The sequence below is a fragment of the Magnolia sinica genome, chromosome 5 (assembly GCF_029962835.1).
Source record: "Magnolia sinica isolate HGM2019 chromosome 5, MsV1, whole genome shotgun sequence".
Classification (NCBI taxonomy): Eukaryota; Viridiplantae; Streptophyta; class Magnoliopsida; order Magnoliales; family Magnoliaceae; genus Magnolia; species Magnolia sinica.
The window spans coordinates 87,960,122-88,104,300 of NC_080577.1; the positions used below are offsets into that span (position 1 = coordinate 87,960,122).

Sequence of the window (144,179 nt, forward strand, 5' to 3'; positions counted from 1 at the left end):
GTTGGGGGGTGTGGATTAGATAAGCTAATCAGTGTTTTCTTAGTCTTTAAGCAAAAAATTGTGAAAATTTTTCTGAAAATTTTGTAAATTCGAGTGATTTTGAAGTTCATACATGATTCAAAAGTATACGATACTTAATATTGATAAATTATGACTCTTGAATTCAGTTACTTGTTAGATTTCACAGTTAAGTTTGAATTATTAATCTATGATTAGAAGTTTTAAATATTTATTGAGTCATGATTTCACATGTCACATCTATCTTATACATTAATGTGTCAGTTTGATACTGAATTGTTAACTTGGTTATTATTAAGCATGAAAGGAACCAATCTATTTGTCCATCATGTTCAATGAGAAGAATTGAAAAGAAAGAAAAATAAATAAAATAAATACCCAGTAAAAAAAAAAAAAAACAGTTGTCGTCGAAAACGGCTACCTATTGAAGATCATTGAAAAGATTGAATAGCGTGAAAGTCATCGATGGAAAAATCAAAAGCTGGAAAAATAGAAAGGCTGAACTGTAAAACAAGTTTTGGTTATCCTTAATGCTCTTTTGAATATCGATGTTATTATGAAAATTGAGAATTGGACCTTTGATAAGTCTAGGCTTCACTATGCACCCATGAAACTCAATGTTTAGAATTGTTCTAATTGGAGGATTAATGCTTTAAACTTGATTATGAGATTTACCGTGTGCTAGAGTTTAGGAGGAAATACTTATTGTTAAATTCATTCATAATTAATCTCTCTTAATCCATATTCTAGTTTAATTCAGATTTTAGTTCTAATTTATTTTAAAAAACGTACAAGGTAGGTCCCTGTGGATTCAACATCGGTCTCCCCAAGATATTACTACATCACAACCTTGCACTTAGGGTTGTCACAACAATACCCACCACAAAAATGGGTGCCTCAACCTTCTAACCTGGCCAACACCGACTTCGGACATCTAAATAGTGATATAAAGGCAAGTTTGACAAAACTGCGTTGGTAAAAGTTACATCGCCACTCAGAGATAAATATCGACTTTTCCACATTGATAACTTCTGATCAAATCTCCTTATCACCGCATCCCAAAGATGCTTAGTCGACTTTCCCAAACGTAACAACAATTGAAGAAAAATGGAGGGTGAGGAGCCCACCTAACACCCAAAAGTATCAGCTAAGAGCTCAATCTCCTTTCTAGACAAGCATACCCCCAACATCGCACTTGCATAAATTAACCTTCATCCCTAACACAACTTCAAAACATCTAATCATCATCCTCAACTTTTCTATCATATAGGTGTCAGCGTCATAGAAAAGTATGCTGCACATTAAATTGAATATGAAGTTTCTTAAGCAGTGTTCGGATATTTGGTTTATACAGGGGCCATAATCGGTGGAGTGCTTGAAATTTTTTAATGTTGTGGCTAACCACCCAAAAGCGACGACTTTTGGTGGCCTTGAAAGTTGCCAAATATAAGTGTCCATCTAGGACTTTCGTACTCTGCCATTTCTTTTGAATTTTTTGGTAGAAAAACATGAACTGAGAAGAGACCTATATTTCCATTTTCCCATCTCCAACCATCCATCTGTCATTGGCTGGGTATATAGTTCTGCACCTTTTCCTATAACCTGGCTAACTCAATTTTTTCACCTGATAGGTTTCTGCAGAATCAAGAAGCCCCATATCAAACCCTCCTCTCGCTCACCAAGACAATCCGAGAGCCTTGATTGATGGCAATCGTATACAAATTGCTGAAAGTTGCACCGGCTGTCTATTGCCGCACCATGGGTCTCTAAAATCTTATTCAGGCACCATCCCCTAATACATAAGAAATACGTGTGCTGAAATGCTGTCTGCCCTCTATTACTTCCATCCACAGCATGGATGCCCTTTATAAGGACGATTCCTAATGCACCAACCTCCATCATGGATACCATGTTTCCCAGCAATTACTTCTCCAGAATGAGTTGTCCTCCTTCCTGAACCTCCTTGGCCATTTTTTGAGAAGTGCTCGGTTCATACCTGTTAGATCTTTTTATGCCTGCCCCCATCTTCCTATGTCTTGCAAACTTCCTTCCATTCCACTAAAAGGAATTTTTTTACCCCTGTGTACCTTTTGATAGAAAATCCCTTTGAAGCTTTTCAATTTGATGAATGATGCTGACTGGGAATTTGAACAGCAACATGGTGTACACCAACATATTTGAAAGACTGCCTTAATTAATTTGATCTCTCAATGATATATGTTGCTCCTTCACTCACATTTCACTTTTCTGCAAATTGACATTCTGAGCCGAGACAATTTCAAGCCATCTGATTACCATTGGAAGATTGACCACCCGATCTTTCTTGACTTCACGAAACATGAATGTGTCGTTGCCATACTAAAGATGGGATACTTGCCAGTCATATCTTACCAAATTTTGATCCGCTTTTCCCTCTCCTTTTCGTGGTAGTAGCAAAATCTTTATGCAGAATGTTAGACTGTGGTCAGGAGATTGGGTTGTTTAGTGGCTTCTTGATGGGTAGGATGACAATCTCCCACATTCGGTCTTACCAATTGACTACATGGAAGTATATACAAACACAAAATAGAGGCTGGAAGTGCTGATGACACAAAATCAAAGAGTCCACTTGTATGGATTCTTAGGACAAGTAAATGAAGATACATAAGATAGCATATTGATGAAATTTCACATGAGGCCATTAGAAAACAATAAAGAAAACTAAGTGCACATACGAAAAACCACATACATCACTATGTTAGAATCATTATTTGATAGAGGAGAAGTTTTTTTTTTTTTTAAATACCTGTTCTCCGTCGTTGCCTTGAAGTTTTCATAGAAGATAAGTCACTTTTGTTGCAACTGATATTCATACTCACACTGTGCTTCAATGAAGCTGCTTTTCCAGATCCTACCTTTTGAATGTTCTGGCCATCAACAATGAGCAGTTTCACTGCATGTGCATCATTTCCCTCTGCTTTATTAAGAAGTGGAACAGCTGTTGAAGGTGTTGATGAACAATTTTCTCCCAGAGAAGGTCGTTTCTTCTGAGACTGTTTCTTCTGAGTCTGTTTCTTCTGAGTCTGAGTCTGTTTCTTCTGAGTCTTCTTGCAATCCTTCAAAAGTCGGTGCTCCTTCATTGCAAGAAAAACTAGTTAATTCATCTGGTTGATATTAGTCTGCAATTAAATGAACAAAAGATCATTTAAAAAAAAAAAAAAAATACCTGTTCTCCGTCGTTGCCTTGAAGTTTTCATAGAAGATAAGTCACTTTTGTTGCAACTGATATTCATACCCGCACTGCGCTTCAATGAAGCTGCTTTTCCACATCCTACCTTTTGAATGTTCTGGCCATCAACAATGAGCAGTTTCACTGCATGTGCATCATTTCCCTCCGCTTTGTTAAGAAGTGGAACAGCTGTTGAAGGTGTTGATGAACAATTTTCTCCCAGAGAAGGTCGTTTCTTCTGAGTCTTCTTGCGATCCTTCAAAAGTTGGTTCTCCTTCATTGCAAGAAAAACTAGTTAATTCATTTGGTTGATATTAGTCTGCCATTAAATGAACAAAAGATCATTTTTTTTTTCCTTTTTCTTTCTTCTTATGTGATGAGTAAGAGATCAAATTTTATAGCAGAACCAAAATCAAGGTAATGCAGAAACATCAAACTAACCAAAGCCTTCACGAATATCTTAAACCTCCGAGGCTTTAAATGGAGCTTCGATGAAGTGCAACTATATTTTTCAAGCAAAGACCACCTGCAGAACATTGTAAAAACTGGATGTAAAGCTAGAACGGTAACTGGATTCAGGAAAATAATAATAATAATAATAATAATAATAATAATAAATAAACAACAAATCATTGGAGGAATTTGATAACTCTACATGTTCCAAACCTTCATGAGAATGCATTGATCATAGAGTTGCATAGAATCTTCAAAGTGGGGATTATTCTGGATTGGCATATACCAAGGAACAGGGTTTCTGGTGCTGCCAGAGGCTTCGCTTTTCTCAGTAATGGAGCTAAGGAGGAGACAATTGGAGTAGGAAATGTCAGAAGATTTGGAGGAAGAGAGATTTAGCTGAAAATGACCAAATATAGGCGAGTGTTTAGGAGCAACGGAGGAAGCAAGAATCGGCTAAAACTTGTGAGGGACTACAAGTCTCGAGGGTCGAGGACTCAAGGCAAGTCATGGGTTGCATCGGGAATGTAGGCTTGAAGAAAGAAGCTAGGATGAGGAGGTAGAAACAAAGGCAAAGCAGAACAACAAATATCTAAGGCCAGATCTATGAAGGGAAGACGGCAAAACTACAAACATGATGGCTTGTGTGGAGCAGACAGGACTCAAGAAGTTAAGTCGAGAAACAGGCAGCTCAGAAGATGAGGGAGGACCTCCTTAGGAGTTTGGTAGTAACGGTGGCTGGGCCAAAAATCTCTGCCAACAAAGTAAAAGAATCGCCGGATTCAAGATGGGGTTTCTACATGTTCAGGATACGCATTCTTAGATTTTCTAACCTGAAGTCCTGATTGAATTAGGGTTGGAAGAAGAGGTCGGGAAGACGATGCAAGGAAAGGGTTTTTCAGACGGACCAATTATATTGTTGAGCAGATGTAGTGATTGAGTAAAGGTGGAAGTTGCACTTTTTCAGGCAGTGCAAACCATCCCCTTCACCTGGCAAATTGGAGAGTTTGTCAATGCATATGATGATTTGCTACCGAGTCCAGATCCAAATTGTCTATTGACCTATAATGAATAAGTTGAGGACTTATAGATTGGGAAGACAAGGGAACTTGGCGTGGCCCAAAAGGAGGAAGAGGATCAGAGAACAACTTGATGAGAAAAGGATGCGTCAGTTCAAGTGCAAGCTGATACGATCGATGCACGACCAAGGACATGAGACCTCTGATGTTCTGGATTGGAAAACTAGTCGAATTATGTTAGGTGACGGGAATAATGATTTCCAAGCTTTATTTTAAATTTTGGGGGAGAGAAGGCAAAGTAAAGGACACAGAAAGGCATAAAAATAAAAAAGGAAACGATGGGGGTAGAGGAAGCTTCTTGGTCTTACATTGTAGGCGAATTAAAAGAAAGACAGGGGAGCGCAAAGGATGACCATAGCAGGCAGAGAGGACCCATTTGGAAAGGAAAAACAGGAAAGCAGAAAGATTTATAAATAAATAAATAAAATAAAAATAAAAAAACAGAGAGAGAGGGGAAGAAGAAGAAGGAAACAAACAAACAAAACATGTAAGAGGTAGCTTCTTGGTCTTACATTGTTGGTGAATTATGAGAAAGGAGGTAAGAAGAATAAGTGCAGAGAGAAGCACTTTCACAAGAGGCTAGTGTGATCAAAGGGGAACCCCAGTGAAAATTCTTTCATGGAATCTTAGGGGGCTAGGCTGACCCAAAAAGGGTTCAGGTAAAGCAAGCTTACCTGAATCAGAAGACAGATTATCAGACTACAAGAAGTTAAAGTTCAGACTATGGATAGGGGTAGCTCAATCAGTATGGGGACATGCGAGTGGCTTCAACTTGATGCAATCGGGTAAGGAGGATGGTTATCATTTGAAATTTAGAAGAGCTGATAAAAGAGGATTGGTGGGCAGGCTCCTTTCTAAGTATCAGCACTATTCCAGAAACAAGCAACTGAAGTAGGTGGGTGTTCACATCGGTGTATCGACTGAATGAATTAAATACGAGGCAAAGTACTGCAGGGGGGTTCGTGTGAGGCGGGTGGCTCGTGTGAAGCAGAACCCATGTGAAGTGGGGCCCACGAGGGGGGTTCGCCATGCTCTATCAATTCGAGCTTTTAGATAAAGTGGTTAATTGTCCTGTATCACAAAGCTTCTAGACAGAATTGAATAGCATGCATAGCAGATGGAGATTTCCATGTGTGGGATGCAATCCAATTTCCCTCAGAGAAATTTGGCAGTTGGAACAACAATAGCAGCATTCGAGGATTCAATGAATGAGAGGAGAGCCACGAACTTACCAATTTCCCCTTAGGATGGGAAAGATTTACTTGGTCTAACAACTAATCAATGCCCTTAGTGATAAGAATTGACAGGTTTCTCATCACAGTGAACTGGGAGGGGAAATATCCTAATGTTGTGCAAAAGGGTCTCACTCAACCTGTTTCTGACCACCATCCTATTACTCTAACAGTGCAATTCCTTTATAATTGAGTTAATGTGGCTAGAAGAGGACTTTTGTGACAAAGATGAATTAACCGTGGGATTTTTCAACATTGACAGTTGGGCTGGACATCGTCTTATGGTAAAACTTGGCTAAAACCAAAAAGCGGTGGAATAGGGAGATAGTATTGTCAAAGAATCCAAAGCAGTAGTTCTAGAGAAAATTCAAGAAATTGACAAGGAGGAAGTATATGTTATAAGGCGAAGATGAGAAGGTTCAAATTGAAACTTGACATCAAAAGATAAAGTGAAGGAAGATGGAATAAAATGGAGACAAAAGTTGAAAGGTCCATGGTTGAAAGAAGGTGATAAGAATAGATGATTTTTTTTTCACAATTTTGCAAGCGCAAGGAGAAATAGTATTCACAACCTAGTCGTGAGTGGGGGGAGAATTGAAGGTTGTATAGAAATTTGCGAAGTGAAATTTTACATAGTTATTGGCACCTAAAAACTGGAAACACCATTGGTTGAGAATTGTCTTTTGATAGTATCTTTGCAGATGAGGCAGATTGACTGAAAGGCCGATAAGGAAGGATGAGATGGAAGTGGCAGCTCAAGTGTTGGGAAGAAACAAGGCACCACACTAGGATGGCTATCTAATCATCTTCTTTCAAGTTTTTTGGGAGGAAGTCAAGAGATGATATTCTCAGCTTCATGTCAGAATTCTATGAGAGGGGCAGATTATCTTAAGGATGCTGGCACCTCTTTTATTGTTCTTATACCTAAGAAGGTGCAGAAAGTCCAAAAGATTTTAGGCCAATTAGTCTAATTAGCGGCGATATAAAATCTTGGAGAAGTCCTCGCATCAAGATTGAGGGTATTAGGTGTGACCTCCAGTCCCAGGGGGCATCAGTTTCTAGCGAGCAAATCCTTAGCAAGGCCCTCATCGTGCACTCATGTATCAACTCAAGATACAGCAAGCACGGCCCAGGAGTCATTTGTGAGATAGAAATGGAGTATGATCATGTAGATTGAGGTTTCCTTAATTATATGTTGAGAAGGCTTGGTTTTGGGGTGAGATGAAGGAAATGGATCTAGGTGTGTGCAGGTTCAACATTCCACTCAGTGATGATAAACGGCTCTCCTAAAAGGTCTTTTTGCAAGTGCAAGGTGCTTACATCAAGGGAACACTTTATCCCCCTTTCTCTTTATCATGCTAGTAGAGGCTTTAAGCAGAATGTTGACAAAGACAAACAAGGAGGGATTAACTAAAGGGTTTGTGACGGATAATGACGATCTCCAGATCTCCCACATACAATTCTCTTTAGTGATGCAAATTCTCAAGAGGTGGATAACTAATATAAGGTGGTCAGGTCATTCAATGCAATGTTTGCCCTCAAAACAGATCTTCCAAAGAGTGTGTTCTGGACTTCAGGCGAGGGATGAGAACAACAATCTTTTTGCTCATAGGTCTGGCAACCAGGCTGGCAAGCTTCCTTTCTTATATCTCGGCCTTCATTGATGTGTGGGCAAAACTCTAGTTCATTCTAGACACGGTTCTTGCGACAGTCAAAAGAAAGCTATCAAGGTGGACAAAAACGACTCCAGAGGGGGTGCCAAACCTTTGCCCTACTAGTATGGCTTTACTGTAAAGAAGACCCCTATCTTTTTGGGGGTGCCTTACACCTACCAATTCGCAAGGAGGGGGCAGTCGGGGGTTCCTCGACCCTGTTCTGCTAAGATGATTTCTCATCATCTTTGTTTTCTTCTAGCTCGATGGCCTTTGATGCAGGACATGAAATTAAATATGGAATGCAAGAAATCAAGCTTGTGATTATACCAATTTTAAACAGTCACAAAATTCCACATCCTACATACTATTAAACATTCAAAAAGGGGAATCTATGGGGGTCCAAGCCTACACAACTTTAGGCTGGATCAAATAAAATTATATGCCAAACATGCCCAAAGGAGTGTAAGGATCATCCATTCTTGCATAGGATTGTTCCCTACTCAAGAGATTCATTAAGTTTCAATTTGGGAAAAAATCTAGGGTTTGAAAATTGGGGATAATTGGGAATTGGAACTCTTAGGGATTTGGATTAAGGAGTTTTTTTAGCCAAAAGATTAGCAAATAGAGGAAAAAGAGAACCTAGGATGAGTCATGCACGCTGGACGGCAAATAGGCCTGGACGCACGTGCATGGGGCCCATAAAGTCGAAAACCAACTTCTAGGCTGGGATTGGCCAGGGATGGGCTACCTCCATACCAAGTTTCGCGTTAATCCATCGCAAGACGTGTACGTAGTACTCCGCCAAAGTTTCAGCCCCTCAGATGGGCCAAAATTTGAAAATCTATTTGTGCACTGTTGTAGGAGAAAATTTGGATACGAAAGTGGATGAATCTGAAGGTGGAAGGGGTGTAAAGGGTGATGGATGTGGTGCATAAGAAGGTGGAGATGATTTGGAGCAGATGTGGCTTCACACCACGGTAGTTAACCCTTCGAGGAAGGGAGGGCTTCATACCCAATTCAATTCTTCAATCTAGAGAGAGAGAGAGAGAGAGAAAGAAACGCAAGAATTTTTATTCATAAAATATCATTGCAATACCTACATGAGATTGCTATATTTATAAGAAAACCCTAAACCCAAAAAAAGACAAAATTACCCTTGCGCCATGTGTGCGCACTAATGCTAAAGCTAAAGCAAATAAAATAATTAATCTAATCAATCAAAGCCGTTCATAATGTTTCTAATAACAAAAATAGTCAAAACTCAAAATCCTAGATCATCTAAAGTAGTGGGCTACAATCATGAGATCCGATGGAAGAATCTATTTAATGATTGGGTCCACTCCAATGCTCCATAACGCAGCCCCCTAATTATGAGGCCCTCGAAAGATGTCGTCGTCGATCCAATTCGAGAGTGGGGCTTGCCTCCTCCTCGAATACGTGCGTATAGGGGGTGTGTGCATGATGTCCCCATTAGCCTCTCGGTTTCATCATAATAAAATCACCATTGCCTTTCAAAAACAAGTTGTGGCAGACAATGAAAGATAAAATATACAACTAAATGTTCATGTCTCTAATTTTAACAAGGAAAAAATAAAGAAAATGACAACATAACATTGGAAAGCAATGCAAACCAATGTTAAATGATCAAGGATGACTTCATAGTAAGAAAAAAGTTCGCCATATGTGATGGGGACATCTCGCGCATACGTGCACGCACGCCGCCTCACCTACGCACGTACGCACGGAGTAGGAGGGCCCCACTATCAATCTGTCTCGATGACAACGTCCAGGGGGGGCTCCTACCTAGAAGACGAAGTTTGGTTCAAAAGATTGGGCCCGATAATCAAGAAAAGCCCATCACGAGATCTCATGATCGTGGCCCACTCGTCGGATTGATTTCATATTTTAAGTTTTGCTTATTGTTATTATTTAGAACATTGTGAACGTTTTAGATTTCTCTGTTTGATTTTTATTTTAGTTTACTTCATCGTCAAGTAATATGTTGCACACATGGTACGAGTTTTGGGGTATAGGATTTTCCCTATAAATAGGCACCCCTTGTAGTTCTTTTGATTCATTGAAGTTAATAAAAAAATTCCTGCTTTATTTTTCTGCTCTCTTCGTGAGTTGTGGAAGAATTCAAAAGTGGGTGCGAAGCCCTCCCTTTTCGAAGGACTAACTACCGTGGTGCGAAGCCACATCAATCCCGATTCACCCCCATCCTCCATCTTTTTTTTCCATCTTCCCCCACCATCCATACTTCGAATTCGTCCTTTTGTTGCATCAAATTTCTTCATTACAGCAGGTTTCCGGATTTCGGCCCGCAGGGGAGCTTAAACTTCGGCGGAGCACCACGCACAAACCGTACATCAGATCGAGCTGAGATTTGAGGGCTTTAGAAAGCATCACTGGCCGACCAGGGCCAAGGTGGCCTTTTTCTAAATAGTGGGCCCCACACACATGCGGCCAGGATCACACGCACGTCTGTCTGCCCATTGGTGCTCTCCACACGCAGGATCGTCTTTTGGCTCAGGTTTTATTCCTCTTTTATCCTTCATAACCATTTTTCATGAATCCTAGCCCTAGATTACGTTTTCCCTAAGTTATTTGCCAATTTTCTTACCCTAGGGTTCCCCGAATTGGAATTTCTGAATCCCTTAGATTAGGGACTGATTACTATGCATGCGTGGATGATTATTTCTTATCTTTGAGTATTGTTTGGTTCATAATTTGTATTGATCTAGCCCTATCATGTGTAGGCTTGGACCCGCATAGATTCCCCTTAATTGAATGTTTGGACTTTCATGTGAGATATGGAATTTGTGTAATTGTTTCTGAACTAATGTAATCTTAAGCCTGAAATCTCGCATATCATATTTAATTTTCATGTCCTGCATCAAATTTGGTATCAAAGCCTAGGGTTCTTGTAGGAGAATTCACCACATATTTAGAGTTTAGTTTGTTTGAGTCATTCATGCATCCAGTCCATCATATATAGCTGCTAGAAAACCGTAATCCTTGATATATATATATATATATAGCTGAATTTTCGTAACAGTGTAGTCTCCTTCATATAGAGTCTCGTAGGGTCATTTAGTTTTTAGACGCATATAGTCGTCATAGAAAGTCCTTAGGTTGAGTTAGCCAGTGTATGCCCACACATACAGGTCATGGTTTTGGCTTGCACCCTACAATAAACATGGAGCAACTGCTAGAGTCAATGAACAAGTTGTCTCAGCAAATCGAGTATTTGGGTAAGTGCTATGAACAATATATAGACCAACGCTTTGATCAATTTGATGCGCGCATTAGCCAACTAAAGGCCTCCGCCAGGACAAAGCCCATCATTGGGGTAGATATCCAATCTCAGGCAGGTGGCCAGGAGGATAGACCAATGAATGGAGGTGGCCAAGGAATCAGTCATGGGCATGCACCCGTGCACCCACCCCAACAGGGGCATCAAGACCACTATTTTGAGTGGCACAAGACATACGGCCTTGTGGCTAGAGAGAGTGCCCCAGAGGCTAGTATAGAGTTACCCACTGAGGCCATTCCGGTAGTAGATGAGTTTCGTGATGTCTTTCCTAATGATCTACCGGATGAGTCTCCCCCTAGGAGGGATATAGAGCACACCAGATCATGGGACATCGTGATACCTACAGCCGAGTTTGCGTTTAATAGTTCTGTCGATAGGTCCACAAGTCTCAGTCCTTATGAAGTCGTTACTGGTTATAAACTTGAGAAACTTATTGATCTTGTCCCTATGTCACTGTCTCATAGGCCGTCAGAGCCTGCAAAGTCTTTTATGCATCACATTCATTCATGGCATCAAGAAATCAGGCAGAAGATCACTACTAGTAATGAACATTACAAATTTTCTTCAGACCAGCATAAATGTTTCAAAGAATTCAATGTAAGGGACTGTGATAGTCCGCATCAGGCCCAAGCGGTATCCTCCGGGGGCCGTTCGTAAGTTACACGCGCATAGTGCTGGACCCATCAAAATTATAAAACGAAACGATCTCAATGCGTATGTGGCAAATCTTCCACCCTCCATGGGAATTAGTTCCACATTCAATGTGGAGGATCTAGTTGCATTTCAAAGGGCCATTGATGCATTGTCTAGCATTTCGCCTAACCATCTTGATTCATCAGACCTTTCCATTGATCCATGGCCCCCTCCCGACACATTTTCCCAGCCTCTACCTCTCATACCTATCCATCCCGACCCATCTTCCCGGTTACCACGTCCCATATCTACCCCTCCCGACCCATTTTTCCAACCTCTACCTCCCATACCTATCCGTCCCGACCCATTTTTCCAGCCTCTACCTCCCATACGTACCTGTCCTGACCCATCTTATCAGCTTCTACATCCTATACCTACCCTACCCGGCCCATTTTCCCAGCCTCTACGTCTTATACCTACCCATCCCGACCCATTTTCCCAGCCTCTACCTCTCATACCTACCCGTCTCAACCTATTTTCTCAGCCTCAACCTCCTATGCTTATTCTTCCTGACATTTCTTCTCAGTCACTCCCTCCTATACCTAAACTTCACACACCCAGAGAGAAAATAGAGGATATCCTGGACCATCAGACAGTTTTAACGTCGGACGGCAAATTTCAGAAGTACCTAATCAAGTGGAAGTCAAGCCCAGCTTCAGATAGCACGTGGCTCACTGCGGAGGAGCTTCAGAGACTTGATCTTGACGTCCTGGAGTGGTTCAGGAGTTTTATTTCACCAGTGGCGAAATCTTCGCAGCCGAGGAGAATTGATGGGGAGATCTCGCGCATATGTGCACGCACGCCTCCTCACCTACGCACGTACGCACGGAGTAAGAGGGCCCCACCATCGATCTGTCTCGATGACGACGTCTAGGGAGGGCCTCCTACCTAGAAGACGAAGTTTGGTTCAAAAGATTGGGCCCGACAATCAAGAAAAGCCCATCATGGGATCTCATGATCGTGGCTCACTCGTCGGATTGATTTCATATTTTAGGTTTTGCTTATTGTTATTATTTAGAACATTGTGAATGCTTTAGATTTCTCTGTTTGATTTTTATTTTAGTTTACTTCATCGCCAAGTAATAGGTTGCACACATGGTGCGAGTTTTGGGGTATAGGATTTTTCCTATAAATAGGCACCCCTTGTAGTTCTTTTAATTCATTGAAGTTAATAAAAAAAATCCTGCTTTATTTTTCTGCTCTCTTCGTGAGTTGTGGAAGAATTCAAAAGTGGGTGCGAAGCCCTCCCTTTTCGAAGGACTAACTACCGTGGTGCGAAGCCACATCGATCCCGATTCACCCCTATCCTCCATCATCTTTTTTTTTCCATCTTCCCCTACCATCTGTACTTCGAATTCATCCTTTTGTTGCATCAGATTTCTTCATTACAGCAGGTTTCCAGATTTTGACCCGCAGGCGAGCTGAAACTTCGGCAGATCACAACGCGCAAACCGTACATCAGATCGAGCTGAGATTTGGCGGCTTTGGAGAGCATCACTGGCCGACCAGGGCCAAGGTGGCCTTTTTCTAAATAGTGGGCCCCACACACATGCGGCCAAGATCACACGCACGTCCGTCTGACCATTGGTGCTCTCCACACGCAGGATCGTCTTTTGGCTCAGGTTTTATTCCTCTTTTATCCTCCATAACCATTTTTCATGAATCCTAGCCCTAGATTTAGTTTTCCCTAAGTTATTTGCCAATTTTCTTACCCTAGGGTTCCCCGAATTGGAATTTCTGAATCCCTTGGATTAGGGACTGATTACTATGCATGCGTGGATGATTATTTCTTATCTTTGAGTATTGTTTGGTTCATAATTTTTATTGATCCAGCCCTATCATGTGTAGGCCTGGACCCGCATAGATTCCCCTTAATTGAATGTTTGGACTTTCATGTGGGATATGGAATTTGTGTAATTGTTTCTGAACTAACGTGATCTTAAGCCTGAAATCTCGCATATCATATTTAATTTTCATGTCCTGCATCAATATGGTTCTTTTCCCTAGGCATATGGGAGATTTTTACAACAACAATTCTTGCAAAGGATGAAAAATATGAAAGAAGAGGGGGTGAAGGGTTGTGATAGGTCCAGCAGATCATATTAGTCGTCTTCAATTAATAAATATAAAACCTAGCTGTCTTCTTTTGTACAGAACTTCATATTTCGTCCTTTGAAAAGACAAAAACTTAAATAAAACGGTGCACCGTGCATGATTCTAGGAAAAAATCAGCTTGCACGACATGCATGGAGTGGCAGTACCCCAACACAGGTTCTGACAGTGGATCAAACTCTAAGGCGTAGAATAAAAACTATGAAGAAAAAACATGCCTAACATGCATTGGCAGAACTTCAATGATAATCCTCACAAAAAAAAAAAAAAAAAACTGTACTAAATATGCAAAATTTAAAACCAAAAACAAAAAAGTCATAAGTAGTTGATCATTACCAGCGAAGCATTGCGGAAATAGTATCTTTGGTATTTTTAATATCGAGGCTAAATCCAGGACCCAACAGCTTGTTCATGCGTCTTACGAGACGGTAGTAATAATGTCTGACCTGCATATTACAGGAAACAAAAAGAAGAAATCATCATCAGTTCTATGACATGAAAAGAATCAATGTAGAGATGTCTGAACATCACAGGGAAAAAAAGGAAAATAAAGCAAATGAGCATTTTGACAAGAGAATAGGCATCATAACTGACACTTTCTTTCACTAAGATGTCGCATTTGATACTACGCAGTACAGTAGTAAACAAGGGGCTACTTTCTTTCACTAAAAGAGCTACATATAGTACTAAGCAGTTGTAGTAAACCAGGAGCTGAAGTCAAGACAACTCCAGAATGGTTCTAATCAGATCATCTCTACAACACAACATGGTTGTTTCTTTCTGGAAAGGCAACTAATTTTGTTTTAAAATGAGGAAAACAAGAAGACTGAAAGGCCAGCTTTCTCAATTTGCTCAATTTGCCCCCTGGATAATCCAGAATGAGATTTTAGCCCCATTGCCTGACTTGAAATTCTTCCCAGACCTTTAAATAACTGCCCTGCATAGAATTGTTAGAAAAAGTTCCGGTGTTACGTTCCTTCCACACAGACTTTAGATCAGCCAGGCAAACCAGGTCTTTTTTTTCCTTTTTCTCCATCAAAATCCATGTACAAAAAAAAATAATAATAATAAAATTCCTAGAACACAAGCAAGCATCTCCCAATCTAACCTAAATAAACCAAATATTCTCCCCTAGATACCTCTGACAAACTCGAAATGCAAAAAATAGATGCTCGATCTTTGCCTTACCCTGGAGACAAAGGATGCACAGTTTGCGAATTATCACATTTCTGCTTCTTAAATGGTCAATGATAAGAATCTCGTCCCTTCACACCAACCAATCAATTGTGATCACCCTTGGATGACCCTGCCAATGTCATATTTGACCCGCCAGAGCCATCATATGCCTTCCTCACTACCTAACATCACAAAATAAAAGAACTTGTGGAGAAAGTCCCGTTTATTCTAAACACCACCGCCACCCATCTTTTTTTTTTTCTAAAAATGGACTATATCTATTTAGCACTTCCATGAGACAAGCCTATTCCTCAACCTCTTTATCACTTCGAGGTCTTCTAAAAAGAGACCACAACCTACCACTTCCCATACATTAAACTTGGGATACCATGGATTCTTTATTCGATGCAATGGAAATAATCTAGGAAATACCTCAGAGTGAGGATCCCTATCACATTACACATCTGCCAAAAAACATAAATGATTCCCATCATTTAATTTCCCAACAATTGCCTTAGAAAGGTTCTCCTCGATTTTGGAAAGTGCCTTCCAAAACCCTGATGCCCTAAATTGAGATGACACTTAGTGCATCATCCTCCTAGCCTGCTTCCGTATTTTCAAACAACAACTTTCTTCCATAAACCATTTCCTTCCATCTCTGTTCTACAGCCATTTCCATAGAAGTGCAATGTTGATGTCTTCATGTGTCTATGTGATTTTAACAATGCCCCATCCATACCTTTTAGCTTCCAAACTTTGTTCTACTACACGTGAGATAAAACTTGTGTTCTTTTGAGTTGTGCTCCATGCCAAACAAACACCCTTTTAACTCTTTCTAATCTTTGGATGGCACTGACCGGACACTAGAATAGTGCCGTATAATAAGACTTGTCAATATGGATACAATGAGAGTGATTCGCACCCTTTCTTTCCAACTGAAGTGCCTTCCTTCAACTCTTTCCATAACAGTGTCCCACAAATGAATCGAAGGTTTTGAAATACAAAACAGGAGACCAAGATATGAAGATAGAGGTTTGTTTCAAAAAAAGACATGAAGATGGAAGGTTGCGGCCTTACAACTTATAAGCAAAACCACTGCCCAAAGAAATTATTTCCTCTTTGCAACCAGAACACCTAAGATTTTGGTGTTTTCTATATTAATCTAGAGAAATTGCTTTAAAACATCTAATCAACCTGTGAAGATGATCAACTTCTTGCATATTCGCATTGGAGAAAAGTAATGTATCATAGGAAGAGACGCATAATTTCATATGCATACCAGCACATGCATGCCTCTCCACTTATTTGGAGGTGAATAGACACAACTGAGGGGCAGAGCAAAGCGTACACCAAGGAAGAAAGGGAAAGAATCTCAGTGATCATTTGGAAGTTCTATATGGATTTCAGCGACTATTATAGAGTTCTCAACATGTAGTCATTCTAGAGTGTAGCCTCTACAACAAAGAAGTCATTTTTGGTGAATAATGGTGATATAGCCAAAGAATACAAATACCTTCAGAGATTTTTGGGCAATAAATTATCCTTTTTTTTCTTAGAGTAATTAGTATATTCAGGCTGCCCTTTGCGTTGGGAAGCCAGCTAAGCATTTATAGGACAAGGTCATCAAAAGAATTAAAAGGAAGTTGTCTTCTTAAAAGCGTCATTATCGTTCTTTGGGAGGGCGGTTGACTCTTATCAAAGCGACTTTTTCTAACATGCCAATCTATTTTATGTCTCTTTTCAAATGCCCAAAATCAGTGTTAGATAGGCTTGATAATTTGAGAAGAGACTTCTCATGGAAAGGAGCCAAGGTAAATAGAAAGTTTAATTTTCTCAAATGGGAAGAAGTTTGCAAGCCATTTAATGAGCGGGTTTGAAAGATTTGGGCCTTGTGAATGTAGCTCTTCTTGGAAAGTGGCACTGGAAGTTTGGTTCGAAGGTGGGAGAGATCTCCTTGTTTCCAAATACGGTACTCATACAGGTGATTGGAGCATAAAATCTTCCTCTATCTACCGTGCCTCTCATTTCTGGAAGGCAATTGTTTCCACCGAGCAAAAGTTTCGTGAAGGAATCTCCTTCTCTCGCTGGAAAGGGAATCAAAATCGTTTTTGAGTGGACTTATGGTGCGGGGACAAGCCTTTACAAGATCTTTTCATGGGTCTCTGAGTATTGCCCCGGAATGTTTCATCCTCATTGATCGTTGGTACTAGGAAAGGTATGTTTTTTGGTCACCTCCTTGTCAAAGAAATTAGTGGGATGAAGAATTTGAGAATATCCTTACCCTCCTCGATCATCCAAAGACTGTCATGCCTTCGCCCCAAGAAGAATATTCAATGTTTTGGAAAGCCAATAGTTCTGATGTTTTCTCAATGTGATCACTTTATAGTTTGATCTAAATCATCCTCTTCGCCTTTCTTTCCGTTCCATCATTGGTCTTATAGAGCCCCTCCGAGGATTGTAGCTTTTGTATGGCTTGTGGGAAGGAAGAGAGTGCTAACCATAATAACATCCAAAGGAGATCCATTATCCTACCTAACATTTGTTTGATGTATATGGGAGGCATCGATTGATCAATCATCTCTTATTCCATTGCCCCTTCGCTCGTAAAGCTTTTGGAGCACTTCATTCTTCTCAATGATGCCAAAGTCTATAGACCATCTTCTGTAGGCTTAGCATAGAGTCACGATGGGTAAATCTCGAGAAGCTATTTGGAGGCATGTCATGATGGAAATTTTTTTATTTATCTGAAAAGATTGAAACAGTCGATGTTTTCAAAACAAGGGTTCTTCTGTTGAAGAGATTTTTGTTTAGTGAAATTTGTTGTTTCAGAATGGACTCTTTACGTAAAAGCAGTGAATTCTGCTAATCTTTCTTTTTTGTTTTTGTCCTAGCATCGTGTTGAATTCTTTCCCCGTCTTTCGGCAGTTCGTTTAATAAATTTTCATTTATCTCTCAAGAAAAAAAAAAAAGTATATGATTATAATACTAACACTTATGATTTAACTGAGGACATGGTCCTTGCTAGGGTGGAATACTAGAACAGGATTTGCATAGCTGATCACAATTAGCAAGGATAGGGATAACTCTTAGATGAAGATGATGATGATCTGATGTCTTAAGGTGAAATGCAAGAGAGAAATGGTTTGATTCTTTTCAGATCCACACAGATCTTTGAGTTGGCAGGCAGGTTTTGAGAATTCGCTAGTTTCATGATTCCTTCGTGACCATTCAACATGTTCTATAAGGAAAGTAGTGGGAGATTTTTAAGTTCATATTTTAGTTTTCTTTCCAAAAAGTACTACTTTATTCAAAAACAAGAAACATGTGAAGCAAGAGCCAGGAATGAATTTCTAGTAAAGGTTAGACGTCACGACTATAAGGCTATCAATGGGTATCTGGATCTATGGATACCCGGAATATCTGGTCTGAATTCACATTTCAGGCCCAATTAATAACCAGATGAGGCTCAGCCTACGGATTCAGATCTGTTATAAATCAGGTTGGGTCAAGTACCCAAATACAGATCTCTTTTTTTTTAGTTTTATCCTTTACTTAATAATATTTATTCAATTTGGAAAGAGTGCAACAATAGAACATGATACATGTATCAGAATCACAGATAGAGATCTTCCAATCGACTAGGAGAGTCCTAAACTGGAACATAGGCTTACAAGTCTTCGTTAGCTGCAGCCAAATTCAAATAGAAGAAAATTGGGGTGGGTTCTTGGTGTTATGGAAAAGATGCTCTCTCGTCATAGGATTTGTTGCTCTATTATTTTTAGTGCTTCTTCCACCTCTTCTTAACAAGCTTATAGTTACCCCTCAAAAAAGATATTATTATTTAAAACCCATACAAAAGGCGTGTTTCTATTATGGATCCAAATCCAAACTCAGCTCAGACCCAAACGAGTCCAGAGACAATTCTAGACCTGATTCCAAATATACATTATTATCATCTAAGCCTTACCCAATTAAGTAGGGTTGACTACATGAATCTTGTTCCACCATTCCACTCTATCAAGGGCTACACCTTCAGTTAGACCATAAGTCACCAACTCTTGCTTACTACCCCCATCCATGCCCTTTTGGGCCTTCCCCTTGCCCTTTAAAGTCTTCAACTTGAATCAACTATTTAGAGTCTCTATAGCACACAACTAAACCCATCTAAGTCTACTTCCCCTAATCTTATCACCTAATGGTGCTACTCCTATGTTCCCTTGAATGCATTCATTTCTAATTTTATCCTTCCTCATCTTTGCACTCATCCATCTCAACATCCTCATTTCATCTATACTCATTCTACGAACATGTTATTCCTAAATTGCCCGACAATTTGTCCAATAAAGCATGGCCGGTTTTATAGCCATCCTATAAAATTTCCATTCAGTTTGATTGGTACAGAACAATCACATACAACTCTGGAGGCTCATCTCCATTTCTTCTACCCAACTTGAATTCCACGGGCAACATCCTTCTCGATCTCATAGAATTGAGGCTCATGCTTGAACTAGACCCAACATGACTCAACAAGTACCCGAATCCAATCACATTGGGATTCGTACCTTGTACATGGTACCCATGTCTAAGCCAATAGGCCTTGAACCTGTTTCCCTTAGTCAGGTCTGAATACTAGTAAACCAATGCCAATTGGAACCTGACCCTAACCACACCCTCTCTAGCTTGGTTGTTTTCTTCTCTTCAAATAGTTACAAACAAAACTTTTAACCTAGAAGTTTGGTCCTACATATCATTGGGAATAAAGGTAAGCCAACAAGGAACATAGAGGATTCAACACCCAAGAGGTTTCATTGCTCATATCAACCTCCATACTTAATTTCCTCATAAGCTCAGAGAAAAATTGAAAGCATTCTCTAAGCACCTTTTGTTCCACTTCAGTGGAGCCAACCCAACCAATCAGACTTCTAAATCGCCTTTCCAATTTGTCCCAAGAAAAAATAAACTATGGGATATTCCTATTGCCAAAACTGATTCACAAGTTACCTCTGAGGATAATATGTGAATCATTTGCGACAAACGAGACACACATTTCCCACTGGTAAGTTGAGGTTCCAATCAAGGTATCCCGTATCAGTATCGGTTGGCATAATGGTGCCCTCCAAAACCGATACGGATACAGGGGCGTAACGGCCCGTAACAAAGCAAATTTTTTTTTTTTGCCAAAAAAATATGAAAACATATGGATTAAATCCAGAATATTTTAAGCATTCCAAATATACATTCATTTATAAATTGGAACATGTTTATGGTGGTGTAACGGTCTACTCTTTGGTGAGAAGTTGTATCGGACTGTCTGATTAATTTTTGAACCAGGTAACCTAAATTTGACTACAAAATTTATATATTTAATTTTCTAAATATCTAATTTATATACTTAACAATTTAATATCTTTCTGCCAATAGTTCTTTTAAAAAATGAAATTAAATTCAGGTAGATGGCATTGCCAATTGCAAGCTGACTTGGAGGACCAATCTATGCCCCAAATTAGCCTCAAATTCATGCAATTTATTGCCATTATCCCACTTATGTATTGGTGGACATTTATTGGATAGTGAATCATGAAAAAAATCAAAAGGCCCTATTTTAAAAAATATAAGTCCACAAAATAACAATTAAAACTATTCAAATAATTTGATTTTGGCATTGTGAGTTAGCAATTGCAGTTCATAATTTAATTGGTAAATTTTAAGTTAATATATGTCTCGTGTACAATTTTTTAAGGGCCCGAATTAGGCGGGACTCAAATTGTGAAGTGTAGCACACGTGTCAAGGTTTTTTGGGCCCCACCCATGATGAATGTGTTATATCTAAACCGTCCATTCATTTGACGAGATCGTCTTAAGGCTTGACACGAAAAATAATACAGATCTAATTATCAAGTGGACCACACTGCAAAAAGCAGTGGGGGATTGAACGTCTACCATTGAAACCTTTTTTGGGATCACAGAACTTTTGGATCAATATGAAATTTGTTTTTCCTCTTCATTCAAGTCTTTTTGACCTTATGAACAGATTGGATGGAAAATAAATGTTATGGTGGGCCTACGAATTGTTTAACTGTAAAAATCATCATCTCCGCTGCTATTTTTGGTGTGGTCCAGACGATCTTTGGATACGATTCATTTTTTGGGTAATGCTCTAAAATGATATTTAAAAATAGATGAACGGTGTAGATATAATAAATAGATCACTGTGGAGCCCATATAACTTTGATCTCCTTTGAACCGTTCGTACAACTCAGAGCTCGAGGAGTGTCAGTGCTCGTCTTAGCGTGACACGTACCTACAGCAGCTTACACCTGCCAAAAAAAAAAAAAAATGGAGAGAGGGGGAAACCGAAAAGAAAAAAGAGGGGAAGAAGAGAGAAAAGAAAAAAGAGGGAAAGAGGGAAAGAACAGAGAGAGAGAGAGAGAGAAGAAGAAAAGAAAGGAAAAAGGTAAGTTTTTTTCTTTTCTTTTTTTTTTTTTCACTGTTACGGGTACAAAATCGGGACATCGGCCGATACGGCCCCGTATCGCGTAACGGGTCCCACCGTTACCGTTACGTATCGGCCGTTACAGCCGATACGTAACCGATTTGGGACACATTGGTTCCAATTGAACACTATAATGATCAAAAATGTAAAAAAGGACAAATCCATTGAGGAATCATAGACCTAGAACTAGAAGAGAGAAGCAGCTTCAACACTTCCAATGGGAAATATTCAATTCCACGGTATTGAATACCTACTACATATAGGAATTTAAATGCAATTAGTTTTTTGACATTATTAAAGTAATAAAGGGAATTTGTGTAATTAAGGTGAAGTCGTGTGCTTGCATCCAATTAACAACTTCTCCCTACTAGGCCAAACTCTACAATAGTTTACCACCATTTTGAAAATGGAGTGACTCATCTCCTCATATGCGGAACTCATGCACAACCATTCACGCCAACAAATTGTGGGGAGAATTGTGTGTGGAGCATATTTCTAAAGTCACGTTGATCATGCAATCTTAACCATCCGATTTACGGCTATTATGGATGGTTGGAGTAAAATAGTAAGTGGTCCAAATTTCAATGGAAAAATCAGGTGGTAACCATCAAGTTCCGTGTAGTCTTTTGGTAGTTCTACATCCACATTAAGGTTAGCAATGTGGATGGTCTGGACTGCACTCCATCTATGTCACGGATACGATAACAAAGTCACCAACTTTTTTTCAAAATGGTGATAAACTATCATAAGAGTCTAGTGCATCAAGAGAAACCTACTTGCAAATCATCCCTCCCCCTCCAAGTGCACTGCACGTGCCACCTTTGCTATTTCTTCCACAGGTCACTTTCCCTTCACACATAAACCAAGTTGGAAGCAAGGGTTTTGTCCCATCAACTATGCCATTGGTCCAATAGAAAAGTCACCATCATCATCAGTAAGCTTTATCCCAACTAACTGGGGTCGGCTACATGAATCCTTTCCCGCCATTCCACTCTATCAAGGGCCATAACTTTCATTAGACCATAGATCATCAAGTCTTTTCTTAATACCTCCACCCATGTCCTTTTGGGCCTTCCCTTGCCCTTTAGATACTTTGTTATAAACTCACTCCTTTTAACTGGCGCAATTCTTGGTCTCCGTCACACATGACCAAACCATTTAAGTCTACTTTCCCTCATCTTGTTACCTATTGGTGCTACTCCTAAATTCCCACGAATGCATTCATTTCTAATTCTATCCTTGTTGTCTTGCCACCATTTTCGAAATGTTGATGAAATATCATACAGAAGGTATTCCACAACAGAAACGATGGCCATAACAGCCACCGCCATTACCATCACAGTACAGGCCATAACGGCCATTACAACCCCCATAACAGACTGTTATGGATTTTTTTAATTAAAAAATAAAAATAAAACACTATTTCAGCCCCATAACAAATTGCTACAGGGTTGTTACGGCTGTTACAGGACTGTTAAGGGTCAATATTTCATAACAGCCATTGCGACCCCATAACATGTGACAGTTACCACCTTTACCGTTGCGTAATGGTCATTACAGCCGTTACATAACTGTTTTGGAAATCATAGCATCTAGCACACCAAAATAAACCTACTTTCTACAACCACTTCCCCTTCCCTCTCCAACTTTTTGCAAATCATCTCCTCTCTCCACGTGCATTGCACATGCCATCTTTGTTAGTTCTTCCAAAAGGTCACTTCATGCATAAACGAAAAGGATAAGCATGGACTGATGTCCCCGGGTTACTGGCAAGCACTTAACTGCACATCATACGACAACTATATTAAGTTTTGGAGGAAAGAAAAAGAAAAAGAGGACAAGGAAATGGAGATAAGAGAAGAAAATAAAAGGCTTTGAAATCTTGAGGATGGAATTTGCTCTGATACCACTTAAACAACCAGACACCAAAATGTAAGGTGGATCAAAGAAAAGAAGAATATTGATCGAGGGTAAATCCAACAATCATCTATACCATACTAGAGAGCACAACAAGCCCCTCTCCTTTTCGGGGGATTCCTCGGTAACAGATGTAGCCTGCTCTATACTGATTTTGCTAGGCTTTAAAGAATCCCTTCTTACCAAAAATGCATCCATTTCCCAATGTGTTAACATGGTGGGCAAAGCAACAATTTGGTTCTTTCTTTTCCACAGAGATCTTAAGAATGGGGAGGTTGAGGACTTTGTTTGCATTCAAGACTGCATTCAGGACCTCCCAATCTCCCTCAAAGTGTTGATAGATGGCATTGGAATTTTAAAAAATCAAGCACCTTTTTTATTAGATTATTTTACCTACTCCTCAAAATTGGTTGTTGGGGTGATCAAGCTGCCCCTGGTTCATATGCGGCGCTAGCCATGGCCCCCACAAGTGGTTTTCAGTTCCTGATACAGTTGGCTTGCTGCTATTGATAAAATTATGACGATTGATCAACTTCTCGACAGGAATATGATAGTCACATCTGTTTGCATCATGTGGAAGACCTTGGCCTTTTTAGGGCATGTTTGATTTTCTTAAGTAAATGTAAATGCAGTGGAAATGGGCAATAATTATTTCCTTTGGTAATTACCTTCATCGTTCCCTATGTTGATTTGACTCCTACTTTTTTCAACACTAAAATCGAGAATGCTGCCAAATATATGGGGGGCCCACCATGATGTATGTCCAATGAATACTTCTTGGGGCCACTGTTTACTTTGGTGTGGGCCACTTGAATGTTGGATTTTTCTCAATTTTCGGCTCATGCCTCAAACTGTTCTGGTAAAATGGATGAACAACACGAATATGTCATATACATGACAGTGGGGCCCACAAATTTATGCCAGCCAATTTGGACCATTTTTCGAAACAGGAATACCTTCATATTTTCAAACAAGTGAAATCGTAGTAATTGGCTATTTACAGGGCATTTACCCTAAATTTGGAAAATCAAACGAGCCATTAATGTGAATTGGGTTATTCCTTATTTGGTCAATTCACCATTCCAAGCTCGAAATTGGGGTGGTATTCAAGACAAAAGGTTGAAAACATTATGACAATTGTCTTTTCTCTTTGTACTTTGGTCACTAAGGAAGAAGAAAAAATAATTTTGAGTGTTAGGTTGAGAACCATTTAGTGGGTCCTGGGATGATTTTTCATCATCCCTTACTCGTCCACTTTATTATTTTGCACTCCCCGCTTTTTATCTTGGTGCCTATAAAATTTTGCATTAATATTTTTCTAAAACCAGGAAGTCTCCACTAAACAAATCCAAATTCCATAGTTATATCTATTATCTTGTGACTATGTAATGAAAAATTAATATGTTAAAGCATTGTTTTAGTCTTTATGAAAGAATTTCTCAACAAAATACCTACAATGTTGGAGGAACTCAGAAGGCTACCCTTGTTTAATCAAATCTCTCCCAACGTATCTTGCATGATATAGTCTAGTTCTTCTGGAAGATCTCTCAGCAAGTTCTGCCAGGAAGTGACCCTAACAGCCAACTAGAGAAAGAAAAGACGATTAAAAAAAAAAAAAATCTTCCAAACTTTCTCCAGCCTTTAGAAAAAACACATGAAATCTAGCTCATTTCAAAAGGGAATGAAAAGCATGATCTATATGTGGAAAACTTCGGAAGAAATATCCATGATTAGTAGCAATAAAGGATGTGCTTCTACCATGTTTCACAAAATAACCTTTATGACTGCCTTTGGATTAGAAAGTGTTTGGAGCTTCTACCACTTATTCACTCACCCAATAGTATTTAAAACAAATGCTCAAGTAGGTTTTTCTTCAAAAGCAATGATCAGGTAGTTGCAGTGGGCAAGTTGCAAGCAAACAAGGGCATTTCGCATTTAGCTTCAGCAAACACCAGAGCAATAGGATGGCATTTTCTATAGAACAAAGGTGAAAACTCTAATTTGAAATCATCAGTTTTGCCACACTTTGCTAGAGTTTAGCCATTAGATGAAGCAATGGCCACAATGTGATCGAAGGATTAATTGGGAGTTGGGAGATCCACCTTAGTAGCAGATATGTTTGCAAATATGTTTTTTGCACTATCAAGGCATAATTGTGTCAAGGGTTCAAAATCCATTGTGAAGGAACCTCCATTGCAGGCTGCTTGGCTTGTCAACTTATAAAGCTTTGCAAGATTATCCAGAATGTTGTCTTTTAGGCTATCCATCAATTCCCTTTTGCTCTTGATATATGAAGAGTGAAGAGCTCCTTCACACATGAAAGAATGTTAATAAAAGATCTTGATTCATATTGACTTTGAACCTTATACATGAACAATTTATTATTTTCTGTATATTTAGCAAGCACTTCTTCTTTTTGAAAGATGACGATTTATTTATGAAGACAGCAAAGCTGAGAGAATAAAAGGAAAAAAGAAAGACCTAAAGCGCACAACACGCGCTACAACCCATTCAAACTAGAGGCCTCAACTTTAGACGAAGCCGCCGCCCATTCAAAAACACTCGCTTTTGCTTGAAGAAAGACTCCCCTTGGATTACCACACATCCCAAAAGCATCTATTGTTCTGTTCCTTCCAAATAGCCCATAGCCCAGCTAGGAGAGAGCCTCCACACCTCAGTTACACATTTACGATGACCACCTACATGCCACTACCTAAAGAAGTCATCAATTGATCTCAGCAAAACCCAAGAAACACCGAATAGCCTGAAGAATCTTTCCCATTATCTCCCTTGAAAACAGACAATGCAAAAAAAAGACTCTCCGACTCCTCATCCTGCCAGCACAAAAGGATAAGCATTAATGATAACGAGGCCCCTCTTTCTCAATTTATCAATCGTCAACACCCTATTCCATCCAACTAGCCACACAAATGCCGCCACCTGAGAGGGGGCACCATAGGACCAAAGGAAAATGTTTGCAGTTTAACGCCTACAATAAGGTCACTTGACAACATAGAGAACAGAAATTTGACCAAGAACTTCCACGACTTCGCCTCCAACAACCGCACTGAATCAACTCCTTCCAAAAGAAAAAACCCCCAACAACCAATTTAAGAGAGCCACCAACTCTTCAAATTCGTTCTCATGGAGATCCCTTCTACAAAAAGGAATCATGTGTTAAATATCGATGATATTGGCTGATATATCCCACAATATATCTTGTATCCCACCTATGCTATACAAAATACACAAGCAGTGTTTTAAATATAACAATATCGGCCGATATGTCCTGTATCCCGCCTGTGCGATACGAAACATAGAAGTAGTGGGATATATCCCATATGTTTGATCCGGTGAGCATTTTTTATTTCCGATTATTTTTTTCTATAAATTATGTTAAATCAGTGTAAAATTGTTACAAATCAATGATTTTTCATGTTTTGCATTAAAAATCATAGATTGGGAGCTTCAATTTTGAGATTTGGAGGAGAATGACCGAGTTGTGGAAAATTAAAAAAAATCAAAATTTTCCCAATTTCTCGCAAATCGGTTGCAATCTTTATGACCAAACATAAAATCAAACATGTAACTAACCTGATCTAGTGATTCTTCTTTTGCTTTTAAATGTATTGCTTGTGTTTCCACACGTTTTCTTACATTTATAAATTATATGAGTAAACTTTGAATATACTCGCATCAATTCAGTTAGACAGAGCATAGATTAGGACCCCATACAAAGAAAACTTATTATGTGCACTTGTGGTTTTGTAACGTTTTGATTTTTAAGTGTGTATTGATGTCTTTTTTAACAATCACTGAAATTTCATTGAAAAATTCGACCAATTTCCAATGTTTCCCCATGTTTCCAACAACAGCGATACATTATGCGATACAACTGATATATCACATGTGATAATACGCATCTGTATCCCAAGGGTGCAATACGTAACGCGATACTAATATTTCGAACACTGCAAACAGGTAGTGCTGATATATCTCACATGTTCAATTCGGTGAGCATTTTCAATTTCCAATCCCTTTTTTGTTGAAATTATGTTAAATTAGTGTCAAATGGTTACAAATTCATTAGTTCTTCATGTTTTACATGAAATATCAAGGAGTTGGAGCTTTGACTTCGATTTCGAAATTCATTGGTTCTTCGTGTTCTACATTTTTTTTTCGAAATTTTCCTTCAACTAGCTATCAATTGAGACTAATTTCGAAGTATTTGGGAGTACTTGATTAAATGAGCATCACACACTCTAATTTCGAAATTTGAGTGTTGGAGGTCCAATTTGAGGAAATTTGGAAAAAAAAAATATTGAAATTTCTCCAATTTCTCCCAAATTGTTTGCAATGCTACACTCCAAACATAAAATCAAGCATGTATGAGGGCTGATCTACCGATTTGTTAAGTCCTTGTCAATTTTCGAAAAATAAAAATCATTTTTAATTAAAAACTATTAAAATATAATTTTTTTCAAAATTCCCCTTCAACCAACTGTCAATTGAGACTAATTTCGAAGTACTTAGGAGTATTTGATGAAATGATCATCGCATATACTCTAAATGTTATGCATTTAATTCGAATATAGTTACATTAGTTCAGTCAGATGGCGTATAGCTTAGGACCCTATACAAAGGAAACTTATTATGTGCACTTCGTTTTTTAGATGTTATGATTTAAAAGTGTGTATTAAGGTCTTTTTTAACAATCCCTGAAGTTTCAGTGAAAAATTCAACCATTTTCCCAATGTTTCCCTATGTTTCCCAAAAAGTGCGACAAATTACCTGATACAAACGACATATCCTGGTCCGATAACCGATATGTATCTGTATCCCAAGGGTACAATACGTAACGCGTACCGATATTTTGAACATTAATCCAAACCACACAATCCTCTTGGGATGAAAAAACAATGGTTAACTAAAATATTACGGTCCACGGCCACTAGACCAAGCCTTGAGAATTGATCTTGAAGCTTCCGATCACCAAGTGACTCATCCTTCCAAAACCTTAGCCTTAAGCCATCACCCACCCTAAAACTCAAACCTCTTAGGAGTTAGGACCACATCTTTTGAGTCTAAAATAGATCTCCGAAGTCCAAACTCCCAAAGCTCTACCCGAAGAGACCTTTTTGGGCCACCAACCTTCCCACTCCACCCCATACTTTCTACCTATAACCTCCTTCCGCAAACCCCCTCCTCTGTACCAAATCTCCATACCCATTTCCCCAAAAGAGCCTTGTCCATGAGGCCCAAATTACAAACCGACCCCAAATAGGTAACAAGATTAGGGAATGTAGACTTAGATGGTTTGGTCAAGTGCAACAAACAATAAGAATTGCATTGGTTGGAAAGAGTGAGTTGGTACCAGTTGAAGGCTCTAAAAGGGCAAGGGGAAGACCCAAAAGGACATGGGTGGAGGTAGTAAGAAAAGACTTAATGACCTACGGTCTATTGGAAATTATGGGCCTCAATAGAGCGGAACGGCGGAAAAAGATTCATGAAGACAACCCCAATTAGTTGGGATAAGGTTTATATGGTGATGAGGATTACCAACCACAAATAGTTGAGACAAGGCTACGATGATTATGATGCCATGATGTGATAATGATGATGACGCCATGATATTTAGCAAGTAAAATACAGCAATATGTCCATCATAGCATCAAATACATAGCAAAAGCCAAGAAGAAATTATGCAAATGAACTCTTTGATGATTCAGTATTTTTTTTTTTTCATACCTTTCAAAAAAACACAGTATTGTGCCAAGAAGAAATGACACAGTACTGTGCCAAGAACATGGTATTTAAAAGCAATTACATGATATTTTAAAAACATAGTATTGTGCCAAGAAGAAATGACACAGTATTTTTTTTCTTGATACCTTTGATGGTTTAGTAATTACATCTAGAATGCCGAAATTGAAATATAAGCATAGTATTCAAAAGAGGTAACATTATGGCCATATCAGCCATTATGCAATGGCAATGGTGGTGCCATTACATGATATGCTGCCATAACACCCGATTGGAAAAATATCCCATAACGGACCTAGAGGTCTATAATGGGCTGATACAAGGCCGATATGGGGCCGATACATTTTTCCTCTTGAAAATAATTCAACTGTTTATAGGGCCATAACAGCCTGTTAACATAACAGCCATACAGCTTGCCGTTAAAGCCTCCATTACCATTATTGAATACCTAGATTGAAACCATTAGGCTTGCAACCAGGGATAAATCTACTTCAACATAAAGATGACTGGTGGTTATTATGACAGAACGAGTGGAAAGGGCAATGCATCTAAACTTACATACCTGATCTTTGTTTTTGCTCTGTACACGGCATGTGATCTTGTTAAAATTCTGCATACAACAAATGCCATGTTCATTAAGAAAACACTAGTAAAGACTTCAACAACCAAAAATACAAGTGATCTAGAAAATGCCTTGCCAACTAGTCGTAATGCATTGAAAAATTTTTCCTCTTCTTGATGTGTCCATGCCGCCCATTGTCGTGTTTGTCTTTTTACTGCATTAGAAAATGGCATCATACAGCAGAAGCTATAACAAGTTACTTCCAACTAAAAGGTGAGTGTCACAATCTTGAAGAAAAGCATCTCAAACAATTTAAATCAGAATATAAAATTTGAAACACTAACAATTGGGAGACAGACCAGGCATTTGAGAATCAATGTCTTTTGGAGAGGATAAAGGAACACTCGAATCTCCATACTTAATCATGTGATGCTCTGACGGAGGAGCTTTAATATCCAAGGCTGCTGGTGGTTGTGTTTGCATGTTGAATCATCACACCCTAATTCCCATATGTTGCTCTTTAGTAACTGTTACTTTTGAACAAACTCAAGGTCTTAGAAGATGTAATCCTGGTTAAACAAAAGGAAAAAATCTCATTATTAACAACCCATAGGCATATGCAAAATATCAAGGCAACTTGAATGAATATGAAAGTATAAATGCTTACATAAGAACATTATGGAGTTTAAATGCACACCTATTCCAAAAGTAAAGTAGTTCCTTAGAACGTACAATAGGGCCTCTAATAACTAGCATTCTTGGTGGGAACAATAATTGAGTTATTGGAATATATATATATAGGGAGAGAGAGAGAGATGAGAAATGCTCCAATGCTATCAAAGCACTATACACAAGGTATTCTATATCAGTAACGATGGTCGTAACGGTCACTACCATTACCGTTACAGATATCGGCCATAACAGATAATATAAATATTCTAAATATGTATTCATTTTTTGTTTTGAACATGTTTATGGTAATGTAACGGTCCACTCTTTGGTGAGAGTGTTGTATCAGGTTGTTTAGTGAATTTGTGAACATGATTTTATGTATCTAATGTTTATACATCACAATCGATCATTAGAACTAGAAATCAGAAAAAATGCATAAATACTACTTTTTCAATTTTTTGAAAAAAAAAAAAAAGCCCTCGGAGCTTCTATTGCTCAAATCACTTCAATCTATGGTTTTAATCATAAAAACTATAGTAAGAGTAACCGAAATCTGTTGTAAAATGATTTAGGAGAGTTTTTGGAATGACAAAAGTAAAATTGAGGAGAAAAATGAATTCAAATAGATAGACGAAAAAAAAGTGGTCGTTTTTCGATCGTTACAGGGGTAACAGCGTTTGCGGCCACCACAACAGTCGATACGGACTCAAAAAATTAATTGCCCCATCTCACCCCCATATCGTAATCGTCTTGACCATTACCTATACACATTAGCATTTACAGGCGTATCATAACGGATATGGAACAACTTGACTATATATTCATTGTTGTTTTTTTGCAGAAAGGTAACACTACCCGCAATTGAACCCTGGATCACTCACACACACTACACTGCCTCTACTAGCTCATCTAATAAGCGGGAGACATACTTTCATTGGTTAAAATGAAATTTTATCTCTAGAATATATAGATTTGTGCGTTAATTTATGCAATCACATGCATACATACTATGCATGCGGGATCTATAATAATAACATTCATTATTTCCCATTTTGATTGTTGCGTGGAGGGTTATGCGCAGTCCCTATGCACAGGGAAGTAAAGGTTGGAGATGCTTATGATCAGGTAGGAAATCAAACCGTTGTCGAGCCCTTTATTCAGTAGAAATCTCTCATCAGATGCAGAAGTTTCGAATTTTACAAATATGATGGGATTGCTATCAGAGGAGAGGATTGTTACTTCCAGGGAGGACAAGCTCGTTTGGTTATGGGATCTATCATGGCAATTGTTGCTTTAATCCTTGTAATGAAAACTATCCATTTTTTTATGGTCCATGCCTGCATATTGCTTGGATTTTGAAGTCGGTGCCCCCCCCCCCCCCCCCCAAAGATTATGGCTTTTGTATAGTTGGCATGTCATAATTGAATCCTCACCATCAATCATCTTCAGCATAGAAATTCCTTCATAGTAAATGGATGTTACAGGGGTTTGACCAATCCGGAAAGTGTGGATCATTCGCTCATCCATTGTTCCTTTACCAAGGCCATTTCGCATTGGTGTCTTCATCAATTTAAAGAGGCATGGGTCTATGTCAAGCTCTATTCATCTCCTTTTTGAAGCATGGAGTCTGAGCCCCTTTAGGCAGAAGAGAAGAGTGTTGTGGAGGCTAGTTTTGCAGCTATCCTTTGGGTTGTATGGAGGGAAAGGAATAATCATTCCTTCAATGGTGTAATCTGCCCCAATCTTTACCGTTGCCAGTTGAATTAGACATCATGTTTGCTCTTGGGTGGAGATATCAAGGATGTTTCCCCCAAGTAGCCTCAGATTAGTAGCTTCTCGTTGGTCAGTGCTCCTTTGTAATGTGCTTGCATTGTAATGTGCCTTTGGGCTTCCCTTCTAATAAAGCCTTATTTAATGATTAAAAAAAATCATTATTTCATATATAATTTACAATATAAATTCATATATAAAACTGTATCACGTTATGTACCAGAGCGACACAACTATCGTGAGATTAAACCTATGAACCATACTATGAAACTTACATAAAGTGATTAAAGAAAAGACTAAGGCATGAGATGAATATATCAGACAATCAATTTGGTTATGCCAAGGTTATCTACCACTAAAGTTATTTTCCTACATAGGCAATTGATGGAGAAATATAGGAGTGGAGGAAGGACCTCCACATGGTCTTTATTGACTTATAGAAAGCATCCTAGAGAGTTAATTTGGTTTGTGTTGTGAAAGAAAGGAGTTTCAAGAGGTTATATTGACATGATTAAGACACATAAGAGGGGGGTGACAAATATGAGGACTACTAGTTGAGAAAAGTGAGTTCCTAATTATATTGTAGGCTTACATCAGGGTCAGTAGCATTGATCCGGTACCTTTTTTCGAATTGATTATGGACGAGTTAACAAGGCATTTGCAAAAAGAGATCCCATGGTATATGTTGTTTGCAGATGACATAGTTTTGATTGACAAGATGAGGGAGGGTTTAATAGAAAGCTAGATTTAAGGACATGTGATGTGATTTAGAATCTAAAGGATTTAAAATTAGTCGAACTAAACTAAAAAAGTATATGGAGTGCTATATTAGTAATAATAGGAGTGAAAACAAGGAATTAGTTAAGATTGCTAGCCAAGAAGTTTCCCAAAATGACCACTTTTGATATCTTGGGTCTATTCATGAGAGTGGAGAGATTGAATTCAAGTTGGGTGGACGAAATGGAGATATGCCTCTGGAGTTGTATGTAATCGTCATGTACCACTCAAACTAGAAGGGATTTTTATTTTTTATTTTTTTCGAGAGATAACAACAATTTATTAAGAAGCTCACGAAAGCAAGAAGAGAATACACCCCAAAAAAAGCAAGCGCCCCGAAGAGGCCTGCTAGAACCGGAAAAAAAAAAAAAAAAAAACCAAAACAAAACAAAACAAAACAAAACAAAAACAATTCCCACCCAATCAGACAAAAGACAATCGATTTTACTTATAACCTCCCCCACTCCTTCCTATAGGTTTCGAAAACATCGGTCGTTCCTAGCCCCCCAAATGCCCCAAAACACAACCATAATAAGCAACCTCCACGTAACCTTGTCATATGACACTTAGGAAATTCAAAAGTTCAGCGACCTCGCCAATCTTCGAGTCCAACACGTTCCTCCTACAGGGAAAGGACCACACCACCCCCTCTCGTCAACAGAAAAACAATCCTCAACTACTACAAATTGGTCAATAGCTAATCGAGCAATCCCGAGAAATAATTCCTAGAGCGATCTGTCTACACACCACACATCAACCCAAAATCGAATGCGCTTTCCATTCCCAAGGTTGAAAGATATGCCCCTTTTAACTAGGTGTTGTATGACCGCAATAGCTTTTCAAACCCTTAAAGCTCCGTACAAAGACGAACTTCTCACAAACCATCCCCCCTCTTTGAGTTCCATACTTCTGGCAATAATTTCCCTCCATCTTCTTCCCACTTCAACTCCAAACCTCCATATCCACTTTCCTAAAAGAACCATGTTGATGACAGACAGAGGCTTCAAACCCCACACCCTTCCCTTTAACTAGGTGTTTTATGGCCACAATAGCTTTTCAAACCCCCGAAGCTCCATACAAAGACGAACTTCTCACAAACCATCCCCCCTCTTTGAGTTCCATACTTCTGGCAATAATTTCCCTCCATCTTCTTCCCACTTCAACTCCAAACTTCCATATCCACTTTCCTAAAAGAACCATGTTGATGACAGACAGAGGCTTCAAACCCCACACCCTTCCCTTTAACTAGGTGTTGTATGGCCACAATAGCTTTTCAAACCCCTAAAGCTCCATACAAAGACGAACTTCTCACAAACCATCCCCCCTCTGAGTTCCATACTTACTAGCAATAATTTCCCTCCATTTTCTTCCCACTTCAACTCCAAACCTCCAAATCCACTTTCTTAAAAGAACCACGTAGATGACAGACAGCCCCGCCCCCGGGCGTTGATCGGCTTACACACCTCTTCCCACTTGAGGATATGGAATTTCCTATAAACACTGGGCCCCATCCATCAGAAGTCTCTCCTCAATTTCTCGAGTCTTTTCAACACAAACGTTGGCCATTTGAAGAGAGAGAAAGTAAACCGACATGTTAGAAAAAATCGTCTTTAGAAGGGTTAACCTACCCCCCAAAGAAAGGGATCAACATCTCCAAGCAACAAGCTTCCTTTCGATCCTCTCAATAACTTTTGTTCCACAAGTGTGTTGGTAGCTTCCCAATGCAAAGCAGCAACCCTAGATAGAGGACAGAAATTCGCCCATTATGCACCCAAATAAGGAAGCATAAAGAGATGGCTCCTCCGAGTCCACATGCACCCCCAACATCTCAAACGTTGTCGTATTTATCTTTAGGCCCGAAACCGCCTCTAAACATAGCAAAATTTTCCTAAGGTTGTCCACCGAACTAGAATCCCCTTCACAAAACAACAAAGAGTCGCCTGCATACTGCAAGTGGCTTATGTTATTGCCTTCACATGTACCCCTGAAACCACAAAAGAGCCCGTTTTCCTCCCCTTTGAAGCAGCATGCTCAGAGCTTCCCCAATTATAACAAACAAATAGGGGGAAATGAGATCCCTTGTCTAAGACTGCGGGAAGCTTTAAAGAAGCCTTTGGGCAAACAATTTATCAACATAGAAAATGAGGCTGATTGCACACACTCTCGAATCCAATTCCTCCACTTGAGACTGCACCCCAAACTATCATGTAGTCCAGGAACTCCCAATCAACATGGTCATACACCTTCTCGATGTCAAGCTTGCATACTGGCCCACTCTTCTTTTCTCTGTGCTTTGTATCAATGCATTCATGGGCTATTACAGCACTATCTAGGATCCGCCTTCCCCCCACGCAAGCCCCTTGATTTTCTGAAATCACCTTTGAAAGAATTTCCTTGAATCGTGTAACCAAAATTTTGGCAAGAATTTTATATGGGTTCCCAATAAGACTTATCAGTCTGAAATCCCTCATTTGCTCGGCTCCTTCTAACTTCGGGATGAGGGCAATGAATGTGGCTCCAAGCTCTTTAAACAGGCGGCCTCTTTCGTAGAATTCCTCAATATAATCCAAGACATCCCCTTCTAATAACATGCCAAATTTTCTAGAAAAAGAAAATAAGGAAACCATCGGTACCCGAGGACTTATCACCACACATGGCTACTAAGGCGTCTTTAACTTTGTCTTCCGATATAGGTCTTTCAAGCATACATACGTCCTCATTGGAAAATTGGTGAAAGTGAAGGTTATCTAGCCTCGGGCAACCCCAATTCTCTCCAGTTAGCAAATCTTGGTAAAATGAGACCGCGGAGTTGCAAATCCTACCCTTCTTCGAGGTCCTCGCCCCATCGGCAATCAAGGAGGATATTTTGTCATCCCGGGCTCGAGCGCTAGCAATGTTATGGAAGAAGCGTGTATTCTTGTCGCCTTCCTTCTAACCAACTAGCTTTCGATCTTTGACGCCACTTGATTTCTTCTTCTTTGGCCTGAGTAGCATATCTAAGAGAGAGATCAGCCTGTTTCAACCTTTCTTCCTCAAATAAAGTTCTACTTCCTTCCAAGAAGTCTAGCTTGTGGATTTCTTCAGCCATCTTGTCAAACTCTTCCCTTGCACCCATAACCTCCTCTTACCAACATCTGAGCTGGTCCTTAAGAAGTCTTAGCTTACTGTTAAGTCTGAACTCAGCATATCCTTGAATATCAAACGAAGCCCACCAATCAGAGATTAGCTGGTAAAAGCCTTCCATTCTTGTCCAAGCATTTTCAAATCTGAATGGGCATGGGCCGCGATTATCATCATCCACTACAAGCACAATTGGCCAATGGTCAGAGGTCACCTTAGGAAAGCACCGCTGTGATACTAATGGGTATTTCTCAATCCAGTCCAAAGAAACCAGAAATCTATCAATTCTCGACATAACAACGTTCTCTTGCCCATTAGACCAAGTAAACCTCACTCCCTTTAGAGGTAGATCAACAAGAGAATGTTGACCCAACTACTCGTAAAAAGTCGGCATACTTTAGAAATCTTCCTGCCTCGTGATCTCTCATAGGAGAAACAAACCATGTTAAAATGCCCTCCATTGCATGGATATCCCGTTTCTATATAACCACATCGAGCTCCTCCAAAAGGGAATCACATTGGCTATATATAGTTGGCCCGTATAATGTAGAAAAGACCCACTGAAATTCAGAAGTGATCTCCTGTAGCACTACCGAAACAGAAAATTCCCCAACATGAGAATTAACTGAACTCCGGATATCAAATCTTCAAGACATAGTGACATACACATACTCCCTGCGGATCCCACCGCATAGCGAACAACAAAATCCAAGTTTTTAACACCCCAAAAAGAGTCTAATGTACACCTCTATTGAAGGGTTGCAGCTTATCTGCCTTGGACTTTTTGCACATTTTCTTGACCTAAGCTCTCTTCGCCAAACTCCCTAGGCCCCTGACGTTCCATGATAGAATTATCATTGAACACATCCATTGCCCGATCTGCCCCTTTTACCTACACTTATTGTGGAGACGGTATCGTAATTAATGGAGCATTCCAAGTTGAGAAGTTCTCTCTAGGCTTTAGGAGATTTCTTAGGCTTGCAGAAGTGGGTATCCCAATGTCTCTGAAATGCCCTATTTTGCACGTGATAATAAAACTCGTAAATGTCCTTGTCTTGGACCCCATAAGTCATCCCCACCAGTCCCCCTACCCTCTCTAGAACATCCTGAGTCCATAGGAATTGATCTATAGAAATCTGGAATTTCCTCCCATCGATTTCGTACTCCAACACTTTAGTCTCCACGGCATCTAGACACATCATGCATGGGCCTTCGGTCATCTTCTCCACACATAACGAGGTGGCTAACATAGCTTATTCCATAAGGTCGCCTTCATACGGATCTTCAATCGACGTGATATCTTCCCCTTCTCTACTTCTAAAACCACAGCCTCAACCAACGAACTTTCTCCATCATCCTGTCTCGTCCCCAAAAGGCACCATTGCAACCTCCGCATCGATGTCACTCCCACCTTGTGTCTCTAACTCAGAAGAAGATTCATCTTGAAATTCTGCAGTATCCTCATCTCTGGCTGCCTACAGCTCTTCACACTCGCTCAGGTCGCCTTGAACTCCTGAAGTCCTCTGGGAGGAAATGGGGATCCGATTTCATATGTAAAGGGGAGATACACACGTGGCAGGTGTTTGAGGGCACACGTGCCAACATCTTAAAAATAGCCATACGTATCTCCTAGCTGGTAAATCATCACACGAGAGAGGCTCTCCTCTAGACACGTGGAAGCAGCACCACCACCAAACTTGAACTCTTGGTTCGGCACCTAAAGCTACAGGTCAAAATCAACAAGGTCATGCCATGTGACTGTGGCGGTCTCTTCTACCACTGGATGGGAAGCTTGTCTAAGGGTTTGATCGGGATCGACTCCCGAACTCGCATGATCTAGACACGTGTCTCCACTGCTCTCCCCAACCGCAGAGGGTATTTCACGCGATAGGTTCAGCATCAGATCTAGACCCGAACCATACTGGATAGGATAAGGCGTGTGAGAGTATTGCTCTGGAGGTACTCCCGCAACTACCAAAGGGCCATCCATCACTCGAAGGAGGGTCTTAATTCCACCGACCTCCTCTAACCCAATCAAAAGCAGACAGGTGAGGCTCCCCATGTCTACTGCTCCTCGTGTATCTTCCTTCGATGCTCCCACACCCTCCAAGCTTTGGCGATCATGGCCGCTCACCTCCCCTCTGCCTTCCCTCCTCCAATAGTCTCCCCAACACAATACACAGTCAATTGCCTCTTCCTTCTACACTAACAGAATGATCTTTTTGTCCCCGACAATCACAGAGATCGACTTGGGGATCTCCAGTCTTTTCTTCCTTCTCACCCGCACCCTAACGACACCCAACTCCTCACCGAGCTCCGTGTAGGGTCGATAGCTGAAATTTCCCTCAGGCAGCCAACTGCTACAAGGAAGAAGTCCCAAAACCAGCACTCTAAAGGCACCGCACACCCCATATCAGAAAACAGGCTTCTTCCATCCCAAAAACAGAAAAATCCTCCCATTTGTAAACATGGATGACCAGACCTCTATGAAGCGCACCCGCCATGATAAACAGACCTCTATTAACTGATGGGCTCAGCCACACACAGACCTCGTTCCAACCTATAGGTTTGATCGTGTATATCTGCTTCAAATGACAACATTCGTCCAGCAACTCTCGGATCTGAGGAATGTTAGTGTTTTCTTTCGTAACAATAGCCACCGAGAACCGAAGCCATTCCCAAGACTTCCCGATAGCCTCTTCCATCATACGAATCACCACCTCTCCTCCTAAATTCTTTGTGACTGCCCACTTTCCCTTTGCCGTTTCCATCGAAGTTAGGGTTTACTCCGGTCTCCCCTGCTTTATCTACTGTCAACTTCTTACTGACTACCACATCTCTGAAGGAAAGGGGGCCCTCTTCCACCGGGACCTTCCGCTGCAAGTTTGTCTTTAACTACCCTCTAGGACTGTGGTGTTCAGTTTTGAATGGTGTGATTCCCGGCATTAGGCTACCCTTCTCTACTCCTACCGTTTGGACCACATTTGGCTCTCTAGATCCAAAGCTTCCTTCCACTAAAACCCTCCCCATGGAGAATATCCACTACGCGAGCAAGTTCCTCTTCAGACCCCATTCTCATGAACGTGATGCCTCATAAACTCCCCAAAACCCTATCCCTAGGGACGACAACTTCCATAATAGCCCCTGCTCTCCCGACCCTAGAGAAGTTTATGGGAGCCCAACCCTTCGGAAAGCCTTCAACGAATAGAGTAGGAAAATCGGATATCGCTACCCTCGAAGCTCTGCTCAATTTTTGCCGGGAGATTATTGTCTAGGAGGTTCCCTTGTCTAAGAGGTTCCTCTTCCTCATCTGGTGTCGAGTTTCCTTCCTCATCACCTTCCTTGCTTGTCTCACCATCATTTCTATCTATTTCAACCCTTTTCCTTTTGTCTTTTTTATTCTTTCAATCATTGCCACTGTCTCACCACCATGACTCCTCTTTCTACTTTTTTTTTCCTATATAGGACAACTATAAGACTAGCCATGCTTTATGTGATAGTATGTTGGGCAATTAAAGAACAATATGTTCGTAGGCTGAGTATAGCTTAAATGATTATGCTGAGATGAATGAGTAGTAAGATGAGGAAGCATAAAATTAAAAATGAATGCATTCAAGGGATCCTAGGAATGGCACCAATAGGTAATAAAATGAGGTAGAGTTAGATGGTTTGGTCATGTACAAAGCAACCAAGAACTGCAACAATTAGGAGTGAGTTGGAACAAGTGGAAGGCTCTTAAAGGGCAAGAGGAAAGCCCAAAAGGATGTGGATGGAAGTAATAAGAAAAGACTTGATGACCTAAAGCCTAACTAAAGGTATGGCCCTTGATAGAGTGAAATGGCATAACGGGATTCATGTGGCCAACCCCAATTAATTGGGATAAAGCTTAGATGGTGATCATGATCATGATGACTAGAGCGATACAAGATCCTACCCCTAGCATGCCATGTACTGGAGAGAGTAGCATACCGCCTGCTCGTTACAATAACACATACCTACACACACAACATTCAAGTGACCTTGCTATTTTTATTAAAAAAGTGTTTCTCGTCATAATATCATGCACAAAATCTTTTTAAATCTTATACAACCGTTTCTAACAGTAATATGCCTTGTGTTACATACTGAAGAGATAAGGTAGACAATTATGGTGACTGATGACCAAAAGAGAAGCTATAGGGTCATATGCATCAGATCATGAATAGTTTCCCATTCACCATCATGTGCCAATGAGCCTCATGGTTCGGTGACCCAAACCATTAATCTAATGAACTGTTGACTGATTCGTCAGTCCATGCAAGTCTCATTGTTGGGTGATCCAAACCATTAACCCAATGAGCTCCCCTGTGGATAGGGATGCTTCAAAGGTATGATAGCCTAAACTATCCCAATCCTTTTATCAATAGCTCACAAATAACCACTTCCGGAAAAGCTACAACCATGATCTGGAGAAAATGGCCAAGGGTTGGATGTCTAAGATCTGTTAATCAGAAAAATACTTTGCGCTTTCCTCATCCACACTGGGTTGCCTCATTCAATAGCATCGATAAACTGAATCATGGACCCCATTTACACGTGATTGAATGCATCGAGATACATGCATCATAATTCATAAACCTATAATTTCCCCTACCACAAATTCATGGTTTAGTAAACAATTTACTACTTATAATGTTTTGCTTATTCTGTTTTTTTATTGTTGTCTTGGTTTTATGTAGGCATAGTTATAAAAACTTACATTCTAATATTTTTTCTGCTTTCTAATATTCAATACAACAATGAATTACTCAAAACGATATTATTAGTTAATAAATGTTAGAGATTATTAGCTATAATAAATAAAATGAAGTTGGTTCCTAGAAATTTTGTATTATATTAGATGTTATTAAACCCGTTGATTGTAATCAACCAATGTAATAGATTATTAGATAGCGCTTAATTGCAATCAACCTATGTAATAGTCTATTACATTGCACCCGTGGGAGTTTTGTGCTATCATTGCCGGTGCCCAACCTGGATAAAGGGGTTGCATCAGGTTGGTAGTCGGCAGCAAACTTATCCCATAACTTTCATCATGGATTCGACCAACATGACATTCCAAACTCATGCTACAGTGTTCCCTATAAGCGAGGTGTTGCATCGAAACCCAGGTACAATTAGAAATGGACAAGGGTGGGCAAGGGCATCCCCAACATACCCCAACAACACCTATTTTGAGAAGTAGGCAACGGTTTCCACGTCATTCTAGACGAATGTGGGTTAAAAAGCTAGTCCAAGAGAATAAGATTCGTCACGCCACATGGAATATGGGAACATTGATAAGTATGGATTTAGTAGCTACGATGTAACGAAGGAGAGTTAACATAGCTTGCACTCAAGAGACCAAGTTAAAAGGAGACAAAACTAGAGAAATTGATAGATATAAACTTCAATATATACAAAAGGACAACTGTAAAAATGGAGTAAGGCTAACGGTAGATAAAGATTTAAAAGACAAAGTTGTAGGTGTTAAGAGAATAACTATAGGATTTTATTAATAAAACTTGCGTTAGGAGGAGATAATCAATGTTGTTAGTGCATATGCACTATAGGTACGGCTAGGGGATAAAAATTAAAACATAATTTTGGAAGGATATGGATAGACTAATGCAAGGAATCTCAAACAAAGAGAGGATATTCGTAGGAAGAGGCTTAAATGGTCATATGAGGGGGGTGACAAAAAGAGGATGCAAACAAGTGGGTGGAGGATATGATTTTGGGAGAAGAAATGAGATAGGAGATGTTATCTTGATTTCATTATGGCATACAATCTAGCTCTAGCAAACACATACTTCAAAAGGAGAAATGAACATTTCATAACTTTCAAAAGTGGATCATATACAAGCCAAATAGATTTCTTTCTACTTACGAAGACAGAACGATCGATATGTAACGATCACAAGGTTACACCAGGAGAGAGTTCAACTACACAACATAGATTAATGGTAATGAATGTTTACATTAAGAAATGAAAGAAAGGGAACAAAATTAATAGGTGTCCAAAAAACTAGATAGTGGGAATTTAAAAGAAGAAAACAATATTATTCATAAATAAAGTAACCAAAAGCGTTTCCTTATCAAATTTTAGTCCTTGCTGATTCAAGTCCATGCAGTTCTCTCTTCCTCATGGCCCTAAACGAGGAGACCCATTTCTTCTCATCTCTTCATCCTACCTTTACCTCAGGAAGACTCCTTAACAAAAATCTTGAGCACCCCATTTCATCAAATAAAATCCAACCTCTTTACTACCCTAAATTTTCAAATCCCATTTGTCCCCTTTCTATGCAGATGAAATACTTCATGAAAGATAGGGATGGCTCATTTGTCCCCTTCTCCATGCAGATGACATACGTCATGAAAGCTACAAATGGCATCCTTTTTTCATAAAGGCTACAATCAAAGAAGGTAAAGCTCTTCAAGACATTCAAACTTATCATAGCAGCAGATGTCAAGTCATAATACTCACAAAAAGGCCTTTTCTTTGGTTTTTAAAAAAAAAATGGTTTCATCTCAAAAATTGCCCATTTGCTTTATCATTGGCATTCAAGAGAAAATGTTGTCTGCTAGACCTTCGAACTCCCTCTATTCTTGGGTACTTCTCATATATCTTATTTCCGACCTCTTTTTTACTCTAATGGAGCTAAACTTGTTGATGGAAAGGCAAGTTTATTTCTGTTTAGGTAGGCTCATCCTTGTTAAGCACTTGCTTGTTAGCATCCCAAACCATGGCTTTGATGGTCTTCTCAATACCGGCTAGTATTCTTAAAGCTACAAAAAATGCATGAGGAACTTTTTGCGGTTAGCTAATGAAGACGAAATGGTTAACTAGGAAGGGCAATAAGATCACGGGGTAACTAAAACCAAAACCTCCTGGATAACTAACAATATTGAAATCTGCCAAAACAGCCCAAATATCATGAAAGGATTCATCACTGATCACCTTCTTGATGTTGATCTCAAGCAACGCTTTGGGATCACAACCACCACACAGAAGATTGTTCATGGAGAGACAACCTTCGCCTGCCCCTTGAATAGGCTTGGGCAATGACGCTTCCTCACTCATTTGTACCAGCAGAAATTTCATGTCATGGCATATACCATGTCGATCATCATACAAAATTCCCCAATGAAAACACAATGGTCCAACAAACATAACACAACATGTTCTCATGGTTACACCATCAAAACACACTATAACCACATACTCCTTGCTAGCCCAAATGGACAAAGGACATAGCTATAGCCGACATACTCAAACAAAACTGTTAACATGGAGGAACCCAATGTAGATAGTCATAACCCAAAAACCAGATTGGTTTAATGGGCATGTGTAATTGCTGACTGCATGTATGAACCATTACACTTTGCCAGAGTATAAAAAGACTCATGATAGAGTGACAAGCCAACTAATAAGATACAGTGTAAATCATCTCTACAGAAATTCAGTCCTTGGGCCCATCCATCTAGACCAATAGATAGACACCTGACCAAATAGTGCACCAGTCTAGTGATCCTGATTATTGGATCAGTTTACTTCCTTGCAGACTGTTGACAGGATAGTAGTTATAATTGATCTGTTTACTTTTTTGGTTTCAGCCCACCAAAGAAAGCAATTCCGTTGATTAGGTCCTCTGATTCAATTGGCACGTGAAATTAATGGCAGAAGTTCAAAGACAAACTTTCAATCTGTCATCCATCTAGACCATTAGATTGACCCCTGACCAAATAGTGCACCAGTCTAGTGATCCTGATTATTGGATCAGTTTACTTCCTGGTGGAATGTCAACAGGATAGTAGGTATAATTAATCTGTTTTCTTTTTTGGTTTCAGCCCACCAAAGCAAGCAAGTCTGTTGATTGGGTAGTCTGATTCAATTGGCACTTGAAATTAATGGCAGAAGTTCACAGACAAACTTTCGATCCGTAGTTTATCCACAGGATTATTACTACAAGTAATAATTAACAAACTCAGAAATTATATCATGCCAGACCCAAGCCATGGCCCCATGTAACTCTAACGCAACCGGCTGGTAATAAAAACGAAATCAGAAAAAGAAGAGAAGAAAAAAAATCCAAACTCAAACCAAACGCTCTAAAACCGTGGAGCCATATAACTCAAAGGAAATGGTCCAAAACGTGGGTCCATGATGGATGAGAAAATCACAAGGTCCAAAACCCCAAAATCAGAAAAAAGATCCCTTAGGGCCTGTTTGGATGCCTGTAACTTTTTTAAGTTGTAAGAAAGTTACATGCAACTTACTTACAGTTACAGGTAATCCTGTTTGGATATAAGTTGTAACTTACTTACAGGTAACTTTTTGTGTTTGGATTTGTAACTTTATTACAGGTAATAAGTTCCATATTCACGCTAAGTAGAGCTTGAAATAGGGAATCGTTGAAAAATCAGATTTACACGTAAAAAAGATTGGATAAAATTATTCCATTTTATCAAGCCCATGTAAATGAATAGTTTGGTTGATTCTTAGGCTAAACAAATCAACAAGTGGGCCATAAAAGTGGGCTCACGTTTTCAAAATGCATGTAATGTAGGAAAAAAAACTTGAGGTAAGATATCTAAGCAAAAATTTCCCACAGGAGTGACTCTTGTTGACAAGGATCAGTTAAAGAGAAATCACAAGCATAGGGAGCTGCTACCACCAAATTCTGCATTAGCAGTTAAAATCTCAAAGTGGGACATTATTAAAATGGACCAACATCAAGGGACTGTTAAAAACCAGATATCTTAACACTTCGATGTACCCTCGATTTCTCACCATTTGACAACAGGCAAGAATCCAGATGCAAATGGAACTTGGGACTGTTTGAAAATGGATATGTTAACAATGCAGTGGGCACTCAATTTCAAAACACCTGAGGACATGCAGGAATCTCAATGCAAATAGAAATTGGGAGTGTTTAAAAAACCATATGTTAAAACAGATTTGGGACCTACACGGGGACAAGTTGCACTGACACAACAAGCCCCACTTATACAAAATGAACAATGGAATGTGGGCCCCACTATCATGTATTTGTTTTATCCCCACCATCTATCCATTATTCTAGATCATTTTAAGAAATCAACCCAAAAATAAGGTACATCAAAATCTCAGGTGGACCAAATCACTAGAAACAATGTTGATTGAAGGCCCACCATTAAATACTTTTGGTAGGCCACGGATGTTTTGGATCAAACTGATATTTGTTTTGTTCCCTTCATCCAGGTCTTTCTGACCTAATCAACAGGTTGCATGTGAAACAAACATTACAGTGGCCCAGGGAGTTTTTTAATGGTGGACTTTCAATCATTACTATTTTGTGTGGTGTGGCCCACCTGAGATTTAGATATGCCTCATTTTTGGAATCAAGCCCTAAAACAATCCAAAATAATGAATGGACGGCATGGATAAAACAAATACAGGATGGTGGACTCCACAGACCATCGGACATTACCCACGCCTCTAGCCAAACTGCCTCCGTCAAACCCTGATGAAAAAAAAAAAAAAAAGGGAAAGAAAGAAAGGGGCTTTCTAACCCTGCTGAAGCTGGATCGGAGAGGGAGAAGGAGATTGGGAGAGGGAGAATGAGACTGGGAGAGGGAAACGGAGGCCTTCACTCCGTCTGAGAAGGTAGGTACGCTCATTCAATGTAGGTGCGATTCTTGCCAACGATTTTCATTTCAAAATTTCCAACCGTTTGATACAGGTAACTTGAAAAACGACTCAAGTGCCTGTAAGATTTTCGCCTCTTTCTCCTGTAAGAAAGTCACAGGTTGAGAGAAAGTTACCTGTGACTTTCCTCCCCCAAACACCAACTGTAACAAAGTCACCTGTAACTTTGTTACATTTTTGAAAAGTTACAGGCATCCAAACAGGCCCTTACCTATCTTCTTCTTCGATGAACTAATCAGCGGGTCCGATCGACACAGAGAAGGGAATAGTCTGAGAGAGAGAGAGAGAGAGGAGGGGGGATCAAGAGATGCTAGAGAGATGCCACGAGAGAAATAGGGTTTGCGTGGGGTGTCGTCCGTGCAGGCTACAGACGCAGGAGTTGGAGAGAGACAGCTACTTGCTTCAAAATTTCAGAGTGACATGAATGTCCCTGTATCTCTCACTGGAGACGCCCAAAAACGAGGCAGATCTAGAACGCCGCACCACACGCAACCGTAGGGTTGAAACCTTCTCTAGACCCACGCTCATGTTCATATGACACCCCACCCCTCCACCAGGTTAAGATGAATGAAAAAAATCACAAGGTCCGAAACCCCAAAATCAGAAAAAAGAACCCTTACCTATCTTCTTCTTCGATGACCTAATCAGCGGGTCCGATCGACACAGAGAAGGGAATAGTCTGAGAGAGAGAGAGAGAGATGCTAGAGAGATGCCACGGGAGAAATAGGGTTTGCGTGGGGTGTCGTCCGTGCAGGCTACGGACGCAGGAGCTGGAGAGAGACAGCTACTTGCTTCAAATTTTCAGAGTGACATGTATGTCCCTGTATCTCTCACTGGAGACGCCCAAAAAGCAAATCTAGAACGCCGCGCCACACGCAACCGCAGGGTTGAAACCTTGTCTAGACCCACGCTCATGCTCATATGACACCCCACGCCTTGACCAGTTAAGATGAATGAAAAAAGCGAAAAACAAATATGCCTGGTAAAAAAATCTTTTGGGTGTGCCGTGGAACTATCCATAGCCAGTGTTCAATTCCAGCCTTTCGCTTGTAGCCCACATGAAATTTAGATATATATTTTTTGAGCTCATGTTTAAAATTAGTTAGTGAAATTAATACACAAAATGAATACTAACCGAAACTGTGGTGGGCCCTCTCCCTCTCATTTTCAGGAAATTAGGGTGCGTCCACATGGAAGTACTCCATTCATCGATAAACAACCACACAGGTTGGGAACAGTATAAGCAAACCCTAAGTATAATCATAGAAACGAAAGATAAATACAAATCAAACAATCACTAACAACGCATGATTTTACGTAGAAAAAATCTCATGGGAAAAAAAACAGCACAATGTGGTAAGCAATAGACTATGAAAATGATTTACAAGAGATACAATCAACTTACAAATTCAAAAACTCTTCTCAAAACCTTAACACTCTCTTAAAACAAGTTCTTCATTTCCCCCTAATCACATTTAATACCCATATATATAGTATTACACATGGTATATAAGAAACAAATCATGCAATTATGTAAAACTATGCGTGTCGTTGATCTAACCATCGATCAATCAAAACTCCAATCAATCGAACATGCTCAAAAAGTGTCTAGAGACTTAATTTGATTTCTTTGAATTATCCCAATTGATCGAACCATCGATCGAAATAAATTACAAACAATTGTCCAGCAAGCGAGGTTTTATCAGTCGATCAAACCAAACTATCGATTGATCAAAATCCCATTTTCCAGCATGGATCATGAAAAGCATCTTCAATCATACGATGAGTTTGGATCATGAAAAGCAACTTCAATCGTATAATGAATTTGGATCTCCGAATGAACCAAATCATACGAATAATTTGGATCTACTTAATGGCCTAGCATGTCAATGTTTTTAATCTATTGAAATGGCCCATGTCGAAGGTTTGGATCACTATAAATAGACCAAATCATATGAATTTGGATCATTGTAAAAAGAATTTTATTCTTTGAATTATGCATAGAATTGAAGAGGATCCTACAAAACTAATGAAGTTGATCATTGAGAACCAACCTCAAATATCATGAATAGAAGGTTCAACTTAATATATCCATTAGGATGGGTCATGGAAAGAGGCTTTAGTCATATGATGAGTTTAGATCACTATCAGCAATACAAACCATACGATGCATTTAGATGGCTGAATGGGCTGAATCGTATAAGAAGTTCAAATCTGCTAAATAGCCCAACAGGTTAAAGATTTTGATCCATTAAAATGGCCCAAGAATATTAAAGATTTGGATAAGTAGAAATGGGCCAAATCATATGAACAGTTTAAATCATTTGTAAAGTTAACGGTCTTACAAAATTTTGGGCATGGATCAATTTAGCATATCCATTGCTAATGATCATGAAAAGCAGCTTTAATCATATGATAAGTTCGGACTAGGAGAAGCAGGTCTAATCATATGATGAGTCTGGATCATGAAAAGCAGTTGTAATCCTATGATGAGTTTGGATCGCCAAATGAGTTGAATTATATGAACAAATTGGATCCACAGAATGGCCCAAGTACGTTAATATTTTTTATCCATCGAAATGGCCCATGTCAAAAGTTTGGATCAATAGAAATGGGTCGGGCCAAATAATATGAATTTGGATCATTGTAAAATAAAACTTGATCGTTTGAATTGTGTATAAAACTAAAGAGGGTCCTACGAAATTAACAATATAGATCACTGAGAACCAACCTCAAATATTACGAACAGATGGATCAAATTAACATATCCATTGGGATAGGTCATAGAAAGAGGCTTCAACCATATGATGAGTTTAGATCACTAACAGCAGCATGAATCATATGATGCACATGGATCAATGAAGGGACCGAATCATATAACAAGTTCAAATCAAATGAAATGTCCCAAGCAGGTCAAAGGTTTATATCCATTAAAATGCCCCAAGCATGTTGGATCGCTAGAATTGGGCCAAATCAAATGAACAGTTCGGATAATTTGTAATGATAAAGAGGGCCATACAAATTTTAGGGCATTGATCAATTAAGCATATATATTTCCATAGATAATGAAAAGCAGCTTCAATCATATGATGAGTTTGGATCATGAAAAGCAGCTTCAATCATATGATGAGTTTGGATCATGAAAAGCAACTTTAATCATATGATAAGTTTGGATTGCCGAATAAGCCAAATTATATGAACAATTTGGATCCACTGAATGGCCCAGGCATGTTAATGTTTTTTATCCATCGAAATGGCCCATGTCAAAGGTTTGGATCAATAGAAACGAGCCAAATCATATGAATTTGGATCGCTGTAAAAAGAAACCTAATTGTTTTAATTGTGTATAGAACTGAAGAGGGTCCTATGAAATTAACAATGCAGATCACTAAGAACCAACCTTGAATATTACGAATAGATAGATCAAATTAACATATCCATTGGGATGGATCATAGAAAAAGGCTTCAACCATATGATGAGTTTAGATCACTAACAGCAACACGAATCGTTTGATGCATATGGATCAATGAAGGGACCGAATCATATAACAAGTTCAAATTCGATGAAATGTCTCAAGGATGTCATAGGTTTATATCCATTGAAATGGCCCAAGCATGTGAAAGGTTTGGATCACTAGAATTAGGCCAAATTAAATGAACACTTCAATTTATTTGTAACGATGAAGAGATCATATGAAATTCAGGGCATAGATCAACTTATCATATCCATTTCCATAGATTATGAAAAGCAACTTTAATTATATGATGAGTTTGGATCATGAAAAGTAGCTTCAATCGTATGATGAGTTTGGATCGTCGAACTGAATAAACAATTTAGATCCACTGAATGACCCAAGCATATTAATGTTTTTTTATCCATTGAAATGACCCATGTCAAAGGTTTGGATCAATAGGAACAGGCCAAATCATATGAACTTGAATTGTTGTAAATAGAAACCCGATTGTTTGAATTGTGTATAAAACTGAAGAGAGTCCTACAAAATTAACGATGTGGATCACTGAGAACCAACCTCACATATTATTAATAAATGGATCAACTTAACATATCCATTGGGATGGGTCATGGAAAGAGGCTTCAATCATATGAGTTTAGATCATTAACAGCACCACGAATCATATTGTGCATTTGGATCGCTGAAGGGGCCGAATTATATAAGAAGTCAAATATGCTTTATTGGCCAAAGCACATTAAAGGTTTTGATCCATTGAAATGGCCCAAGCATGTCCAAGGTTTGCATCACTAAAAATGGGCCAGATCATATGAACAGTTTGGATCATTGGTAAAACAAAAGAGGTCCTACAAAATTTAGGGCAAGTATCAACTTAGCATATCTATTGCTACTGTAACGCCGTGAAATTCGGGGGTCGAGCATAACTCAGCTCCCGAGTTCCAAAACATCACTTATGCAACATATTTAATGAATGATGTATGTTGACTGTATTAGTGCATAAAACATGGAATAGATTAAGCCAAAACACAGATATGATTCAAGGATAAGTGAATAAAGAAAGCGGAAGACTTATATGAAAATATGTGTACAAGTGTAAACCCCTGAATTACATTCACAAGCCAGATCGTGTGAAAGTGTTATTTAACAAAATTATAAGTATCAATTACATCGTTTCAGTTCCCAAAAATAATCCCAAAGATCCCGCACATCAGACCGAGGCTCGCTAGAACCCGTCTGAAAACTGCATATAGGAGAAGGCAGCCTCGTCATCATCCAGCTCCGCTCTGCCTCAGAAGTCGCATCCACATCTGCAACATTAGAGCCTAAGACAGAGTCTGGTGGGTGTTTAACACCGCCCCAGAAACGTGGAAGTGAGTGATCAACTCAGTGGAACAATAAGGCACTGGTTAACATATTATCAGTTCAATCAAACAGTAATGATAAAGCAGAACAATTAAATTAATCCTAAGTACTCTTGTTAATGCAAGGATGTATACAAAATGATGCGTGCCCTCACGCGTACACCCTCAGCGTCTTCATCTTACGTTACGCATAACATCGCCTCAAAGTGCGCCACATCTACAAAGCACATGCAAATGCGGCGGTACCCTAGATTTAAGCAATAGCGCCCATACATGGTAAACGGCAAACACAAGTGCGTATTTTATACGTATACGGTACTTTATAAATACACAGAATACACAAATCTCAATATAGCACATGCATATTAGGAAAGCAACGTAAACACAACATTTGGCATGTGAAATCTCATCCATAACAAGAATAAATCACTAACTGGGATTGAAAGCCTTGATAACCATAACCTATACACTTAAAGTCCGCACCTTAAGCAAAGAAAGAACCACCGAACTGATTTAGACGAGTTGTCTTCGTCAACGGCGCTAGAATACCCTAAAACAAGGATAGAAATGAGATACAACAACTCCAAAACTAATCTAAGCTCTAACACAAGTTAGGGTTAGGTTAACTTACCCTAAAAGAACTCAGAACCGTCAGAAGAACGATTCAAAATGAAGGTTCAAAGATGAAGAAGAAGAAAGAAGAAACCAAGATGATTCACCAACTTATCTCTCTCACTTTCTCTCTCTTTTCCACTCTCTTTCCAAGCTAGGGTTAGAGAAAATTCGTATGGAAAAGAGGGTTAGGGTTTAAGGACTATAAATAGGCCTCAGAATGATGGAAATAACCCTAGGGACAAGGTATACTTAGGTTATAACCAAAGTAAGCCTTTATCGATCCAACGAAGCACTTCTGGTGGGCCTATAACCACGAAAGGTTGGACTTAAGCTCATTGACCATGGATCTATGTCAAGCTGAGTTTTCATACCGACCGGCTCTTCAGATCAGCCGTGGCGGACCACACTCAATTCAACGGTCACGGAAACTCGATCGGGTCCACAAGCACTAGGATATGCCTGGGCCAACTATCCTGATCAGAGGGTGAAATTGGGTCAGAATCCAACGGTCAGATAGCTTAAAATCGTCGCGCAAGCGACACGACTCAGATTTCATAAAAAGCTTAATAAATTCCAACCGCTCTCACACTCTTCACTCCGAGCTCAAGCAAATCGACCCAGAACATCAGATGGACTTGATTTTCGAGGTGATGGTCAAGCCCAACTCAGTGACCGCAACAGCCTAAGATCATCGCCATCGGACTTTTGACGCGCAGTCCAGGTCCGATCCAGAACTTCCAAAAATTCTCCAGAACAACTGGATTTAGCGATGGATCCCAGATTTCAGAGTAACATAGCGCTCACTAATCTACACGTTTAGAGCCATGCAAATACAATTTAAAGTAACTGATGCGGATTTCACAAGCAATCGAGTAAAGCGCTAATTACCCCTAAAACAACTACTTAAGGAAAGATTAGCACAAAAATTCCAAGGTCGTTACAGCTACGGATCATGAAAAGCTGCCTCAATCATATGATGAGATTGGATCATGAAAACAACATCAATTGTATGATGAGTTTGGATCGCTGAATGAGTCGAACCATATGAACAATTTGAATCCACTTAATGGCACGAGCATGTCAATGTTTTTTATCCATCAGAATGGCCCATGTCAAAGGTTTGGATCACTAAAAATGGGCCAAATCATATGAATTTGGATCATTGTAAAAAGAAACTTAATTCTTTAAATTTTGTCTAGATTGAAGAGGATCCTATAAAATTAATAAAGGGGATCACCGAGAATCAACTTCAAATTTTACAAATAGATGGTTCAACTTAACATATCCATTGGGATTGGTAATGGAAAGAGGCTTCTATCATATGATGAATTTAAATTACTAACAACAGCATGAATCATATGATGTATTTGGATCGCTGAATGAGCCGAATCATATAAAAAGTTTAAATTTGCTAAATGGCCTAACACATTAAATGATTTGATCCATTGAACTGGCCCAAGCATGTCGAAGGTTTGGATCATTGGAAATGGGCCAAATCATATGAATAACTTGGATCATTAGTAAAATTGAAGAGGGTCCTACAAAAATTTGGGCATGGATCAATTTAGCATATCCATTGCCAAGGATCAAGAAAAACAGCTTTAATCATATGATGAGTTGGGATCATGAAAAGCAGCTTCAATCTTATGATGAGTTTATATCGCCGAATGAGGCGAATCATAGGAGCAATTTGGATCCACTGAATAGCCCAGCATGTCAATGTTTTTTATCTATCAAAATGGCCCCATGTCAAAGGTTTGGATCAATATAAGTGGGCCAAATCATATGAATTTGGATCGGTGTAAAATAAAACTTGATTGCTTGAATTGTGTATAGAACTGAAGAGGGTCCTACAAAATTAACGATGTGGATCATTGAAAACCAACAAAAAATAATACAAATAGATAGATCAAATTAACATATCCATTAGGATGGGTCATGGAAAGAGGCTTTAACCATATGATGAGTTTAGATCACTAATAGCAGCAAGAATCATATAAGGATATCATAACATATGTTCATGAGGTTACTACAGGTGGACCACATGGTACATGGATCTGAACCATTTGTATAGTGTAACCAATGTGAATGGGAATGCTCGACAAATCTTCCAAAAGAAAGACCATAACCCTTAAACCAATGGCCTACAAATAAACGGCTAAGAAAACTACAACAATAGGGCCATGGTCCTTGTACAAAGTGGGCCATAAGATCAATGGACTGGACATTATGGTTCCCATTCATATAGTGCAAAGGCCCAAGGAATCTATACATTCCTTCGAGATAATACCCTAGTTCGTTGTGTGGGTTAGCTAGCAACAGTGACCATGTGAAAAAAGGCCCAACCATTTTTGTTGGATTTTAGTCTACTCATCAGGTTCACAGGCCGAGGCTGAGTTTGAAATAATTGGAAATGGTACATTTATCATTTGTTCTTTACAGGGCACGTGGAGTTGTTTATTTACAATACAATCCATTCATCTGACATTACTTGCCAGGTCCCAAGATATTACATTATTCTGAACTTAGGTGGGCCATACAACATGAATTTAGGGTTTTACGTAGAATTTAGGCATGCCTTATCTAGCCAGCGTCGCATGGACTACTTGGAATCACACCTAGAGCCTCCATAAATTAATGTGGATTATGACATGTATGAGATTTGGAATATCGCGATTTTTAGGAAATGATTTCATCCTGATGAGGCAAGTTAGATAAATGGATTGTATGAAATATAGAGACCGTGGTGGGCCTTATACAGGACTAGTGGTGGGGATTTATGCAAGCATTTTCCTATGTTTGTTGCCTATCTAAATTGTGGGTTGTTGTAATTTTTGAATTATAGGGTAAATGAGAGACAACATACTCAATGAACGAGTTGGATCTTATAAAAGTTCCACCAACATGGTAGCAAGCTCCCTATGTTAATAGAGTTTTTTCATCTCTCCTACTCTCCTCTCACCCAATATCCTTTCAAGGTTAGATCTATTACAGTTGTTTTTGCATTAGACCTTAAGAGCAAATTAATTTGTGGAGCCCACTATGATGTTTTTATGACCTTCAATCCATTCATCGTTTGCGCACCCTAATGCTTAATTGCCAAAAATTGCGCCTATAAAAAACTCACGTGGGCCACATATAGTTATGATGGAGATGCCCACGATTGAAAACCTTCTAGATGGTGCGTGACCATACATGTTTTGTATATGCCATCCAACTCATTTAGAAGATGTACGCAATCAAAATGAATAGACATGCAAAAATATTGTTTTAAAGGCAAGACTAGACCAAGCAGTCAGGTGGTTTGGATCAGAACCAGCCACCACAAGAGGGCTAGCAATCGTGGGAGTCGATTGAAAAATGCAAGCACACCCTATATCTCATGCATCTTGCATTATAATGGCACATGATTCAATAATGATGAACCCTGTGCAGCCTACTAATGGCATAAGAAAATCACCCATTAAAGGAATAAGAAAAGATTAACCAAGAAGAAGAAGAAGAAGAGGGTATTTAATTCATCTCATTGGTGCCAGTGCTTTCTTTTGAAGACCCAACCATCATGTGGGCCACAGTGAATCGAACGGGATATATAAGAGTGGAACATATTTTGGTGTCTGTCCATTTTTTTTTTCCATGGCGCAGTCCAACATGTTGTTTTATGCTATCCAACTTAGCTCATCAAGGGAGGCTCAACAAAACCCCAAAAGTTGATAATTGTATTTTAACTTTGTTCAGATATGTGTGATCTAATAAACATGTCAGATGGAAAAAAATCTTCACAGCTGGCCGTAGAAAAGTTTCGATGGTAGTTTGTGGTGTGATCCACTTGAGGTTTCGATATACCTCAATTTTGGGCTCATGCTCTAGAATTATCTGCAAATTTTGATGGACAATATAGATCTAATACATAAATCATAGGCTGATTTAAAAATGTAATATACATTCAAAATTATGTTGTGTAGTTAATTAGTAATCTATTTGGGAGAGAGAAATCTTGTATATCTTGTTAGATGACTCTTTTTAGCTGTAGTCAACAGAAATGGCGTGGATTAATGAAATTTCCGTGCCTTCAACACAGACTATCCACGATCTTTTAAAAGATAAAGTATCAAAAACCATTTACAACCCTAATACTACATAATGGCAGGCGGCCGAATGTCTAACGGTGAAAGCTTTAGGCGCTTTCATAGAAATCTGTTGGAAATATTTTGAAAGCAAGTGTTTTATCTGGTAATAACCTAAAAGATAGGGAGTTAAACTGGAAAATCCGTTTTATCTGTTTTTATTTTTATTTTCTAGAAAGAAAGTAGAGCGTTCCCATGCCGATTGGGTACACCCGCTGGAGACTGACGATCCTGTCTTTGTGGGGCCCACCACTGGAGACCCCGATTCCATCTCTACTGTTTCCTTAGACATGCCTCCTTTTAGGCTCATGCACATGGTCTGCCAAATTAGATGGATGGATGAGGTGGATGAAACACATACATCCAGGTGGGCCCGAAGAGCCCCTATCAGGAACATCTATAGTAAGGTACTAGTGCGGGTAGCACCCAATCCGCGTCCCTGTGGAAGCCTTTGCGAGAATTGGCGTGGATGGCCAGTTAGGTAGGGACCACATGATATTTGTGAGAAATATGTTACGACATACTTACAAAAACAAGAGAGATCCAAAACTCAAGCGAGGACTCAAGTGAGGATTAAGCGTCCAGTGTTGAAACATTCATAAGGCCATGAGAGTTTTGGATCAAGATAATATTTTTAAATTTTAGTATCCTAGTATAAATGAACTTATGAACGGTGTGAATATCATAGACACAGGTTAATATTTTTAAAATTTCAATATCCCATTAGGAATAAACTTACGAAAGGTGTGGATATGTTATAAACATTACCAGACCGATTGTTGCACGACGCGGAGAGTCGGGATCCTCTGTTGTTCGGTAAATAGGAACGCTCTGGTTGCCTAAAGGGTTGTTTGGCACCTTGGATTGGAGGGGATTGGAGGGGATTAGAGGGGGTTTCAAATCCCCTTGGTTGTTTGGCAGCATAAAGCAACTGGGGATTGCCAATCCAGGGGGTTCCCAATCCCCTCTTTGAGGGGGTTTGTAATCCAAGGTGAGAGCTTGGATTACACCTAAAATCATTTCAATAGTTGCAGGTATAAATGTATGTCACTGTACACTATCATTCTACTGGGCACATGGCCCACTAACGATGATCAGCACCGTCCAAACATTGTTCATGTAGATCAGCACCGTCCAAATATTGTCCAGCACTGTCCAAACATTGTCCATATTAATCAACGATTAAAAATCGTTGGTTAGTCACTCGGACATGATCTTGTGCTTGCGGTCCATCTGAGACTTGGAATTTCATCATTTTTAGGCAAAGCATATATTTTAGCGGGCTTATCACAACCATAGTGTCAAAAATTATATATCTCACTAATTGGGGATATTAAAGTTGATTTAGTAATTAAATTCAAACCCCCGTAAATATACCATGTATAGGTATTTTTGAATTAAAGTTGATTCACACTCCAGGGTGCCAAACACACCAAGAGGATTACCAATCCAGGGGGTTTCCAATCCTGGGGGTTGCGAATCCAGGGGGTTCCAAATCCACGCTCCCAAACAGGCCCTAAGCCTCACGGGTCCACATCACCACACACTTGGAAAAAAAAGTAAAATGAAAAATCGGACTCCAAACTATTGTGAAAAAAACCAAAGGAATAAAAAAAAAAAAAAACCCGAAAAAGAAAGCGAGAAGAAAAAACTAAGGAAATGAAAGAAAATCCTCAGAGTGAGAAATCAAATGGCGTCTGCTTCCTTCTCCCATTTCTCTACTTTCAGAGGTCCCGAAAAAATCCCCAAATCCAAAACTCTAATTTCCAGCTCCAGATCTCATTCATATCCGTTGCTGGTCTCATCTCCCTTCACTCACCTTCGATCTCATCATCATCACCCGATCTCTAAAAGCTTATCTGCATCGGTCTCCACGTAGCAGCAGATCCGCACGAGCTCGGACGATCTTGTTTTTTCGATTCTTTCCAAGGTTCGATTTCGATCTTAGATTTCTCGATTGTCTGCTTGCATTCGTTTCCTGTTCTTGAAAATTGCCGGATTTTTAAGCAATTTATGACGAATTTAGATCAAGAAGTAGGAAATGCTGATGGTTTTGAAGCGTATGCCTGATATGACGATTTTAAGTCTGATCTCGGCTGTTTAATACCAGGCGATCAATTGTTATGATGTTGTGATATCGGGTAGTATCTCATCCACTCTGGGGCCCATGATTTCGACTACCAGGATTATCAGCAATGTATGCCAGGTGTACGGTTGATGAGTTTCTGCACCTGAGTTCACCATTTTGGAAATGACGGTGTCTCATTTACTGTAATGTGTGCGGCAATCTAGATCGCCCAAGTCACCAACCGACTTGGAGATGGCCCCTAATCGAAAAATTACAATAATTCGATGATAGTTACTGTCCAATTTTTCCTTTTGAGTTGGGACAATGCACTATTTTACTTTTCACCGCTCATTGAATGAGTCCGGAGCCTCTGTTATTCGGTAAACAGGGACTTCCTGATTGCCTAATCCTCATTGGTCCACGTCACCACGCCCTTAAAAAAAAAAACTAAAAGAAAAATTCGGACTCCAAACTATTAAAAAAACCAGAGGAAAAAAAAAAAAACAGAAAAAGAAAACGAGAAGAAAAAACCCAAGGATCTGGACTCCACTCGTTGCTTCTGCCTAATCTTCTTAGCTGCGTTTCTTTCTTAGGTTTTCTTAGAGAAACTCAATTCCATTTACCTTTTTATGTGTTTTTAATGTTAGATGATGAGTTTATAGGTCTGAATCTTTCAAATCCTCTTGGGTTTTAATCCAAAACACCAGTTTCTTCACTGGAATCGATATTAAATCTCAATGAAATTAAGTTTTGGATGTAAAACTAATAGCAATTCGAAATCTCTCTTATTGGTGATGGATTATGTTGAAGTTTTCTTTGTGTCCAAGTTCTTAGAGCTTGTGGAGGCAAGCCGTGTGGCCAAGGAAGTCAAGCACCCATTCAGGAACCTCCTTAAGCAACGCAACCGCCTGTAGCTGATTATTGCTGTGGTTATGCTGGTCAGCCTCCCTCACAAGTCTCTGCCTTAAGTATAAAACACCCATAACAAATGACAAAACGGGTCATTTTCATAGCCATTGTGGGCATTTCGTAATAACCTGCATGACCACAGATAATCATACAATGATTAACAGGGTGGGCTGCAGGCTGCTCTTGCTGGAAGCCTAATTTACAATTTCGACAAGTTGGTCTCACATTTCAACAATCTATTTTTTGGGCTATTGAGTCGCACCATGTATTTCATTTATAGGTAACCTATTTTATATGCATCCAAACGACCCCATACATTAATCTTGTAATAATTGGGGCATCATTCTCTGTCCCGTGTAGTAGTATTAACAAAAGTACAAGTATTTACTATTTACAAATTACAACATAAGCATTCTAAGACCTTGGCCAGTCTAGTTCAATACTTCTTATACAGTAGAAGGTTTGCTCATGCCATGCTTATTATATAACAATATTTTTCTGGTCCTTATATTTCTGTAGGTCAATTTACTTATGTCTCTGTTGAGAGCAGACATGACAGAGGCAAGTCAATAAACCACTATAATGGTTGTAACAACCACTATCGAAATTGTTTAAACAAACTCAGTGCATGCATTAATGAGGTCAATTAACTTGTCTGTTGATGTACAACCATGCTTTGATAAATTTTTGCAGTAGAGTTGGCTACCGAAAGTTCAGATGAGAATGCAAACGAGCGATCAGAGAGGGTTTTTCAGATGACTGAAATTGATGATATGCAGGCCCCTCGTGACCTTTCGCTTGCACAATTTTTATCAAGGTTTGATTCATCATCCTGAGTTGTTTATAGTTTTGTTGACAACTTAAATATCTAAACATGTTTGTTGACAACTTAAATATCTAAATAGTTTTGTTGACAACTTTTACATAGGATTGCAACCAGTGTTCAAGTTGTCGGTATCGTTACAAGTTTCGCTGACCGGAGATAAAGATATAATATCGTTATCGCCGATAATATCGCCGATAACTGGAAATGCGAAGAAAAATGGCGAAAAATGGGGAAATTGATGGAATTTTTCAGTAAAACTTCAGGGCATGCCTAAATACACATATTTGCATATTTAGGAATAAAAAAAATTACAAAACAATGCATTAAATAATAAGTTTTCATTTAATAGGGCTCAAAAAGCATGCGTTGCCATAAGAAATCGCTCCAATTGTAATCAAAATGAGTTTATATAATACTTTATGGGGCCCACTATAATCAAAATCACTCCAATTGTAATTAAAATGAGTTCATGTAATACTTTATGTGGACTGAGTCAACTCTATGGGGTCCACTGATTTATATACTTTTATCCACTCCGTCCATCCACTTTACCGTATAATTATAGGGCTTGATTCCAAAGATGAAGCATATCCAATGATTAAGTGGACCACACCGCAATAAATAGTGTGAATTTGAACGTCTATCGTTGAAAATTTCTTAGGGGCCATAGAAGTTTTGGATCAATGTAATTTTTGTTTTTTACCTTCATCGATGACTATGCAATCTTATGGACAGCTTGGATGACAAATAAAGATCATTGTGGGCCCTAGGAAGTTTTCAACGATAGGAATCATTGTCCCCACTGCTTTCTATGGTGTGGTCCACCCAAGATTTGGATCTGTCTAATTTTTGGGTTCATGACCTAAATTGATCTCGCCAAATGGATGGACCGTGTGGATATAACACATTCATCATGGTGGGGTCCACGGAACTTGGTGACATCCAAGCCACCGAGGTCAGCACGCCTGCTGCTTTCATTCCAAAGGGATGCGGATTGCAGCCTACCCCCGCCCGGACGTATTACCGTCCAAGCAGGGATCTGTGGGGCCCACCGTGATGTAAGTGTTTTATCACGCCGTTCATCATTTTTCTCAGATCATTTTAACATATGAGCCAAAAACTGAGGCAAGTATAGGGCTTAAGTGGACTACAAACTGGGGATTAAACGTCCACCATTAAAAACTTCTTGGAGCTGGAGAAGTTTTGGATTAAGCTGATATTTGTTTTTTCACTTCATCAACGTCTACATGACCTTATGAATAGGTTGGATGGTAAAAAAGCATCACGGTGGCCCTTAGGAAGGTTTCAACGGTGGGTGTCATTATCTCTGTATCTTCCTTTGGTGTGGTCCACTGGAGTTGTGGACCTACTTCATTTTCATAGTAAGATCTTAAAATAATCTAAGAAAAGCAATTAACGGTGTGGATAAAATTCTTACATCATGGTGGGCCCCACAGAGCCCTGCTCGGACGGATTACCGTCTGAGCGAGCGGGGTAGGACGCAATAGAAGGGGACGCGGATTGCGTACCGAGTAACTTAGCACGCTAAGCGTACTAAGTAAAGTCTGTGGGGCCCACCATGATTTAAATATTTTATCCACTCCGTCCATCCTTTTTAACATATAATTTTAGGGCTCTAAACCAAAAACTAAGTACATCCAAATCTCAAGTGGACCTCACCACTGGAAACAGTGTGAATTGAAATTCTACCGTCCAAAATTTCTTGGGGCCACAGAACATTTGGATCAATCTTTTATTTGTGTTTTCCCTTCATCCATGTCTGTGTGATCTTATGAACAGGTTGGATAATAAATAAACATCACTATGGGCCCTAATGAGGTTTCAACGGTGGAAGTCATTATTCCCACTGTTTCCTGTGGTGTGGTCCACTTGAGTTTTGGGAATTCTTCAATTTTTGGCTCAACCACTGAAATGAGCTAGAAAAATGTATGGACGGTGTGGATAACCCACATACATTCACAGTAGGCCCAACTGAGTTTACTCAGCACGATAAAAGCGTACCGAGTAACTCATACACAATCTGATTCTATAAAAGGGTTTCAAAACCCGAAACCCTGAAAAAACTCGAGCAAAAGCCGCCGATAGAAGAGGTTCCGGAAGGGAACCCTAAAAACTCGAAAAATCTCTCCAAAATTTTCAAGATTTCGCATATTTTTCGCCCCATTAATTCCGATCAACGATCCTATTCTACATGTACATACTTCCAAAAGTTTCTTTTTTCCCTTTTTTTCTCGATTTTTTTTGGTATTTACGCAGCTCCCTATATTATCGTCCCTTTTATCGTCAAGAAGGAGTTGTCGGCTACAGTTATCCCTTGACAGAGATGCGATTTTTGGTCGAAAACTGTATTTTACATTAAAAATCGATAAAATCGCCGAATATTCGCCGATATTAGGAAGAGAAACGAAAAAAGTGAGTTTCGGTGTCGCAACTCCAGCGACACCGATAATATCGGCGATATTATCGATTTTTCGCCGATAATATGAACACTGATTGCAACTACTATCATGTTGATCATATAGTTGTCTTTAGTTGTCTACATAGTACATTGCATATATACATGGGCATTGTGTTGGATTTATCTATTGTACTGCATCCCATGGCATGGATGCCTCTTTTATGCATGCGCACATTTTACTAATTAATGTTCCAAATGGGGATCATCATCATTTAAGACTCATCCAACTATGAACATGTTGTGGTCTGATAATTAAGCCAGTTGTCTCATTTACTTGGTCATACATGCCTCATTCAATGTCCTTCACAAAACATCCCAAAAACTAAAATTAAAAATTAAAAAAAATCAAGTGAAACAACCAAATCAGTGGCCAGCAAATGAAAGAATTATTGGGTTTTAATGTGTCAAATGTGCCCATTCCATACAGATGGACTATGATAAGGCAGTCTAATCTGTTGATATGATGGACCCACTGAAAATGGGAGATACCCCAAAAATCTGCCAAATTAAAGCATTCATGTGAGCTTTAACTTAGCCACCAATCCACATGTTCCACAAGTTTAGGTGCATCTTTCAATCCATTTTCCCCTAATCATTGAGTAGAATTGTTTCAATGATTTGATTTTAGAATTCTTAGTTACTTAATGGGCCTCTTTTGAATGTTTATAGGTTTGGAATGCTCCATAGCAAGAAAAGGAACTTCCAAAAGACTTGTTCTTGTGTTTATAGGAGCAACTTGTATGATGTTTGCATGGCAGCCCATGAAATGTGTACTGGAAGTAATAACTAGTTGAGATCGATGACTTGGATTATTAGAAGGCGTCCCAATGCAGGTAAGATAAATAGTTTTTTGAGTTTTTTTATAGGGTTGAAAAATTTCTAAATATAAATGAAAGAAATGACAGACATCATGTAAGAGAGTAGAATCTATATCAAAATAGGTACATGCATCTGTGGAAGTGATACAGTTGATGAAATATGTGATGAGATTATACTTGAGGCGTTGATATATTATTGTCCTAGTATGATGGGGTTACACTTGAGAATGTGATACGGTTGATGGACTAAGTGATGAGGTTACCCTTGAGGATATGATGTGGCTGTGTGATAGTGTGAAGTGGTTCCACTTGAGAATATGATATGGTTGATAGACTCTATGATGAGGTTGCGCTTGAGAATGTGTGACAGTGTGATATGGTTCCACTTGAGAATGTGATATGGTTATCGTACTATGTGATGAGGTTGCATTGGAGGATATGATATGGTTGTGTGATAGTATGATGTGCTTACATTCGAGAATATGATATAGTTGATAAACCATGTGATTAGGTTGCACATTCGGATATGATATGATTGTGTGACAGTGTGAAGTGGTTCCAAATTGAAGAATGTGATACGGTTGATGGACTGTTTGCGCTTGAGAATTTGATACGATTGATGGACAGCGTGATGAATTTGCACCTGAGGATGTGATATGGTTGTATGATAATGTGATGTGGTTACACTTGAGGATATGATATGGTTGATGGAATATGCGATTAGGTTGCACTTGAGCGAATCTAATCATACCGTCAATGGTATTGTTTTTTCTATTTTTTCTTTAAAAGGAAAATTTTTGAAAAATTGATAAGAAATAAAAATAATAACTCATATGATCACTATCCGGATGTCTTTATCCTCTCCATAATTACTTTAGATTATTTCAGTGATTTTTTTTTTTGGTTTTATTTACATATTTTCTTTCTTTCCTTCTGTAGTTGTATAGTATAGAGTTAACATGAATCTTCTACTTTTGATATTGTTTAAGTTGCTACTCCCTTTCCCCTTCGGAGGGCTGGATACTTCTGTTGAGTTCAAAATTCTCACATGAAGATCATTTAGGCACCAAAAATTCTTCATTGAAGACATTAATATTCAGTAACTTCAGTTTATTGAAATGCATTGTGTAGCTTCTGTAACTCTAATTAAGATAAGTTATTCAATCCTCACTTGATAATGGATTTTGATGGCTTATATATATATATATATATATATATATATAAAATTTATGTTTAATGGTATCATTGATAGAGTTGAATGCGGAACTGGATTCTTTTAGCTGGGACAATGCTTAGATTACAACTACTACTACATGGGAAAGTCTGATGTGTTACTTACTAGGGAAAAGCCAATTTTCACAGGAAAGAGCTCTCTCAGCTTTGGAGGATGCTGGCCCTTTTAGAATCAGCAGCTTGATCAAGGACAAAGTATGCTTTCTGATTGCATCTATCTCTAGTTTCTTTAAGTGCTTCAAGTATTTGGATTCTGACCTTGCATTTTCTTTCTGAACAATATATTCACCATTATCAAGTTTAACAACGCAGATTTGTAGTCAACGTTTTGTGCTATAGTTGTATTTTTCTGGCATTGCATGAGTGGAAATCTGTGATTATTCTCTACCAATATAGATGCTCAGTGTTTATGTTGTGGCGTAGTACTGCACCATATGAACCATACCTAGATTTTGTTTTATATACTGATGCAACCAGGCTACCTTATAGTCTGATCAAGGGCCAGATATGGTCAATTGCTTCATCAGGCCCATCTTTTTGTCCTTAAAATGAAACTGGAGTTGTTTGGAATACATGGGAGACATACGATCCCAAGGAACTGAGTGTGATCACTTTCTAGTTCTCATGAACAAAGGAAATGCTTGGCAATTTAATAGAATCTAGTTCCGTTTGTGAAAATGCAGTTTGATCTCTTTGTTAATATATAAATCATGATCCCTTCCCTTCTATTCTGGATTTATGGATCTAATGATGACCCTGTGTAGAGATAGGTTTCGAATGCCAACCTAAACAAATCAGTAATACAAGTCATATCAGGATGAAACATTATCACTATTAAGTTGTATTGTCAATACAAAGAATCTGACCTGTATAGCTTTCCTTCCTAAAAACCAGTCCAAACTTGCTGTAAGTATTAACTGACTCAATTTGAATTGACTTGATCAAGTGAATTTGTTCATTACAAGTCAATCAAACTTACACCCTTTTTATTTGCAGGAATATTACCCTCTACAATTTTGATACCTGGTCTGTTTTTCATCCCCAAATCCTCCTGGTGGCTGGTGAGTCTTATTAGTAAACACCTTCTTAACAAGTTCTGGGATTCTTATTCTTGATTCAGGGGTTTCTTTTCTTGGTGTCTAGGCCAAAATGGGTATGACAGAAGAGTTTGAAGCTTCTTTACAAGTACTATGGGGATTTGATACTGACATTTCTTTTGAAGTGAATGAAATCAAGGTGTGGATTTGAACTGCCTTCAGTTTTTTTTCTTTTTCTTTTTCTTTTTCTTTTTTGCCTTCATTTTTTCAGGTCCATCAAGTCATTCTTCTATTTTTGCACTGTACTTTTGGAGCTGCTCATTTATTCATGACAAATATGTGCGCCAAATGAAAAGATTGTGGATGATGTGTAATTCATATGTTGGCAACGTTAAAGCTATGATCATTTTTTTAAATTTGTTTCATGCAGAGATCTGTAACTTCCACAAGCAGGAGAAAAACTATCTGATTTTCTGATCTCAAGCAAAGAAGATATTAGTTTCCTCTAATGGTATTGTAGCTTGCCCAGTTTTTTCATTCACCCATATCTGAAGGACCTATTTTCTGTTTTTTAAATCCAACTTTTAGATTGAAATCTTGTATTGACTTTATGATACATTACCAGCATTCTCTAATCTCTCTCTCTCTCTCTCTCTCTCTCTCTCTCTCTCTCTCTCTCTCTCCCCTAATGCAGTTGTTGCTTTAATGGCTATAAAGAACGAACTGAATGACCCGCATAATGTATTGGAGAACTGGGATATCAATTCAATTGATCCTCGTGGCTGGAGGATGGTTACATTTTCTTCTGATGGCTATGTCTCAGTTCTGTAAGATACTACTGCTTAAATTGGACAAAAACCCATGATCATCTATCCTTTTATCTCACTTGATTGTGTAAACTGATACTGTCTTAACTTTATAAATTGTAATGTAACTCTCTTAATGAAATGCAATTCAAACATCATTTATCTGATTAGTTGTTTGGACATCTACAAGTCAGTCGGTTTGATATTTGGAATAATTCCTTGTTGTCCATCATTTATCTTCAATGATTCAGTTGCAAATTTTGGTAGATTGCTTTCATTGTATGATGCAGTTAGTGAACTGGATTAATTCTGCTTTTAAATCCCCTTTGATTTCCAGATTTTGCATTGTTGTTTATTGTCATCATGAGTACTTTTCAAGGACTTGGACAACGGTTCTATTTATGATCTTTCTATGCCGAGGTGACTCTCCTGTCATCAGCAGACATTATGTCATCAATGCATGGTGACTTCAATTTCCATGAGCATACCTGAGATTGTAGGAGTTTGCTAAACCTGCACTATCCTCCGTTGGTCCACATGCACCTCTACTTGGGGCTCCACATGCCAACTTGGCAAATGTTATCCGTGTATCAGGTGTGAACAACATTGTAGATCATCTAGTCAGAAACTAAAAGATAGCACTTTTGTCATATCTTCTTTGCTTTAGAAAAATAAAAGTTAGCACTTTTTTTTTTCTTACATTCTATTTTATATTTCCTCTTTTATTTCTAAAGTTTGTAGTTGAAAGATCCATTCTCAGTTGCATTTTGTCAATTGTTTTGCAGTGCAGGTTTGATCATTGCATCATATCATATTGTCATGAGTTTCTAAACACTTGGATCTGTTCTTCTCTTTAGATGGTCTTCCATGAATACATGACAGATGAGCATTCTTATCTATATCATATAGTTACCAGCATCAACCCGTACCCTTAGACCTTTTTTCGATATCTTATCTGAAATGATTTGAGGAAACAGGATGGGTGCCTCGGCATCTTATTGCCCAGGATGAATATATACGAAAATATTGTAGGTGTTGTTCCACTTTATCTTAAAAGGTTTAGATAGACAGACAAATATCCAGATTTATCTTAAAAGGATTATCTAATCTAACCTGATATGACTGCTAGCAAATAGTGAGATGGTTTGAGAATTTTTCTGCTAGGCCATTGGCCTTTTCAGAGTCATGTTTTCTTTATACGTGCTTGTCGAACTAAATCTGTGTGTGGTTCATGACCTGATATGTGATTGGTAAATCTGATTCGTTTGTTCTTGATTTGGGTTTTATTTCTATTCTTGAACTGATGTGACCTTTCTTTCCTTTTTCGCATGACCAAATGATGATATTTCACATCTTTTTCTGTTTTCCACCTCTATTTACCATTCTATGCAGATGGATGGTTGTGAGGAATGTTTTGAGTCCTGTTGTTTGGTGATCCAGACCATCGAACTGCTGAGCCCCTCTATGGATGAGGGATGCGCCGAAAGTCTGCTAGATTGGAAGATCCTAAGCTTTGATCCCAGGCCCACAACTAGACAATTAAGAGTAAACAAAGCAGCATCCCAAATTAGAGTTCAAAAAATATGCCAAAGATCAAGGATTGGGATCTTTTGACCAGGAGATTTTGGGACGTCCCACCCATCCACAACAAAAGCCTAGTAGATCCTAGTTTACATGGTGCAGAATCCTGCACAGAAGAATACTGTACTTTTGCACCTGAAGTCTGAACATGTATACCTCCTCAAGTTTTATATGGTTGGTATCACTATAAGCATTTAATAGCAGAAAATGCGTTCTGTTTTGGATGCTAATTAACCCTTGCCTGCTGTGAAAGATGAAGAATTTATATGGGATTTTTCATTTCTTTGAAAAATAAACAAAAATACCCATTTTCCTGCTTGACACATTCAGTCATATATGTTGATGGTACTGTATTTTGTTGTTGTTTTTTTCATGAAATGGCGTCTTAATGTAGGATACATTTGGGTTATTTTCCTCTTCAAAGACTGAACTAAAATATCCATTTGCCTGCATCCATTGCATATATGTATATACGCATGAATCTGTGGATTTGGCAATTGGCTTTTCAGTTTCTGAGCAGTGTGTGTTTGTGGTGCTTTAAGCATTCCTTTTGATATGTTTGTGGTGCTTTTCAGTTTCTTTTCCCATATTTTCTACTTATTACTTGATTATGTACTTAAGTTACATGGGTTTGTGTTTGTTTGGAAAAGAAAAGGCTAGCACGGCTAACCAATGATCATGAACACATTATCTTTCTAGGAAATATATCTTCTTGAATCCTTTTCCACAGCTACTTAATCATCATCATAACCTTTTCCGAATTACTGGAGGTTGGCTTTATAAATCCTGTTCCGCTAATCAATGAGCTAAATACTACACCATCCATGATGGGGGCTGTCAGACCAATGGCTTGGATAGACCATCCATTGGCCCCACATCTAGAAACCAAGTTCCCCATCTTTGAGTGTCAAACTGGATGTTCTGTTGTCATGACAACTGGTTCTTTCACACAACGAAACAATTCTTCCATAGTTTTGGTTTCACACATGTAGTTTTGAAACTTTGCAACAATCACATTTTTCTTTAACTGCATTTTTCAGATTCAAGCATATGTTGTTGTCATACATGCAGAACAATTCTTCTATGTTTGGGTGCATGGCGATTGGATCTGAAAATTTGAGATTTTCATTCATTTATTTCATGGCTTTCAGCATTGGAATTGGGATGGTGCAGTTGGATAACTATTACAAAGAACTTGAGGAATGGAGGACATAAGTCCTTCGGTTAGATCTTCTTTAATTGTTAATTTATTTAATTTGAATGGAAGGGGGATTGATTATTCAATGCAAATAACACAAGATTTCATTTTTCCAGTTTTGCTGCATCCATATGTTAATTTATGAACTCTGTGGAGAATGTCAGGTGCACTGAATGCAGCTGTCTGTAGATAATTTCAACATTAGTCATTGTCTATAGAGTCCATAAAAATGCAGCTGTCCATATTTTCAAAGAATTGCAGATGTAGATAATTTCCAGTTTTGCTTCTTGTACTTTGATCAGCGAACTGAGGCAAAATATTTATTTCTCGAGATGAACTTTTAGTACTCTACTGAACCTGGTATTTTTGTGTATTTTTCAGATCATATCAATACCCTGTCTTTCATTGAAAGTGTAAGGGTATTGTATTGACATGAGAAAGTCCCATTAGGTTTTAAATATTCACCAATATTCTGACTGACCTGTCGAGAATTATCCATGTAGCCCTTAATTTCTTGGCAATGTCCAAAGCAACTATCTTCAGTGAATATACACTATAATTCTGATGTCATAATCTAGTTTGCCAAACTCAATTTATGGATCTGACAGGATTCAAATCCAAGCTGCCAAACTCAATTTATGGATCTCAATGCAGATGTCTTATGGGCCACAGATTTTGGCGATGTTGTTTTATTAAACGTAAGGCGTGTTTGGATGCAAGGCATGCTCAGTTGAATTGAACTAAAGGAAACAAAGAAAAATGGAAAAAAACAATCTTGAATCAGGTATCATTATTCTAATTTGAATGAGGTTGGCATTGCATATCATGTATTTTAAATCAGACCCAAAAGCAGAGATGCTAACAGCATTTTTCATTAATTGACTATCTTTTCTAGGACCTGTTTGGATTGGCAGAATCCTCTTTTCTACATTGAACAATCAATCATTTCCTTGGATGTGATGTTTTCTGCCATTTGCGAAAACAAAAGCAGTTGTGGAAATCAATTTTCGTTTGCACAGTTTTCCTTTGAAAAAAAGGTGATTTCCATTTCCTTTTAAAAAAAATAAAAAATAAAGAAACAACCTCAGGAATGGATATTTCCACGTTTTTTTAGAGAACTTTTTGACATTGACCTATCTACATTTCCCTGGAAATCATGAATGCTAAAACAAGTAGGTTATTTAGGATACTTTTCCACAGATTTCCTCCAATGTGACGTCTTCCTTTCCAAATCTACTTTTGGATTCCACCAATCCAAATAGGTCCCAAAACTAATGGGTTTGAAATGCTTCTGGAACTCTACAAATTGGATTGCCATTATAACGAGGTAAAAGAGCAATGTGAGCAAGGCGTCCATAAAACTTCATTCGACTACTCGATTTTAAATGGTTTTTTTTTCCCCCCTAAGATCCAACAAAAAACTTTGGTAAGAACAAAGTGTCTAAGAATGCAGGTCTTTCATCTGACACAGATGCATAGCTTTCACACAACATCAAAAGATATGATAATGGAACAGGGCTGAGCATATTTTCCTGTTTGTGGTGTCAATGAGTGTCTTGAAGAAGATTGAGCTCTGTTGTGCCTAACGCTGAGGGCTGATTTTTTTTTTTCCTTCTGTTGTAGACACTTCATTCTCTGTGAATTGTGGTGGCACAGAACAAACATCTGCATCCGGCATTGATTTCTACGGTGACTCAGAAATTTTGGGACCTTCATCATTGTACACCAGCTCCCAACATCAATGGGCAGTAAGCAACACAGGCTTTTACATCTCCAACCCCAATGGCCCTCAATACATAGCAACGACAGATTCTCAAATCCTGGGGACTTTAGAGTGAGAACTATATAAAATAGCAAGGATTTCACCAAGCTCATTAACGTACCATGGCCTTGGTTTGAAGAATGGGAAATACATCGTCAAACTCCACTTTGCAGTGATAGTCATGGATGATTCAGTCTTGGAAAGGTCTTGGGAGGCGCATATTTGATGTCTACATCCAGGTATCACTTGTCATTTAACATATGAAGGTGTGTTCTTTCAAACTATATTATGTTCAATATCTTTGAATTTTTTTGGATGATAGACAAAAAATGAAATGTCATGGGGAGAAAGTACTGTAAGATTTTAATATCCAAGATGAAGCCAAGGGCTCCAAAAGAGCTGTCATAGAAATGTTCATGGCAAATGTGATAGACAAAGCCATGGAGATCCACTTCTTTTGGGCTGGAAAAGGGACCTGCTGTATTTCATTTCAAGCAACTTTCAGGCCGCTAGTGTCAGCCATACATGTTTCTCTAGGTTTTCAACCATCCTATTTCTATGTTTTCCTTGCATTTAGTTTTCATCATTCTTTAATTGACTGATTCTTTGTTTTTATGTTGCAGAGTCCTCTAGTGGTGGTTCGCGCTCAAATAATTACAGAAGACGCACAAGAGAAGTTATCGGTATAGCTATCGGATGTGCAGGTGGACTACTGATACTCGCATCCATTTTCTATCTATAGTGGATGAAGGATGCACCTGACCATACGCGAGTGCGCACAGACTCACCAAGAAAAGGATGATGACCTTTCTTTATATTTTTAGCACTATTGTAATTGTAATTGTAATTGATTGAATGAAGGATTGTAATTGATTCATTATTGAATGAATGATTATAATTGAATGAATGAATGACAATAATTGAATGAACGAATCATTATGCAGGTGGTAATTAAATGAATGATTATAATTTTTTTTAAATGTAGGAATAGCCAGTAAGCTGAGCTGTTATTAAATTCGGCATATTGCTATGGATCCAGCACTACTTTCAGCTACAAATACTATCCGTAGCTATAAGTTTATGGCTACGGTTTTTATCCGTAGTATTTGCCCATTTTTTTGATAGTGTCATTACACAATCCATAAAGTGTTTCACATTCTCAAGCAGAACCACATTACACTATCACACAACCATATCATATGCATCCTCAAGTGTAACCTCATCATATAGCCCATCAATTGTATCATATTCTCAAGTGGAATCACATCACACTATCGTCTCAACCATGTCATGCGCTCAAGTGCAACCTGATCACATAGTCTATCAACTATATCATATCTTCAAGTGTAACTACATCACATTATCATACAACTATATCATATCCTCAGGTATAAACTCATCACGCTGTCCATCAATCATATCACATTCTCAATTGGATATATACCTCATCACACTATTACACTACCATACCATGTCCTGAAGTATAACTCCATCACGTTGTCCATTAACTGTATCACATTCTCAAGTGAACACATCACACTCACACAACCACATATCATATCCTCAAGTGTAACCTCATCACAGTCCTTCAATTTCTTTCATTCTCAAGCATAACTTTATCACACCGTCACACTACAATATCATATCCTCAAGCATAACCTCATCACATAGTTCATCAATTATATCATATTTTTAAGTGTAACATAATCACACTGTCACACAACCTTGGATTATCCAACGTCATGACATAGTCCATCAACCGTATCATATTATTAAGTGGAGATCATTTATCACGCTCTTACATAATCATATCATATTCTCAGGCGCAAATAATCCATCAACCGTATCACATTCTTCAATCTGGAACCACTTCACACTGTCACATAGTCATATCATATGCATATGTGCAACTTAATCACATGATTTATCAACTATATCATATTCTCAAATGTAACTACATCATATTATCACACAAGCATATCATATCCTCCAGTGTAACCTCATTACATAGTACGATAACTATATCACATTCTCAAGTGGAACCATATCACATTGTCACCATATCATATCCTCAAGAGCAACCTTATCATATAGTCTATCAACCATATCATATTCTCAAGTGGAATCACTTCGCACTATCACAAAATTATATCATATCCTAAGGGTAATCTCATCACTTAGTCCATCTACTTCTTCACCAGTTTTGCAGGACACAGAGAATAAGGCAACCATTCCAACCATGAGGTAAACTTCGTTTATAGATTTTTTTGCTGCATTGATTTTCCCAATTCCGGGTATGTTTGAATCCTCTTCTAAATTGGTTAAAACTAGATGAAGCAACGAAATTGCAATTCAGCTACTTTTAAGCATTTTGCTAATGATAAATTAAGATAATCTATATTGCATTTGGATGCTCAATTGAACTAATTGCCATCCATTCAAACAAGGGGAGCGCTCCAGTGACCTTACCTACCTAACAGATGTGGGGCCGAGTCATGTGTTCACGGCATCCAGCCCATCCATGTCACGCCCCAAAATTCGGGTACCCGAATAGGGTTTTCAGGACCCAAATTCCAGACCCGTGACATATATATTAAAAAAATTAAAAAAAAAAAAAAAAGAAGATAAAGTATGTCCATTTCATATGCATTTCTTTTTTTTCCCACCATAACCCAAAACTTTAAAATCCAAACACAAACTAAGATAACTAATTACATAATTTATTATTTCATCGATGCATACTTATTTAACTTAACTTGAAATAAGAAAATCAAATCAAACATTACTACATTCAGAGTTCTAAAATAAAATAAAATTTATCCTATGTAGAATGACATGTCATGTGCATCCAACCACGTTCCATGCTCCACTACTAATAGTAGTACCCTGCATCTTCGAAATATTCATAAATTGAAACGGTTAAAATATAATGAGTTGACAACTCAATAGGATCACATCAATCCCGAGTTGAAAATCTCACAAATATTACCAAATTTAATCTCGACATATTAATCAAAATAAGACGAACATTGGATGTAAAATCATAGTAAATAATTTAACATTCACGATTATGAAATGAATAAATTATTTAACATAACTTTTCTAAAAATACTAAGATTTGGAGTGGGCAAGACACTCATGTGTGCTGATCCTTTTAGGGGATGATCCACGGCAGAGCACCGGTGTTGATCCTTTCAGGGTATGACCCTCGGTAGAGCACCGGTATAACCTTTTAGGGACAAAAGCCCAGGGCAGTGCACCCGTGTGTACAGATCCTTTTAGGGAATCACCCAAGGCAGAGCACCCGTGCAGATCCTTTTGGGAATGACCCTGGGCAGAGCACCCGTGTCGTGCTGATCATTTTGGGAATGACCCTAGGCAGAGCACCCGTAAGAATCATTGCATAAAACAAATAATTATTCACATAAGATACATCTAACTTACAAGGAAACATTGTAACAAATAATATCAGAGCATCTGTAAGAATCATTGCATAAATAAAAAATAATAATTGATCATATAAATATTCATCATCCCATTAGATAATATCAAATGCAAAGAAAATAATAATAATAATAATAATAATAATAATATTTGCATTGGTTCAGTAGTCACATAAAGAATATTCTTCAATAGGGAATTCCTTATGAATATTTCAATATCCAAATTATATAAGGCAATTTCTTATGAATTTTTCAAATAGGGAAAGATCACCTACCTGTTATGAAAAAATTGCGTGATGGGAGGAAAATAATCTTAAGCGATGCTGATTTCTACGTGTATTAGCTTGGATTGGTCGACTCTGAACTCGATGTTGAACCCTCATGGATACTCTCCCTTCTCCTGATCTCTCTTTTTCTTATCACAATTTCTTTTATGATTTTCTCTCTCGTTTCCTCTAGATAGCATAAGAAAATGAGATATAAAAAAATAATGTCAGGTGAGTTAGTGGGCTGGGAGTTTAATGAACGGTTTAGATTGAGGACTGGGTCCCACCATGATGATAACAATCATGGTGGATGGGTTCCCATCCGCAACCATACCGCAGAGTAGTGGGAAGAGAGGGAGTCGTGGAGGAGAGGGGTTGCTTTGTGGGTGACGTGCGTCAGCACGTCACTTACTTTACATCTTTTTTTTTGTTTTTTTTTTGAAGAGTGGGCCCCATGGCTATATGTGATAAATCCACACCGTTCATCAGTTTTGCCCGACATGGTTAGGGCATGAGCTAAAAAAAATGAGGGCCATCCAAAGCTTATGTGGGCCACATCATATGTAACGGCGGTTTAATGGTGGAACCCACCGTTTAAAAGAAACAAGGTATTACAATCCATCATATGCATCACCTTAAAAAAAACCCAAGCCCCACATCTGATCCAAAACTCAGGTGGGCCATTGCACACGGGACATATTGAGAGGGAACACCCACTATTTATTAGAGTGAGGGACCTACTGTGTTGCATGTAGTGTTTGAAGTATCAGTATTGCTACAAGTTTCGCTGGCCGGTGATACAAAAACAATATCGATGTCATCGATAATATTGCTAATAACCAGAAATGTGGAGAAACATGTTAAAAACGGTGGAATTTTTCAGTGAGATTAGTGGCATGGCTTCCTCGGCTGTTGTTGCTAATTCATCACCTAAGGGAAAAGGCATGGTCCCCCTGTATGGACATTACTCTGAAGGCTCTTACTTTGAAATGGTTAGGGATGGAGGTTTATTATGGTTCTTGTTAGTCATGGTTTACCTCCTCTACTTAACTTATCCAAATGAAAGAAACATATGGTATGAAAAATTGACAAACAACGAACATAGGAGATTTTTTAAACCACATATCTTCTCTTTGATGATACCTAATGCAAGTAGTTAATTTTAAAAAGTTGGTGACTATCTTCAGTTGATATTTCCACTCCTACAAGATCTTTTTTCTTTACAAATTTCCAATTAAATGTTGACGGGGGATTTGTTCCTTTAATGAAACTGAATTGGCTACAACAATTAAAGGGCTATTGATGATTAGTTCTCCCTCAGTGTATGTTTTGATTTTCCTGATTATAGTACTGCACCTAGAAAGAAATTGAAAAGGGAAAAGATATAGTGGAATGTGAACACTGGTGTTGAGAAAGAAGTTGTTTGAAAGACAACTAGCTTTTGTCCGAAGGTGAATTCACACTTGTTTTTATATCTATTTGCTCTCTACTACTATACTTTTTGTGATAGTCCTGCTTATCCAAATAACTTACAATCCAAACACCCCTTAAGTATACCAATCATGCATGATCTAGACCAAAATGCCCTTGAGATCATAGATGGGCCATTTGGCCTAACAAAATATGACATTAAACCAGGCCCAATTTTTAAATGGACTCAAATTTTGGGCCCAGACCAGCCGTGGGAGTCAGGTTTAGGATTATATATTGATGTTTTCATGTGACGTTGATAGTTATAATTGTTTGGATTGGTCGGCAATAAAATTGAGAAATTAAAACGCAAGAGGAGTAAGAACCACAAGGAACACCATTATTTATGTGTCTAATCCATGTTGTCGGCCATTTATTTCACAAATGGACCACACCAAGTGAAACGGGAGAATTGAACATAGACCGTTAAAACCTTTTAGGGCCATAGAAGTTTTGGATCAAGCTGATATATGTGTTTACCCTTCATCCATCTTTGTGTGGCCTTATGAACAGGTTGGATGACAGATGCACATCCTTGTGAGCTCTGATCCAAGTTTCACTTTCAATTGTAGACGTCATTGTTTCACTTGTTTCTGTGGTGTGGTCCATTTGAGCTTTGGATATGCTTCATTTTTGGTCTAGTGCCCTAAAATGAATTAGTAAAATGGATGGACATCATGGATCAGACACATAAATTATGGTGGGCCCTACATATTTAATGAAATACAATTCTTGTCTGATTAGTAGCATTACATCCGATTTTAGGGTAATTAAAATGGTAATTTCCTTCTCTATCAAACACTGGTGAAAACTAATTTTACACTACCATGTATAATGGAGAAACAAACGAGCCTTATAATCGGACCAATGTAATTCTTGGATTTTGGCATACATGCAAATAAGAAGAATAAGAGCATTTTACTCACCACAAAAGTACTTCCTTCCTTTGAGACAAAGAGAGAGAGAGCTTTCGTTCTTTAGCCAAATGCAGTGAGAGAGAGAGAGAGAGAGAGAGAGAGAGAGAGAGAGAGAGAGAGAGAGAGAGAGAGATGTGAAGAAGTGTGGAGAGGATTGAGGAAGAAGCAATGAGTGAGAGTAGGAAGGAGAGAGATGTGAAGAAGTATGGAGAGGAGGGACGCAGAAGCAACAAATGGAGTCCGGATCATTGGTTTTTTTCTTCCCCCCCTTTTTTATTTTTATTTTTTCCCTTTGGTTTTTTTCATAATGGTTTGGAGTCCGATTTTTTCTTTTAGTTTTTTTTTTTTTAAAGTGAGTGGTGACGTGGACCAATGAGGATTAGGCAATCAGAGAATCCCTGTTTACCGAATAACAGAGGATCCGGACTCATGATTCTTAAGTTTTTTATTTTTTTAAAAAAGACCAGATTCGTAATAGAAAACCCATTGGGAATAATTCTGAACTTGAAAGCAAAGAATTAGCAGGATCATAGTCTTCAGGTAGTACAAACCTACACGGTGAATTGGCCACAAAGGAACAGGCAAGCTCAGGAATAAAAAGAAATTAAGGATCATTCAAAAGAAGCTAATCCAGTGCCTCCCCCATGCCTCCATGTCATTATCGCATACGCATAAATGGACAATGTCAGAGCTATTGATTGAGTATGTGCAAATAGTGAATGGAGCCAATGGACCATAAACCAAAAATCAGGGAAATTCATCACCTTCAGAGGCATCAGACCACTTCTCTCTTTTTGTATCATCACCACCCTTAGATAAAATGTGAACATTTTAACAGGAGACATCCTTTAAGTTGTAAATGATTTACAGATGCCTGTCTAGTTTGGCTTTAAGCAGTAAATGATTTACACGTAAATGATTGTGTGTGTTTGGATAGCCTGTAAAAAATTTTAAGTCCTGTAAATGGAGAACCAATCGAGCTTGTAAATGAAATCCAAACTTTTTCCCTGTAAATGCTGTAAATCATTTGCAGTCTATAAAATGATTTATAGGCAAAAAAGGCATCCAAAAGCAAGAGTGCCCATTTACAGGCATCCAAATGATCCCTAACAGTTGTTTCGTGTGCTAAAGAAGAGAAGGAGACCATTTACTTGGGAATGAGATTTGGTCTTTTCTATCTTCATCTCTTCGACATGTATTGAGACTTGTCAAATTTCTATTTTAGATTTGGGCCTCTTAAGGAGAGAAGTTCAAAAATAATTAATTTTTTTTAAAGAAAAAAAAGAAGTCTTTTTAATTAGCGTCCCCAAGCAATATTTTGAGGAATGCAGGAAGAACGCAGCGGATGAGGAGAAGAGCGTGTCTGATATGATTCTCTCTCTAATAACATCTTCTTCATTTTCTTGTAAGAATAATAAGAAGATGAAAGGAAATGAGAGAGAGGGGGCTTAGGGTTAAAAGAGTAACCTGATAATCATAGAATTTGGCAAGCCGAGGTTTTCCTTTTGTAATCATCACCATCACCGCTTTTTTCTTCCCGTTTTCTTTTTCTGGTTTTTTCCTTTGTTTATTTATTTATTTATAATGGTTTGGAGTTCAAAGTTTTCTGTTTTTTTTTCTTTTTTTCTTTTTTCTTTTTAATAAGTGAGTGGTGACGTGGACCAATGAGGATTAGGCAACCAGGGAATTCTTGTTTACTGAATAACAGAGGATCCAGACTCGTGTAAGATCCACACTACCTATCCATGTTTCGAGATTATTTTATTGCATGACACAAAAATGAGGTAGATTTTCAGGTCAAGTGGACCGCACCCGATTGAAAACTTATTGCACAACGCGAATTGCGTTGGGATGGAAGAAAGCACAACATTTTCCACGACGTGGATCTTATGTGAACCCCATAATGTATGTGTTAGATCCACACTGTCCATCTATGTTTCAAGGATCATTTTATTACATGACATTAAAATAGACATATCTGCAGGTGAAGTGGACCACGCCCCGTTGAAAACTTCTTTGGACTGCAAAAGGTTTAGATCAACTAGATTTTTGTGTTTTCCCTTCATCCAGGTGTGTGTGTGTGTGTGACCACGCCATGGAGGCCCTCGGTTGAACGTTTGGTGTTCAATCCCCATTGCCCTTTGTGGTGTGGTCCACTTAAGCTCTGGATCTTGGATATGCCTTGTTTTCATGCTCATGCTATAGATTTGCTCATGTATCTAACTCATAGATTGTGGAGGGGCTTGCAGGGCCCACCGTGATGTATGTGTCTTATCCATGCCGTCCATTGATTTTACCAATCATTTTGGGCCATGAGTCTAAAATTGAAGAATATTCAAAGCTCTAGCCCAAAAATAAGAATAACGAAAGCTGGAGTGGGCCACGCTACTGTGGGAATTGTGGGTATTGAATGTCGAAGGGTGAAAACACCTCCAGGGTCAAATGAGTTTTGGATAATCTTATATTTACAAATTTCCTTTCATCCATGCCTATAAGACCTTTTTTTTTTCTTCTTTTCTTATGAAAAGGCTTAGATGAAAATAAACATCACTATGGAGACTAGGTGTGGATCTAACACATACATCATGGGGCTGACTCACTCAATTAACATTTTTTTATGATTTATACAATATGTAGTAGTCTCGAAATGCAACAATTCCAGTGGGGATTGAAAGAGCACTGACTCACCTTTCCAATGAGCCTAAAATCGACCCAATCTGATATATAACAAGTGAGTTATGGGCATTTTATTTGTGTCACACGATTTCAAAAGATTAAACATTGAGATTGGAAAATGACGATCAAAGGCTTCTACCGCGATTTTGGGATATCAAACGGTCTTTGAATCAGGCGATTCTTTTTTCATCTGAAAGCTTGTCAAGTTACCTTTTTAACGATCTAAAAATCGTCCAAATCCGACCTCCAATGAGGGAGTTATGAGGGTTTTCGTGGGAACATGGGATGTCGAAAAAATTCTGGACCATTTACTCTCACCCCACTTTTTGGATGCCCAAACGGTCTCGGAAAGTAACGATTCCAGTGGGAATTAAAAGAGAACTGACTCACCTTTCCAATGATCCTAAAATCGACCCAATCTGACATATAACGAGGGAGTTATGGGCATTTTATTCGTGTTACGCGATTTCGAAAGATTAACGATCGATATTGGAAAAAGACGATTAAAGACTTCTACCGTGCTTTTGGGATATCAAACGGTCTCTGAATAAGGCAGTTCTTTCTTCATCTGAAAACTTCTCAAGTTACCTTTCTAACGAGCTAAAAATCGTCCAAATTCGACCTCTAATGGGGGAGTTATGAAGGTTTTCGTGGGAAAAGGGGATGTCGGAAAAATTCTATATCATTTACTCTCACCTTACTTTTGGAGGCCCAAATGGTCTCGGAATTCGACGATTCCAGTGGAGATTGAAAAAGCACTGATTCACCTTTCCAATGAGCTTAAAATTGACCCAATCCGACATATAATGAAGGATTTATGGGCATTTTATTCGCGTCACATGATTTCGAAGGATTAACTATCGAGATTGGAAAATGACGATCGAAGGATTTTATCGCGTTTTTGGGATATCAAACGGTCTTTGAATCAGGTGATTCTTTTTTCATTTGAAAGCTTCTCAAGTCACCTTTCTAACGAGCTAAAAATCTTCTAAATTTGACCTCTAATGAGGGCGTTATGAAGGTTTTCATGGGAATAGGTGATGTCAACAAATTCTGGACCAGTTACTCTCACCCCACTTTTGGAGGCCCAAACGGTTTCGGAATTCGACGATTCCAGTGGGGATTGAAAGAACACTGACTCAACTTTCCAATGAGCCTAAAATTGACCCAATTCGACATATATTGAGTGAGTTATAGGCATTTTATTCACGTCATGCGATTTTGAAAGATTAACGATCAAGATTGAAAAATGACAATGGAAGGCTTCTATCGCACTTTTGGGATATCTAACGGTCTCCGAATCAGGCAATTCTTTTTTCATCTAAAAGCTTGTCAAGTTAGTTTTCCAACAAGCTAAAAATCGTCCAAATCCAACCTCCAACGAGGGAGTTATGGGGGTTTTTGTGGGAATAAGGGATGTTAGAAAATTTTTGTACCATTTACTCTCACACCACTTTTGGAGGACCAAACAGTCTCGAAAATCAACGATTCTAGTAGGGATTGAAAAAGCACTAACTCATATTTCCAATGAGCCTAAAATTGACCCAATTCGACCTATAATGAGGGAGTCATGAGCATTTTATTCGCGTCATGCAATTTCAAAAGATTAACGTTCGAGATTGGAAAATGACGATCGAAGGCTTTTACTGCACTTTTGGGATATCAAACGGTCTCCGAATCAAGCGATTCATTTTTCATCTGAAAGCTTGTTAAGTAAATTTTCTAATGAGCTAAATATAGTCTAAATCTAACCTCCGATGAGGGAGTTATGAGGGTTTTCATGAGAACAATTGATGTCAAAAAAATTCTGGACCATTTACTCTCACCCCACTTTTGGAGGCCTAAACGGTCTCGGAATACGACGATTCCAGTGGGTATTGAAAGAGCACTGACTCACCTTTCCAATGAACCTAAAATTGACCCAATCTGATAAATAATGAGGGAGTTATGTGCATTTTGTTTGCTTCAAGCGATTTCAAAAGATTAACGATCGAGATTGGAAAATAATGATCGAAGGCTTCTACCGCGCATTTGGGATATCAAACGGCCTCCGAATCAGGCGATTCTTTTTTCATCTGAAAGCTTGTTAAGTTAGCTTTCTAACGAGCTAAAAATTATCCAAATTTGACCTCCGATGATTAGAGCTGTACACGAGCAGACTTAGCTCTGTAACTCTCTCGACTTGACTCGAAAAAGCTTGACTCAACTTGGATCGAAACTCTGTTTGAATCACGTTGAGCCATTTTTTGGGAGCTCAAAACATTTTGAGTCAAGTTCAAGCTAGACCTAGCTCGACTCAGCTTAACTCGGTATTGAGCTCGACTCGACTCAACTCGGATTGAGTTTTAAGTGAGTATATAAGGGTTTTTAAAAAAAACCCTCATTCGCCCGACCCTACCTATTTCACCCAACCCAGCAAGGTAACAAGCCCTAACCCCATTTCTCCCTCCATTTTGCCCAAATCACCCAAATTGGCCGTCCGTTTGCCCAATACTCTCGGACGATCTCCTCTCCTGGCGATATTCCTTCTTCCAACGTTTGTCCGGACGATCTACTCTACCAAAGTGAGTCATCTCCTCCACTCTCTCCTTTTTTTTGGCGAGTAGCGTATGTCCAAGTAGCGGAACCCATCCAACCAATGACCACTGGTCGGACGAACCCATCTGACCAGCGACCATTGGCCGGACGAACCTCTGGTGCAGTCCGAACCATCTGACAGTGACCACTGGCCAGACGAACCTCTGGAATAGTCCGAACCCATCCAACCAACGACCATTGGCCGGTTGAACCTCTGGTAGAGTTGGACAGTGTCTTTGGTACAGTCGGACGCCACTGGCCCGGACGAACCTCTGTTTATAATATTATATTTTTATATATTATTGATTTAAATGAATAAATGATGATGGATCAGGGATGTATGGGAGGATGGTTGGATGAAAGATGATGGTTTATGGATGATTTGGATGTATGGGATGGATTTATGGATCATTTATGGATGATTTGGATGTATGGGATGGATTTATGGATCATTTATGGATGATGGATGTATCATTTATGGGATGGATTTATGGACGATTTGATTTGGATGATGTGATGGTTAGATGTCATAAATGTATCAATTATCATGTAAGTGCAAATTTACAATTTAATTGCCTAGGTTGTTTTTGAGTTAACTTGTTTATAAATTGTTAAAATGTACACTTCTAATTGTGATGTTGTTTTTGTTTATTAGTTAAGTTATGTTTGTTAACTGTTAAGTGTTAAATTGTAATTGATATTTGTTAAGTTGTTTTTTAGTTAAATTGTCTTTAATTTATTAAATTGTGATAATTGTGAATCTGTGGCTGTGATATTATTTTATTTAGATAATGTAAATGTTAATTTTTTAATTAGTCAAGTTGTTTTTTATATGTTATTAATAGATTGTAAGGAGTAAGGATAGATAATCAGTTACCCATTTGAGAATTTTTATGTTGTTAGACATAGATATAGTGTGTTCTTGGAGATATAGAAATTCTCAAATTGTCCCATTTTTGGACAGTTCAGGGTTAGATAGATTGTAATGTCTTCATTTATTCTAATTTAAATGTATATGCGCCTATTCTGGTTTCGTCTCTCTCTTTTCTCTCTAGATATATTTCCTGTATTTATTTTCGCCGTCAAATGTCCACACTTTGTGTTGATGATTGACATGAGAATCAAATATAGGATGAATATATTCTGGAGAGATAAGAGGAGATGTTGCCGGAATTTTGGCGTAGTATTTAAATTGCAAAATGAAGGCATTACAATCTATCTAACCTTGAATGAGTGACTGATTTAGACATTTAAGCAAGTATGCTCATTTAGCGGTCTAGGTATAGCCGTATAGGTAACTAAGGTAAGCATTACATTTTACAATTATATATAGTGGTGTAGTGAAGATTATAAGTTTATAACATATCAAGAACATTATTTTATAGATGACTAGTCAAGACGAAAGCCCAAATGCCCTCGGAGTGGGTGCATCAGCCACATCTCTAATCGTAGAGGGAGACACGTCTACAACTACAGACAAATGGAAGAAGAGATCAGCAGTGTGAGATGACTTCAAAGAAGTCACGGTTAATAGTGTGATGAAGATAAAGTGTAATCATTACAAGTCGTTAAACAACAAGATTCTAGGAGGATCTACAACACATTTAAATGGACATTTGAAGATGTGTCTTAAGAGACCAAGACTCCCTTGTCCATGCCAACAATTGTCGTCATTTATGAAGTCAAAAGGGTACGACTCACAAAGCGTAGTGTACACTCATAAGTTTGATAAAGAAAAACTGAAAGGGTGGTATGCTAGATTAGTGATTCTTAAAGAAAAAACATTTCACAATGATAAAAAGTAAAGGGTTTAGGACTTTCTGTCCATTCCTTAACCCTCAAGGCAAAAATGTCTCCCGCGTCACTGTGCAGAGAGAGTGCATGAAGATGTACACAAAGGAGAAGATGAAACTGAAAGAAGTTTTGACTTCAGTATCCAGAATTAGTTTGACGTCTGATTTATGGATGACGTCTAATAAAAGAAAATGATATATTTCATTAACCGCTCACTATATAGATAAAGATTGGAAACTGTGCAAGAGAATTTTGAACTTCCGCAATCTTCTTCCTCCACATACTGGTTTACTTATTTCAGATTGCATCAATAGTTGTCTACAAGACTGGGGCATTGAGAAGAAAATTTCAGTAATAACTTTAGATAATGCTTCAACAAATGACAGTGTCATTTCATGTTTACGTAACCAGTTAAGGGCAACAAGAAATTTATTTTTTGATGAAAAAATATTCCAGGTCAGATGTTGTGCCCATATTCTAAATTTGATTGTACAAGAAGGACTGAAAGAAATTGACCACACTATAGAGAACATAAGAGAAAGTGTGAAATATATAAGGGGGTCACCATTGAGACTGAGTGTATGGAATGACATCATCTAACGTTTCAATGTTCTATCTAAGAAAACGTTGAAGTTGGATGTGTGTACACGTTGAAACTCAACTCATGAAATATTAGATATGACAATGGAATCACAACTTGCATTTTCTGAATATGCGCCGCGTGACAGAACGCATTCTTGGTTGCCGAGCACAGATGATTGGACCAAAGCAAAATAAGTTCACACCTTTCTTAAAGTTTTCTACGATTGCACAAAGATTTTTTCTGGGAATAAGTATCCAGCTGCGAATCTGTTTCTTTTGTCTCTTTAGAAGATTAAGGATGTTTTACAAAAAAATGCCAGTGCAAGTCCAGATTTCATTCGTCAGATGACAGTTGGTATGAAGATGAAGTTCGATAAATACTGAGATGAATGTCATTTGTTGATATCTTAGCAGTTGATCTTGATCCTTGTTGTAATATGGGTTTAGTCAAATTTATTTTCATGAAGATTTATCCTCTTGAAAGAGCGGCAATGGAGGCGTTCAAGGTTCGTCAAGCCCTTGAAGATTTGTACAATTCATATGTTACTACTTTACCTGAACATGTGTTCAAGAAAGTAGAGATACAAATGTTTATATACCTGATAATGAGGATGTGGTAAATAAATACATGTCATACTTGGCACAAGAAATAATACAAGTTCAGACTAAGGAATCAAAGCTAGAATTGTACCTCAATGAGCCAATCATAATGCGATCCGACTTTGATGTGTTGGAATGGTGGAAGATAAGGGTCAGTGAATCAAAATCCTTATATTATCTGTGATAAAACAGGACAATTATTAATACCAATTTCAACAGTGACATCAGAATCTGCATTCAGCACAGGGAATAGGGTTGTGAGCAAGTATCGAAGCTCACTTTCACCAAATATGGTTGAAGCATTGATATGTACGGAAGCGTGATGAAGATGATATTAATGATGATGAAGAAAAAGAGATTGAGATTCGTGAAGAGTCTCTACCTGCAGCAATAAATACAAGGCGTTTTTGGTTTTTCAATTATTTTTTTTTGGTTGAAACTTGAATAATCTGTAATATTGTTTAACTTGAAACATAAAAGTGGTGGAATGTGGTCTGTAAGTTTTTTATATTTATTTACTCACTACTGTTCATTTACTTTTATTTTTTTATATATTTATATTGCTTTTATTTTTTTATATATTTATATTACTTTTATTTTGTTCTTATATTAAGTTCAAATTATTTATCAACATTCTGATTTTTTTAAAAAAAATTAAAAATTGAGTGTAGATATGTCGTCATTTAACCCATCGACAAACATTTGAGACTATGCTTCCTTAGTTAAATCGCCACTAAGGTCTGAAAGAACAAAGATTTTTTTGTGGTTTGTGTGGCGCAAAGTTTGTGAACAAGACTAATCGGTTTTAGTTACACTTGTTATGTCGAGGTGGTGATGCAAAACCATGCCCCAGTACTCCTAAGGATGTCCAAATTCTTTTTCTTGCCCTTTTAGATTCGAATAGAAAATCTTTCACTCCATCCAAACCTTCTGGTTCTGGATCTAGTACACAAATGACTTCCACAAAAGATGCAGAGGAGGAAGCTGGATTAGAAGCTTTGAAAGAAGAACAATTCCAACTCGCCTTAAAACGCAGTATGGAAGAAGTTTTTAGACTTCATCGATATCCTCAAAGACAACATGATGTTGAAGTAGGATCGAGTACGATAAGCAAGAAGAAGAAGAAGAGTAACAAATTAAAATTCCTCACATGTCTTGGTGAATTTTATAAGGCATTGGGTACTACATACAAATCTTCACATAAAGAAAGTTTGAAAAATCTAGTTCAAAGTATAAAAGAGCACGAAAGAAACATCTCTTCGCCTTCTAACTCAGAAGAAGTGAAGCAAAATGTATATGAAAAATTAGATAGTAGTTCGGATGGATCAGATAACAATATAGGAAGGCACTCCTCCTATTGAGGTTATTAGTTGTAGATTGTAATTTTGAACAATGTAGTTATCGAAGTTTTTTAATAATAAATTATGCATTTTATATATTTTATTATTTTATTTAACTTTGAACTCCATTTTGATAATCAAATTCAAATGAAACTCAATATATAACTCGAAATCGGAACTTGGCTCAAAGCTCGAACTCGGAACTTAAAACTCAACTTGAAAACACGAACTCGAAATTGGCTCAAAGACTCGAACTTGAACTCGACTCGAAAACTCAGCTTGAACTCGGCTCGGATTGGACCGAGCTACTGGTCGAGTCGAGCACGAGTTGCTGTTCCAAGCTCGAAGGCCGAGCCCGATCTGAGACTTAAGCTATCCGAGCCGAGCACAAGCTGGGCAAAGCTTGGCTCGGCTCGACTCGTGTACACCTCTACCGATGAGGGAGTCATGAGGGTTTTCATGGGAACAGGAGATGTGGAAAAAATTTTAGACCATTTCTTGTCACCCCACTTTTGGAGGTCCAAACTGTCTCGGATTTCAAAGAGCACTAACTCACCTTTCTAATGAGCCTAAAGTTGACTTAATCCTACACATAACGAGAGAGTTATGAGCATTTTATTCGCGTCACACGATTTCAAAATATTAACGATTGAGATTGGAAAATGACGATCGAAGGCTTCTACTGAGCTTTTCAAATATCAAACGGTCTCCAGATTAGGCAATTTTTTTTTCATTTGAATGCTTATCAAGTTAGCTTTCCAACAAGTTAAAAATCATCCAAGTCCAACCTCCGATGAGGGAGTTATGAGGGTTTTTGTAACATCTCGGAAAAATTCGTATAAAGACCCGAGTACCACCTCAGGCGAAAATCCCTAAAGACCGTATACTATGAAAATTAGACGAAAATCAATTAAGTACTAAACTAAATTAATTGGTGATTAGCTTGAACCACTATCTATACAAACTGCAAGACCCAAAACCATTAAAATCGCTAACTCAACATTACTTGAAAACCTAGGAGAAATCCCAAAACCTAGTTGCTCTCGGGAGCACATTGAAACTCCGTATCGAACTTGGACTACGTGTCAAAGTCCAATTACCACAAAACTATGAGGTTATGACAGCCTTATTGGGCTTGACAACCATCGCAAGAATCGAGCCCAAATAGTATCCAAAAATGTACAACTTGAGCCTTAAGCAAAGTGTGTGAGAAACGCGAATATCTTTAGAAAATGAACCAGAACTTAAGTGAATTGGACTGTTCGCTTGCGGGCAAAATTGAAGACTTCAGACCATCAGATTCTGACCCAACTACACCCATGGATTAGGAAAAATTTTCTTGTAAGACCAGTGTCCTAGTCCGTACCGCTCCGTTAGCTTCCGCGGTCCTTTCAGTCAAATTTCGGCAACCTTCACACCATATCCGACGTTTGCGCGCGATCCTAAGCCAGGTCCCGCACACCGACGTTAGCTCGATCCGAAACTTGTATCATAGCGATTGCGTCGTCGCCGCGGTTCCAACACCGCGACTCGTGCACCGAACCGATACCCAGGCTAGAAGATGTTGGTCTCCGTTTATTCTGAAGAAACGCCGCGCATTGCGAATCTCGAGGGAATCTCTACAACATGTCTCATCAATCAACCATTAATGCATCTCTTACCCCAAGTACAACACCCATCCCTCCTTTTCCATAAGTCAACTCTCTCTCTCCCCTCACCATTCCTCCTTTACCAACATTTCAACTCAACCCATACCTCTCCTTACAACCACCACATCACCCATCCCCTTTAATATATTTTTTTCTCTTTTTCCCTCATTCTATCTCTATTCTTCCAAGCTCCATACGTCCAACCTTCCCAAGAAATTCCAAGAGCAACAAGTGTGGCCCATTTTCCCACCCTCTCATCTCTCATCTCCACCATCAAAGTTCCATCATCCACCGTTAAACATTGAGCATTGGAGCTAAGGAGGCTAAGTGACCAAGAAAGAGGCTAGTAAGGTGGGTGATTTACCGTTATTTTTGATTTTAGGGCCCACTTGTTGGTGGGACCTATTTGGATGTATGTGATTTAATCAAGAGGGGCCCATAGTGGCGGGGTCCCTCTCTCTCTCTCTCTCTCTCTCTCTCTCTCTCTCCCTCCCTCTCTTTCTTTGTGAAGGTGTGGATCCCACCAATATGTGTTATGTCTACCCCGTCCATCTACATCAGACAATGTGGCCCACCCTATTGCAGGTGATGATCCACACCATCCACTGTTTGGATGGACCCAATACCTCCTTCTTTCTATATATTATATATTATATAATATATATAATATATATATAATATAATATGTATTGTATATATATAATATAAGATATATATCATATTTATATGTAGGTGGGCCATGTGCATGTGGGGCCCACCACAATGTATGTGTTTATCCATGTCGTCCAGCGTCCCTGGACGCTGGACGGGCGTGGCCAGCATGGGGTGTGTATACTGACAGGGGCGTGTACTTGCAAGCTTTAAAAAAAGGGGGCCTTTTGGAGTGGGCTGTCCATGCAGGTCCCACCTTGGTGTATGTATACAATCCAGGCCGTCCATCCTTCTCCTCAGATCATTTTAGGCGTTGAGCCAAAAAATGATCTCAATCCAAACTTATGGTGGGTCGTAGCATAGCAAACAAGTTTCCTACCATTGAAATACACCTGATGTTGCTGTACATAAAAAAACCATTCAATATTGGTCTCGATAGGTTTGTATCGAGCCACAGGGACCAATGGCTGGTGTGGATCTTCCTGATGCGGGCCCCGCCTGTGAAAAACCACAGGAAAACAATATTTTCAAAAAAAAAACTAAGCAGGCAGCGCTGACGCTGCTTCTGCTACAGACGAAGTAATACGACACGTTAAAATTTGACGGCCCTTGCGACGGTCCATGACCATCCTTTTTGGTCATTTGAGACGGTTTTAGACTGTCCTTTTTTCACAGTTTTGGCGTAGTGGGTGGGCCACATCATCTAAAATCATGTGAAGACATGCCTAAACATATAAAAATACTTGGTGGGGCCTACCTGAAATTTGGATGCCGCTGAAACTTGGTCTGAACCTTCAGCCAAGTGGGACACACATAATGGGTGGGCTGGATTTGGGAACCACATTCGGTGGGCCCTAGTTTTCCCAGGTCCACGTGACCTTTTAATAGGTTGGATGTCAAATAAAACGGTCGGTGGGCCCCAGGTCTCCATGACCATATCAATAGGTTGGATGCAAATAAACATCACCGTGGGCCCCCCTGACCGTGTGACCTTATTAACAGTTAGGTGGCAAATGAACATTCCAGTGGGCCTAGTCCAGTGGGCCCTACCCTGGTCCACGTGACCCTATCAATAGGTTGGATGGAAAATAAATAGTATGGTGGGCCCCCTGGTCCACGCGACCCTATCAACAGGTTGTATGGAAAATAAACATTACAGTGGGCTCAAGTTGAGTGGAAAATAAACATTACAGTGGGCCCAAGTTGGGTGGAAAATAAACATTTCAATGGGCCCAGGTTGGGCCCCAGGTCTGAGTGACCTTGTTAATGGGATGGATGGAAAATAAACATTATGGTAGGCCCACTTGGGACCCACTTAAGTATGTATTATAATCCACACCCTTCATTAGTGTGGGCCCCACCATGATGCATGTGTTTCATCCAAACCGTCCAATCATTTGGAAAATATTTTAATGCCATGTGATAAGGCCCATCTTGGTATGTTTGTAGGCCGTCCGTTGAGGCTCACCTTGATTTGTATAAGGCCCATATTATGAGGCCCATTGTGATGTATGCAAGGCCCATGTGACTAGGCCCACCTTGATATATATATTCAAGACCCATGTATGAGGCCCATTTGATGTACTGGAGGCCCATGGGTCAAGGCCCAATAGGACGTATACAAGGCCCATTGCAATGTATGATTCATGGCAGGCCGTGCCTTGGGAGTAATGATGGTTTGACGTCCTCATTGCAAGTACAATGTTGGTTAAATGTCCGCACTGTTACTCTCCCTAAGGCCTATTAATGGGCCCATACCCGTAGCATATAGGCCGTCTAGGCCCATCTTCGTTTTGATCAGAGCCCATCACCACATGACATGCTTAGTATAAATTCATGATTCATGATCATACGCATCATATGTATGTCTGATATGACGAATGACCGATCATAGCATATGCCTTCGGGCGGATTGTTTATGGGCTCCCTGATAGGCGGAGTTACCCTACATAAGCGCGTGGCGCGCAGGATTGTTGCATGTTTAGTAGGGTGATTTATGCACTTGTATTTGTGTGATCATGATTATTGTATGCCCTAGCGACATCAGGGCTAAAGCCTCCACAGACACATCGTGGGTGGCTGGATTGGATACCGAAAATGTTTGGTTCTAGCATACAGGCGCTATAGATGTCCCTGGGTGAAAATTCCTAAACCCGATGGTACCAGAGGATGACTACAATGTCAAAACCGAGTGGATATATGAGCGCATGAGGGCCGAATACCAAGAGGCCACGTCTCCCACTGTGTCGTGGTCGGTTGGAAAGGGGTGTGGCCTTACTCGCCTGAGGGTAGGGGGCAATACTAGGCTGAGTTTGACCAGCTCACAAATGGGTCTGCTATTGACGTGCCGGATAGGTATTGGCAGACTATTAGCCAAGCGGATAGTGAGGTTTCTTACGCTCACTTGGACTGTGCGGCTTGGAGAGCGACAGTGCCTCTTGGAGTATACTAAACCCCGGTGATTATCCAGAATGAGAACTGTATTGATATATGATGAGGATTGACATGCTTGAGTTGCATCTCGCATCGCATGGCCGTGTTATGATCGATAGCATTCATATCTTGCACCGAATAGCCTTGGTACGACTGATTGCATTCATGTACTCATCACCATGATTCCGCATTACTTTGACCTTACATTCTGAGCACGCTTATATTGCGCACACACTTACACCACCCTCTAAGCTTTCTATAAGCTTATGCACGATTGATGCGTGTAGGTGACGCCAGGACCCAGTTGCAGCCATAGTCCTGTCGTAGTTGGAGCGTACAGTCGAGCTTCTGAAATTTTGTTGCTTTCGTTATATTATATTTCCCTTTCATACGCACTGTATTCAAAAGTTTTTGATCATAGTGGATTTTGTGGTGGTGTTCTTGTGGTTATTATTTATGGGTTATGCTTTTGGTTATGCTCATTATGAATCAGATTGATGATTATAAATCTTCCTTGTAGTATCCCAGGATCGGAACCTGGTAAATGGATGCCGGGAGCCGAGAATGGGGTTCTACGGAGGCTGTCGGCGCCGGATTCAGTGATCAAAAATTTTATGAGCCCAGTTTTCGAGTTCGGGGTGTGACATCCCTGCACCTATTAGTATACTTGTGGCCCTGATCGAGTAACGATGACCGTTGATTTGATACGGGTCTTTCACGGTTGATCCGGTTGTCAGATCGTACCGTAAACATAGTCTTGGCATAGATCCATTGTCAGGGAACTTACTCCATGACATAGGTAAGAAATGGACCTTCCTAAGGGCCCTGATTGTCAAAAACAGGCACCCTTTGGCTATAACCTAAGTATACCATGACCCTGGGACCGTTGACATCACTTTTGGGCCTATTTAAAGACCGTAAACCACCCCTCTCTCATTTCATATGAATTTCACAAACCTTAGGTGAGAGAAGAGAGAAAAAGATGAGAAAAGGGTGAGGAGAAGAGAGAGAGAGAGATCGTTGTTGGGATTCACTCTCACCACTCCACGGGCTGAATCACCTCTCCCGTTTCACTACACCATCGATTCTAACTCTGATTTGGGTAAGAAATCTTAACCCTAATCTTGTTTTAAGAATTCAAGTAGAGGAATTGATGAAATAGCTAATCTATTTCGATGTTTAGGTACCGTTCTTCCGTATACGGGGACGTAGGATTCAAACCAAGTTCGAAACGAGAAATCTGAAGGAAGGTGCGGACTATAAATGTTTAGGTTATGGTTTTTAAAGCTTTCAATGTCAGTAATGATTTATGTCTAACTTGATTGCTGGCATATGATCTTAGTTACGATGTATTCGATAAATTATACATGTGTGTGAACTATATGAATATATATGCATTCCATGTGTTTGTTGAAATGTTTGAATGAAATTGCAATTATGATTTGTGCTTGCCATGACTATTAATCTAAAATCTATGTTTGTTGTATGTATGACAACTCCTTTGTGAAAGGATTTGCCATAATATATGCTATAACTAATTTAGTTCATGTATGTAGCAATTTGTAGTCTAAGTGTTTGATAAAATGTCTGAATGAGAAATTGCTTGATGAATTGTATTTAATAAGGTGATGAGATAAGATTCTCAACTACCTTATCCATATTTATAGTTTCCTTCATGTAATTTAAATTGCTACTGCATGAGTTATGGAAGAAATGCATATATATAACAACATGTTCAATGTGTTTGATAAAATGCTCAAATGAGAATTATGTTTGAATTGTTTGTTAAATGCTGTTATGATTATCACCTGTGACTACCTATTACATTTGAGTATGATTGGGACTACTACGTAGTCTAGGCAATCAGTAACGGTTCTCAATTGAATGACCGAACTAGTTTCGCCACATTAGATACGTTCGATGAATTCGAGCCGTACACTGATTGTCGATAATGGTTAGGCCACGTGGAGTGCTTATGTGCTCCATGTCGATTAATTCAACGTGCGCTCGTACCAATCACACTTGTCAAATAACCTGATTGGCCTATTGTATGTTTACCATATATGAACGTTACTACTTAAATCTAAGGTACCGCTTACCAATGTAAAACCCGTCTCAACCATGGTACCATGATCCTCTAAGACTCATGAGCCGGGCATGGTGGTATGGGACACTGTGGTCGAGTTGTCGGCTTACACTGGGGTGATGAACCTCCCCGTAGTGACCAGTGTACAACCCAAACTCGTGAACCGAATACGGTGGTATGAGACACTGTATTCGAGCTATTGGCCTATGTTCAGGTGACGAGCCTCCCGTAGTGACCTCGAGTATAAACTAGGCCTACGCTGAAGTGACGAGCCTCCCCGTAGCGACCTCGAGTGTAAACTCATAAACTTGCCTACCCACTGCTTTTCATCAGGGGTGATGCCCTACAACTTGCTTATTGTATTTGATTAAATAGGATTGACGACCCTAGATGGATCCTTATTTGGGTTAATGATATAAAGGGAGGTACCTTAGCTTTTCAAATTTGCTGTATGCATAAGCCTAATCAAATACTTAGCTAACAAGACCATGCACCGCATTGCATGTGCTTTGGCGAGGAAGTGCACGTCTAGGGAGTTTTCCATGCACGATCATTAGATGAAGTCGCTGAGGGAGTGCAGGTGAGGGCATGCATCATTACTGCATATCATTTCTGCATTATTAAGAGTCATTTGGAAGTGATTGTTGTATTACTTTATCATTACTGCTTGATTGAATTGATAACATGTTAACCTTTGCCTTATAGTACCACTGAGTTGATCACTCACTCTCACTCTAGGACGGTGTTTTAAAACACCAACCAGACCTTGTTTTAATTGTAGATGACAATGTGGCTTATGCGACGGAGCCATATTTCTTAGACGAGGAGGAGTTCTCCTGTGTGCAGCTCTCAAGCGAGTCTGTGTAGACCTAAAGCTGCATCATCGGGATTACATGGATATTGGATTAGTTGAACATTTACATTTTGATATTTTATGTATTTTGAAACAAATTATGTATATATTCAGCCTGGTTACATGATCATACTATGGAGGTTATGAAACTCGTACATATACTTTATATACCTATCTTAGTCTTTCGCTTGCTTAATTACATTGACTCTGGAGTATGATTGACTGTTTTAGTGTAATCCCACTCATGTTTAATGCACTAATATGGACAACATTTAAACATCATTATCTATGTTGCATAAGTGATGCGTTGGAACTCGAGAGTTGAGCTTTACTCGACCCCCGATTTTTGGGGCGTTACAAGTTGGTATCAGAACATGATTTGGATTAAATTGGACCTGGGTTATGGTAATATGACGTACTTTGATGCACTTTAACTTAGGACGGGGTAAAAAATGTAGAAATGATCGTATGATCCCAAGTTTCACCGACGGGTGAGATTGACAGTCGAAATGTGACTCATACACGTCATAGATCCTATGAAATGATCTTGATTCCTTCTTAGGCCGTCAATCGATGGGTTTAAACTATTAGTCGGCCAATCTCAAACTAAAAACACGTCAAAGGGCGTGAATATGTGTGAAATGGACCGTGGAAACACATTTCATGGACGTAGGGGTCCATACCGCAAAATTTGGTGGGACCCAGGGGGTCCTCCACACCATTTCAGAGCCCCAAGAGGGGGAGGTCACCGTCTCCAGGCGGCAGCATCGCCACCAGTCCAAAGGACCGCGACGGTACCATCCCGACGGCAGCACGCTGCGCCCTCCTCCAGCAGGCCGCGGTGGGCCCACGGATCCGGCGGCCCGCCGTTCTCACCCACATGTGTGGGGCCTTGTACTCGTGTGGGACCACCCTATTTAGGTCCCCTTTTCCCCCTTTGTCCATTTCACCCCCCTTCCAAGCTTCTAAACCCTCCAAACCCCTCTAAATTCACATTTCCTCTCTCAAATCTCCCTCTTATAAACAAGGCTTCTTCTTCTTCTACATTACACACCCATCCTCCACCATTTTCCTCAAAACTCTTTCTTACAACCCCCTATCTTCCCATTTCCTACCTATTTGAGCACAGAGGCTCTCTTTTGTGCCTCATAGCCCTCCAAATCCACAAACCCATCCCACCTTTCAAGCTTTTCCAACCCCATGGCTCCTTTTGAGCTAGTTACTACTATTTTCTCCCTCTTCACACTCTTTTACCTTATGGGAAAGAAGAGGGCATTCGTGGATGAAGCCGGGCCTAGCCGCCCAACCCGTTCGAGGAAGAAGATGGGCATCGAAGCAAGCACGAGCGCCGAGCAAGAAAGGAGATCAAAACAGGATCTTGACCCGCAGATCCCTATTGAAAGATCGCTACCGGCAGGCGTCGAATTAGGTAGGTTTTATAACCGAAGAGTTGTAATCGAGGCTCATGTGATTGAAAGGCTTTTCGGGTTGTACCCAGTAATGGACATGCTCCTGAAAAATGGATGGGGTCCCATATTTGAGGGAAATACCTATGTGAGTGAAGAGGCAGTGCGTGCCTTCTATGCTTATATACAGGACCCACTACTGGAGCCGCTGCAGTTTACTTTCCCTTTGGGAAGAGAGGAAGCCGTAGTCAATGTTGACCTGATAACTCGTATCATGGGTATGGAGCGTGGACTTGTACATGCTAGCAAGACAAACCTCGCTAGTGAGCGAGAAAGGAATCGTCGCACCCATTTCGTCTGTGGCCAGCTTGAGCGGTGGAGGCGAGGAAATAGCCTTGCATCGACCAAATTGACAAATGATTTTTGCCTGTTCCACAACATATTCACATATAATGTATACTCCAGGTGGAGTAACCGCAGGAATGTACTCGGCTTATGGTGGATTTCTTATATAGAGCTGGTCAGGGAGACAAGCTATGTCTGCCTACATTCATACTGTCTCAGATTGTGGGTATTGCACAATCTATATGGGGAGATGCCTCACTTCCCTTCAGCTAATTTATTTATAAAATTGCCCGCCACTTCAGTTTCAGACTCCATATGGGTAATGTTGCCCCGATTCATATCATCAGTGACACTACGCTCAACAATATGGGCATAGGCCCCAGGCAGCACAAGTAAGGCTTGATGAGTATGGGGATAAGATAGAGGAAGAGGAAGAAAGTAGTGAAGAAGAGGAGGAAGATGAAATAGAGGAAGGAAGTGTGGTGGAAGGCAGTGATGAAGAGGGAAGTGACGAGGAAGAGCAGGAAGAGGATGAAGAGGAGGCCCAAGATGCAGATAGGGAGCCTCCTACTACCACACATGACGACCGCCATGATCGGGCTGCCTTAGAAGACAGCATGGCTTAGATTAAAGAGAACTAGGCCGCCTTGAGACAAGAGGTTAAGGAGAATCAGGCCTATCTGAAATAGAAATTCAAGAGGATGTCTCACACTCTGAAGACCCTCCTGTATTGTATGCAGGACAAGGGTGCTCCTCCATCATCACCAGAGTCAGACGACTAGTCATATGTTTTAGTCGTCTTTGGGTTTTCCTTATTTCTTGATTTCCTTTGTAATAGCCTTGGTAGGCTTGGTTGGTTGTTAGTGTGCTTAGTGTTTGAAGCTTTTGTTAGATTAGCTCACATGCATCTTCTGTCATGATCCATGTAAGTGTACAACTCATGTATTATGACAATTTTGGTTAAATGAAATGCATGAAGCTTCTTTTGATTTGGAATGTGTAGAATGCTTGGAAGAAAAAACTTGATTGAGTGTTGTTATTCGAAATCTTACATATGTTGCACCGTATATTGTATATAGGGAATGCCTCCAAAAACCACTTGGAATATGACACTTCTTGCACTTGGCAGTTCGATTGACAAGGCACCTCCCCTAAATGATTGCCAGATGGACCCTAGCCCGGGCCTGAACTATGAGACAATGCCGGATTCTCAGCCGGCCACTGGCCCCACGAATGGGCTAACACCTTTTACACCACCGGTTCCAGAACAGAACCGTGCGTCCTCATCGACGCCACATGTACCACAGTCGGCTCCTCCTCCTGATAGGTTGAAGCAGATGATATTTTTAATGCAGCAACAGCAAAAGTTTTTGGCCACTATCACGAGGGCCATTGCTCAAAACATGAATATGGTCCTGCCTACACCACCTATGCAGCCTGTCGAAAATATGAATACCAGCGACCTTTTTGAGCGCTTCCAGTGTTTCTGACCTCCCACCTTTGCAGGCACTTATAGGCCCGAGGAAGCTGAATACTGGCTAGATCACATCTCTAAGATGCTAAAGCAGCTGCACCGCACTAAGGCAGAACAAGTTGAGTTGGTCACTTATATTTTCGAGAAGGAGGCTAATCTATGGTGGGACAACGTCCTACGAACAGTTCCCGCAGGACATGTGTGGATATGGGATGCATTTGAGACTTGCTTCCATGGGAAGTACTTTCCCCTCACCGTAATGAAAAGGAGGGTGAGTTTCTTCGCCTCCGACAGAGAGAGATGACCATGTCGGAATATGAGAACAAATTTATGGAGCTACCTAGATATGCTCCTTTGATCCTAGAAAATGAGCCGATGAAGATGTGGCATTTCTCAGATGGTTTGCAGCCTGATATCTGCACGAAGATGTGTTGCACTAGCATTCCTAACTATTCTGAGAAATGCCATCTGAAAAGGAGGGTGAGTTTCTTCGCCTCCGACAGAGAGAGATGACCATGTCAGAATATGAGAACAAATTTATGGAGCTACCTAGATATGCTCCTTTGATCCTAGAAAATGAGCCGATGAAGATGTGGCATTTCTCAGATGGTTTGCAGCCTGATATCTGCACGAAGATGTGTTGCACTAGCATTCCTAACTATTCTGAGCTAGTGAACATGTCCCTGCGAGCTGAGCAGGATGAAGATAGACTGTCTCGCACACGTTTACTAGTGGGCCGAGGCCTCAGCCTGAATTGTCGAACTGACCGTTCCTCGGCAAGAGGCCACGTGCAGATTCGCCTCCTAGGCTTATGACTCCATCGACCTAGCAGAGGCGATCAGATTTGTGGTGCACCTACTGTAAGAGGATGGGCCATACAGACACTCATTGCTTTACTAAGATGAAGGACAATGGTTTTACGCCGCCTCAGAAGATCAACCGTCAGCAACTGCAAGCTATATTAGCTCCACCTCTGCGATCGACATCGCTAACACAACCATTTTACCGACCACCTGTACCTCGAAATAGGCCACCTCAACGACTTATGATAGTGCAACCGAATTGTCCTCAACAGGCACGTGTACATGCACTAGTAGCTGGTGCATCTGAGACAACAACTACAGTGCCTTTAGCCTTTGAAGTCACTGCCCACATTCAAGGTATACCTGTATTTCTATTGGTGGACACTGGGTCCACTATTTCGATAATATCGTGCTCTACAGTCAAGCGCTTAGGGTTGAGCGCTACTCCTATGGTTGGGGTGAGAGTTCTTATCACAACTTGGACTTTCTCCGACACAACTAAGTTTTGTAAAGATTGTCTGATAGACTTAGGGAGCAAAACGGTACGTATTGACCTAATTGTCACTCCGCTGCATCATTACGACGTCATCCTTAGCATGGATTGGTTCACCGAAATGAAGGCTGAGATCGATTGCGATACCAGATTGGTGACAGCACATGCACTTAAGGGCACGACCTTTATTTTTCTAGTGTATGTCAGTTGGCTCTACCGTATAAGTTGTTACCCTTTCTTATTGGAAAATGTTGATGGTCCGACACTTGGGGACACGCCTGTTGTCTAAGATTTCACAGACGTGTTCAGAACGATACCTGGACTACTTTCTCGGCACGAGATTAGCTTTACTATCGACCTTGTGCCTGGTGCGACACCCATTTCTCTACCGACGTACGCATGCCTCCATGTGAAATGGAGGCGTAACGCCCCGAAAATCGGGGGTCGAGCAAAGCTCAACTCCTGAGTTCCAACGCATCACTTATGCAATATAGATAATAATGTTTAATGGGATTACACTAAATCAGTATATCATACTCCAGAGTTAATGTAAATAAGCAAGCAAAAAACTGAACTAAATATATATCAAGTATATACGTGTTTCATAACTTCTGGAGTATGAACGTGCTACCAGGCTGAATATATATACATAATTTATTTCAAAACATACAAAATGACAAAATGTGAATGTTCCACTAATCCAATATCCCTGTAATCCCCACGACACAGCTCTAGGTCTATACAGACCCGCCTGAGAGCTGAACATAGGAGAACTCCTCGTCAAGGAAATCTGGCTCCGTCGCGAAAGCCTCGCCATAACCTGCATTCAAATCAGAGTCTAGATGGTGTTTTAAAACACCATCCTAGAGTAGGAGTGAGTGATCAACTCAGTGGTACTATAAGGCAAAGGTTAACATGTTATCAATTCAGTCAAGCAGTAATGATAAGGCAATACAACAAACATTTCCTAGCTACTCTGGTTACTGCAGGAATGATATGCGTAATGATGCATGCCTTCACCTGCACTCCCTCAGCAACATCATCTCACAATCGCGTATGACAAACTCCTTAAACGTGTGCTTCCTTGCCAAAGCACATGCAATGCGGTGCATGAACGTGTTAGCTAAGTAATTTATTAGGCTTCTTCATACAACAGGTTCGGGAAGTTAAGGTACCTCTCCTTATATCATTTACCCAAACAATGATCCATCTAGGGTCGTCAATCCTAGTTAATTACATATGATAGGCAGGTTGTAGGGCATCACCCCTGATGAAAAGCAGTGAATGGGTAAGTTCACGAGTTTACACTCGAGGTCACTACGGAGAGGCTCGTCACCTTAGCGTAGGCCTAGTATATACTCGAGGTCACTACAGGAGGTTTGTCACCTGAACGTAGGCCGACAGCTCAAATACGGTGTCCCGTACACCACCATATTCGGCTCACGAGTTTGGGTTGCTCACTGGTTACTACGAGGAGGCTAGTCACCCCAGCGTAGGTCGATAGCTCGACCATGGTGTCCCATACACCACCATGCCCAGCTCATGAGTCTTAGCGGATCTTGGTACCATGGTTAAATGGGCTTTATATCGGTAAGTGATATCTTAGATTTAAGCAGTAGCGTCCATACATGGTAAACACACAATAGGCTAATCGGGTTATTTGACAAGTATGATTGGTACAAGCACATGTTGAATTGATCGATATAGAACGCATAAGCACTCCATGTGACTTAACCACTGTCAACAATCAGCGTACGACTCAGATTTATCGAACGTATCCAATGTAGTGAAACTAGTTCGGTCACTTCATCGGGAACCGTTACCGTTTGCCTGGACTACGTAGTAGTCCCAATCATGCTCAAATGCAATAAGTAGTTACATGTGACAATCATAACATCATTTAACAAAGAATTTAAACATAATTCTCATTTGAGTATTTTATCAAACACATTGAACATGTTACTATACATACGCATTTCACCCATGAATCACATAGTAGCAATTTATATTACATGAAGGAAATTTTAGATATGGATAAGGTAGTTGAGAATCTTATCTCAACACCCTCATTAGAAGTGATCAAACAAACACTTTCTCATTCAGACATTTTATCAAACACTTAGATTACACATTACTACATATATGAACTAATTTAGTTATAACATATATTATGGGAAATCCTTTCATAAATGAGTTGTCATTCATACAACAAACATATATTCTAGCTTAATATTCATAACAGGCACAAATCATAATTTCAATTTCATTCAAACATTTCAACAAACACATGGAATGCATTATATATTCAGATAGTTCACACACATATATAATTTATTGAATACATCATAACTAAGATCATATGACAGTAATCAAGTCAGACATAAATCATTGCTGACATTGAAAGCTTTGAAAACCATAACCTAAACATTTATAGTCCGCACATTTCATCGGTTTGCTTGTTTCGAACTTGGTTCGAATCCTACGTTCCCGTATACAGAACAACGGTACCTAAACATCGAAATAGGTTAGCTATTTCGCTGATTCCTCTATTTAGATTTCTAAAATAAGATTAGGGTTAGGATTTCTTACCCAAATTGGAGTCAGAATCGATGGTGTAGTGAAACAGGAGAGGTGATTCAGCCCATGGAGTGGTGGGAGAATCCCAGCAACGGTCACCCTATCTCTCTTTCTTCTCCTCACTCTTTTCTCTCTTCTCTCTCCTAGGGTTAGAGAAATTTGTATGAAATGAAAGAGAGGTGGTTTAAGGGCATTATATAGGTTCAGAAGTGGTGTAAATGGCCCCAGGGCCATGGTATACTTAGCCAAAGGGCGACTATTTCTGATGAATGGGGCTCATCTGGAGGTCCATTACCTGTCTATGTCATGGAGTAAGTTCCCTGACAATGGATCTAGGCCAGGTTATGATTTCAGTACGATCTTACAGTGGATCGACTGTGGCAGACCTGTATCAGATCAATGGTCGTTGTCATTTGATCAGGGCCACAAGTATACCAATAGGTGTAGGAAAATTTTCTTGATCCATGGGTGTAGTTAGGTCAGAAACTGAAAGTCTGAAGTCTTCAATTTCGCCCACAAGCGAATGGTCCAATTCTCTTAAGTTTGAGTTCATTTTCTAAAGATATTCGCGTTTCTCACACACTTCGCTCCAGGCTCAAGTTGCCCGTTCCTAGGTACTATTTGGGCTCGATTCTCACGATGATTGTCAAGCCCAATAAGGTGGTCATAACCTTATCGTTTCGTGGTAATTGGACTTTTGACGCGCGGTCTAGGTCCGATACGAAGTTTCAATGTGCTCCTAAGAGCAACTGGGTTTTGGGATTTCTCCAAGGTTCTAAAGTAATGTTGAGTTAGCGATTTTAATGGTTTTGGGTCCTACAGTTTGTATTGATAGTGACTCAAGCTAATCCACCGATTAATTTAGTTTAACACTTAATTAATTTTCGTCTAATTTCTAAAGGATTTAGTCATTAAGAATTTCTGCCTGAGGTGGTACTCGGGTCTTTATATGGATTTTTTTGAGACGTTACAGGCAGAGATGAGGAGACAGATCGATGATCTGTTGGATGTAGGTTTTATATGACCTAGTGTATCCCCCTGGGGAGCATTGATATTGTTTGTAAAGAAGAAAGACGGGTCGCTGCGATTGTGTATTGATTATCGCAGGTTGAACCAAGTGACAGTGAAGAACAAGTATCCTTTGCCCAGGATAGATCATTTGTTGGACCAGTTGAAAGGGGCACGATATTTCTCGACCTACAGTTGGGGTATCATCAGTTGCGCGTCAGGGATGAAGGCTTGAAGAAAATAACATTCAAAGCCAGTTTTGGGCACACTATGAGTTTCTCGTGATGTCGTTCGGACTTATGAATGCACCGGCCGTATTCATGGACCTCATAAACCGGGTGTTTCGGCTTTATCTATACTGGTTCATCATCATATTTATAGATGACATTTTGATATACTCTAAGAGTCGAAAGGATTATGAAGAGCACCTGCGAGCAGTTTTCGATACTCTCAAGAAGAACCAGTTGTTTGCTCAGTACCGAAAATGTGACTTTTGGAAGGAAGAGGTCAAGTTTCTAGGACACGTAGTGTCCAAGGAGGTATTGCCATGGACCTTGCCAAGGTGGCTGCAGTTCAAGACTGGGAGCAGCCCGGTTCGGTTATAGAAGTGAGGAGTTTTCTTGGACTTGCTGGCTGCTATCGCCGCTTCATTAAAGATTTTTCCAAGATAGTCAGACCGTTGTCACAACTCACTCGAAAAGATCTTAAGTTCGCCTGGAACGAGAAAGCAGAAGTAGCCTCTCAGGAATTAAAGGACAAGCTGACATCCATACCCGTGCTAGTATTGCCAGAGTAAGGGGTTAAGTACACTATCTACACCGATGCCTCTTGTGTTGGTTTGGGTTGTGTTCTTATGCAAAAGGATAGGGTGATCGCTTATGCATTGCGACAGTTGAGGAAGTATGAAAAAAACTACCCCACGCACGACCTGGAATTAGCAACAGTTATCTTCGCATTAAAGCTCTGGAGACATTACCTCTACGGAGAGGAGTTCGAGCTCTTTTGCGACTACAAGAGCCTCAAGTACATATTCACGCATAGAGACCTGAATATGAGGCAATGACATTGGATGGAAACATTAAAGGAGTTCAAGTTTGAGGTTTCCTACCATCCTGATTAGGCAAACCTTATGGCAGATGCGTTGAGCAGTAAGAAGATAATAAAATTTGCAGCTCCACTGATAATAGAAGAATGAAATATGGTAGAGTTTTTGCGAGACTTCGAACGGAAACTTACAGTAGAGGAGCCGTTTGAGAGCGTCGTACACATCCGCTTACAGGTACTTATTGATGACCGAATCATTGTGGCTTAGAAAGAAGACGAACTATTGGTGAAAATGAGAGAGCAAGCAAGTGACAGTGAAGAGTTCGAATGGAGAATTGGTTTAGATGGAGGCTTGAGATACCGTGGCTGCATATGCGTCCCGAATCTCCATGACTTGAGAAAGGAAGTCTTGGACGCCACTCACAATTCAAGGATGATAATGCATCCAGGTAGTATGAAGATGTATAGAGACATGAAGTGTTCGTATTGGTGGGACAACATGGAGGCCCACATAGCAGACTATGTATCCCGTTGTCTCACGTGCCAGTAGGTCAAGGCCGAGCATCGCCGACCTCCCGATTTACTTCAGCCCATGCCCATAGCTGAATGGAAATGGAACTTCATATCTATGGATTTCATTTTTAGGTTACCGAAGACAAGGAAGGGATAAGACTCCATTTGGGTGATTGTGGACCGATTGACGAAATCAGCTCATTTCCTCCCGATTAAAGTTTCAACTCAGCAGATAATTTAGCTAGGGTGTATAAAATACGGCCGACTCCAGTCACCGACTTCCCATTCTTATAAAAGAGAAGAGAGAGAGAACGTGTAAGGATCATTAGATGTGTGGAGGAAGAGAGAGAGAGAGAGAGAGAGAGAGAGAGAGAGAGAGAGAGAGAGAGAGAGAGAGAGAGAGAGCATGGACGGCCGGCAGCAACAAGTTCATCTTCTCCTTCTTCCTTATTTTTCCTTTGATGTTTTTATGAGATTTTAGTTTAATCATGTCTATGATTGGCTAAACCTCTTAGCTAGGGCTAAGAGGTGAAGCATGTAGTGTGATGGGATGCTTTCTATGCTTGGATTTATATTAAGTTGAACTATCCTTGATTTTAGTTTGATTATAAGAAATAGTTTTAGTTTTTAATGGTTTGTTGTGACTTAAATCACAATAGATTTGCGATAGCTTTGAGTATGTTCTTTTCATTATTAAGGTTGTGAACTTAGGAAGTCTGTTGTTTACCATCGTCCCCTGAGCATGGTTGGATGATGGAATCCTTCCTAACGTTTATAATTCTCTCAGATTGGTTGTGGATTGCTACATTCTGTTGTTTGCTTTGTCTCATGGGCATGGTTTAGTGATGGAGTCACTTCTAGTTCTCATACCTATCATTCATTGAAAACTAGATCAAAGGAAGTTCAGAGTTGAGTTTTAATGAGATATCTTCCAATTGGATGAAGATGGGACCCTGATTCTAGTTGATTTCGTGAATCAAGCATAGATCTCCCTGATCTCTACAAGTGGATCCTTGGAAACCCTAGTTTCTCACCTTTGAATTTTACAAGTTTTCATTTAATAATTCACAATTATTCTTTTACATTCTCCTGATTTAGATTACATCTTTTTCTAGTTCTAGTTTTAGTTACTTTTAGAATACGTACAATGTTCAATCCCTGTGGATTCGACCTCTGTCTTATCGAGAATATTACTACATCGCGACTCTATACTTGGGGTTGTGAACAATTCTGAAAATAACTAGAACTAGAACTAGAAAAAGATCTAAATTGAAATTTGAATAATTGAGAGTAATGGTGAATAATGTTGATGAAAACTTATGGATTTAAAGGTGGGAACTAGGGTGTCAAGGATCCACTTGTAGCTATCAAGATGATACATTACTTGATTCAAGGAACACAATTGGAATTGGAGTCCTATCCTATATAATTGGAAGATAGAGCATTTTAAATCAAATATAAACTTTTCATTGACCTAATTATCAATGGAGGTGAATTGTGATGATTGGAAGGGATTCCATCACCCGACCATGCTCAGGAGACGATGGTGAATAATGGGATTTACCAATCTCACTATCTCAAAGCAGAAAAAGAAGATATCCAATGCTATTACAACATCTATTGTAATTTGAGTCACAATAAATCATAGAAAACTAAAAATATTCTCTTAATATCAAACTAGAAATCAATGAAGCTCAATAAGAACAAGAATTAAAGCAAAATAAACATCCAAACACGCTACAAGCTTCACCTCTAAGTCCTAACTAAGAGGTTTAGCCAACTATAGACTTGATTGAAACGAAATATCTTAAACAAACTCCTTGAGACCTTTACAAACCCTAGAAGATGCTTTGGAGCATCTTAGGGAGTCCTATTTATAGTTATGGAACTCCAATTTTTGCTGTGAGTTGGAAAAATCTAGAAACTGCCTCAAATTTACACACTCTGCGCAGTTTCCCAAAATAGACTTAAGAGTTTAAATCGACTTGAATCGATTAAGCAATATTTCACACTCAACACACCCCTAGCCAATATTTAGCTAGTCTCTAGTAAAATATGCGTGAAGTGATCTTCAATCTTCAATATTCATATCACTTTAAGAAAACAATCTTTTGTGCAATCAAATATGAATTAGTACAATCTAAAGAAGCAAGAATGCAATTTTGAAAGCCTAGATCCGAATCACACGATCAATCAATAAAAAAAGTTTCTTTATCAATCATTTAAGAGCATAAGTTTATATGTCAAGAATTTTTAATGTGCCTAGTGAATTCTATTTACTTTCCATAACATACTATTATTTCATAAGGTTAGCCATGCTCATCACCTTAAGTTTTATTGAATAATCAAGTACTGATTCCAAACTTATCACATTTTCCTTCTTTTTTTAGTTTTTAATTTTACATCAACGATCCCTTTTATTTATTCATTCTTTTTAAACTTTTCATTCCTTTCCAGTCTTTTCATCATACATGACCTTTTTGTCGATCTTTTTGTTTTTTAACTGGTTCTTTTCATCTTTTTAAGGTGGATAAAATTCTCCAGACTTAATTTTCAATATCTATCAATGATACACATACTAACAATGAGAAATTCTAGTGTAATTCATGGAAAGCAATTTGAATGTGGCTTGTGACTTAGATTAACCTGATATTGGCTCGGTTGATAAAACTCCAACAATTCAAAGTTCAATCTCCATCTAATTATCATACTCAAAGCATTCTTAATTCTACAAATTATCATTTCCCAAATATGTTTTTAACTTGAAAATTTGAAAATTTTTACAATTTTTGCTCAAAACTAAGCAAATACTGATTAATTTACTTAATCCACACCCCCAACCTAAAACCTACATTGTCCTCAATGTAAAAGATATGAGCATGCAATGCACATGAGACAACGAAAAGAAATGGGAAGTGATGGGAAGATAATACCTGAAGAAGGAGAATTGAAGCTTTTCTAATTTCTTAACATGTAAATGGGTTAACACAAAGACTAAACAAACTGAAATCAAACTATCCTAATAATTAATCCTATGAAAGCAATAAACCTAACTTCACCTCCATCAAACTAGGAGGTCAATCCTGGTACACAGGATCAGTCAAAGGCATGAACATGTCCTCTGAATCAAACTTCTCAATAAATGTCTTGAGACGATGTTCATTCACTTTGAAAACAGTGCCATTTGTCAGATTCTTTATCTTGACTGCCCCATGAGGATAGACATTAGTAACAGTGAAAGGGTTGGACCAATGAGATTGAAGTTTTCTCAGAAAAAGATGTAACCGAGAATTGTATAGAAAGACTTTTTGGTCATATGTGAATGATTTCCGAAGGATGTTCTAATCATGAAACACCTTCATCTTATCCTTATAAATTCTTGAGTTCTCATAAGCATTGTTCTGAATTTCTTCGAGTTCATTCAATTGGAGTTTGCACAGCGAGCCGACATTGTCCAAGTTAAAATTTAGATTTTTGATAGCCCAGTTGGCTCTATGTTCCAACTCTACAGGCAAGTGGCAAGATTTCTCATAGACAGGTCTAAAGGGAGACATTTCGTTGGGGGTCTTAAAAGCTGTACGGTAAGCCCATAAAGCATCGGTCAAGCGGATTGACCAATCCTTATGGTCAGGGTTAACCATTTTTTTTTTCAGAATTTGCTTAATTTTCCCATTGGAAATCTCAGCTTGCCCGCTTGTCTGCGAGTGATATGGAGTACTCACCTTATGAGAGATGCCATATTTCTTCATTAAGTTCTCAAATGGCCTATTACAAAAGTGTGAACCTCCATCACTAATGATAGCTTGAGGCGTTCCGAACCGGAAAAGTATGTTTTCTTTTAAGAATCTAATCACCATTTTGTGTTCATTATTCTGACACAGGATCGCTTCAACCCACTTAGTGACGTAGTCTACCGCCAATAAAATGTAAATATTTCCAATGGATTGGGGGAATGGCCCCATGAAATCAATGCCCTAACAATCGAATGCTTCAATGATAAGAATTGGGTTTAACGGCATCATATTTTTACGGGACAATCCTCCCAATTTTTGACAATGCTCACAAGCTTTGCAAAACTCATGAGTATCTTTAAACATAGTGGGCCAGTAAAAGCCACACTACAGAATTTTAGTCATGATTTTTTTAATAAAAAAGTAACTACCACAGGCTTGAGAGTGACAAAAGGAGATGACACTCTGATGTTCATTGTCTGGCATACATCTCCTTAGAATTTGGTCTGGGCAATATTTAAACAAATAGGGATCATCCCAGAAGAACTTGCGTACCTTGGCGAAGAATTTTTTCTTATTTTATGCAGTCCAATATGTCGGTGTGAAACCTGTGGCAAGAAAATTCACAATGTCAACAAATCAAGGTAATTGAGAAAGTTTAAGCAATTGTTCGTCAGGGAACATGTCATTTATCGGTGTCGGTCAAGGGAATCAGGAAGATAAATCCTAGAGAGATGGTTGGCCACTACGTTCTCTACTCTATTTTTTTCTCGTATTTCTATGTTGAACTCCTAGAGTAGAATTATCCATCTTATCAAGTGGGGCTTGGCATCATTCTTAAAAAGAAGGTACTTTAGTGCTGCATGATCAGTGTAAATGATGATTTTGGATCCAATCAAGTAGGACCTAAATTTGTCAAAAGCAAACACTACGGCTAAGAGTTCCTTCTCCCTAGTAAAATATCTCACTTAGGCCGAATTTAGAGTTCTACTTGCATAATGAATCACATAGGGCTTCTTATCTTTTCTCTGGCCTAACACCACCCTAATAGCATAGTTAGACGCATCTGTAACGTCTAAAAAAAATCCGTACAATGATTCGAGTACCACCTCAGGCAGAAATCGCTAAGGATCGAATCATTTAGAAATTAGACCAAAATTAATTAAGTACTGAACTGAATTAATCAGCAAGTTAGTTCGAATCACTTTCTATATGAACTGCAAGACCCAAAACTAGCAGAATAGCTAGCTCTACGTTACTTAAAAACCTAGGATCAATCTCAAAACCCAGTTGCTAGCGGGAGCATCTTGAAACTCCGTATCGGACCTGAACCGCACGTCAAAAGTCCGATTACCGTGAAACTATATGATTATGACCACCTTACTGGGTTTGGCAACCATCTCGAGAATTAAGTTCAAATGGTATCTGAAAATGCACAACTTGAGCCTTGAGCGAAGTGTGTGAGAAACGTGAATATTTTTAGAAAATGAACTCAAACTTAAGTGAATTGGGCCGTTCGCTTGCAGGCTAAATTTAAGGTTTCAGACCATCAAAATTTGACCCAACTACACCCTTGGATCAGGAAAATATCCCTACATAGGTCAGTGTACTTGTGCCCCTGATCGAGTGACGATAGTCGTTGAATTGAAACTGGTCCTCCACGGTTGATCCACAAATCCGATTGGATCGAAATCTTAACCTAGCATAGATCCATTGCTAGGGAACTTTCTTCAAACCGTTTGCGTGCAATGGACCTCCAAATGAGCTTCGTTGGCTCGAAATAGACGACTGTTGGCTATAACCTAAGTATACCATGGCCCTGGGGCCATTGACATCAGTTCTGGGCCTATATAAGGGCCGTAACCCACCCATCTCTCTTTTCATACGAATTTCCTAAACCCTAGGAGAGAGAAGAGAGAAAAGAGAAGGAGAAGGTGAGGAGAAGTGAGAGAGAATTGTGGTTGGTTGCTGGGATTCATTCCCGCCACTCCACGTGCTGAATCCCCTCTTCCGTGTCGCTATACCGGTGATTTCGACTCCATATTTGGGTAAGGAATCCTAACCCTAATATGTTTTAGGCATCTAAATAGGTAGATCGGTGAGACAGCTAACCTATTTTATGCTATAAGTAGCTGTTGTGCCGTAAACAAAGGCGTAGTGTATGAACCGAGTTCGTAATCAGCATACCGACGAAAGGTACAAACTATAAACGTTTAGGTTATGGTTTTCAAGGCTTTCAATGTTAGTTAATGATTTATGATTGACTTGATTGTTGTCAGAAGTACTTAGATGTGATGCTTTCCGTGTATTATACATATATATGAACTATATTGAATATAAGGCATTTCATGTGTTTGTTGAAATGTTTGAATGAATATGGAATCATGATTTGTGCTTGCCATGATTATTGATTGAGAATACATGATTGTTGTATGTGTGACAACTCCTTTGTGAAAGGATATGCTACATATATGTTATGACAAATTTATTACATGTATGTTGATATGTGTAATCTAAGTGTTTGATAAAATGCCTGAATAAGAAAATGCTGATTGAAATGTATTTTATAAGGGTGTTGAGATGAGATTCTCAACTACCTTAGCTACAGGTATAGATTCCTTCTTATAACCTAAATCCAATTACGCGATTCATGTATGTTGTCATGTTCACTATGTGTTATATAAAATGCTCAATTGGTTGCAATGCTTGGATTGTTTGTTCAATACTGTTATGACTACCATATGTGAATGCTATTGTTTTGGAGTGTGATTGGGGTTACGAGGTAGTCCAAACAATTAGTAACGACTTCCGATCGAGTGGTTGAATCAGTTTTGCCACCATAGACACGTTCGATGAATCCAAGTCGTACGGTAATTATCGACAGTGGTTAGGCCACAAGGAGTGCGTATGCACTCCATGTCGATCAATTTATCATGCGCTCGTACCAGTCGAGCTTGTCAAGTAACCCGATTGACCTCATGTATGTTCACCATGTATGGACGCTACTGCTTGAATTTAAGGTACCACTTATCATTGAAAAACCCATTTAACCTTGGTACCATAATCCGCTAAGACTCATGAGCCGGGCATGGTAGTATGGGACACCGTGGTCGAGCTGTCGGCCTACGCTGGGGTGACGAGCCTCCCCGTAGTGTCCAATGAGCAACCTAAACTCGTGAGCCGAATACGGTGGTGTGGGACACGGTATTCGAGCTGTCGGCCTATGCTAAGGTGACGAACCTTTCCCGTAGTGACCTCGAGTATAAACTAGGCATATGCTGAGGTGACGAGCCTCCTGTAGCGACCTGAACTTGCTTGTCCACTGTTTTTAAATTAGGGGTGACGTTGCCCTATAACTTGCCTAACGTGCGTGATTAACTAGGATTGACGACCCTAGATGGATCATCGTTTGGGTAATGATATAAAGGGAGGTACCTTAGCTTTCCGAATCTGCTGTATGAATATGCCTAATAAATTACTTGGCTAACACGATTATGCACAGCATTGCTTATGCTTTAGCGATGAAGGCACAGTGGGAGTAGCATGTGCGATCGTGAGATGTTGTCGCTGAGGGAGTGCAGGCGAGGGCATGCATCATTAATACATGTCATCCTTGCATTAATAAGAGTACTTAGGACATGATTGTTGTACTGCTTTATCATTATTGCTTGACTGAATTGATAACATGTTAACCTTTGCCTTATAGCTCCACTGAGTTGATCACTCACTCCCACTCTAGGACGGTGTTTTAAAACACCAACTAGACTCTGTTGTAGTTTCAGATGATGGCGAGGCTTATGAGTTGGAGCCGGCCTTCTACGATGACGAGTTCTCCTACATGCAACTCTCTGGCGGGTCTATGTAGACCTGGAGTTGCATTGACGAGGCTACAGGGATATGAATTAGTTGAACATCACACTTGTTATTTTGTATATTTTAGAACTATACATGTAATTATTTAACCTAGTACATGTTCATACTTTGGGGACTTACAACTACTTATGTGCTTTATGTATTTAACACAGTCTTCCGCTTGCGTAATCAAATCGTCTCTGGAGTATGATATGCTGATTTGGTGTAATCCCATTCATTTTTAATGCACTAATACAGACAACATTTAATTATCATTATCTATGTTGCATAAGTAATGCGTTGGAACTCGGGAGCCAAGCTTCTGCTCGACCCTCGATTTTTAGGGCATTACAACATCGCACATAATTTTAAAAGTCATGCTCCAGTTGGGTGGCTGCATGATATGAGCGGTGGTCAATATGCCCTTGAGCTCAGAAAAAGCTCTCTGGCATTCTTCACTCCATTCAAATAGTGCATCCTTATGAAGTAGATTACATTAAGGATGAGGGAGATGACTAAAGTCCTTTATAAATCGTTTATAAAATCTAGCGTGTCCTAAGAAGGATCGCACATCACGTATGCTCTTGGGTGGAGGTAGGTTAGAGATAACATCAATTTTTACCTTATCTTCTTCAATTCCTTTGGCGAAATTATAAGTCCAAGAACAATTCCCTTGAGAATCATGAAATGACACTTCTCCTAATTCAGAACCAAATTCTTCTCCTCGCACCGCGTCAACACATTTTAAAGATTTTCTAGACACTCGCTGAAGGATGGACCAAAGATAGAGAAGTCATCCATGAAGAGCCCAAATGTAGGGTCGCGATGTAGTAATAACTCGATAAGACCGAGGTCGAATTCACAGGGATTAAACTTATACGTATTCTGAAAAGAACTAGAAATAGAACTAGAAAAAGATCTAAATTGAAATCTGAATAATTGAGAGTAATGGTGAATAATGTTGATTACAACTTATGGATTTAAAGGTGGGAATTAGGGTGCTAAGGATCCACTTGTAGCTATCAAGATGATACCTTACTTTATTCAAGGAACACAATAGGAATTGGAGTCTTATCCTATCTAATTGGAAGATAGAGCAATTTAAATTAAATCTGAACTTTTCATTGACATAATTATCAATGGAGGAGAATTGTGATGATTGGAAGAGATTCCATCACCCTACCATGCCCAGGAGATGATGATGAACAACGGGATTTACCAATCTCACTATCTCAAAAGAAGAAAAGAATAGATCTAAAGCTATCATAACATCCGTTGTAATTTGAGTCACAATAAATCATAAAAAATTGAAAATATTCTATTAATATCAAAATAGAAATCAATGAAGTTCAATAAGAATAAGAATCAAATCAAAATAAACATCCAAATACGCTACAAGCTTCACTTCTTAGCCCTAGCTAAGAGGTCTAGCCAACCATTGACATGGTTGAAATCAAATCTCTTAAACAAAGCATGAAAAATAAACTAAGGATGAAGTAAAACTCTTTGGTGGCTGATACACCCTTGTGTATGCTCCTTGAGATGTTTCCAAATCTTAGAAGATGCTTTGGAGCATCTTAGGGAGTCCTATTTATAGTTGTGGAACTCCAACTTTCGCACTGAGTTGGAAAAATGTAGAAGCCGCCTCAAATTTACGTACTTTGTGCAATTTTTGAAAATAAACTTGGAGTTTAAACCGCCTCAAATTTACGAACTTTGCGTAGTTTTTAAAAATTGACTCGGAGTTTCAGAATATGATTTTTCAGGATAATTTCATGAATATGTTTGTTTTCAAGACAATTTCAGGATTCATTTTTTTTCACTTTAAATATTTGATTCTCGTTATTCCTCTCTTAGTTTTCTTGGATATTTGGCATGTGAATTCTTCATTAATGACTTACAAATATCTAAATCTTCATTTAGTAATCTTTTAAGTATAAATATTCCTTTTGACATCAATTTCATCTTAAGCTTTCGAAATCACCTCACACATGAAAACATGCATAATTAAATCGATTAAGCACTATTATGTTTATAAAACTAAGGTATAAATAGGAGGAAATATGCAATATTTCACACTTAATAGTATGCCATAATTAGGGAAGAAGTCGAAAAACTTCTCAAAGCTGACTTCATCGAAGAGATCTATTATCCAGACTGGATAGTCAACGTAGTTTTAGTTAAAAAGTTTAATGGGAAGTGGCGGGTCTATGTTGATTACATCGATCTAAACAAATCCTGCCCTAAAGATAACTTTCCTTTACTCAGGATCGACCAACTTGTTGATAGTACAATTGGGCATGAGCTGTTGAGCTTCATAGATGCCTATTCAAGTTATAACCAAATTGTAATGCACCCATACGACAAGTAAAAGATGATATTTTTTACCAAGAAAGGGCTCTACTATTACAAGGTTATGCCTTCCAGACTGAAGAACCAAAGTGTCGTCAACAAAATGTTCACTCGCCAGATCGGGTGATCCATGGATGTTTACGTCGATGACGTGCTCATCAAAAGCATTAAAGCCGCGGACCACATATCCGACCTCATAGAGATGTTCCTGATCCTTTGGGAATACCAAATGAAACTAAATTCGAGCAAGTGTGCTTTCGGTGTCAGCTCTGGTAAGTTCCTCAGATTCTTGGTTAGCCAGTGATGAATCGAGGCGAATCCCAATAAAATCCAAGCCGTACTCGACGTGAGCTTGCCCAGGACGATGAAATAAGTCCAATGCTTAAAAAGAAGAGTAGTCGTGCTGAACTGTTTAGTATCTCGAGCTATAGATAAATCTCTTCCCTTCTTCAAGCAATTGAAAGGGCAGCATAAGATAGAATGGACGGAAGAGTGTCAGCTTGCCTTCTAGCAACTGAAGCATACTTAGGGTCACTGCCATTGCTCTCGAATCTAGAACAATGAGAACCATTGTTGTTATACTTGACAGTTTCGATAGCAGCAATCAGCTCAGCCCTGATCAGGGAACAAGAAGGGAAACATCTCCCAATATACTACATTAGCATAACCCCGGTCTCTGCCGAGACTAGGTACCCAGACATAAAAAAAGGCTTTGGCCCTTGTTATTTCATCCCAACCTTTATGGTCGTACTTCCAAGCCCATACTATCGTCGTTCCGACCAATCAACCTCTTTGCCAAGTGCTACAGAAGCCCGAAGTATCGGGGAGACTAACGAAATGGGCGATCAAACTCAGTGAGTTCAACATTAAATATCAGCCTTGATCAGTGCTCAAGGGCCAAGTGGTTGCTGATTTCATTGCCAAGTTGGCTCCTCCCAGGCTGGGTCATGCCGAGTTGGAAGCTCCTGACCTAGCACATGCTGAGATGGAGAATCCTGAGCTAAGTTATGCTGAGCTAGAGTCCAATCCCGACAATTAGCTCACCCGGACTGAACACCAGATGGCTGACCTAGACCAGCCGACGTGGACATTATACATCGATGACTCATCCAATTCTAAAGGCAGCGGGGCTAGTATAGTCCTGAAAGCCCTAGACTAGACATATGTACAATATGCCTTCAGATTTGGATTTCAAGCATCGAACAATGCAGCAGAGTATGAATCGCTATTGGTCGGGCTTAAATTAGTAGCCTCCATGAGATCCCTATATCTAAAAGTTCACAGCGACTCACAACTCATCGTCAACCAAATAGCGAATGAGTATTAGGCCAAGAAGGAACTAATGAAGGCCTACCTGTAAAAAGCTCAAGAACTAATTGATAAGTTCCCAAAGTGCAGCATTAGCTTGATCCCTAGCGTAGAAAACTCTAAAGCAGACATGTTAGCAAAATTGGCCACTGTAGCTGAGGACAATATCCCAAGATTTACCCCGATCGACTTCCTTACCGAGCCGAGCGTCAACGAGACCATCCCAGCCACAGTTCTCTCGATAAGCTCCGAGTCGACCTAGATGGATCCAATAACTGATTACCTCAAGGAGGGAAAGTTGCTCAAGGATAGACAAGAGGTGCATAAGCTCCGAACCAGAGCCGCTCGTTACACCATGGTTGGGGATATCTTGTATAAAAAGAGATTCTTCCTCCCCTATCTTAGGTGCCTCCAACCCGAGGAAGCTGAGTACGTTCTGAAAGAGATCTACAAAGGCATTTACGGAAATCACTCCGACAGCCTAGCCCTCACCCATAAGGTCATTTGACAGGGGTATTTCAGGCCAACCATTGAAGCGGATGCCCAACAACATGTTTGGAAATGTGACAAATCCCAACGACTTGCAGCGGTACCTAGACAGGCACCCAAACAACTGACTCCTATGATTGGACCATGACCATTCGCCCAATGGGGGATCGACATCATCAGTCCCCTACCAGCCGGCAATGGGTAGACCAAGTTCATGGTTGTCGCGGTTAACCATTTCACTAAATGGGCCAAGGCTGAGCCCCTGGCCAAGATCACCGAGTAGAAGGTACGGGATCCCTAACATGATAATTTCAGACAACAGAAAACAATTCGACAATAAGTAATTCTGAAGCATGTGTGAGAACCTCAGAATTCAAAACATCTACTCGTCACCTCGGTACCCGCAAGCCAACGGACAGGTCGAGGCAATCAACAAGATTATCAAGAATCACCTCTGGACAAAGCTTGAAAAAGCCAAAGGGTCATGGATCGAAGAGCTCCCTCACGTCCACTGGGCACACCGATCTACTGCCCGGACAACCATAGGGGAAACTCCTTTTTCCTTGGCTTTCAGCACAAGCTGTTATCCTAGTTGAGCTAGGACTCCCGAATGCTCAAACCTGCTCCTACGACGAAGAGCAGGACGTTTAACTAATGTCACTGGATCTCAACCTCATCGAGGAAAGAAGGGAGTAAGAGCGGGTCAAGGTCGCGATTCGACAATTGCAAGTCACCCATTTACATAATTTTAGAGTTAAAACAAGAAGGTTCCGAAATGGGGACCTAGTCCTCCAGAGAACCTTCCAGAACACCAAGGAGCTTGGCTTGGGAACTTTAGGACTGAATTGGAAAGGACCCTACGTGGTGATAAGTAAGAGCCGACCAGGATCGTATCGACTTGAGGACTTAGAAGGTCAACTCCTCCCCCACCCATGGAATGCCGAGCATCTCAAAATCTACTACGTATAGGGGCCGATCTGCCTCGAGCGTGAAATGTACTCTCCTACTATGTTTATTCCAGCACGGGAAGTTTGCTTCCTACTTCGATATCAATAAAATCCCCAAGTTGGGAGAATTTTGCTTTCTACTTCAATATCTACGAATGGACCATTTACTAAAAGTCTACTAAGGGCTTCCCACAATACATGGGAAGAATGACCCTAATTAATGGACTGACCCTTCAAGAAGAGGTTGGACTATGTAGTATCGACACTACTCAAGTTACGTGATTCACGTAACCAACCTATGGAAAACTACTTGGATGTCACGACCTGAAAAGGTTAAACCGACCGTCTTACTTAGAAAAATTGCACAAGCAAATAGGATGGTAAAAAATTTTCTTTGCATTAACAAAGCTCCAAAGAGCACATTACATCAAAAAGGGAAAAATTACAGTGGTAAGAGGGAAAGCAAAGGCCGCTAAGCTACAGGAGGCTACTCGAAAGGCACGTCCTCCGGGGGCTCCTTGGAGTCGAAGTCGGCCTCCTCGAAGGACAAGAGGTCAAGCTCGAGATGTGTTCCCTTCACATCCTCGAGGCACCTCTCGTACCCGGTGCCATACAGAGCATCCCTATCCTCCATATACTCCTTGGAAAAATTGAACTCCTTCACTGCGGTAACCTGGGCTGAAGCGACAGCTGCCTGGGCTTCCTTTATCTTCACTTCCAAAGAATGTGTCAAGGCAGCCAAGTCAGACTTTGACTGAGCCCCCCTCTCTAAGGCTTCGTTGAGCAACTTCTTAAATGCCCCCAGCTTAGCTTTCAAGCTCTTCAATTGAGCCTTCAGGGCGGATCAAAGCTGCTCGGCTTCTGCGCAGGACCGAGTGGCCTCAACACGGAGTTGTTTGGCCTTGACGCCCTTCCTCAACAACGCCGCTTTCGCCTCCTTGACTTCCATTTGAAGGCGCATCAGCTCTCGATGCACATGAAGCAAGGAAGGAGCGTACTGCAAAGTAGGAGAAGCAATGTCAGAACTAAAACAAGACAAAAATGATGAGTCATCCCGAGGAAGGAAAACCCACCTTAAAGAAAAATTTCTCCATTTGACAAATGATTCCGTTCGGTGACGTATCCATTACATGGGCAAATTCGACATCGAGGATATGTTGATCTACCCAGGGCAGGAGGCTCTCTAGCGAGGTTCGAGCAGACTTGGGAGACCTCTGACCCCCTTCATCGAACGAGCCCCCCACTTATGGCACATGAAGCTTGACGGACGTCCCCACAGCAGCCAGGGCCCTAGCAGAATGGGCTTCGACAACTAAAGTCGTCCCAACGACCTCCTTAGCCACCTCGAGAATGATAGCTGAGGGAATTAAGGTCGGCGTGTCAATCGCGACATCTTGAATCACAGGGGATGAAGGTCCGAGCTTTTCCTTGCTTTTAGAGGTCATCTTCTTCTTTTTCTTCTTTTGGGCCAGCTCAGCCGGGGGGGGGGGGGGGGGTGCCTTACGTTTCGATAACCTCGCCTCCGGCATATCTGCACAACTAAAACGGTTAGCAACAAATTCACAAAATATGCTAAGTCCCAAAATAGACAAAAACTATACTTGTCAAGGTGGAGTCATGACCTAATTTAAGCAAGAGCTCGGGCGCGAGAAACTCCCTCTAAGATCTCATCTCGGCTTTCACCAACTTGGCTCCAATAATTCGAGCACGAGTTTTCACATTCAACTCGGCTGGATACTTAGGAAGGACTGCAAAAAAGAAAAAGAAAAAAAGGGAGACACATCAAGTCAGAAAATAAAGAACGACCAAGTGAGAAAAAAAGAGGTTAAGTCCTGACAAAATCGGCCTGGCACAGAGAAGGAAGTCGGGACCTAAGAGCGAAGCCCAGATGTTCTTGGCACTTCCCAATCTCCTGACGCCCAGAACTATTTGTTCTTCCAGTTCTTTTTAGAGGTTGAGATGTCCATGAACAAGGCCTTGCTAGTTCCTCGCCAGGAAGAGAAGTAATACCAACCCTCATGCAGAGGGCTTGATTTCAATTGATATAGGTGGAGAAACTCATCCATGGTCAGCTTGGGCAGGTCAGGCTCGGACTAGAGGATGAATGACTCCGCCAGCACTCTCCAAGCATTAGAGATTAGCAGCCCTGGAGCTAACCTTAGATGTACGAGGACTCGTGTCACTATTCACTAGAGAGGGAACCTGAGGCCACACTGGAGGGCGACCTGGTAAATGGCCACCTCTCCTTCGGAGGGGTTGTTGGGAAGCTCGCCCGATGAGGGAGCTCAGAGTACCACGAATTTTAGGATATAGTACCCTGACCTAATCCTCACTAGGTCGGCCTCCTTCAGAATAGACTCCACAAGCCCCTTTTCCTCCTCCGATGGGGACTCTTAATCCTCCTTCGCTACTGGGAAGTCCTCTTCTGCCTCAGCAAGCCGCTATGTCGAGGACCGTTCCACCACCCTCGAAGATTGGGATGTTCGAAAAAGGACGTCGCTCATCATTATCAAGGGTGATGGTGGGTTCGGCATGGGACGTAGATTCTCTGCCCTACCATCATTGCATGGGTTCCCCTCCCATGAGCCCAAAGTTTTCGGCATGGATGTGGGCCCAAGAATGCCTGAAATGAAGAAGAAAAGGAAAGAAAATAAAAGGGAAGGGAGGGGAAGACGAAAATGGATCTCACCCAAGGGCAACGCCACCTGAGATGCTCGTTGGAGATGAGTCGTTGGGATTCGCCTGACGCCAAGGATGAAGAAACAGTTCGACAACGCGGGGAGGAAAATGACCCTGCTCGGCGATTACAGTATCCCCTTTTATAGGGGAGCCACGTATACGAACATTTATTACTCTTAATCAATGCATGACTGAAAAGCGGCTCCTCGGCCTCCCATTTCGACACGTGGCATGCTCCCACTCACCGCACGACTCCACGACCGAAGTCAGGCCACGCGTTAGCACCTCATTCGCTCGACGTAAAAAAGGCACCCTGACAGCCCATGTCACCTTGAGCCGTGTCACGCCACCTCAATAGTGCCATACTATGACTACTAATATGCCTCAATACTTGGATCTACTACCTTATTCAACATTAATGGCGGGATGACCTAGCATTCCAAGTAATAATTGTCCAACTTGACCGGATCTACTTTACTTCTCAATTTCGATCTACTAACTTTGAAGTAGGGGGCTTATTGTTATGGAGAAAATGGACCGACCTATAATGAAAGGTCAGGTCAGAACTTTGTAAGCTTGGCATTACGAAAGACCAACATGAAACTCGGATCCTACAAGGGCCCGCTCCCTATGCTCAGTTTGTAACAAAGTAACATGCCTGCAAGAGCATCACATCTGTCGATTCGAAGATCTCAAGAGTTCGTCAGAAGCCCCTGTTCTCCTAATTGACTAGGAAGATAGCTCGGTATAAACCAGGCCGATATAATCTGATTCGAACAACCTTTAATCAAACCCTTGCTACGCCCTTGAAACCCTTTGGACGAATTAGAAACCCTAGAATACCTCCTATTGAGGGTCTAATATTGCATATTAGACCCCAGTTATTACTTGCTTTTATGAACATGATGCTGTTTAATGCCCTATTTTAATCGTGTTTGTGATGCAAGGTGTATTTACGAGCTTGGACTGAAACAGGGTGCTAAAAGCATGGATTTAATGCTCAGAATTCACTAAGGTAAGGGAAGGACCCCAGGGGACCAAGAACAAAGGATTTACATGCTAAAGATCTGAGAAAATTGAGAAACTGAAGCTCAAGTGGCCCAAAAATCATCCAGAATGCAAAATCACAGGGCTCCCACTATCAGTTTGGCTCGAAACTTCATAAATGGCCTGAGGTCCATAAATTAAGCGTACACATCAAATTTTAGCCATTGGATCCCTCTGAAAGTGGTCCAACGGATAGATCAGCCCACACATCAGCAATTTGGGGCCCACCTGATCTTTGTATATGGCTCAATTTTGGTCTCAACCCTTAAATTAGATGGGAAACCAGATGGACAGTGTAGATTTATCAACATAATCAAGGTGGGACCCACTTTATGTGAGTGCAACACATGTACACTCACGGTGTACCAAATCTAGTCAACCCGGTTAGCCACCACTGACCCGCTTAAGGGCGTGTTTGGGCAGTAGGATTAGAAGGGATTAGGTGGGATGGGATTCATCTGGTCCTGTGCCAATTCCACTCCATGTTTGGGAAGAATGGAAAAGCTTGGAATTAGATTAGATGGAATTGCATTGGGTCCTGTGCCAATTTCACTCAATGTTAGCAAGTTGTGTAGGTCCCACCATGATGTGTGGGCTATATCCACACCGTCCACCCATTTTTTAAGATTATTTTAGAGCATGGGCCAAAATATCCACACCGTCCACCCATTTTTTAAGATTATTTTAGAGCATGGGCCAAAAAATAAGGTAAATCTAAAGCTCAAGTGGACCTCACCATAGAAAGCAACAGGGATTGAATACTTACAGTTGAAAACTTCTTTGGGGCCACATAAGTTTTGGATCTACCTCTTTTTGAGGCCCATGCCATAAAATGAGGTTACAAAACAAATTAACGGTTCAGATATAACACATGTATGTTATTCTCAGTAATTTCAAATGATGGTGAGTATATTCATTCAATGTACCACCGTATTATCAACAAAGCATGACATTAGTCTAATCCCATGGCAATAGGGGACAATCCCTGCCATGGGTAATAATTATGTTTTTTTAAATTTCATCCCACCTAATCCCTTCTAATCCCACCGCCCAAACACGCCCTAAATTCGAAATAACATGGATTTCAAAATCCTGTTGCGAAACAGGGGCTGCGGACGAATCCTTGTGGGCCACCATCATAGCCCACTCGGATGATCCAAGCCGTCCATCATGCAGAGGGGTGAAAACAAGTTAAATCCATGTTGACTGTGGGTAACTTCGGATGCACACGTGCCTGCTACAGAGGTCACAAAAGGACTATTTTGCAGCGTTCAAAACAGTGCGGCATGATTGATTCCGTGGACCAACACCAAATCCGATCCAAAACCTCCATTTCTGACCAGTTTTTTGAGGACGGATTGGATTTCTCTAACGACATCAATTCTCGGTCCCGCAGTTAACGCAAATTAGACTTTTTGTAGGACCTATGCAGATGTGCATCCGAAGGAAACCCGGACCTTCCGGGCTGTTTTGCAGACGAGGCCAGGATCGGTCTGACGATCCTGCCCGTTTAAAACCTCTCCAAGGTGGGACCAACCAAAGCCATGACACCTGAATGGCTCAGATCTTGTACTCGGAGCCCTTGTAGCTGGAACTTCAATTCCAAATGCAGATTGGCTGTGTTCTCCTGCGAGACAATTGCGAAAGGAGTGCATAAACTCCAGCCGACTTCCCTGTTGCGTAAAAGGTCGGTTCTCCACCGACAGCTCTCCGCCGCCTATCCTGCTATAAAAGAAAGAGAAGCACGAGAGGGAGGCATCTAAGTTTTGGGACGTCAGTGAGAGAGAGAGAGACAGGGTGAGTATTTTTTTTATTTACTGTTTTTCTTTTTTATTAATTTTATGAGATCTAGTCCAATCATGTTGGGTTAAACCTCTTAGCCAGGGCTAAGAGGTGAAGCTTGTAGCATGATGGGGAGACTTTTTTGCTTATGCCTTTTATTTAGACTAAATCGAACTTGATACTAGTTTGATTATGGGAATGTTTTCAATTTTTAATGGTCTGTTGTAACTAAAATTACAATGGGTATGTGATAGCTTTGAGCATGTTCCTTTCCTTTTTATGATTATGACATCAGGAAGCCCTATTGTATACCATCGTCTCCTGAGCATGTTTGGATGACAGTACCCTTTCTAACCTTCATACATCGATGATTGGTTGTCAATTAGTTTAATTTTGTTGTTTGCTTTGTCTCCTAGGCATGGTTTGGTGATGAAATCCATTCTAATTCTTATACCTTTCATCTCTTGAAAACTACATCAAAGGAAGTTCAGTTTGATTTTCATGGTAACACCCTTCAACTGGATGAAGATGGACTCTAAGTCCAGTTGAGTTCTTAAAGCAGGCATAAGATCTCCCTGATCTCTACAAGTGGATCTTTTGAATCCCTAGTTTCCTTCCTCTGGATTCCTTAAAATTTAGATAAATATTTCACCATCATTCCTTATATTTATTCGATTTAGATTTCATCTTAGTCTAATTCTAGTTCTACTTAGTTTCAGATAACGTATAGGTTTCAGTCCCTTGGGATTCGACCTCGGTCTCATCGAGTTTATTACTACATTACAACCCTATACTTGGGGAGTAAACACCTCCCAATCCCAATTACACCCCACTATATAGCCCTTGGAAGAATCACAATTGAAATAAGAAACAAATCCCATAAAATCGCAACTCTGTGTAAATCTGCAGGGATCCGTTCAATGTCATTGAACAAACTTCGATGTCATCGAAACTTATCCTTCGATGGCATTGAAGTCATATTGATGGCATCGAATTAACACCTAAACAGTCCAGAGACAAGACATGAAAATTTGATTTTCTTTGATTGCATCGAGCCATCCTCAATTTCATCGAATTGATCTTCGATGTTATCGAAACCATCATCGATGACATCGAAAGAACACCCAATTAGTCTAGCGACTAAAATATTCAAATTCTCGATGGGATCGAGGACTATTCAATGGCATTGAACAGATCTCGATGACATCGAATGGTCTGTCGATGCAATCGACAGACCCTGTTTCTGAATGATTTAAGACTTCAAAAAATAATAATCTCCCCATGTCTTCAATCATCTAAATGTAGCTTCCTGTCCTTTTCTCTCATCTTTACCTTGCATCATAGCTCCACCGTTGCTTTTTGTGCACACTTCGTCCTCCTTTTACGCTTTCACATATGGAACTTGAACTTCTCTATATGAACCACCTTGGCGAGCATGTCCGTTAGATTCATGCTAGTATGAATCTTCTCTAGAGTTGCGCCTCCTTCCTCAAGCACATGTCAGATAAGATGGCGACAAATATCAATGTGTTTGATATGAGAATGATAAAGTAAGTTTTTAGCCAATTTGATAGCGCTCTCACTGTCACGATTAACCGACATGGCTTCCTACTGAAGCTTTAACTGATTTATCATGCCTTTGAACCAAACACCTTCTCTGAATGCTTCCGTCATTGCCATATATTCTACTTCAATCGTGCAAAGAGCTACCACGGACTGAAGCTTCGACATCTAATGGATCACTCCACCCACTAATACAAATGAGTGACCTGAAGTCGACTTTCTGGAATCCACACTGCCTACGTAATCTGAATCCACATATCTTACGAACTTTGCCCCTATCTTTTCAAAAGTTAAGACATAGTCTTCTGTACCTCGAATATATAGAAATAGTCATTTCACTGCTTCTCAATGTTTCTTACCAATGTTTGAGATGTATCTTCTCACAACAACGAATGCCCGTGAAATACCTGGTCTTGTACAAATCATAGAATACATTAAACTATTAATGACATTCGAATAGGGCACACGAGACATATCCTACTTTTCCTCATTTTATTTAGGATATTTTTCTGAGAAAATCTTGAAGTGAGATGCGTGGGGAACACTCATCGACTTTGTCTTGTCCATCCCATACTTGATCAGCACCTTCTAAAGCAATTCTGCCCGTGATAACCAAAGCCTACTCTTCTTCCTATCTCTATGAATATCTATGCCGAGAACCCTCTTTGTAGCCCCTAAATCTTTCATCTCCAATGTCCCTGATAACTGAGTATTTAGTACATCAATATCAGACAAATCATGACTGGTGATTAACATATCATCAACATACAATACTAGGATGATGAACTTGCCATCGTTTAGTGTCTTGTAAAAGTCATAGTGATCGTATTCACTCCTAGTAAATTTCTGACTCAACATGAAAGAATAAATTTTTTAGACCATTGCATAGGCGACTATTTCAAGTCGTATAATGAATTCTTCAACCTATAAACTTTGTTCTTTACCCTTTTAACTTCGTAGCCCTTTGGTTGCTTCATGTAGATATGCTCTTTCAATTCCTCATGCAGTAATGCAGTCTTCATATCAATTCGTTCCAACTCGAGATCGTATTGAGCAACCAGCGCCAACACGAATTGATAAACACTTGCTTTACAACCGGCATGAATATCTCTTTGAAGTCAATGCCTTCTCTCTGAGCGTAACCCTTCGCTACCAACCTTGCTTTGTATTTATTATGTTTCTTCTTAAAGATCCACTTACATCCGATCGCTTTTCAGCCCACTGGAAGCTTCATCAGCTCCCATGTGTTGTTATTGCATAAAGAGTCCATCTCATCATCCAATTTTTCCTTTCACTTTTTTGAATCAGGCTCATCAAGAGCCTGCGGAATAGTAGACGGGTCCCCATCATCTTTAATAAGAGCATATGCTATATGAGAATCATCTCTGTATCTCGCCGGTAACTTGAGATCTCGTGGTAGATATCTTCTAGGTGGCTGCTACACCTCTTCTTGCACCTTTGTCTATGCATCTGTCTCAGTCTGAGTATTATCTATGTTAATCTGAACGTTAACCACTGAACTTTTCGGTTCTTATTGCTCATCCTAATCATTCTTGTGCAATAGGGAACCTTCGTCGAATTTAACACCCATACTACTAACGATTTTTCGTGTGACTCGGTTATACAACGTGTATCTATTCACACCATCATCATAGTCGATAAAGATATACTTTTTAGCTCTATGGTCTAGCATATCTCTCTCAACTGATGATATATGAGAGTAAGCCTCACATTAAAAAATATGTAACTTTGAGTAGTCAACTTTATGGCCACTCTATATTTCCTCTGAAATTTTACATTTAATAGCTGTAGAAGGAGACCAGTTCACTAAATAGCAGGTTGTGTCGACTGCCTCAGCCATAAGTCCTTGCCCAACCCATCATGCATCGGGCTCTCTCCAAGAGTGTTCGATTCATCTGCTTAGCCACACTATTTTGTTCGGGTGTGTGGCGCACTGTGTTGTGCCTAATGATTCCTTCATCCTTACAAAATTGATTAAATTCACCTAAAGTAAACTCACTGCCATTATCTGTCCTTAATACTTTTAACTTTCACCTTGACTACTTTTCCACCATGGCATTTCATTGTTTGAATTTGCTGAAAACTTTAGATTTATGTTTCATGAAATAAATCCAAACCTTTCAGGAGTAGTTGTCAATGAATGTGACAAACCATGATGACTTTCTAATGAAAACCATGAGAGACGGTCCCCATATGTCAAAGTGCACATAATCAAGCACTCCCTTACAAACTTGTTTTTCATATTTAAAGGATAACTTAGATTGTTACCATATATACAATGCTCACAGATATTTAAATCAAAATTCTTAAAAATGGAATTAAACAACGATTAGAAAGTACCTTCATGCCCCGCTCGCTAATGTGGCATAGACGAGCATGCTACATATGTGTAGACATGAAATTTGCTATAGTCATTGCAGCTCCACCTATTACAGTGATCCCGATCAACCTATAAAGGTTACCGTGCCTCTGCGCTCTTATAACCATGAGTGCCCCTTTTGAAACTTTAAGGATACTATTAAAACTGGTGAACTTGCACCTTATTACTTCGAGTGCATCGAGAGAAATCAAAATCCTATTCGTATCAGGAACGTGCCTGACCTCAGTCAAAGTACACTCATCCCATTAGACATCTTGATACACACCGTACCAACAACCATAATGTTATAAGCATCATCATTACTCATAAACACCTGTCTACCATCGCACTCCCTATAACTGGCGAACCAACTCCGATATGGAGTAATGTGATATGAAGCCCCTGTGTCAAGGATCCACTCATCTTTATGATCAGCCTACAAGTGTCCGATCATGGACACTAATAACACATCACCTTCACTTGTCTCTTCATCAGACGTGGTAGTGTTGGCCTCCCCGGAAGAAGCCTTTGAGTTTTCTTTCTTCGACTTAGGATTTGTACAATCCTTCTTCATGTGTCCGACCAACCCATAGTTCTAGCACTTCAACTTGCCCTTGCCCTTGCTAGTTGGATTTGGATCTTGACTGAGAAGATCATGCATCTTGCTTAGTATTCCTGCCCCTCGTAAGCAGTGCATCAGTAGAGACCCCATTCTACCATTTTTCTTTCTCATGGCCTTTCCCTGAAGGGCTGAGATAACGGTGTCCACACTCAGGGATGTATTACCAGTGCCCAATGAGTCCCTGAAAGACTCATACGATGCTGGAAATGAATTTAGCAAAATACAAGTCTGATATTCATCCTTGACCGCTCCCTCCATGTCTAGCAACTTGCAAATCAACTTATTAAAATTACTGATGTGGGGCTCTACATCTCCACCCTCTGCCATCTTCAAGTTGAACAACTGCAACTTTAAGTGTAGGCGATTTTCAAGGGGTTTCATTGCATAAACGTCCTCTAATTTCGCCCACAACTCTGCTGCAATTTTCTCCCTCATAACATTATAGAGAACCTCATCCACTATACATAATCAGATTAAGGATTTAGCTTTCTTATTTAGAGTCCACCATTCATCATCATCCATAGATGCACGTCGCTCCTCAAGAGCCTCATCTAGCCCTTTATGAGTTAATAAGCTAATCATCTTAATCTTCCATAACTCAAAGTTATTTTTGCCTGAGTACTTCTCAATATCATACTTAGGATTTCTAGCCATTGATACTTTTCCTTACAGATTTGAGTCTATGCCCCAACGTTAGCTATAATACCACTTATTGGGAGACTGCAAAAGCACATAGAGATGAATCTAAAGAAGTAATCCAATTGCATCCCACAAGAACAAAGAGAACACACCAATTTTAACATGAAAAAACCCTCATGGGAAAAAACCATGACACAAAGTGATAGATGATCACTATAAAAGCAGAAAATTACAAAGGAAGAGAGCTTATTCGATTCTAACAACCTCGAATCAGACCCTGGCTACACCCTTGAAATCTTTTGGACAAATTAGAAACCCTAGAATACCTCCCAATCCCGATTACACCCCAATATATAGCCTTTGAAAGAATCACAATCGAAAAAGGAAACAAATCTCATAAAATCGCATCTCTGCGTAAATCTACGCGGATCCGTTCAATGTCATCGAACACACTTTGATGTCATCGAAACTTATCCTTCGATAGCATCGAACTAACACCTAAATAGTCCAAAGACAAGACATGAAAATTCAATTTTCTTCGATTGCATCGAGCCATCTTCGGTGTCATCGAAACCATCATTGATGGCATCGAAAAAACACCCAATTAGTCCAGCGACAAATTAGAGAAAATCCAAAAACTTCTCAATGGGATCGAGCATTGTTCGATGTCATCAAACAAATCTCAATGACGTCGAATGGTCTCTCGATGCAATCAATAGACCCTGTTTTTGAATGATTTGAGACTTAAAAAAAACAACACTCCCATGCGAGATTTGAGGCCTGGTTGCTCTGAATTGTGCTGTGGTGTGGTTGGTTAAGAAGAGGACTGTTTTGTCCTTAATCCATGGGAGATTTGAGGCCTAGTTGCTCTGAATTGTGCTGGTGTGGGGTTGGTTAGGAAGACAACTATTTCATCCTTAATCCATGTTGGAGCTCGGTAGGTGCGTAGTGTGTGGGTAGTTTAAGTTTCAGGGGGTTTGGGATAGAGTATGGTTTATGGCTTGGGTTTTTTGTTAGGTTGTGGAGTTTGTGTAGTGTATGCAGTGAATTCATATGATAGGTGAAGCCTTGCCTTTTTGGTTGACGCTAGCCTGAATGTTGAAAGTTTGTAAAGCAATTTTTCTTAAAAAAAAAGAAGAAGCCAACCATTAGTCCTATATGAGCCTAAGTTACAACAAATTGAACTTTTGTTTTAGAAGAGTAACTATTAAAAAATCCAAACAAACCAAAGTGATAAATAACCAAACTATTCCATGTCTAATACATGCGGCAGTTAATGTAGATATGATGGCCCACGTGTACCTAGACAAGTGGGACTAGGGAAACGAGTAAGGGAAAGGGCTTCGCAAAAGCACTAGGCTGGCATGATTATCTCCACTAGAATGAAAGGCCCTAGACTTTATCCAAGGTTTCTATGTGATTGGAGGATCATCCTTCGTTAACTTGGAAACTCACCTGATCGAAGCGTGACCATGAATTTTTTTACCGATTTCCTCCCCATGACTGAAAGTGGGTTTGTGCCTCTTAATTGTCGATCTCCTCTGCGTGGGGCTATATACAAGAGGAATATGAAATTTGGATTGCCCCAAGCTACATTAAACTCATTTGTACCTCTTTTAGATAGGTCTTTCTTCTTTTCCCTTCTATTCTCCTATTCTCCTCCTCTTTATTCTCTCATGGATCATTGAGTTCTTAAATGAATTGGAAGTTTTTGGATGATCAGGTCATGATCATGGTTCAAAAGTATTCTAAATAAGTAAATGAGACAAATGTTTTGTAGTATAGTCTTGTACTATGGTTGGGTTACACATGATAAATAATAAGTATTGCCATGAGAGAAACTTTATGGATTTTCATTAGAGGCTCGAGATGATACTCTTTATGTTGTTGTTGTGAATAAACCCTACTCGACATGTATGCTTAATATTCTTAAGCATAATTGATTTTTAGGGAAGAGAGAGATTGTTGGAGTTATGCCCTAGAAAACCAATGCGAATCTTCTCTATGGATGACATGGATATGATATTGATGATATTGTCCATAGATCATGATGACTATGGATCCTAGATGGACATGTTACAATACCCTTGTTAATGCATGGGAATACCTTGAATATATAAGAACATGCGTAAGAGGAGGGATTCATTTAGTCGTCTTTGAAAATTTGAGAGTGGACACAATAGCACTAACCAAGGAAAAATTGTTGGTTATGGATCTTAGTACCATATTGTTTCATGACCACATAATAGGTTATAGGACATACCTATGGTTATTATTATGCAGTCTTTGAAAATTTGAGAGTGGACACAATAGCACTAACCAAGGAAAAATTGTTGGTTATGGATCTTAGTACCATATTGTTTCATGACCACATAGTAGGTTATAGGACATACCTATGGTTATTATTATGCACTCCTCATGTGTGAGGGGACTGGTGATGAGTCAGTATGAAAGGTCTCCACCATTGGGCTAGACAATAATTCAATGTGCCTTTACTCTATTGCACATAGGAGTGTGATTTTGCCATGGGAATAGGCTCCTAGTCTTGGACTTATCAGACATTTGCTTTGGTGGATTGGGCTCAAGTCTTCAGGCAGGGAGGTCCATCATTCCTGAAATGTGATCAACTTGAGGATGTGCTAACTTCAATTATTCCTTAAACTGAGGACATGTAAGAAATTCAAGTTCTTGATTATATGTGCTTTGGCTTACTTTATGAGGTCATTATGTAACCAATAAAAGTAGGTGTAGTTCGGTGCATACATCAATGTCCGGTTGACACTCACATAATCTAGTAAGGGATTCGTTGGTTTTCTAGGAGCTTACTTATATTTAGATCTTCGAGATCAAACGTTCCTTAAGTGATTTTTTTTTATTTGATTTAAAACTTATAAGTTATATAAATGTTTTCAACTATTAAACTTTTGTTTTAATTGTTAAAAAGGTTTTGATTGCACTTGATGATAATCTAATGACTTAGAGCTAGTGTGACCCACTACTTGATTTGCATAGTTATTAGATCAATGGTGGATGGTAATGATAATGAGATTAGATCAATTTGAGTACATGAGGGACACAAGGATGAATGTGATGAGGTCGATCACCGTCTTCCTCAAGGATAACTACTTCGAATCCACAAAGCTTCTCTAGACTCTTCATAGAGACTTCTCGAAACCACGAGGAAAAAATAAGAAAATAGAAATAATATTCATGAAAATTCCTAAATTGATTGATAATTCAAATAAAGGAGTCTACAACCCTTTAAATAGGGATACTAAGCCTTGGAAGAAGTTTCGAAATTAAATTACAACTAAAACTCCCTAAAATTCATAACTTACTATGTGGCTTAACCACATTATTCTCCTAATTTTCTAAACACTTTTCATGTTGGACACAACTCCTAAAGCTCAAAGGATGAAGAGTTATAATCAAACTAAAACTTGCTATAAATAGTAAAAATGGAAATAAAATGGATTTTCAACATCGTTCTGATGGAATCTCACAAATTCGGCATGGGTAACCTGAGTTGGGCGGATAAAGTAGCTTGTCTTACCCCAAAATCATTCTGGTTTGCAAGATATGTTCATTTTAAGGCCCTGATGGTCTGAATCACTTACGCCTTCGATCGAGCCTTTTTTGATCCATATTCGCCATGAAACTATCTACGACTTGCTCTACATCAATTCCCTCCACTTCAAAAGAACTTGTCCTCGAGTTCTCGTCCTGATTTGGTTCATGATACTTGGTCAGGTCTGCGATGTTGAAAGTACGTGAGATCGCCATGTCATCCGGAAGATCAACACTGTAAACATTGTTATTTATGTTTTGGAGGATCGGTGCCAGTCCAATCTTCTTATTCTTTAATTTTTTGTACATCCTGATTGGAAATCTCTCTTTGCATAGATGGACCATAACGTGGTTGCCCACCTCGAACAACTTTTGTCATCGATGCTTGTCGGATTGCTCCTTGTACTTTTTGTTTGAGGCATGTAACTTGGTTTGCACTTTCGCATGAATGCCCATGATCATATCTGCCATATTTTCTACTGCAATGCTTATGCCTGGGAGCTTAGGCAAAGGGGCTAATCAAGTGTGTGGCAAGGTACTCGACTGTAAATTACCTGGAACGGGGACTTTCTTGTCAAGCAATTTACCATGTTGTTGATTGTAAACTTGGCTTGAACAAGGCCAAATCCCATTGCTTCAGTTTTTCACCTGAAATATATCCAAGAAGGTTTCCCAAAATGCGGTTCACAACTTCGGTTTGCCCATCAGTCTGTGGGTGGTAGGCGTTGTTGAACTGAAGTTGTGTATCATATCGTGTCTACAAAGTCCTTTAAAAGTGATTAATAAACTTAGTGTCACGATCAGAAGTGATAGTCTTGGAAATTTTGTGTAGCCGCATGACCTCTCTGAAGAATAGATTCGCCACATGTGTTGCATCGATGGTCCTCTTGCATAGGATAAATTGTGCCATATTTGAGAAACGATCTACCATTACGAACACTGAATCCATGCCACGTGTTCGTGGGAGACGAAGAAAGAAGTCCATAGATAAATCCTCCCAAGGGTCGTCAGGCACAGGTAATGGGGTGTAGAGGCTCGTATTCTAAGATTGCCCTTTGAATGTCTGACAAACATGACAACGTTGCACTACTTTTTTTACATCACATACCAATTGCAGCTAGTAATATCACTCCTCCACAAGAGCTCATGACTTGTCTCGCCTAAGGTGTTCGCCAAGGCCACCTCCATGTAGCTCCTGAAAAATCTGCTCCCTCAGAGAACTTTTGGGGATGCATAATCAATTGCCTTTAAAGAGGACACCGTCTTGCATGTGTAGGTCATTGGGATGACCTTCTTGGCACTTCAAACATGCATCCTCGAAGTCTTTGTCCTCAACATACAACTCCTTAAGACAGTCGAAGCTGACCACCTCATTGCTCGTTGTAATGAGTAGTGATGCACGGTGGCTAAGTGCACTAGCCACCATGTTCTACTGCCTTGACTTGTTCTTCAGAACGAACGTGAATTCTTGTAAAAATGAAACCTATCTAATATGCACATAATTCACATTAGCCTGAGTATTAATAAATTTTAATGCTTGATGGTTAGTGTACAGAATAAACTCTCTTTGAATCAGATAATGTCACTAATGTCACAATGCCTGAGCAACTATGTATAGCTCAAGCCCATATGTCCACCACTTCTTTCAGGCTTCATTGAGCTTCTCGCTTTAGAAGGCTACCGGTTTACCTTCCTGTAATAATACTCCTCCAATTCTGACATATAAGGCCTCACACTCAACCTTAAATAGCTTGTCGAAACTAGAAAGAACCAAGACTGGTGTTATGGACAGCCAATGCTTGATTTTAGCAAAACTCTTGTCAGCCTCATCGGTCCACTGAAATGGCCCCTTTTTTCATACAATCTGTGATTGGTGACATGATGGTGATAAAATTCTTCATGAATCGATAATAGAATATCGCTAATATGTAAAAACTTCGTACCTCGTGGATGTTTGTTGGGATCGGCCATTCCCTGATGGCTTTCACTTTTTCTTCATCCAACCGGATACCCGTGAATGTCACCACAAAGCCCAAAACAAAAGGCTATCAGTTGAAAAGCTGCACTTTTTAAATTTGAGATACAACTTTCTTTCAGTGAGCACTTAAAGGATCTGCTTGAGGCATTCCATATTTCTTGCTTCGTCCTGACTGTATATCAAGATGTTATTAAAGTATACCACAATGAACCACCCAATGAATGACTTCAGAACTTGGTTCATCAACCTCATGAATGTACTAAGCACGTTTAAAAGACCAAAGGGCATGACCATCCATTCATACAACTCTTCCTTGGTTTTAAAAGTTATTTTTCACTCATCACCCGACCGTACCTGAATCTAATTGTAGCCGCTCCTTAAGTCTAATTTAGAAAATAATTTCGCACCCTCAAGCATATCTAATATGTCATTTAACTGTAGTATGGGAAATTTGTATTTTATAGTAATCTTATTAATCGCCCGACTGTCGACATACATGCGCCAACTCCCATCCTTTTTTAAAGTTAATAGGGCTAGTACAACACATGTGCTCATGCTTTCTCGGATAAGACCATTCGAGATCAGTTCCTCCACTTGTCCTTATAGAATATTGCACTCTTTCACACTCATCCGATAGTGAGGATGATTAGGTAAGCTGGACTTGGGGACAAGGTCAATATAGTGCTGAATATTTCGCATGGGAGGCAACCCATCGTGAAGGTCATTAGGCCAAATTTCTTTGATTTCATGCAATAAAGGCATTAGTCTCTCAGGGATGATGGTAGGCCTGAGTTCTTTCTCTTTTATGATTAATGCATAGCTTGCCCCGTTTCTTTGGATTCATCCATGAAGTCCCATATGGTTAAGAGAGAACGACCCCCTTCCCCCTCAACCCACTTTAGAAGTTTCAGGTGGCTCCTTTGGACTCATATGGGCTAATATGGTTTTTCGGTCATCTTTGATGAAAATATACAGATTATTTCACCCTTTATGAGTAGCTTCATGATTAGATTGTCATGTTTGATTGAGTAGCATGTGATAGGTTTCCATGTCAACTATATCGCATACTACTTCTTCTTTATAATATTTACCAATCGAAAAATATATAGTGCATTGTTCAGTTACCTTAGTTTCGCTGACCTTCTTAATCCAACCGATCGTATATGGGGAGGGATGACGCTCCATTTTTAATTATAACTTTTCCACCATGATCTTAGAGATAATGTTCTCATTGCTCCCATTGTCGATGATCATGCCGCGGACTCTTTGATTCACCGTACACCTAATTCGAAAGATGTTATGTCGTTGTGGGTGTACCTCTTTTCTGGGTGCATACAATAGTCGTCTCACGACGAGTGACTCATCATGATCCTTTGGAACCCAACCTGTCTCATCTGCCTCGTCCTCTGTGGCGTGCTCTAGATCTTCAACATCTGGGTCTTTATTGGCATTTTCATCACCGCCTTCATTAATGGCGAGGTTCGCCACTTGTCGTTGGGGACAAGTATTTGATAAGTGACCTGGTTGGCCACAACGATAGTAATTGTTTGGCCTTGGCGGAATGTAAGGATTTGGAATCCTACTCGGGCTTGCTATTATGGGTGCTACATGTTGAGGCCTAGATGGACCGCTTCCCGTGTCATGGTTTGTGGTTGAGGACGTCATCCTAGTGGTTCTTTTCCTCGTGCTAGCACTGGATTTTGTGTGGGACTCGTAATGAGGGTCCTAGTTGAAGGATAAGGCTGATTAGGGACTTGCAAGTTAAGTTTCTGCCCTACCTGTCAATCGAATTGCTTCATCCCCGGTCCTGACTGGGTGCATCTGACCTCAGTCCCGAATCACTGATCGTAACCCACCTATAAATCGTGCTATCTTCTATGATTTGGTTTCTGACAGATCATTTCATGTTGCTAACCGGTGAAAATTTTTGGTGTAATCCGTGACGGTTCGATTCCCCTATTAGTAATTTTGGTATTGCTGGAACAATACCTAGTCATAATCACTAGGAAGGAATCGTGATCGAAGAAGGTGTCTCATTTGTGGCCATGATGAGATGGGACTATTGTTCTGTCAGGCACATGAGAGTTGTAATTTCTCCCACTTGAAGAAGCACCAGATTTTAATTTAAACACTACTAATTTCACCTTTTTATGCTCTATCACGTCCATGTAATCAAAATATCTTTCTATTTCGGCTAGCCAATCGAGGAAATCTTCTATACATCGTAAACCGTTAAAACTAGGAAGTTTGTCCTTACCTTGATAGTCTCTTTTAGTATGATTTAGATGATCGCGTTAGGCAAAGCCTTCATCAGGGTCCTCGTCACTAGAGCTCGAATAATCTGGTGTAGCCCTATGATTCACCTATGGTAGTGCTCTACGAAAATCGGGATTGGGTTGTATAGTAACCATAGGCGGTTGAGCATCGCCTTGGGCTCGGGGCTGAATCAGCATATCCGCAAGACGGTCAAGGGTTGCTTGTAGCCCTTACATGGTTAACTGAGTCTATCGATGGAAAGCTTCCATTCTTTTTGAAAGATAACGTACCCCTGGATCACCATCTATAGGATTTTGATCCATACCTTCGTTATTTGCCATCGGTCCAAGGGGAGTCCTTATTCTGATACCAATTGATGCAAGGATAAACGTGATGAGGTCAATCATTGACTTCCTCAAGGATAACTACTTCAAATCCACGAAGCTTCTCTGGACTCCTCACAGAGACTTTTTCAAATCCACGAGGAAAAAGTAAGAAAATAGAAATAATATTCATGAAAATTCCTAAATTGATTGATAATTCAAATAAATGAGTCCATAACCCTTTAAATAGGGATACCAAGCCTTAGAAGAAGTTTCAGAATTAAACAACTAAAACTCCCTAAAATTCGTAACTTTCTATAAATAATAAATATACTATTTACAATAAGTGTCCTATGTGGCTTAACCACGTTATTCTCCTAATTTTTCTAAACACTTTTCATGTTGGACACAACTCTAAAGCTCAAAGGATGAAGAGTTATAATCAAACTAAAACTTACTATAAATAGTAAAAATGGAAATAAAATGGATTTTCAACCATCGGTCTAATGGAATCTCGCAAATTCGACATGGCTCTATAAGTCTCCCTTGATCTTTTCGAATGGGTGACATGTGACAGTCATTTTTTCATACATTTGGGATAGATTAGGGAGATACCTTGTAATCAAAGGAATGACATCAACAAAAAGAATTATTTCCTCGCAGCATTAATCAAGGTAATCATAGCCATCGGATTTGTGTCTTTTGTTTTTTAGAAATTTGAGAATATTTGAATAGGGATATTAGGGCTATTAAATTTAAATTTTAATCTTTTGAAATTTTTATTTTTTTTCGTGTTTTGAAAATCCAAACACCTTCACACAACTCACACTACAAGAAAGCTGGCCTTTACCGGTGGTCTTAAAGCCCAGAAAACTGTCGGTAAAGGCTTTGCCTGTGGTCAGATAAAGGTTTTACCAGCGGTCAGGGACCTTTACCAGCGGTTGTGCTAGATGCCCTTATAGGTAATATTTCCCGACACTTTATAAGTGCCGCTAAAGGTCTGTGGTAACACCGGTAAGGGCTATGTAAGCGTCGGTAAAAAGTCTGTGAAACTACTAGCATATGTGCAGGCCACTGTTTATATTTGATTGAAACTTGCATTCTTCTTCTTCTTTTTTTTTTTTTTTACATATTTAAAACTTAAAACATAATATTACATAAATTCCATTGTCAACTTTGTTGCCACACTCGAATCAGCATTATCACAATTGTTTACTCCTAAATTGCATACAGAAAATATGTTAGCTTTGCCTGTTATGTTGAGTCCTTCGTAAAAACTAATATTGATAGAAGGCAGTCGCCGACCATGCAGCCTTTTGTCCATTCATTAATTGCAAAATCCAAGCCTAGCAATGTAAGTAATTCAGGTCTGATCAGGACCCGGAATGATCGTAAAATGGGCCTGTAATGAGGATTTGTGAGTTCCTCAAAGGAAAGATTCATTAAACCTGAGCTCGGCCATATCCCATTCATTAGCCAGCCCTAAAAATGAATATTAAAATAATATTTACAATAATAAGTTGAATGATTCCAAATACATTAAAAAATAAAATCCATCGATCTAGCTCCCATTCATCCCTGCCTAAATCCTGCAAAACATAGCAAAAAAAAGAAGAAGAAGCTATCTATAGATATATTCAATTTAAACCCCATGCGTATCAAGAATGCGTCCAAGCATCGGCACACATGCATTCCAACATGAAAGACAATGATACAAAATTCAATCATACAACTTAATTTAATGCCATTTGAAAATTGAGATTCAAAGAAGTTGCATTTTAGAATTTAGCAATACAGAGTTGATTTGGTCAAGAAGATTACTGGTTGAGATATCCACAACAGATTATAGTTTGTTCAAATTGTGGGCTCCAATGAGGTGAAGATGAACAGCTCAAATCATCAGACCATCTTAGCATGTGCGTTCCAATGGGGTGGCATATCCTGCATACCGACGTAGGCAAAACAAACTCTTATCTAAATATTGTCTTCCTGTTTTATTAATAGAATAATAGAGATTGAAGAAAATTCCAACTAAAAAATCTACTTTTAAAATTTCAATTTTATTTTAAATACACATGCTTGAAATGTTCTAAAAATAGCTGTCCATATATTCAGTACTTTAAAGTTCCATTTAAACTTGCAGTTGTACAACTGCAATCCATGGGCACATGGTTTTTGGTATACTGGTAGCCTCACTTGCTGATGTGTGGATCCCACCAACTACTAAAATTGTCTAGTTGTGGTGTTTTCTTCACAGTGGCATGTTTACTGTAGGTCCCAAAGCCAACCTACATTTCACATATGAACTGTCCAATATCTCCATAAATGCTCCTACACCCAAAGAAAAGAAAAAGAAAAATAAAAAAATCACTCTATAGCTTCATACCGTCTTTATGTAGTTGTCTTCAGACTCTACAATTACAAGCACTATTATCACAACCAACTTGAAAAGAACCTGAAAGTCATAGAGATGCAAATCCAAATAACTATTAGGAAACTAGCAACCACAGTAATCAGAAAGAAATAGGTAATGCCCAAAAAAAAAAAAAAACAATGAGCAACAGTTATAGTGATTCTATCATCAAGAGAAATGTCGACATTTGATAGCTAAGTGAACAAGAGTGCAAGCCTAACAAAAGCACTGACATATGAAATTTAACAAATTACACATGAAGAAGAAGAAAAGCATCATTAAAAAGATATATGAGAAGACAACATGTACATCAACTCTTTGTCACCAAGCAAATTTATTTCAATTTATTGATGGTAAGCCAAATAAGATATATAACCCTTGAGATGGGCTTGACTATAGTTTTGGGTAAGGGACAGTTCGTGGGGTGTTCTCAGTCCACACCCTCTAGAAGAAAATTTTTGAGGATATTTAGGAGCCACCAAGTGCACTTGCATTTGGTTGGACAGCTACCATGAATAAAATTCTTATTGGCAACCTTCTCAGTGCTGGCTCCTGTTTTGATTACAGGTGAGTGTGAAGTTGTGTTGTAGAAGAGACCACATATCATTTATTCCTTAGCCCACCGGATTGATTTAGCATTCTTTCATTGACCTGATTTAGGTGACATGGATGAAACTAGATGGTATATAAGATATGTTGACAATCTGATCTAGCTGGCCTTTTCAGTTGAAACTTAAATGACAAAATTTGTAGACACTGTTTGTAGCAATCTGATGGGAATACTGAAAGTAAGGAACAACAATACTTCTAGAAACAAAGTGAAAATATCGGCATTGACATGGTAAGCCAGCAGATGAAGGACCTCTAAGAAGATTTACTTTATGATTAAGGATATCAGTTCTGGGAAGTAGATGTAATGTCAATAAAGTTATTGACAGATCATTCTTAGTAATTGTCTTTCAAATGAAAATGATCCATAATAAGAGCGCAAGTTCCCTATTTGTAAAGAACAAGGAAGATCCCTGTTCTGCTGAGTTTGTACATGTGCCGCATGCACGCACGCACGCACACGCAAAAATCTAAAATTTGAAAAATCCTAGTCATTGAATCTTCAATCTTTCCTTTTATAGTTAATATCCCATGAATATAGTTAAAATTAAAGTAAATTGTACAAGGACAGTTGAAACTCCTTTTATAATTGTAAATGCTACAAGTGCAGTTCCTCAAAATTCTAGTAAGCCTCATTAAGGTGACTTCTCTCCAAAAGAATTAGATAAAGTATGAAACATGTGATGAACTCTTCTTTAGAACATTTATAGGAGTTCATAAATTGATAGAATTTGGACCATGAATAGAATATCAAAGAATATCATTTATTTTGCACCATAGGAAAATCGATAGAATTTAGAAATAAGACATGGAAGGTAAAACAAGGCTCATAAATCTCATCTGGTTTCTCTTTAGATGAGAATAATAATTCTATTTAGAAAATCAATCATCCAATGTTTAAAAGTCAAAGCAATATTTCTCAAAATAGAGTTATAATATGATTTCAGATAAGAGTATCTTTTATGAAGAGCTCCTACAGGAAGGGGCTAGGCAAGTCAATTCATCGCTAGGATCATATTAAAATGACCCTAACTATGAAATCACAATTACTCAGGTAGTGACTAAGAAGCCATTGGTTTATTCTACATTGGTCAAAGAGGAGTCGGCCGCCTCGACCATGCAAAAGGCTTAGAAAGTGTATACTTTTGATATCACTTGAGCCGAGGAAATATTTGACATTTTGTTGGCTGAAAAATTCATTAAAATCCCCATCAATCATAAAATACCCTCGGCCAATGAATTACAAAAGATTGACTATTGTAAATGGCAAGGCCCTTAGTCACATTCCATTAACAAATATATTGTTTTCAGGAACGTAATCCAAGACCATATCGACCATGGCTTACTGAAGTTCCCTGAGAAGGACAAGGAGGCAATGTTGATTGATACTGATCCATTCCCAACCAACATGGAAGTAACCATGCTCACAATTGATTTAAGGAGTCATCTAAGGCCGAAGATCGATCTTAATTCATGTAATTCATGGGAAAAGGGTGGTCTACAAGGGCGGAGATACCACTGGGCTCCTCATCCTCAAAATGATCGAGCGGCCATTGCAAGTGATAAGCAGCAAAATTCTCGAATTTGTGGCCAATGCACATGAGAACTCATGTCACAATCAGGGAACCCTCTCGATAGGGGAAGGAAATACCGCGATGGCAATCGTGATCGCCAATGACCAACGAATTTAGCTTATCATCGCCGCTCATGTTGGGGACCACCCTTGATGAGGATGGTCAAGCTTCCTAACACGTGGGAAGGGGTATGGAAATGAATTATTCACCCAAAGTTTCCAATGGTGATGAAAATCATGATGAAAACTCAAAAGCCTCGATGGCAAAGACAGAAGGCCACGGTAAAGAGAGAAACAGAAAGGGAAGGAGCATTCCCCCAGCCAAGTGCCAAACTTCCTCGTCCATTTTGGAAAGTTCCCATGCTAGATGTACAGGTGGTGTTGAATACGGTCAAGGCCGTCATACCAACTGAACCACAGGACACTGCCAATCCACCAAACGATACGGCATGGTCTAATGATTTTAAAGATGAGGACAATGGGGACAATCTGTCTGATTATTTGAGAGAAGATTATTTCTCGGTAGAAGAGTGTCTTGTCAACAAACTCTCATCAACTGCGGATGCAGAAAAACATGTGCAAACGACCGAATTCTCGACTGAACCTACAGCCGAGGAACCCCCTAGCCAAATTAATAGAATCGGATCTAAAACACTAAGTGGGCAAGGTTTAAGCAATGAAATTATTTTTGATTCATTATCTCCCATAACGTTCCACTGTAATATGGTCTTGACGTTGTCGAATAGATTTCAGGCACGACCCACGCCAGCAAACACAATGCCCAGGAATATAGAAGAACATTCCCTTCCAATAATCATACAACACGCTTCCTTCCTATTTGAGGAAGGAGAGCGAAGCGAAGCTAGGGTTGAGAAGACACTGTATGTTAATACTGTCACTATAGTGGCCGATGGTGCATATGAAAAAGTAAGTGTTGATAAACTTACTAGCTATATAACATAACATCTTAAACCATTTTGTATATTGGCCCATTTAAATGGATGCCCTGTGACCAGCATATTAGTAGATAACGGGGCCGCAGTCAATCTATTACCGAAGAGGATGATGGCTAAATTAGGTAAGACCACGACCGATCTAATCCCATCAGAGGTAACCATTAGAAATTTTGATGGCCACATCACAAATACACACGATGTCTTATTGGTCGACCTGACCGTGGGCACTAAGACGGTTTTGGTATTGTTCTTTGTGGTGGATACTTCATCGAGTTACAATGCGCTGTTGGGGAGGGATTGGATCCATTCTTTCGCATGTATCCCATCCTCCCTCCACCAATTCATTATTTTCTAGAATCAAAACAATGCAGAACTAGTTCTAGTCGATAATAAACCATTCTTGGCCACATCAAATGGCAACGAAGCATATTATTGCGATGAAGAGGTAGGACCCATCAATTTTACAGAAAGAAATAAACTTGGTCTCCCTACTAGAATTATAGTGAAAAAGAACCTAGAAGTATTATGCAAGCCATCCTAGAAGTGACTCGAACTAATGATGCCTAGCCAAAGGACATTGTCGTTTATCGGCCAGTCTCTCGCAATGTCGTCGAGGAAATCCAACGACTGGAGCACCAAAGAAGGAAACAGTTGGGGCCAAGTTCACGGGAAAAATAAAAAGGCTTAAAGAAAGTTTAAAGGAGGCCAATGAAGGTCTATTTGTGAATTTTGGTCGAAATAAATGAACCGAGCGAAGATGACGGTTTAAAGTTTGAAGATCTCCCTGAAGAAAAAGAGGATGGTCGACCGCAAGTCAAAGAGCCACTTGTTGAGGTTAATTTGGAGACAAATCATGACCCCAAGTTAGTGTTTATAAGCAACTTATTACATCCACCCAAAAAAGAGATGTTAACAAGCCTGCTTTCAGGGTTTTCCGATTGCTTCGTGTGGGACTATCACGACATGACATGACTTAATAGATCCTTGGTTGAACATAGATTACCCATGAAGGAAAGGTGCAGGCTGTATAAACAACTACCAAGACGGATGATGGTCGAGGTCACAATCAAGATTAAAGAAGAGATCTAGAAACTCTTGAAAGATGGTTTCATCTGACCAATTAAATATGCAGAATAGATGTCAAATATAGTCCTTGTGATGAAGAAGAATGGTAAGTTAAGAATATGTATCGACTTCCAAAATTTGAACCTGGCGAGACCGATGGATGAACATCCCATGCCAATGATCAATCTTCTTATCAACCGGGCCACGGGGCACGGGATTGTGTCTTTCCTAGATGGACATTCTATGTATAATTAAATATTCATAGCATTGGATGATGTTCCCATGACAACGTTTAGATGTCCAAGACCCTTGTGAATGTATTGTTGGGTTATGATGCCTTTTGGTTTGAAGAATGCATGTGCCACAAACCAAAGGGCAATGAACACCATTTTTCATGAAATAATCGGTCGCTTTATGGAGGTCTATATAGATGAAGTGGTGGTCAAGTCGACCGACGTGAGTGAGAATATAGCGCACTTGCGCAAATCCTTCGAATGGATGAGATGCCATGAGTTAAAGATGAATCCACTGAAGTGTGTTTTTCACGTCTCAACCGGTAATTTCTTAGGCTTCCTAGTACATCAAAGGGGGATCAAAATCGATCGAAACAAGGCCTAAGCCGTGATTAAAGCATGGCATCCAAGAAACAAGGCTAAGCTACAGAGATTCCTAGGTCATGTAAATTTTTTGAGACAATTTATATCTAACTGCACAGGTAAGACTAACATCTTTTCTCCTTTACTTAAATTAAAACAGGGGACCGAATTTGTGTGGGAGGAAGAGGACCAAGTAGCTTTTGATAGAATTAAAGAATATCTAATGAAGTCGATCGTGTTGATGCCCCTTGTACAAAATCAACCGCTTAAGCTATACATCGCAGCCTCAGCGGGGTTGGTCAGAGCTCTCTTGGCACAAGATGGTGATATGCTAAAAGAAAGGGAAATTTATTATTTGAATCAGACGTTGCTCGATGTGGATAAAAGATATTCAGCCCTAGAAAAGTAATGCTTGTTATTGTACTTCGTGGCTACTAAATTGAGGCATTATTTATTGGCCGAGAGATAAATGTAATAGCTATGACTGATTTAGTGAAGTATATGTTAAATTGGCCGATTCTTAGTGGCTGAATTGGTAAATAGGTGTTGGCTTTGTCTAAGTTTAATGTGCATTACGTACCACAGAAAGCAGTAAAAGGCCAAGCTATAGAAGATTTTCTAGTCGATCACCCTTCGGACCTCAAGAAATAGATTCCTCTAGATGTACTAGATCTATACTATATGAAACTCATGCCATGGAAATTAATTTTTGATGGGTCAAAGACGCATGAGATATCTGGGGCTGAGATTATATTGATAGCTCCTAATGGAAATCAGTAGGAATTTGCATTTTAGTTGGAATTCGAATGTGCTAACAGTAACACCCCGAACTTTTCTATACCCAAATATTGAAAGTTCTCGAGTGTTACCATAAAATTTAACTTAATGTACATGTGTATGATACCAATCTAACTATCCTAACCTTACACCTATTCTCTAACATGGATCTGACCGTTGAGAATGATATTCATCCATAGATCAAGCCATCCGACCGTTGATTTTAAGACAAGATCATCATATGTCTAATTATTCCCACTTATCCATCATAACCAACCGTTAAGCCAACTATCCACTGATAGGTAAAGATATTTGACCGTCATCCACTATCAGTTCAACCACCCGATTAAAGTAAACTAACTACTTGATACTTACATCCGCTCGTACACATATCAAATTGAAATTCTGATCCATTCATCTTATTCACCACCTATGAATATGCTTAACCCACCATCAAAACTACAATCTGAGAAACTTACACATGTGAACAAGTCACTTGAATCTAATGGTATACATGTTCTGCCTCTTGATCACTTTAAAGCCCACTTGTGATCATCTGTTTACAAAACTGACCGTACACTCACTCATATACATGATCAAAGTACTAGTCATCAAGTTTTTCTATTTTTAATATGTCATCTGACCATCCATTATTTTGGTTGATATATGTACATTTTCTTAATTAATTTGGTGAATAATTCTTTATTCATAATGATTTAGACGTAAGTTCTTTTGTAAGAATTACTTAGAAATGTGCCTATAACCATGTAGAACTATTAGATTTTTCAAAACTATCATATCAGCAATAATTATGAAAATGTCATTAACCTAGACCATTGAATTCTATATCACATGGTTCCCACAATCTATTTGATGTGAAATTCTATATCATGCATATGTATCATAAATTAACCATACATATCAAATTTCAGCCCTTAGATCATTGTAAAAGTGAACCAAATGACAAATCAGCCCCTTAATCATTGATTTTGGCATCCATTGAGTAAAAAAACCTCGTGGGTAGATGTAGTAGGATATTTTTCTTCGTATGAATGACTTGGATTGCCTATAATATGGACCAAGTGTGAAATATGAAGACTTAACTTTGGTAGGCTTTTCCATAGGCGCGAAGTTATCCTTTCAAGGCCTACCAACTCTTTATAAATCTGGATCTTCTGATTTAATGACTTTCTTCCAGCCATCGCAACTCAAATTTGGATCACACTTTGGTCTCATATGACTACAAGGTTATATAAAATTTTAGCCCCGATATATAATCCTACATCGTTGAAGGTTAAAGCCAATTTCTTCTTTTTGTTACAAAAGGTGAAATTTTAGATTTAAAATTTTTTCACCATCGATCAATCACCAAATTATGTCCAACTATTTGCCTATCCCGACTACTCATTTCTCTCAATATTGGGCCCTGATTATTAAGTGTGGACCGTTAATTGAGATCAAGTTCATTTTGGCACCCATTAGGAGAATTTTCAAGATAGGCCAATCTAAATTTCGGATCATTAAGAAAATAATATACTTTACCTCTATTCGATGACCCTGACATAATGAACGAGTTATATTTAATGAAAGATCATCAGAAAAGAAAAAATTTGAGAAGCCCAATCCAAGTGGGATGTGAAACACACCTCTCTCACAC

General features: G+C 39.5%; 1 protein-coding gene and 1 long non-coding RNA gene across 10 annotated transcripts; one reads left to right on the plus strand and one right to left on the minus strand.

Annotated features, from left to right (window-relative positions):
- Positions 1 to 2,603: 2,603 nt before the first annotated feature.
- LOC131246252 (TSL-kinase interacting protein 1-like) lies at positions 2,604 to 46,598 on the minus strand. 7 transcript variants are annotated; one of them, XM_058246184.1, is made up of 8 exons: positions 46,346 to 46,598; positions 30,224 to 30,246; positions 30,037 to 30,176; positions 29,678 to 29,891; positions 14,103 to 14,212; positions 3,668 to 3,752; positions 3,224 to 3,500; positions 2,604 to 3,148 (listed from the first exon to the last, which is right to left on the minus strand). In XM_058246184.1, the coding sequence occupies exons 4-8, from the start codon at positions 29,729 to 29,731 to the stop codon at positions 2,796 to 2,798; spliced, it is 879 nt and encodes a 292-aa protein (XP_058102167.1). In that variant the 5' UTR covers positions 29,732 to 29,891; positions 30,037 to 30,176; positions 30,224 to 30,246; positions 46,346 to 46,598; the 3' UTR covers positions 2,604 to 2,795. The 7 variants fall into 7 exon arrangements, with proteins under 7 accessions (XP_058102167.1, XP_058102169.1, XP_058102170.1 ...); XM_058246186.1 differs by lacking the exon at positions 46,346 to 46,598 and adding an exon at positions 45,937 to 46,275; XM_058246187.1 differs by lacking the exon at positions 30,224 to 30,246.
- Positions 46,599 to 56,935: 10,337 nt separating this feature from the next.
- On the plus strand, positions 56,936 to 75,465 carry LOC131246254 (uncharacterized). Of its 3 annotated transcripts, XR_009171262.1 has the most exons (12): positions 56,936 to 57,231; positions 58,197 to 58,492; positions 58,972 to 59,095; positions 63,744 to 63,829; positions 64,755 to 64,870; positions 65,102 to 65,182; positions 65,366 to 65,498; positions 68,130 to 68,281; positions 68,373 to 69,040; positions 69,880 to 70,257; positions 70,451 to 70,555; positions 70,642 to 70,905. It is a non-coding gene; the product is annotated as an uncharacterized LOC131246254 (long non-coding RNA). The 3 variants fall into 3 exon arrangements; XR_009171263.1 differs by lacking the exons at positions 56,936 to 57,231; positions 58,197 to 58,492; positions 58,972 to 59,095; ... (3 more) ...; positions 70,451 to 70,555; positions 70,642 to 70,905 and adding exons at positions 63,857 to 64,695; positions 72,220 to 72,262; positions 75,076 to 75,465 and having other exon boundaries at positions 64,778 to 64,870; XR_009171261.1 differs by lacking the exons at positions 56,936 to 57,231; positions 58,197 to 58,492; positions 58,972 to 59,095; ... (2 more) ...; positions 70,451 to 70,555; positions 70,642 to 70,905 and adding an exon at positions 63,862 to 64,695 and having other exon boundaries at positions 64,778 to 64,870; positions 68,373 to 69,141.
- The last annotated feature ends 68,714 nt before the right edge of the window (positions 75,466 to 144,179 follow it).

Bases quoted from the DNA above. Each gene is read 5' to 3' on its own strand.
- LOC131246252 (XM_058246182.1), bottom strand. From the start codon at position 25,619: ATGGATAGCCTAAAAGACAACATTCTGGATAATCTTGCAAAGCTTTAT. The intron at 3,753-14,102 runs GTAATGATCAAC...AATGTTCTGCAG, and splicing joins ATTTCCGCAATGCTTCGCTG to GTGGTCTTTGCTTGAAAAAT. The intron at 3,501-3,667 runs GTTAGTTTGATG...CTTGCAATGAAG, and splicing joins AGATATTCGTGAAGGCTTTG to GAGAACCAACTTTTGAAGGA.